This window comes from Vitis vinifera, chromosome 18 (assembly GCF_030704535.1).
Source record: "Vitis vinifera cultivar Pinot Noir 40024 chromosome 18, ASM3070453v1".
Lineage (NCBI taxonomy): Eukaryota > Viridiplantae > Streptophyta > Magnoliopsida > Vitales > Vitaceae > Vitis > Vitis vinifera.
This window is the reverse complement of record NC_081822.1, coordinates 16,697,376-16,841,554: the sequence shown is the minus strand read 5'-3', so window position 1 is coordinate 16,841,554 and position 144,179 is coordinate 16,697,376. Positions and strand designations below refer to the sequence as shown.

The 144,179-nt window shown below is 40.0% G+C and overlaps 15 protein-coding genes and 1 non-coding gene across 16 annotated transcripts; 14 read left to right on the top strand and 2 right to left on the bottom strand.

Annotated features, from left to right (window-relative positions):
* The first annotated feature begins 6,949 nt into the window (after positions 1 to 6,949).
* LOC132253294 (small nucleolar RNA R71) lies at positions 6,950 to 7,056 on the top strand. The gene has a single exon (XR_009465169.1). It is a non-coding gene; the product is annotated as a small nucleolar RNA R71 (small nucleolar RNA).
* A 7,119-nt stretch (positions 7,057 to 14,175) lies between these two features.
* On the bottom strand, positions 14,176 to 16,351 carry LOC132253129 (uncharacterized). The gene is made up of 4 exons (XM_059734525.1): positions 15,983 to 16,351; positions 15,707 to 15,783; positions 15,346 to 15,489; positions 14,176 to 14,806 (listed from the first exon to the last, which is right to left on the bottom strand). The coding sequence occupies exons 1-4, from the start codon at positions 16,349 to 16,351 to the stop codon at positions 14,176 to 14,178; spliced, it is 1,221 nt and encodes a 406-aa protein (XP_059590508.1).
* A 486-nt stretch (positions 16,352 to 16,837) lies between these two features.
* On the top strand, positions 16,838 to 20,514 carry LOC104878459 (uncharacterized). The gene is made up of 9 exons (XM_059734524.1): positions 16,838 to 17,043; positions 17,160 to 17,368; positions 17,430 to 17,711; positions 17,821 to 18,078; positions 18,338 to 18,378; positions 18,492 to 18,618; positions 18,847 to 18,911; positions 19,097 to 20,016; positions 20,100 to 20,514. Exons 1-9 carry the CDS (start codon positions 16,838 to 16,840, stop codon positions 20,512 to 20,514), a joined length of 2,523 nt encoding a protein of 840 aa, XP_059590507.1.
* A 35,707-nt stretch (positions 20,515 to 56,221) lies between these two features.
* LOC132253128 (uncharacterized) lies at positions 56,222 to 57,121 on the top strand. Its single transcript, XM_059734523.1, has one exon. The coding sequence runs from the start codon at positions 56,222 to 56,224 to the stop codon at positions 57,119 to 57,121; it is 900 nt and encodes a 299-aa protein (XP_059590506.1).
* Positions 57,122 to 57,150: 29 nt separating this feature from the next.
* On the top strand, positions 57,151 to 64,406 carry LOC104878627 (cell wall protein IFF6-like). The gene is made up of 5 exons (XM_059734522.1): positions 57,151 to 57,441; positions 62,102 to 62,699; positions 62,815 to 63,049; positions 63,157 to 63,791; positions 63,991 to 64,406. Exons 1-5 carry the CDS (start codon positions 57,151 to 57,153, stop codon positions 64,404 to 64,406), a joined length of 2,175 nt encoding a protein of 724 aa, XP_059590505.1.
* A 12,572-nt stretch (positions 64,407 to 76,978) lies between these two features.
* LOC132253127 (uncharacterized) lies at positions 76,979 to 78,106 on the bottom strand. Its single transcript, XM_059734521.1, has 4 exons — positions 77,983 to 78,106; positions 77,774 to 77,879; positions 77,108 to 77,508; positions 76,979 to 77,022 (listed from the first exon to the last, which is right to left on the bottom strand). The coding sequence occupies exons 1-4, from the start codon at positions 78,104 to 78,106 to the stop codon at positions 76,979 to 76,981; spliced, it is 675 nt and encodes a 224-aa protein (XP_059590504.1).
* Positions 78,107 to 85,947: 7,841 nt separating this feature from the next.
* Positions 85,948 to 87,824, top strand: LOC132253126 (cell wall protein IFF6-like). The gene is made up of 4 exons (XM_059734520.1): positions 85,948 to 86,409; positions 86,493 to 86,727; positions 86,993 to 87,448; positions 87,679 to 87,824. The coding sequence occupies exons 1-4, from the start codon at positions 85,948 to 85,950 to the stop codon at positions 87,822 to 87,824; spliced, it is 1,299 nt and encodes a 432-aa protein (XP_059590503.1).
* A 22-nt stretch (positions 87,825 to 87,846) lies between these two features.
* LOC132253125 (uncharacterized) lies at positions 87,847 to 88,479 on the top strand. Its single transcript, XM_059734519.1, has one exon. It carries the CDS (start codon positions 87,847 to 87,849, stop codon positions 88,477 to 88,479), a length of 633 nt encoding a protein of 210 aa, XP_059590502.1.
* A 34-nt stretch (positions 88,480 to 88,513) lies between these two features.
* Positions 88,514 to 90,543, top strand: LOC132253124 (uncharacterized). Its single transcript, XM_059734518.1, has 4 exons — positions 88,514 to 88,624; positions 88,696 to 89,170; positions 89,238 to 89,493; positions 89,586 to 90,543. The coding sequence occupies exons 1-4, from the start codon at positions 88,514 to 88,516 to the stop codon at positions 90,541 to 90,543; spliced, it is 1,800 nt and encodes a 599-aa protein (XP_059590501.1).
* Positions 90,544 to 99,910: 9,367 nt separating this feature from the next.
* On the top strand, positions 99,911 to 101,395 carry LOC132253123 (uncharacterized). The gene is made up of 4 exons (XM_059734517.1): positions 99,911 to 100,012; positions 100,067 to 100,144; positions 100,276 to 101,182; positions 101,292 to 101,395. The coding sequence occupies exons 1-4, from the start codon at positions 99,911 to 99,913 to the stop codon at positions 101,393 to 101,395; spliced, it is 1,191 nt and encodes a 396-aa protein (XP_059590500.1).
* A 236-nt stretch (positions 101,396 to 101,631) lies between these two features.
* Positions 101,632 to 103,951, top strand: LOC132253122 (uncharacterized). The gene is made up of 4 exons (XM_059734516.1): positions 101,632 to 102,542; positions 102,616 to 102,824; positions 102,910 to 102,992; positions 103,052 to 103,951. Exons 1-4 carry the CDS (start codon positions 101,632 to 101,634, stop codon positions 103,949 to 103,951), a joined length of 2,103 nt encoding a protein of 700 aa, XP_059590499.1.
* Positions 103,952 to 104,078: 127 nt separating this feature from the next.
* Positions 104,079 to 105,021, top strand: LOC132253121 (cell wall protein IFF6-like). Its single transcript, XM_059734515.1, has 2 exons — positions 104,079 to 104,677; positions 104,739 to 105,021. The coding sequence occupies exons 1-2, from the start codon at positions 104,079 to 104,081 to the stop codon at positions 105,019 to 105,021; spliced, it is 882 nt and encodes a 293-aa protein (XP_059590498.1).
* A 95-nt stretch (positions 105,022 to 105,116) lies between these two features.
* Positions 105,117 to 106,480, top strand: LOC132253120 (uncharacterized). The gene is made up of 5 exons (XM_059734514.1): positions 105,117 to 105,203; positions 105,269 to 105,881; positions 105,937 to 106,055; positions 106,108 to 106,115; positions 106,195 to 106,480. Exons 1-5 carry the CDS (start codon positions 105,117 to 105,119, stop codon positions 106,478 to 106,480), a joined length of 1,113 nt encoding a protein of 370 aa, XP_059590497.1.
* A 613-nt stretch (positions 106,481 to 107,093) lies between these two features.
* Positions 107,094 to 108,277, top strand: LOC132253119 (uncharacterized). Its single transcript, XM_059734513.1, has 3 exons — positions 107,094 to 107,519; positions 107,585 to 107,843; positions 107,970 to 108,277. Exons 1-3 carry the CDS (start codon positions 107,094 to 107,096, stop codon positions 108,275 to 108,277), a joined length of 993 nt encoding a protein of 330 aa, XP_059590496.1.
* Positions 108,278 to 122,268: 13,991 nt separating this feature from the next.
* Positions 122,269 to 125,222, top strand: LOC132253118 (uncharacterized). Its single transcript, XM_059734512.1, has 7 exons — positions 122,269 to 122,444; positions 122,558 to 122,757; positions 122,849 to 122,942; positions 123,071 to 123,591; positions 123,694 to 124,039; positions 124,095 to 124,432; positions 124,960 to 125,222. Exons 1-7 carry the CDS (start codon positions 122,269 to 122,271, stop codon positions 125,220 to 125,222), a joined length of 1,938 nt encoding a protein of 645 aa, XP_059590495.1.
* Positions 125,223 to 136,689: 11,467 nt separating this feature from the next.
* Positions 136,690 to 140,290, top strand: LOC132253117 (uncharacterized). Its single transcript, XM_059734511.1, has 8 exons — positions 136,690 to 137,119; positions 137,669 to 137,756; positions 137,818 to 138,458; positions 138,518 to 138,601; positions 138,695 to 138,937; positions 138,993 to 139,160; positions 139,237 to 139,302; positions 139,374 to 140,290. Exons 1-8 carry the CDS (start codon positions 136,690 to 136,692, stop codon positions 140,288 to 140,290), a joined length of 2,637 nt encoding a protein of 878 aa, XP_059590494.1.
* The last annotated feature ends 3,889 nt before the right edge of the window (positions 140,291 to 144,179 follow it).

Sequence of the window (144,179 nt, the reverse complement as noted above, 5' to 3'; positions counted from 1 at the left end):
ATTGGTTGGGAGTCACCGACCTCAATGCTCGTTACAAGGGTGAATAGGTGGAGTTTAACATACTGTAGGTGCTTGGGTATTAAAATTCATTCTCAAAAGTCCGGGGTAAAATCCGAGGAGTTAGTGGTTGAAAGATCCTTAAAGCTTGATGCCCTAAACCTTAATTGGTTGGGAGTCATCGATGGACCCCCGTTACATGGACAATTTAGAAAAGAATACCTTTAAGCCTTGTACTCCTACAATGAAAAAAAAATTGTGAGAAAAGAGGTGCATTCTTAGCCTATTGGAGATTGATCAGTTTGCTGAACTTTGAAAAAGAACTAGGTTGGGGGAGAGAGATTAGTTCAACATACTATATTCGGAAGCTAATAAATAACACTTAGATTTTTGTGGAAGAGTAAGGTTTGACCCTTTGGGAGTGGAAACTCTTTTAAAGCTTAAATTTGCATAATGCCTTCTCTTTATGAATTGTGATTAGGCAAGTTATTTGATAACTCTTGTTGAAGTTTGAGTTTTATTTCTTTAATGTTCCATGTGAGAGTTAGATCATCATGCCACTTGAAAATTGTTTTTTGATCAGCATGATGTTGTAAATTACAGTACTTTTTATTTTTATTTTTCTCTCCTTCATTGCTAAGGGACTAGCAATATGTCGGTTGGGGGGAGTGATTACTACTCAAAAAGTGTTATTTTATAGCTTGTAATTAACTCTTTTAAACACTTTTAAGTAGTAGTTATTACCTTTTAACCCAATTAACATATTAAGGACCTTTGCAATCATTTCTAATCACTTTGTGTAAGTTTTGGTGTTTTTGTTAGTAAATTGATCACCAAAGCAATCCAAGATTGAGGAGAGTTCTTTGGAATCCATGGCAAAGCAATGGAAAACTCAGAAACATGAAGAACCAAAGCTTTGAAGCTTTAAAGTCCTTTGCCATAAGCAAATTCGGAATGCAAGGAGGGGAAGAAAAGATAAATCTAACATGAAGCATTCTAGATGACAGTCATGTCAGCCACTTTTGGAGCACTTCCTGGAGTTCAATTTATGCATGCTATATGTCTTTTCGAAGATCAGGAAGTCAACAATCAAATGCTTCAAATGGTGCACGATTCAAAGTTGAAATGAAGGAGTTACAGCCATTGGAAGCCGATCACTCCAAGCTGAAGGAAAATTTTGCACGGCTGCGAAATCAACCTTGGGCTGCGAAAATGTTGTCCTTTTACTGCGAAATTTCGCAGCCCTCTTGCACGCATGGCTGCGGTGTTCTCTTGAAGCTTCTCGATATTTGCGACCGACATTTTGAGATATTTTGCTTTAGATATTTGATGTCTAAATCCCCAAACTCTCCTTGTAACCCACCTATCATAGGATTCCTTAGTCTTTAAGTAAGAACAAAGGGTGAATAACCTCTTATATATAGTTTGTAATTTTATTTACATCAAAAAAATAATCTCGGGAGCTTGTTCTTAGAGACAACCTTTTGTATAAGTAAGAAATATATCTACAGAGCACTTGCTCTGCTTTTCATATATATTTTTGTTTTCTCGTTATTTTTCTTTCTAGCCAATCAAACTCTAAGGATTTTTCCTCAGAGGATGAGTGGCTAGGCTCTTCGTCTCTTGGAGTGAAGAAATCCGGGTAAGTTTCCTCATGCATAAATTGGAAGTTTTGTTGTTTTAGTTTTTAATGAAGAGAAAGTGTGACCCGTTAATGGTTTTTATCTTTTTAGTTAACTTAAAACGCCTTTAAATCACCTGGGCCAACACTTGGTAAGGCAAGTGATCTCCGTCCATTGAGATGCACTAGTTTACCTCTTGCGAGCCTTTGGGAGGTGGTTTGAAGGTAGGATTTTCTAGAATAGCCAACACTTGGTAAGCTTTTGGACTTTAAGGAGACATCCATTAGTTATCTCTTGCGAGCTTTTGACGGGTAATCCAAGGTTAAAGATCACCTTAAGTGGCAAATGCTAGGTGAGAGGCACGAGCCATTGCAAGATGCATTAGTGAGAGGGATTTAGTGTTTGAACCCATTAAGGGGAAGCATCTGTACCACACCGGTTAGAGAATTAACTATATGTTAATTCTCTAATGCGAGAAAAAGAAACAAGTGACCGGAACTCCCTTTTTGTACAAGGAACCTGAGCCTAGTGATCTGAAACTCCAAGAAACACTTTTCTTTGTAATCAAAATCAGTTACTATTATGGTTAGCTTAAAACCAATCCTTTTTCCAACACAGATTATGTTTTCTTTTAAAGCTAACCTTGAAATGAAAAAGCACCAATTCATCTTTGAATTAATATCAATTGTGAAGTGAAAACCCATCCCAGTGAACGACCCTAGAGCCACTATGCTATGCTAGCTAAGGCTATCCTAGTACATGGTGTAATAGGTTATAAATTTTGTTGATTACTCCCTGAGGACCAAAATCAAGGGACACCAGCTGGACATGAATCAGCTGAGACACCAATTGGGAACGAATCAGGGAGATGGTACGCTTTTCCATAGACTAGGCGATAAGGAGACATTCCAAGAATGGTCTTGTAAGCTATTCTGTAAGCCCATAGTGAATCATGAAGCTTAACAGACCAATCTCTTCTGCTTGTATTCACCACCTTCATAGTATGTTTTTTATCTCCCGGTTTGCAAACTCAACTTGCCCAGAAGTTTGAGGGTGGTAAGGTGTAGCTACCTTATGCTTCACCCCATACTTGGCTAAAAGAGTTTCGAACGGCTTGTAACAAAAATGAGTACCCTCATCACTGATTATAGCCTTGTGTACTCCAAATCTAGAGAAGATGTTCTCTTTGAGAAATTTGAGAACAACTCTATGATCATTGCATTTGCACGGGATCGCTTCAACCCATTTAAAAACATAATCCACTCCCACCAAGATCTAGGAATAGCCAAAGGACATTGGGAAAGGTCCCATGAAGTTAATGCCCCAAACATAAAAAAAAATCAACTATTAAAATGGGGTTAAAAGGCATCATGTTCTTACGTGTTAATTCCCCAAGCCTCTGGCATCTATCACAGCTCCTACACATGGTGAGGGCATCTTTGAAAAGTGATGGCCAACAAAAACCCGATTGCAATACCTTTATAGCTGTCTTATGAGAAGCAAAGTGGTCTCCACATGCGTTTTCGTGGCAATGACTGAGGATCCCCTATTGCTCTTGCTCAGGGACGCACTTCCGTATTATTTGATCTGCACAATATTTGAATAGAAATGGCTCTTCCCAATAGTAGGCATGAATTTTTGCAAAGAAGTGCTTCTTCTCTTGTACTCTCCACTCACTTGGAACTTCTCTGGTAACTAGATAGTTAGCAATATGAGCATACCAAGGAGCGGCTTCTATCAACATGAGTGATTCCTCTGGAAAATCATCATTAATTGGCAAACTATGGGAATTATGTGCGATGGCTAACCTTCACAGATGGTCAGCTACCACATTTTCCACTCCTTTCTTGTCTTTGATATGAAGATTGAATTCTTGAAGCAAGAGAATCCATCTAATCAGCCTCGCTTTTGCATCCTGTTTAGTCAGTAGATATATCAAGGCCGAGTGGTCAGTGAAAACCACAATGAAAGACCTTACTAAGTAAGCGCGGAATTTGTTTAAGGCAAAAACTACAGTCAACAATTCTTTCTTTGTGGTTGTATAGTTTCTTTGCGCTTCATTTAACGTTTTGCTTGCATAGTAGATCACATAGGGCTTTCCATCTTCTCTTTGCCCAAGAACAGCTCCTATAGCAAAGTCACTGGCATCGCACATCACTTCAAAGGGCAATTGCCAGTTGGGAGCTCTCACTATTGGAGCGATTGTCAACAATAGCTTCAGTTCTTCAAAACTCCGTTGACATCGATCATCCCATACAAATTTAGCATCCTTTACCAATAGTTTGCAAAGAGGTCTTGCAAGTTTAGAGAAATCTTTAATAAACCTCCTATAAAACCTAGCATGGTCAAGGAATTGCCTTACTCCTTTGACAGTTGTTGGCAATGGCAACTTGACAATAAGTTCAACCTTTGCTTTGTCCACTTTAATGCCTTTCTTTGAGATAACATGCCCAAGGATAATCCCTTGGGGTACCATGAAATGGCATTTCTCCCAGTTAAGCACCAAGTCTTTCTCAATGCATCGGTTCAGTACAGCTTCCAAATTGACTAAGCATTCGTCAAACGCACTTCCATATACGGTGATATCATCCATAAAGACTTCCATAATATGCTACACCATATCACTGAAAAGGCTTAACATGCATCTTTGGAATGTTGTTGGTGCATTGCGTAAGTCGAAAGGCATTCTTCTGTAGGCATAGGTTCCTAAAGGACATGTGAAAGTGGTCTTCTCCTAGTCCTCAACAGCTATTTCTATTTGAAAATACCTGGAGTAGCCATCCAAGAAATAGTAGAATGGATGGCTTGAGACCCTCTCAAGCACTTGATCAATAAACAACAACAGGAAGTGGTCCTTCCTTGTTACAACATTCAATTTTCTATAATCAATACACACCCTCCAACCTGAAGTGAGGCGTGTAGAAACTTCTTCTCCCTTATCATTTTGCACCACTATGATCCCTGATTTCTTTGGCATGACTTACGTAGGACTCACCCATGGGCTATCTGATATGGGGTAGATAATACCATCCTGAAGTAGCTTAAGCATTTCAACTCGTACCACCTCTTGTATGTGATGGTTCAACCTTCTCTGGGGTTGACGAACTAGCTTAGCTTCTTCTTCCATGTATATATGATGAGTACAGACTAAAGGGTTGATCCCTTTCAGATTAGACATTTTCCACCCTATCACCTTCTTGCATCTCTTGAGGATTTCAAGTAGACAATCCTCTTGAGTAGTGGTAAGAGATGAAGAAATAACAACAAGGCTCTGCTTATTCTCTTCCAGGTATGCATACTTCAACTCCATGGGTAATGGCTTTAGAATAAGCTTTGGGGGCTCCTCCTTAAATGCTTCTTATGTCTCCTCCTCATTGAATAAAGGGAGAATTTCTTCCCTCAACTTCAAAGGAGGCAGAGTAGCAAGCAAATCTGAGGGTTCAGGTAACCCTTCATCAAGATCCCTAAGACTCTCGTTCAAATCTTCTCGCATTTTCTGATCACAATGCTCTTCCACTAGGTTATCTATCATGCACACCTCATTTGGCCCTTCTTCTTCTTCCGGATGGAATTGTTTATTGCACATATAGAAGATATTAAGCTCCAACATCATGTTGCCAAATGTAAGCTGCATGACTCCATTCCTACAATTGATGATAGCATTTGATGTAGCTAGGAATGGTCTTCCAGGTATGATAGGAATACAGTTGGTTCCTTTGGCAACCGGGTTCATATCAAGAATAAAAAAATCCACTGGGTAGTAGAATTTGTCAACTTGAACTAGGACATCTTCAATCATGCCTCTTGGAATTTTCACAGATCTATTTGCTAGAGATAGAGTGATTGATGTTGGCTTCAACTCTCCAAGTCCTAATTGCTTATAGACATAGTAGGGTAACAAATTCACACTTGCTCCCAAGTCCAACAAAGCTTTCTCCACACATGTCTCTCCAATCATCACTGAGATGGTAGGACAGCTCGGATCCTTGTATTTCACTGGAGACTTGCACTGTATAATGGAACTTACTTGCTCAGTCAAGAAGGCCTTCTTACTCACATTTAACCCTCTTTTTATAGTGCATAAGTCCTTCAGGAATTTTGCATAAGTCGGAACTTGTTTGATCATGTCTAGCAAAGGGATGTTAACGTTCACTTGCCTCAACACTTCAAGAATTTCTGATGCATTGTTGATTTTTTTTCCATGCAAAGCTTGTGGGAATGATGGAGGCATGTGCTTCTTTATCATTGGTTCTTGGTTGATGGTCCTCTCCGGTTCTTCATTCACAGTAGCTTCAAGGTCTTCCTTCTTTGTACTGTTCCCTTTCCTCTTTCCTTTGATTTCCTCCCTCTTCTTTTTCTTTGCTTCATTATCTGGTTCATGTTCTAGCTTGGATGTAGGCAGATCAACCTCTTTACCATTCCTTAGAGTGATCACTGCTTTGACTTCCCTCACCTGTGAAGATTCTCCCTCCTAAGCCTCCACTTCATGGATACCCTTGGGATTCTAATGAGGTTGAGAAGGAAATTTTCCTTTCTCACTCACTGTGTTGAGATTGGTAAGCCTTGAGATTGAGTGCTGGAGATTATCTATCTTTTGAGATAGATCATTTTGCATTCCATCCATCCTTTTGTTCAATGTACTCTCTACACTGTCAATTCTTTAATTGAGTTGAGCATTGATAGATTTTTTATCTCCAACAAAATCTCCCACAACCTTGCTAAGATTCACAATGGCTTGTTCAAGATTTGAGCCTTGCTGTGGTGCTTAGCTAGGTTGTGTGTACTGAGGTGCCCTTGGCTTCCAAGAGAAATTCGGATGGTTCCTCCAATTTGAATTGTAGGTGTTTCCATATGGAGTGTTGTTATTGGGCTTAAATTGTTCAATAACATTCGCTTGATCCCCAAACATTTCTCTCACAGTTGGAATAGTAGGATACTCCTCTACCAAGTGCTCAAAAGATTGACAAATGGAACACGGAATAGCTTGAACTGGTGTCTTTGAAATGGCCTGCACTTCTCGTATCTTCTTCACTTCTAGCTCCTCCAATCTTCTTGCCATAGCTGTGAATTTTGTTTTCATATCGGTGTCTTCATTCAAAGTATACATCCCAGCCTTAGCATTAGAAGCATTAGGTTGAGATTTCATTCTTCCCACTTCTCTGGCATTCAGCTCATCCCATCCTCTTGGAACTTCAGCTACATAACTCAAGAAATCCATGGCTTCCTCCGGATTCTTACTCATGAAGTCTCCTCCGCACATAGTTTCTAAGAGTTGCTTCATTGAGGAAGACATACCGTCATAAAAATAACTCACCAATAACCATGTATCAAAGGCATGGTGAGGACAAGCATTGATAGCTTCCATGTATCTCTCCCAACATTCATAGAATTTCTCATTCTCTTTAGTTGAGAAGTTTGAAATTTGCCTTTTCAAGCTGTTGGTTCTATGAGTCAGGAAAAATTTCTTGAGAAACTCAATTTGCAAATCAATCCAAGTTCGGATACTCCTTGGCCTTTAAGCCAGACCTTGTCCTTTAAAGTGAAAGGAAATAGCTTAAGCCTCATCAAGTCGATTGAAGCTCCTCCTTCTCGGATTGTATTACAAACCTCCTCAAAGTCCTTGATATGCGCGTAGGGATTCTCACTTTCCATACCGTGAAAAATAAGTAGAAGTGGCACAATATGTGGTCGGATCACTAGCTACTTTATAGGTGCCACTATACATGACGGTGCACTCATACAAGGTGGATGCATGCGGTCCCTCATGGATCGGTATGCGTTGATATTCTCCTCTGGAGCATGTTGACTATGCTGATCTTCAGGTGTAGCTTCCATGACTTTCACACATAATTCCAACTCTGTTTCGTGAGGATTTTTTATTTTCACAAGTCTTCCCTCACTGTTTTGTACCCAATATGGCATGCACAACTAGCAATAATTGAAAACAAAAACAAAAAGAAAACCAATTCTAGAAGAAAAAATTAAGGTTAACTAAAAATTAGATAACAGATAATCTAAAAACAAAAAGAAATAAAAAGAAAGAAATAAAAAGAGTAAGTAAAAGAAAAGAAAAATCACCAAACTTATGATGAAGATCACAAGTGTTCTGAAAAGATCATATCATTGTGAAGTGGCACCATCCTCGACAACAGCGCCATTTGATTCATCCCCGATTGGTGTACCTTTGATTCAATCCTCAAACGGGAGTTATCAACAAAATTTATAAACCTAATTCACCATAAACTAGGGTAGCATAGCTAGCATAGCATAGTGGTTCTAGGATTGTACACAGGGATGGGTTTTCATCACACACATGATATTATTTAAAGAACTGAAATGATGTTTTTTCTTTTATGAGTTAGCTTTAAAAGAAAACATAAAGTTGGTTGAAAAGGGTTGGTTTTAAGCTAACCAAAAATAGTAACTGAGATTAATTACAAAGAAAAGGTTTCTTGGAATTTTAGGTCACTAAGTTCAGGATCCTTATGCAAAAGAGGAGATTCTGGATCTTTTCCTCGCATTGGGGATTTAACCTATAGTTATTTCCCAAACTGATGTGTTACACAGCTTCCCATTAATGGTTTCAAATACTAACGTCCCCTCACTGATGCATCTTGTAATGGTTCATACCTCTCACCTAGTATTGTCCATTCAAGGTGATCCTTAACCTTGGATTACCCTTCAAAAGCTCGCAGGAGATAACTAATGGATGTCTCCAGGGAGTCCAAAAGCTTACCAAGTGTTGGCTATTCTAGGTAACCCTACCTTTAAACCACTTCCTAGAGGCTCACAAGAGATAACTAATGGATCTCTATGGATTGAGTCCGAAAAGCTTACCAAGTGTTGGCCCAGGTGACTATAAGGGATTTTAAGTTAACTAAAAATATAAAAACTATTTACGGGTCACAACTTCTCTTCATTATAAACTAAAACAAGGAAAACTCCCACTTTTGTATCTGGATCCCTTACCTAGCTTCCTTTAGTCCAAGAAACAAAAAGCCTAGCCACTCATCCTCTGAGAAAACATTCTCAGAGATTGTTTGGCTAGAAAGAAAATACAAAATGAGTAGGTAAGGCAAAGTAAAGCTCTATATATTTCTTACTAAAAAAATGCACAAGTGACCCCCGAGAATTTCTTCCAATATTCTAAGATATTACAAAAAGGGATATCTTAGGACATATATAGAGAGATATTTTTAACCCCTCAATTAGATATCCCAAATATCTAACAAGATCTTTAGCTGATTACAAGGAGAGAATAGGTAATTACACAAAATATCTTGAGATAAAAATCTAATGGAGTCAGTGCAAAAATATCTAAAGATTACAGGAAGATTTCGCAAAGGGTTGCGAAATTCATCAGTTTCACAAGGCTTTGCGAAATTCCTTCTGGCTTGCGAAAATTTCGCAAGCGGTTGCGAAATTCTTCATTTTCGCAAGCCTTGCGAAATTACTTCTGGCTTGCGAAAATTTCACAAGGGGTTGCGAAATTCTCCAATGTTAGATTCCTTCTCTGATTCTCTTCCTTGCATACTTGATTGATTTGGCAAAGGCTTCGAAGCTCTCCAAAACTTGGATTCTTCATGTAATTTAGCTTCAATCTTGCTTTGCCATGGACTATACCAAGTTCTCCCTCATTCTTTGCTTGTTTTAATGATAAAAAAGCTACCAAAAGCACCAAAACTTGCCAAAAACTGATTAGTAACACTTGTAAGGGTCCTTAATGTGCCAATTGAGTTAAAAGGTAATAAATACTACTCAAAGGTGTTTAAAAAAAGTTTATAACAAGCTATAAAAGAGCACTTTTTGAGTAGTAATCAGTTGTGGTTGATCTGAAAAACCTTAGGTCGTCAGCTAAGGTCTTTAGATGCTATGAACATGTAAGAGTTATGGATGATATGAACAACTTAGGATCCCGTGAGCTCAAGCCCCTAGATACTATGAACCGCTCAAGGCTATGGACGATATGAATGATTCTGCATCATGAACTCAAGCCTCTAGATGCTATGAACAACTTAAGGTTGTGGATGACATGGATGACTCTGGGTTAAAAACTTAGGGCTCTAAATGCTATGAACAACTCAAGGGTGTGGATGAGATGAGCTACTCCGAGTCATGAGCTCAGGGCTGTAGATACTATGAACAACTTAGGGACATGGATTACGTGAGCTACTCAAGGTCATGAGCTCAAGACTCTAGATGTTATGAACAATCTAGAGTTGTGAATGATATGAATGACTTGGGATCCAGTGAGTAAAGTCCTCTAGAAACTATGAACTACTCAGGTCTTTGGTTCACATGAATGACTCCAGGTCATGAGCTCAGGGCTCTAGATGCTATGAATAGCTCAGAGTTATAGATGAAATGATTGAGTTGCGATCTCATGTGCTTAAGCCTCTAGATTCTATGAACAACTCAAGGTTGTGGATGACATGAACGACTCTAGGTTATGAACTCAGGGCTCAAGATGCTACGAAAAGCTTAGGGCTTTGTTTGACATGAATGACTCAAGGTCATGAGCTTAAGGCTCTAAATTCTATGAACAACTTTAGGTTGTTGATTACATGAGCTACTAAGGGTCATGAGCCCAAGGCTCTAGATGTTATGAACAACTCAAAGTTATGGATGATATGAATGACTCAGGATCTCGTGAGCTCAAGCCTTTAGATACTATGAACCGCTAAGGGTTGTGGATGTTATGAATGATTCTATGTCATGAGCTCAAGCCATTAGATGCTATGAACTTCTTAGGGCTATGGATGACATGAACAAATTCTGGTCGTGAGCTTAGCTCTAGATGTTATTAACAACTTTGGCAAGTGGATGACATGAACGACTCCAAGTCATGAGCTCAGGCCTTTAGATTCTATGAACAACTAAGGGTTGTGGTTGACATGAAAGACTCCAATTTGTGAGCTCAAGGCTCTAGATGTTATGCACAACTTAAGGCTATCGATGAAATGAAAGACTCCGACTCATGAGCTCCGGGCTCTAGATGCTATGAACAACTAGGGTTGTCGTTGACATGAACGACTCCGGGTTATGAGCTAAGGCCTCTTGATGTTATTAACAACTCAAGGCTATGGATACATGAACAACTTTGGTTTATGAGCTCAGATCTCTAAATTCTATGAACAACTCAAGGTTGTTGTTCACATGAAAGACTTTGGGACATGAGTGCAATGCTCTACATGCAACGAACAACTCAGGGTTGTGATTGACATGAATGACTATGGGTCATGAGCATAGGGCTCAAGTTGCTATGAAAAATTCAGGGTTGTGAATGACATGACCAACTTTGGGTCATGAGCTCATGGCTCTATATGATATTAACAACTCAAGGTTGTGGATGACATGAACGACTTTGGGTCATGAGCTTAGGCCTCTAGATTCTATTAACAGCTAAGTCATGTGGTTGATATGAATGACATTGATTTGTGAGCTTAGGGCTCTAAATGCTATACATAACTTAAGGTTGTCGATGACATGAAAGACTCCGGGTCGTGAGCTTAGGTCTCTAGACGTTATGAATAGCTTAGGGCTATAGATGACATGCACTACTCTGAGTCGTAATCCTAGGGCTTTGGATGCTATGAATTGCTTAGAGATTTGGATTATATGAATGGCTCAGGATCCCATGAGCGTAGTCATCTAGATGCTATAAACCACTCAGGTTGTGGATGATATGAACGATTCTATGTCATGAGCTCAAGCTTCTAGATGCTATGAACTGCTCAAGGCTATAGAAGACATAAACAACTTTTAGTCATGAGCTCAAGGTTCTAGATGCTATGAACAACTTAGGGTTGTAATTGATATGAACGACTCTGGGTCGTGAGCTTAAGGATGTAGATGCTATTAATAACACAGAGTTATAGATGACATGATCGACTCCGGGTCATAAGCTTAGCCCTCTAGATTCTATGAACAATTAAGGATTCTAGTTGACATGAAAGACTCTAAGTCGTGAGCTATGGGCTTTAGATGCTATGCACGACTTAAGGTTGTCGATTACATGAAAGACTCCTAGTCATAAGCTGAGGGCTCTAGATTCTATACACAGGTATGGGCTTTTGATGACATGAAAGACTTTAGGGCTCTATAAGCTATGAACAGCTTCGGGCTGTGGTTAACATGAATGACTCGGGGTTGTGAGCTCAAGGCTCCAGATACTACAACCAATTGAGAGTTGTGGATGATATGATCGAGTCTGGATCCCGTGAGCTCAAGCCTCTAAGTGCTATGAACCACTAAGGGTTATGGTTGATTTTAATTATGCTGCATCATGAGCTCAAGCCCTTAGATTCTATGAACTCCATAGTGTTTTGGATGACATGAACAACTACGAGTCGCATGATTAGGGCTTTAGATGCTATTGACAACTCGGGGTTCTGGATAACATGAATGACTTCAGGTCATGAGCTCAAGCCTCTAGATTTTATGAATAACTCAAGGTTGTGGTTGACATGAACAAGTCTAAGTCGTGAGCATAGGGCTCTAGATGCTATGCACAACTTAAGGTTGTCAATGACATGAAAGACTATACATCGTGAGCTTAAAGCTCTAGATGTTATGAATAACTCAAGGTTTCACATGACATGAACAACTCTGGGTCGCAAGCTCATGGCTCTAAATACTATGAACAACTCAGGATTGTGGTTGATGTGAATGATTCTAAGTCGTGAGCTCAAGGATCTAGATGCTATGAACAACTCAGGGCTATGGATGACATGAGCTACTCTGGGTCATGAGCTTAGGGCTTTGGATGCTATGAATAGCTCAGAGTTGTGGATGATATGTATAGGTTAGGATCCCATGAGCTCAATCCTTTAGATGTTACGAATCGCTTAGGGTTGTGGATGATATGAACGATTCTACTTCCTAAGCTCAAGCCTCTAGATGTTATGAACTACTCAAGGATATGGAAGACATGAACGACTCGAAGTTGTGATCTTAAGGCTCTATATGCTATGAAAAGCTCAAGGCTGTGGCTGACATGAACGTCTTGGGGTCGTGAGCTCAAGGCACTAGATGCTCTCAACAACTTAAGGCTATGGATGGCATGACCAACTCCAGGTTATGAGCTTAGAGCTTTAGATATTATGAACAACTCAAGGTAGTGGTTGACATGAAAGACTCAGGGTCCTGAGCTTAGGGCTATAGAAGGTATGAACAACTCAAGGCTGTGAATGATATGAACGACTTAGGATCCCATGAGCTTAGGCCTGTAGATGCTATGAACCACTCTAGGCTATGGATGATTTGAACGATTCCGTTTCATGAGCTCAAGCCACTAGATGCTATGAACTGCTCATGGATGTGGAAGATATGAATTACTCTAGATCATGAGCTTAGGGCTCTAGACACTATGAACAACTCAAGGCAGCAATTAACATGAATGACTTCGAGTAGTGAGCTAAAGGCTCTAGATGCTACTAACAAGTTAAGGTTATGGATGACATGAACGACTTTGGGTCATGGGCTCAGGCCTCTAGATTCTATAAAGAGCTCAAGCCTATGGTTGACATCAAAGACTCCTAGTTGTGAGCTTAGGGCTCTAGAAGTTATGCATAACTTAAGGTTATCGATTATTAGAAAGACTCTGGGTCATGAGCTGAGGGTTCTAGATGCTATACAGAGGTTAGGGTTTTCGATGACATGAAAGACTCTAGGTCGAGAGCTTAGGGCTCTAGGTACTATGAACAACTCAAGGCTATGATTGACATGAACGACTCTAAATTATGAGCTTAAGGCTCTAGATGCTATGAATAGCTCTGGGCTATGGATGACATGAGCTACTCTAGGTCGTGAGACCAAAGCTCTGGATGCTATAAAAAGCTCAGGGTTGTAGATGATATGAACGACTCAAGATCACATTATCTTAAGCCTCTAGACACTATGAACTGCTTAGGGCTATGGATGATATGAATGATTCTGCGTTATTAGTTGAAACCTCTAAATGATATGAACTGCTAAAAGCCATGGTTGAGATGAATGACTTCGGGTTGTGAGCTCAGGGTTATAGATACTATTAACAACTTAGGGTTGTGGATAAGATGAATGACGTCGATTCATTAGCTCAGGCCTCTAAATTCTATGAACAACATAAGATTGTGATTAAGAAGAAAGACTCCAAGTCATGAGCTCAGGGCTCTAAATGCTATGCACAACTTACGATTGTCGATGACATGAAAGACTCCAGGTCGTGAGTTAAAGGCTCTCGATGTTATGAACATCTCAGGGTTATGGTTGACATGAACTACTCCAAGTCTTAAACTCAAGGCTCTAGATGCTATTAATAGCTCAAGGTTGTAGAAGACATGAGGTACTCTAGGTCAAGAACTCAGGGCTCTAGATGCTATGAATAGCTTCGAGCTATGGTTGAGATGAACGACTTTGGGTCATGAGCTCAGGGCTCTTGATGCTATGAACAACTTAGAGTTGTCAATGACATGAAAGATTATAGATCATGGGCTTAGTGTTGTAGATGCTATGAACAACTAAGGCTTATGGTTGACATGAACAACTCTTAAACATGAGCTCAAAGCTCTAGTTGCTATGAATAGCCAGTAACAATAATGGTGACGGTAACGGTGATGGTAACAGTGACAGTAACAGTCACAGTAACAGTAACGATCACGGTAACGGTAACGGTGACAATAACAATGACGGTAATAGTAACAATAACGGTAATGGTAACGGTAACGATAATGGTAACGATAACGATAACGGTAACGATAACGATAATGGTAAAGGTAACGATGACGATAACGGTGACAATAACAATAACGGAAACAGTAATAGTAATGATGACGATAATAGTCACGGTAACGGTAATGATGACGGTAATGATAACAGTGATGGTATGGGTGACATAATCGGTAACGATGACGATAACGGTAAAAGTGATGGTAACGGTGACGGTGACGATAACGATAACGATAACAATAATGGTGACAGTATCGGTAACGGTAACGATGACAGTCACGGTGATAGTAATAGTGACGATAACGGTAACAGTATCGGTAACAGTGATAGTGACAGTGATGGTGATGGTAACGGTGAAAGTAATAGTAACGATAACGGTTAAGATGACAGTAACGATAACAGTAAAAATAACAGTGACGGTGACTGTAATGGTAACGATAAAGGTGACGGTGAAATGAACGGTAACGATACCGGTAACGCTGACGGTAGCAGTATTGTGAACGGTAACGGTAATGGTAATGGTGATGGTGACAGTAATAGTGACGGTAACAGTAACAGTAACGATGACGATAATGGTGATAGTAACAGTGATGATAACGGTAACGGTAACAATGATGGTAACAGTGACAGTAACGATGATGGTAACGGTCACAGTAACGATAACAATAACTGTAATGATAACGGTAATGGTGACGATAACGATGATGGTAACGATAAAGGTAACGGTGACGGTAACGGTAATGGTAACGGTAACGATGATGATAATGGTAACAGTGATGGTAACAGTAACAATAACGATGACGATAACGGTAACAATGACTGTAACGGTGAGGGTAAAGGTAACGGTAATAGTGACAGTAACGATGATGGTAATGGTGATGATAACAATGACGGTAATGGTGACGGTAACGGTAATAATAACGGTAACGGTAACGATAACGGAGACGGTAATGGTGATGGTAACAATAATGGAAATAGTAATGGTAACGGTAATGTTGACGGTAATAGTGACAGTAACTTGACGATAATGGTGACAATAACATTAACGGTAATGGTGACGGTAATGGTGAAAGTGATTGTAATGAAGACAGTGACGGTACCGATAACAGTAACAGTGACGGTGATGGTAACAGTATCAATAACAATAACGGTAACGGTGACGCTGATGGTGAAAGTAACAAGTTGATAGTAACAGTAACAGTAAAAATAACAATGAAGGTGACTGTAATGGTAACGGTAAAGGTGACAATGACGGTAACGATAATAGTAATAGCGACGGTAGCAATATTGCGGACGGTAACGATAATGGTAACGGTGATAGTGATAGTAACGTTAACGTTGACAATAAAGGTAATAGTAATAATAATAGGGACGATAACCATAACCGTAACGATAAAGGTAACGGTGACAGTAATGGTGACGGTGACGATAACCGTAATGATAATGATAACGATGACTGTAATGGTAACAGTAACGATGAGGGTAACAATAAAGGTGACGGTGACGGTAATGGTAATGGTAACAATGACGGTAACGGTAATGGTGAGGGTAACGGTAATGGTAACGATAATAGAGATGGTAACGATGACGGTAACAATAATGAAAACAGTAATGGTAACGGTAACAATAACAGTAACGATGATGGTAATAGTAACGGTAACGGTAACGGTAGCGATAATGATGACGGTAACAATGACAGTAAGAGTGACGGTATCGGTAATGATGAAAGTGATGGTAACAGTGATGGTGACGGTGACGATAACGGTAACGGTAATAGTGACGGTGATGGTAACAACATCAGTAACGATGATGATAACAGTATTGGTATTGGTAACGATGACGGTGACGGTAATAGTGACAGTAATGGTAACGGTGACAATAACAGTGACAATAACGGTAACGGTAATGGTAACGGTGATGGTAAAGGTGATAGTAACTATGACAGTAACCATGATGGTAATGGTATCAGGGATGGTGACGATAACACTGACGGTAACGGTAACAGTAACGATGACTGTAACCATAACGATAACGGTAATGGTGATGATAACGATGGCGGTAACGGTGATGGTAATGGTGATGGTAACGATAATGGTGACGGTAATGGTAACGGTAATGGTGACGGTAATGGTGATGGTAACGGTGACAGTAATAGTGATGGTAACGGTAACGGTGACAATAACAGTAACAATAACAATAATGGTAATAGTAACGATAATGGTAACGGTGACTATAAAAATAACGGAAACAGTAATGGTAACAATGACGGTAACGGTAACAGTAACAGTGATGGTAAAGGTGACAGTATCTGTATCAATGACGGTAACGGTGACTGGAATGGTAACGGTGACGAGAACGATAACAGTAACGGTAACAGTAACGGTCACGATAATGGTAATGGTAATGGTAATGGTAATGGTAACGGTAATGGTAACGATCACGATAACGGTGATGGTGATGGTAACAGTATCGATAAGGTAATGGTAACGGTGACGATAATAGTGACGGTAATGGTAACGGTAACGATGATAGTAACAGTGACGATAACGGTAAAAGTATCAGTAATGGTTAAGATGACAGTAACGGTAACAGTAAAAATAACAGTGATAGTGACTGTAATGGTAGAGGTAAAGGTGACAATGACAGTGATGGCAACGATAACGATAACGGTGACGGTAGCAGTATTATGGATGGTAATAGTGACGGTGACGATAATGTTAACGCTGATGGTAAAGGTAACGATAATAGTAATGGGGACGGTAACCGCAATGGTAACAGTGACGGTAATGGTGACGGTGATGGTAACGCTGACGGTAACGGTAACGGTAACAGTAACGGTGATGGTGACATTAACGATAATGGTGACGCTGACGGTAATGGTAACGGTGACGATAACTGTAACAGTGAGGGTAACGGTGACATTGAGGGTAATGGTAACACTAATGGTAACGATAACGAAGATGGTAACAATACCAAAAATAGTAACGATGATGGTAATAGTGACCGTAAGGGTAACGGTAACGATGACTATAATAGTGACGGTAATGGTAACAGTAACAATGATGGTAACAATGATAGTAATAGTGACGGTAAAGGTGACAGTATCGGTAATGGTGGAAGTGATGGTAACAATGACGGTGATGGTTAAGGATAATGGTAACGGTAATGGTAATAGTAATGGTAATGGTAACAGTAACGATGACGGTAGCAGTAATGGTAACAATGACAATAACAATGACAGTAACAGTGACGATAATGGTAACGGTAATGGTGACGGTAAAAGTGAGAGTAACAATAATGGTAACGATAACGCTGATGGTAAGCGTGATGGTAACAATAAAGGTGACGGTAACAGTAAAAATGACGGTAATCGTAACGATAAAGGTAACGGTGACGATAATGATAATGGTGATGGTAATGGTAACGGTAATGGTGACGGTAATAGAAACGATGATGGTAACGGTGATGGTAACGGTAAAGGAGACGGTAATAGTGATTATAAAAATAACGGAAAAGAGTAACGGTAACGGTGACAGTAATGGTACCGGTAACGATGACGATAATAGTGATGGTAACGATGACGATAACGGTGATAGTAACAGTGATGGTAAAGGTGATGGTATCGGTAATGGTGAAAGTGATGGTAACGGTGACAGATACAGTAACGACGACAATAACGATAACAGTAACGGTACCACTAATAGTGACGGTGATGGTAACAGTATCGGTAATGGTGATGATAACAGTATCGGTAATGGTAACAGTAACGGTGATGGTAATAGTGATGGTAACGGTAACGGTAGCAGTAACAATGATGATAACTATAACAGTAATGGTGTAAGTACCAATGACGGTAACAGTGTCATGGATGGTAACAGTAACGGTAATGGTAACGGTGGCGATAACGGTGATGGTAACGGTGACAGTAACGATGACGGTAACGGTCATGGTAATGGTAACGATGACAGTACCGGTAATAATAACGATAATGGTGATGGTAACGGTGACAGTGGCGATGACGGTCACGATAATGGTGACTGTAACGGTGATGGTAATAGTAACAGTAATGGTAACGGTAACAGCAACAATAATGGTAACGGTAGCGATAATGGTAATGGTAACGGTAACAGTCACAGTAACAATAACGATAATGGTAACGTTGAGAGTAATGGTAACGGTGACAGTAACAATAACGATAATGGTAACGTTGAGAGTAATGGTAACGATGACGGTAACGGTGATAGTAACATTGATGATAACGGTGACGGTATCGGTAATGATGAAAGTGATGGTAACGGTGACGATAATGGTGACGATAACAATAACGATAATGGTAACGGTATCGATAACGGTGACGGTGATGATAACGGTGAAAGTAATTGTGACGATAACGGTTAAAATGATAGTCACGGTAACTTTAAAAATAATAGTGACAATAACTGTAATGGTAACAGTAAAGTGACGGTGACAGTGACGGTAACGATAACGGTATTGATGACGGTATAAGTAATGGTAACAGTAACAGGAACGGTAACGGGAACGATAACGGTGACGGTAATGGTGACAATGAGGGTAACACTGATGGTAATGGTAATGATAATAGTAACGATGACGGTAACCGTAATAATAATGGTGACGATAACGATGATGGTAACGGTAACAGTAACGGTGACAGTAACGGTAATGGTGACGGTGATGGTAATGGTGACGGTGACGATAATGGTGACGGTGACGATAATGGTGACAATGACGATAATGATAACGATGAGGGTAATGGTAATGGTGACGATGACGGTAACGATGATGATGACGATGACGATAACGGTAACAAAGATGGTAATGGTGACCGTAACACTCCTAGAAACAATAACGATGATGGTAATAGTGACTGTAACGATAACGATGATGGTAATGATGAAAGTAACAGTGACAGTAACGGTAATGGTAATGATAACGATGACGGTAATGATGAAAGTAACAGTGATGATAAAGGTGACGGTATCGGTAACGATGGAAGTGATAGTAACGATGATGGTGATGGTTATGCAAACGATAATAGTAACAGTGAAGGTGACGGTAACGGTGACGATAATAGTATCAATAATGGTAACGGTAACGGTGGCGATAACGATGATAGTAACAGTGACGATAAAGGTGACGATAACAGTGATAGTAACTATGACGGTAACGATATCACAGATGGTAACGGTAATGCTGACGGTAACAGTAACAGTAACGATGATGGTAACCGTAACGATGACCGGAACAGTGACGATAATGATGATAGTGACCATAACATTAAAATTAAGGGTGACGGTGATGGTAACGGTAACAGTGAGAGTAACGGTATCATGGACGGTAATGGTCATGGTAACAGTAACGGTGACAGTAACGGTAACGGTAACAGTAACAGTAACAGTGACGATAAAGGTGACAGTCACAGTAATGGTGATGGTCATGCTAACGGTAACGGTGATGGTAACGGTGTCGTTGATGGTAAGAGTGATGGTAACGGTGATAGTAACGATAATAGTGATAGAAATAGTAACGGTGACAATAATGGTGATGATAAAAATACCATTAACGGTAACGGTAATGATAACGGTAACGATAACAGTGGCGATAACGCTGTCGGTGATGGTAACAGTGATGGTGAAGGTAACGGTAATAGTAGGGTGACAATAACGCTGTCAGTGACGGTAACGGTGACGTTGACGATAATGGTGAGGATAACAGTGATGAAAACAGATAATGTAATGGTGACAATAATAGTTATGGTAATGGTAACGATGACGGTCATCGTAACGGTGACAGTCATCGTAACTGTGACGGTAACGGTAACATTGACGATAACACTGATAGTAACACTTACGGTAATGGTAACGGTGACATTAACTATGATGGTAACCGTAACGATAACGATAATGGTGATGATAACGATGACGGTAACGGTAATGGTGATAGAAACGGTAGCGGGGATGATAATGGTAACGGTAACGGTAACGGTGATGGTAACAATAATAGAAATAGTAATGGTGATGGTAACGCTGATGGTAACGATAACGATAACAGTAATGGTGACAGTAACATTCACGACATCGGTAACTGTGACAGTAATGGTGAAAATGATGGTCACGGTGACGGAGACAGCAACAGTAACAATAAGGATAACAGTAACGGTAACTAATTTCGTGCCCAGTTGGTGTATGTCCTATTGATTGGTGCTCAATCAACTAGTGTACCTTGATTTCGGTCTGCAGACGGGAGTAATCAACAAAATTTATAACCTATTTCAGCATGTACTAGGATAGCCTCAGCTAGCATAGCATAGTGGCTCTAGGATCGTTCATTAGGAAGGGTTTTCAAATTACAACTGATATTAATTCAAAGTTGAATTGGTGTTTTTTCATTTCAAGGTTAGCTTTAAAAGAAAACATAAACTTTGATTTAAAAAGGGTAGGTTTTAAGCTTACCAAAAATAGTAACTGAAATTACTTATAAAGAAAAGTGTTTCTTGGAGTTTTTGGATCACCGGGGTCAGGCTCCTATTACAAAAATAGAGTTCTGATCACTTGAATCTTTTCCTTGCATTGGGGAATTAACATATAGTTATTTCCTGAACCGGTGTGGTACAGATGCTTCCCTTTTATGGATTCAAACACTAAATCCCTCTCACTGATTCACCTTGCAATGGCTCGTGCCTCTCACCTAGTATTTGCCATTCAAGGTGATCCTTAACCTTGGATTTCCCTTCAAAAGCTCGCAAGAGATAACTAATGGATGTCTCTTTAGAGTCCAAAAGCTTACCAAGTGTTGGCTATTCTAGAAAATCCTACCTTTGAACCACCTCCCAAAGGCTCGCAAAAGATAAACTAGTGCATCTCAATGGACGAAGATCACTTTCCTTACCAAGTGTTGGCCCAAGTGATTTTAAGGTGTTTTAAGTTAACTAAAAACATAGAAACCATTAACGGGTCACACTTTCTCTTCATTAAAAGCTGAAACAACAAAACTTCCAATTTTTACATTCGGCACCTTACCCAGCTTCCTTAACTCCAAGAGACAAAAAAGCCTAGCCACTCATTCTCTGAGGAAACATCCTCAGAGCTTGTTTGGCTAGTGAGAAAAATACAATCAAAATGAGTAGGTAAGGCAGAGCAAAGCTCTGTGTATTACTTTCTTCAAAACTATACAAAAAGTTGGTCTCTAAGAACAAGCTCCCTGAGATATCCTTCTGTAAAGAAAATTACAAATGATATATAGGAGGTTATTCACTCTTTGTTCTTACTTCATAACTAAGGAATCCTATGATTGGTGGATTACAAGGAGAAAATGGGGATTTAAACAACAAATATCTAAAGAAAAAATCTAAAAGAGTTGGTCGCAAATATTTGGGAGCACTCAGGTGGATTTCGCAGCATGCAACATGGGCTGCGAAAATTTCGCAAGCTGAAAGTGCCAATTTCTCAAGAAAAGGCTGATTTCGCAGTTAGCACTTTGTAATTTCGCAGCTTGCGAAATTGCCTTTTAGCTTGGTGCGATTGTCTTCCAATGGCCATAACTTCTTCACTTCATCTCTGATTTATGCACCGTTTAAAGCGTTGGACTCCTGACTTCCCGAGCTTCGAAATGACATATAGTATGAATAAAATGGACTCCAGGAAGTGCTCGAAATGTGCCCTATATTTGCTGTCCTCTTGATTTTCTTCATGTTAAATTCCTCTCTTTGTTTTTCCTCCTTGTATTCTTGATTTGCTTTTAGCAAAAGACTTGATTACTACTCAAAAAGTGTTATTTTGTAGCTTGTAATTAACTCTTTTAAACACTTTGAGTAGTAGTTATTACCTTTTAACTCAATTAGCATATTAAGTACCTTTGCAATCATTTCTAATCAAATTGTGTAAGTTTTGGTGTTTTTGATAGTATTTTGATCACCAAAGCAATCCAAGATTGAGGAGAGTTCTATGGAATCCATGGCAAAGCAATTGGAAGCTCATTAACCTGAAGAACCAAATCTTTGAAGCTTTATAATCTTTTTCCAAGAGCAAATCATGAATGCAAGGAGGGAAAGCAAAGAGAGAAATCTAACATGAAGAATTCAAGAGGATAGAAACTATTGAACACTTTTGGAGTACTTCCTGGATCTCATTTCATGCGTACTATATGTTGTTTCGAAGCTCGGGAAGTCAGAAATCCAATGCTTCAAACGGTGTATGATTCAGAGTTGAAATGAAGAAGTTAGAGCCATTGGAAGCCGATCACACCAAGTTGAAGGCCAATGTCGTAGGCTGCGAAATGGTGTCTGATGCGACTCATGGTAGCTTAGCTTTAAAGGCGTATCAACAAAATTTATACCTTAAATACTATTACTAAAGTAGCCAAGCTACTATAGCATAGTGGTTCTAGGATCGTTCACTGGGAAGGGTTTTCGCAAACACAAGTGATATTCAAATTAGGAAAATAGGTGATTTTCTTATGGATGTTAGCTTTAAAAGAAGATGTAAATGTTTTAGAAAGATTTAAACTAATCTAAGCTAACATTAAAGACTAAAATGAAAGGGTGTAAAAACAAGTTTCTCAAAGATAGGATAGCTATGCTCTGGCTCTTATGCAAATTGGAAATCTCAGGATAGGCTCCTCGCGTTGGGGTTGCAACTATGGTGATGCTTGCTTCCCGAACCGGTATGGATTTAGCAAATCAAGTTTTAATCCTTTAAAATGGCAAAACAGATGGCAGTGAATTTCATCAATGGTTATTCACCTTAGACTTCCTTTGAATGGCTCGTAAGAGATAACTAATGGTCTAAAGCCGAAAGCTTACCAAATATTGGCAACTCAAAGTCATTTCAAGTGATAAACTCACCTTTCAATGGACATTGAAATTGGTTCTAACGGATTAATACAAAACTTGGAATTGAAAACCTCACCTTCCAATAGCTCGTAGGAGATAACTAATGGATAGAAATCCAAAAGCTTATCAAGTATTGGCCGTTGGAAGTTGTCCAAAGGAAATAAAAACCAAACTTTGCATTAATGAACCTTTAATGAAAAACGACTACCTTACCTTCCGGGTGCGAGAAATTTCCATGGGATTGCATCCAAGCCATCACATAACATCCATACTTTGAGAAACTAAAAGTTTTAGCCACTCATCCTCTGAGGAAAAGCCCTCAGAGGCTGTTTGGATACTAAGAAAATAGAAATGGGGAAGAACAGGAAAAGAGAGAAAAACAAAGCAAGGCTCCGTCTCTGTATATATGCGTCTCTTTTTCAAGAGGTGATTTCCACCCCTTATATAGTCTTTACAAAAGCAAAAGCTTGTGATTGGTTAGTTACAAGGATAAGAAAGGAAATTACATCACAAAATACAAAGGAAAATATCTAAAGTGGAGTCGGCAAAAGCAGAGGAAAATTCGCAACACGCATGGGTTATGCGAATTTTGAAGGTGTTATGCGAATTTCGCATAACCTGGAGCAGTTGGCTTACGAAGGCCATATCTTCCTCATTTCAGCTCCAAATAGTACATGGTTTGAAGCGTTGGATTCTTGACTTCCAGAGCTTTGAAATGGTATATAGCATGTAAAAATTGGACTTCGGAAAGTGCTCCAAAAGTGCGAAAGAAGACTGCAGCTGCTGTCCTCTTTGCTTCTCTTCACTTTGCTTCACTTTGCTTCTCTTTGCCATTGTTCTTTCCTTGCATACTTTGAACGACTTTGGCAAAGGGCTATGGAGCTCCAAAGCTTGGTTCTTCATGAATTTGAGCTTCCAAAAGCTTTGCCATAACTTGTCTAAGTAGCTCCTCCATCATTTGGCATGCTTGAATTGATTCATAAGCTGATAAAAACATGTAAACTTGCCACAAAAATGGTTAAAACCAATTACTAAGGACCTTAATGAATTAATTGGGTTAAATGAATATGATTACTACTCAAAGGTGCTTAAAACCATTATAATTAGGTCTACAAAATAGCACTTTTTGGTAGTAATCAGTGTCCTTCAGCTTGTGAAATTTTGCAGCCATCTTGCACGCCTGTGAAATCCTCCCGAGTGCTTCCAGATATTTGCGACCAACATTTTTAGATCTTTTTCTTCAGATATTTGATGTCTAAATCCCCATTTTCTCCTTGTAACCCACCAATCATAGGATTCCTTAGTTATTAAGCAAGAACAAAGGGTGAATAACCTTTTATATATTGTTTTGTAATTTTCATTATACACATCATCTCGGGAGCTTGTTCTCAGAGAAATCTTTTGTATAGTTTTGAAGGAAGTAAAATACAGAGCTTTGCTCTGCCTTACCTACTCAATTTGATTGTATTTTTCTTACTAGCCAAACAAGCTTTGAGGATGTTTCCTCAGAGAATGGTTGGCTAGGCTTTTTATTTCTTGGAGCTAAGGTAGCTGGGTAAGGCCCCGAATTGGTAGTTTTGTTGTTTCAATTGTTAATGAAGAGAAAGTGTGACCTGTTAATGATTTCTATGTTTTTAGTTAACTTAAAACTCCTTCAATTCTCCTGGGCCAACACTTGGTAAGGCAAGTGATCTCCGTCCATGGAGATGCACTTGTTTACCTCTTACGAGCCTTTGGAAGGTGACTTGAAGGTAGGATTTTCTAGAATTGCCAACACTTGGTAAGCTTTTGGACTCTACGGAGACATCCATTAGTTATCTTTTGTGAGCTTGAGAAGGGAAGTCCAAGGTTAATGATCACCTTGAATGGAAAATGCTAGGTGAGAGGCACGAGCCATGGCAAGTTGCATCAGTGAGAGGGAATTAGTGCTGAAATCCATTAAAGGGAAGCATTGTACAACACCGGTTAGAGAATTAACTATATGTTAATTCTCTAATCCAAGGAAAAGATTCAAGTGACCGAAGCTCTGTTTTTGCATAAGGAGCCTGACCCTAGTGAACCTAAAACTCCAAGGAACGCTTTTCTTCATAAGTAATTCCCATTACTTTCATTTTAGTTAGCTTAAAACAAATCCTTTTTCAACCAAAGTTTATGTTTTCTTCTTAAGCTAACCTTGAAATGAAAAAACACCAATTCAGCTATGAATTAGTATCAGTTGTAAGTTGAAAACCCTTCCCAGTGAACGATCCTAGAGCCGCTATGCTGTATTAGCTAAAGCTATCCTAGTGCATGGTGATATAGGTTATAAATTTTGTTGATTACTCCTGTCTGAGGACCAAACTCAAGGTACACCAGCTGGGCACAAATCAAATGGCGTCGTTGTCGGGGACCATTAAGAGGACACGAATCAGCTGATACGCTAATTGGGAACGAATCAAATGGCGCCGCTGTCGGGGAAAGTGCCAACTTCACAGTGATATTATTCCATATTACTTGTGATTTTCATCAAAAGTTTGGTGATTTTTCTTTCATTTTACTTGTTCATACTTTAACATATCTTTTAATTTAGTTTTAGTTCATTTTAGTCTTTTTGTAGTCTTGTTTTCTTTTGTTTTTGTTTTTGTTACAGTTGATACTAGTTGTGTATGCCAAATTGGATACGAGATAGTGGAGGAAGGCTTGTTAAACGTGAAACACCTCATAACAAGGAATTGGAATTGAGCTTGAATATCATGGAAGCTACACCTGAAGATTAGCATAGTCACCATGGTCACCAGGGCAATCCCAATGCATTCAGATCAATGAGGGACTGCATGCATCCACCTCGTATGAGTGCACCATCATGTATAGTGCCCCCTACAGAGCAGCTAGTGATCAGACCACATATTGTTCCACTTCTACCAACTTTCCATGGGATGGAAAGTGAGAATCCCTATGCACATATCAAGGAATTTGAAGATGTTTGTAATACATTCCAAGAAGGAGGAGCTTCAATCGACTTGATGAGGCTTAAGCTATTTCCTTTTACTTTAAAGGATAAGGTCAAGATTTGGCTTAATTCTTTAAGGCCAAGGAGTATCCGCACTTGGACTGATTTACAAGCTGAATTCTTCAAGAAGTTTTTTCACAGAACAAATGGCTTAAAAAGGCAAATTTCAAACTTCTCAGCTAAAGAGAATGAGAAATTCTATGAGTGTTGGGAAAGATACATGGAAGCCATCAATGCTTGTCCTCACCATGGTTTTGATACATGGCTATTGGTGAGTTATTTCTATGATGGGATGTCTCCCTCAATGAAGCAACTCCTCGAAACAATGTGTGCAGGAGATTTCATGAGTAAGAATCTGGAGGAAGCTATGGATTTCTTGAGTTATGTGGCTGAAGTTTCAAGGGGATGGGATGAACCGAACAAAGGAGAAGTGGGGAAGATGAAGTCTCAACTGAATGCTTTCAATGCTAAAGCTGGGATGTACACCTTGAATGAAGATGTTGATATGAAGGCAAAATTTGCAGCTATGACAAGAAGATTGGAGCTAGAATTGAAAAAGATGCATGAAGTGCAAGCTGTTGCTGAAACACAGTGCAAGTCAAGCCATGTCCTATTTGTCAATCTTATGAACACTTGGTGGAGGAGTGCCCTACAACTCCAACTACTAGGGAAATGTTTGGAGATCAAGCAAATGTCATTGGACAATTCAAGCCTAACAACAATGTTTCGTATGGAAATACTTACAACTCAAGTTGGAGAAATCATCCAAATTTTTCTTGGAAGCCAAGAGCACCTCAGTACGAATAGCCAGCTCAACCATCTCAACAAGCTTCAAGTCTTGAACAAGCAATAGTGAATCTCAGCAAGGTTGTGGGAGATTTTGTTGGAGACCAAAAATCCATCAATGCTCAACTCAGTCAAAGAATTGACAGTGTAGAGAATACTTTGAATAAAATGATGGATGGGATGCAAAATGATTTATCTCAGAAGATAGATAATCTCCAATACTCAATCTCAAGGCTCACTAACTTGAACACAGTGCAAGAGAAGGGTAGATTTCCTTCTCAACCTCACCAAAACCCCAAGGGTATCCATGAAGTGGAAACTCATGAGGGAGAATCCTCACAGGTGAGAGATGTTAAAGCCTTGATCACTCTAAGGAGTGGTAAAAAGGTTGAGTTGCCAACACCCAAGCCACATGTTGAAGAGGAAGAAGAAGAAGAGACAAAGAAGAGAGAGAAAATCAAAGGAAAGAAGAAAGATATCAGTGAAGGGAAAGAGGACCATGATTCAATAGTGAATGCAAATCCGGAGAAAGAGCTTGTTAAGGAAGAAATGTTGAAGAAACACACCTCTCCACCTTTTCCTCAAGCTTTGCATGGGAAAAAGGGGATCAGAAATGCATCAGAAATTCTTGAAGTATTGAGACAAGTGAAAATCAATATTCCATTGCTGGATATGATTAAACAAGTTCCAACATATGCAAAATTCCTAAAGGACTTGTGTACTATCAAAAGAGGGTTGAATGTGAATAAGAAAGCCTTCTTAACTGAGCAAGTAAGTGCTATCATACAATGCAAGTCTCCTTTGAAGTACAAAGATCCGGGATGTCCTACCATTTCAGTCATGATTGGAGGAAAGGTAGTGGAGAAAGCTTTGTTAGACTTGGGAGTAAGTGTGAATTTGCTACCATACTCTGTCTACAAGCAATTGGGACTTGGTGAATTGAAGCCAACATCAATCACTCTATCTCTAGTTGATAGATCAGTGAAAATTCCAAGGGGGATAATTGAAGATGTCTTAGTTCAAGTTGATAATTTCTACTATCCAGTAGATTTTGTTGTTCTTGATAAGGACCCCATGGTAAAGGAAGCTAATTATGTTCCTATCATCCTTGGAAGGCCATTCCTTGCAACCTCAAATGCAATCATCAATTGTTGGAATGGACTCATGCAACTCACTTTTAGCAACATGACACTTGAACTCAATATCTTTTATATGTCCAAAAAACTAATCACTCCAGAAGAAGAAGAAGGTCCAGAAGAGGTATGCATTATTGACACTCTAGTGGAGGAGCACTGTAATCAGAATATGCAAGACAAGTTGAATGAAAGTCTTGGGGATCTTGAAGAAGGGTTGCCTGAACCCTCTTATGTGCTTGCTACTCTACAAGGTTGGAGGAGGAGAGAAGAGATTCTACCTTTGTTCAATAAAGAAGGGGCACAAGAAGCTGCTAAAGAAGAGACCCCAAAGCTCAATTTGAAGCCTCTGCCCCTGGAGTTGAAATACACATAACCTGGAAGAAAATAAACAATGCCCTGTTGTTATATCTTCATCTCTTACTAATCATCAGGAGATTTCTCTACTTGAAGTTCTCAAGAGGTGCAAGAAAGCAATAGGATGGCAAATATCTGACTTGAAAGGCATCAGTCCTTTGGTTTGCATGCATCATATATACATGGAGGAAGAAGCTAAACCAATTCGTCAACCTCAAAGAAGATTGAATCCTCATTTGCAAGAGGTGGTGCGAGCTGAGGTGCTGAAGCTACTTCAAGCAGGTATTATCTACCCCATATCTGATAGCCCTTGGGTGAGTCCTACTCAAATGGTACCAAAGAAGTCAGGGATTATTGTGGTTCAAAATGAAAAGGGAGAAGAAATTGCTACACGCCTCACTTCAGGTTGGAGGGTGTGTATTGATTATAGAAAATTGAGTGTTGTGACAAGGAAAGATCATTTTCCGTTGCCATTTATTGATCAAGTGTTGGAGAGAGTCTCTAGCCATCCTTTCTATTGTTTCTTGGACGGGTACTCTGGGTATTTTCAAATTGAAATTGATGTTGAAGACCAGGAGAAGACCACTTTCACATGTCCATTTGGAACATACACCTACAGAAGAATGCCTTTTGGTTTATGCAATGCACCTACAACATTCCAAAGATGTATGCTAAGTATCTTCAGTGATATGGTGGAGCAAATTATGGAGGTTTTCATGGATGACATCACCATATATGGAGGTACATTTGAAGAATGCCTGGTCAACTTGGAAGTGGTTCTTAACAGATGCATTGAAAAGGACTTGGTGCTCAACTGGGAGAAATGCCACTTTATGGTACATCAAGGAATTCTCCTTGGCCATATCATCTCCGAGAAAGGCATTGAAGTTGATAAAGCAAAGGTGGAACTTATTGTCAAATTGCCATCCCCAACAACTGTAAAAGGAGTAAGGCAATTCCTTGGCCATGCAGGGTTCTACAGGAGGTTTATAAAAGACTTCTCAAAGCTTTCAAAACCTCTTTGTGAAATTTTGGCTAACGATGCTAAGTTTATATGGGATGAAAGATGTCAAAAGAGTTTTGATCAATTGAAGCAATTTTTGACAACTGCTTCAATAGTGAGGGATCCTAACTGGCAACTACCCTTTGAAGTGATGTGTGATGCCAGTGACTTTGCTATAGGAGCTGTGCTTGACCAAAGAGAAGATGGAAAGCCCTATGTGATCTACTATGCAAGCAAGACATTGAACGAAGCTCAAAGGAACTACATAACTATAGAGAAAGAATTGTTAGCTGTGGTGTTTGCCTTAGACAAGTTTCGTGCTTATCTAGTAGGGTCTTTCATCATTGTTTTCACTGACCATTCAGCCTTGAAGTATTTATTGACAAAGCAAGATGCAAAAGCAAGGTTGATTAGATGGATTATTTTACTACAAGAGTTCGATCTCCAAATTAGAGACAAGAAAGGAGTAGAGAATGTGGTAGCTGACCACCTTTCAAGGTTGGCTACACACAATTCCCATGTCTTACCTATTAATGATGACTTTCCTGAGGAATCACTTATGTTGCTAGCAAAAACTCCTTGGTATGCTCATATTGCTAACTATCTAGTTACTGGTGAAGTTTCAAGTGAGTGGAAAGCACAAGCCAGGAAGCACTTCTTTGCAAAGATCCATGCTTATTATTGGGAAGAGCCTTTCCTTTTCAAGTATTGTGCAAATCATATAATAAGGAAGTGTGTCCCTGAAGAAGAGCAACAAGGAATCCTCAACCATTGCCATGAGAATGCATGTGGAGGCCACTTTGCCTCTCAGAAAACAGTCGTGAAGGTGTTGCAATCAGGGTTTTGTTGGCCATCACTTTTCAAGGATGCCCACACCATGTGTAGGAGCTGTGATAGATTCCAAAGGCTCGGGAAGCTTACAAGAAGAAATCAAATGCCTATGAACCCCATTCTAATAGTTGATCTCTTTGATGTTTGGGGCATTGACTTCATGGGACCTTTCCCAATGTCTTTTGGTAACTCTTATATCTTAGTGGGGGTGGACTATGTTTCTAAATGAGTTGAGGCAATCCCCTGTAAACACAATGATCATAGGGTAGTTCTCAAGTTTCTCAAGGAGAACATCTTCTCAAGATTTGGGGTGCCCAAGGCCATAATCAGTGATGAAGGTACTCATTTTTGCAACAGACCTTTTGAAACCCTATTAGCCAAGTATGGAGTGAAGCATAAGTTAGCCACACCTTATCACCCTCAGACTTTCGGGCAAGTTGAGCTAGCCAACAGGGAAATCAAGAACATATTGATGAAGGTGGTGATCACGAGCAGAAGAGATTGGTCTATTAAGCCTCATGATTCACTATGGGATATAGAACAGCTTGCAAGACTATTCTTGGCATGTCTCCCTATCGCCTAGTCTATGGCAAAGCATGCCATCTCCCTGTGGAAGTTGAATATAAGGCTTGGTGGGCAATCAAGAAGTTAAACATGGATTTGATCAGAGCCAGGGCAAAGAGGTGCTTAGACCTTAATGAGATGGAGGAATTAAGAAATGATGCTTACATCAATTCCAAAGTTGCAAAACAGAGGATGAAGAGGTGGCATGATCAATTAATCTCCAACAAGGAATTCCAGAAAAGACAAAGAGTCTTACTCTATGATTCAAGGCTCCATATCTTTCCTAGGAAGCTCAAGTCAAGGTGGATAGGTCCTTTCATTATTCACCAAGTGCATCTCAATGGAGTGGTGGAATTATTGAATTCCAATAGCACAGACACTTTTAAAGTCAATGGCCATCGTCTCAAGCCATTCATTGAGCCATTCAAGCAAGAAAATGAGGAAATCAACCTCCTTGAGCCACAGAGACCCTAATCAGAAAAGGGTTAGATGGACTTGGTTTCACCAAAGTCCATATTTTTGTTTAATTTTGTTAATTTAAAAGCTTCTATGATTATTTTGATTTTAATTTTGGTCTTAAATTGAGTTATTTATATGTAACTTGATTTTTTTTGAATGATCTAATTTAGGAGGAATTGCAAAGAAATTGAAGGAAGGTTTCTGGGAATCAAGAGGAGCTCAAAAGCAAGGAAAAATTCATGGTCTACGAGATTTCGCAGCCCAAAAAGGGCCCCTGCGAAAATGGCCCTTGGCTGCGAAATAATTTTGCAGCCCCAAGAAGTCGCTGTGAAATGATTTCGCAGCCCCATACCCCCCTCTGCGAAACACCCTCTTAGCACACGAGTGTCATTTCGCAGCCCCCCCCCCCCCTCAATTTCGGAGCTGCGAAATGCGCTGTGAAATCCTCAAAGCGTAAAAACTCCCATTTTCGCAACCACACCCTCATTTCGCAGGTGGTTTCGCAGTTGTAAAACTACCCCTTGGCACACGAGTGCCATTTCGCAACCCTCCACCCTCATTTCGCAGCTGCAAAATGGGCTGCGAAAATGCCCATCTGCTGCGAAATCCACCCCTTGCTGCGAAATTGACCATCTGCTGCGAAAATAAAAACTGTCCCTTGGCATCCTATTTAAATGTTATAAACTCCATATTTCCTTTTTTAACCGATCATTTGAACTTCAAAGAGGTGCCAAAGAGGAGCCAAACCAGGCAACCTTCAGTTTGACCCCTCCACCTAAGCCAAGTCGTGCGCACCTCCGGCCACCTTCTCTAAGATAGCCATGGCCAAAACCCGAGGAGCTAAGTCCTCGTCCCCATCAACTCGCCTGAGAATCCCAAGAGAGAGCCATGTCCAAGCTGCCATACCCGAGCCTCCACGACCACTGGTCGTCCCACCTCCGGTTGAGGACGCACCCATGAGTCCTCCTTCGAGGCGCTATCAGACAAGGAGGTCACTCACCATGGCTGGGGCGAGCTCTTCGAAAGCCAAAAAGTTAGGTAGCGGTCCCCCAAAGAAGAAAGCCAAGGTATCATAGCCAATTGATTTAACACTGCCGTCTTCAGAGCTTGAATCAGAGCCTCAGCCATCTCAACCACCTGTCAAAAAGCCTCAGCCATCTCAACCACCAGCCAAAGAGTCTCAGATTCCCTCAGGCATGACTCTTGAGGTGGTTATCAGATGTTCAATGGTCACTCAACCACCCATTGAGGGTAATTTGGATTGCAGGGCAAGGCCATTCCACTCCGAGCTCTGCTTTGACATAGCTACGTTCAAACTTCAACCCAAGCTCAGAGATTCCTTCCATTTGCTGCAAAGGTACCATATGGAGCACCTCCTCACTCCCAGGGATTTTTTCTATCCCCGTATAGCATTGGACTTTTATCAGTCCATGACCACACACCAGGTCCGCGATCCTACTGTCATCCATTTTACCATAAACGGACGCCATGGTATTCTGGGAGCTAGACACATAGCAGAGGCACTCCGCATTCCCTATGAGCCAGCACGTCCAGAGGATTATCGAGTCTGGACTCATCCTGCACAGAGCGACATAGTTTATTCTATCCAAAGAGGCATCCTCACGCTAGTATCTGTTGAGGAAGGAGCTCCCTCCCAGCATGTTCTTTATTGATACACTCTTACGCCATAACATCTTTCCACTTCAGCATTGGGTGTAAAGGAGAAGAGTTTTGTTGGAGGCATTGTTCAGGATATCTGAGGGATTCTTCTTTGGCCCTCATCATCTCATTATGGCCGCTTTGTACTTTGAAGAGAAGGTCCATAGGAAGAAGCTACTGAGAGCGGATGCTATTCCACTACTCTTCCCGAGATTGCTATGCCAGATTTTGGAGCACTTGGGATACCCATCAGACCCTCAGCTTGAGCGTAGACATATTTTTCGAGAGATATTCACTCTCGACAAATGGACGAGTATGACAGCATATGGTGCACAGCTGGGAGCGCCAGCTGGACCAGAGCATCCAGAGATTCCACATCCAGAGCAGCTAGAGGAGCCACAGCCGATTGAGATACCAGCTAACATGAGAGCACCTGCCCCTGCAGTGCCCTCTACAGAGCCGATACCTGAGGTTGCACCCTCTACTCCTCCTGCCACACAACGGACTCCCCCTATTATTCCAGCTACATCAGAGCCCTCTCCTTCATCTGAGCCTAGGATTGCTATATCCATTTCCGACTATAGAGGCCTATGTCACACTTTGCAGGCATTGGCCACTTCTCAGAGCATCCTCACTCAGTAGATGACAGCTCTTCGTGCTCATCAGGAGCAGATTATCACCACTCAGACCTAGCATACTGCCATCCTGAGGCAGATTCAGCACCATCTGGGTATTCCACCAACTCCTGAGCACCCCATTCCTATCATGTCAAAGCCCACAAAGCCATCACAGGCCCCTCCTCTAGTAGAGCAGACTATGCCCCCTGAGGATCCGACTCCAGGAGAGACAGAGGCATCCACCCCCAGCATTCAAACCTCTGCAGCTAAGCCATCATCCTCCTGCCACTATCTGATCATTTGCATAGTTTCCTTTATCTATTTCTTTTATGTATTTCCTTGCTATAATAGAAATTGTAATCCCATGCTTTTGATATTAGATATATTGGGATTAGTTGTATTACTTGTTTTCCTTTATATTGTACTTTCATGAAGTAATACAAATCTATCATTTTTTGATCACTCTTAGCATTATTTTTATTTCAATTCCTCTACTGATTTCTTTTATTGTTTTTGAAACATGTGGTTTCTCCTATTCTACTCGAACTTCATATCATTCAGGAGGCACCATTTCCTCCTTGTAATTTCAATCGCTCATGCCACATTGAGGACAATGTTCAGCTTGGTTGGGGGGAGTTGAGGAAGGAAGTTTTTGTTATTAATGCTAAGTTATTTTGATAATTTAGTTGCTTTTTGTTTAATTTTAAAATTTTTTAAAGTTTTTATTTTACTCTCCATGGTTATTAAGGAAAAATTCTCAAAATGAAGTAAGAGAAATCGAATTTTTGTTTTTCATTTGACTTAGAGTTTGTATTATGCTTACTAAAGTTGATGAATTGTTGAAACTTCTATTGAATTCAACCTTAGTTCTTCCACTTTAAGCTTTTCACACACTGTGCACAATAGGTTCCAATTATAAGATGAGAAACTATTTCCCTCTTGACTTAGGAAAATTTAGACTTGGTACCTTTGACCTTATTTTAATAGTGTTGGGACACCTTATAAAAGGCCAATGAGCCTTTGAAAAAAAAGCGAAAGAAAAAATGTTTGCTTGCCTTGAAACCCGAGCAAGGTCTGAGGGGTATATGGTGAAAATATTTAAAGCCTGGTGCCCTAAGCCTTCATTGGTTGGGAGTCACCGACCTCAATGCTCGTTACAAGGGTGAATAGGTGGAGTTTAACATACTATAGGTGCTTGGGTATTGAAATTCATTCTCAAAAGTCTGGGATAAAATCCGAGGAGCTAGTGGTTGAAAGATCCTTAAAGCTTGATGCCCTAAGCCTTAATTGGTTGGGAGTCATCGATGGACCCCCGTTACATGGACAATTTAGAAAAGAATACCTTTAAGCCTTGTACTCCTACAATGAAAAAAATTGTGAAACAAAAGGGTGCATTCTTAGCCTATTGAATTTGGTCAGTTTGCTAAGTGTTGAAAAAGAACTAGGTTGGGGGGAGAGATTAGTTCATCATACTATATTCAGAAGCTATCAAGTAACACTTAGATTTTAGGGGAAGAGTAAGGTTTGGTCCTCTGGAAGTGGAAATGATTTTTAAAGCTTCAATTTGCATAATGCCTTCTCTTTATGAATTGTGATTAGGTAAAGTATTTGATAACTCTTGCTGAAATTTGAGTTTTATATCTTTAATGTCCCATGCGAGACCTTGATCATCATGCCACTTAAAATTTTTTGAAGTGATCAACATGATTTTGTAAAGTATATTACTATTTAGTTTACTTTTTCTCTCCTTTATTGTTAAGGGACTAGCAATATGTCGGTTGGGGGGAGTGATTACTACTCAAAAAGTGTTATTTTGTAGCTTGTAATTAACTCTTTTAAACACTTTTGCGTAGTAGTTATTACCTTTTAACTCAATTAGCATATTAAGTACCTTTGTAATCATTTCTAATCAAATTGTGTAAGTTTTGGTGTTTTTGATAGTATTTTGATCACCAAAGCAATCCAAAATTGAGGAGAGTTCTATGGAATCCATGGCAAAGAAATTGGAAGCTCATTAACATGAAGAACCAAATCTTTGAAGCTTTATAATCCTTTTCCAAAAGTAAATCATGAATGCAAGGAGGGAAAGCAAAGAGAGAAATCTAACATGAAGAATTCAAGAGGACAGAAACTATTGAACACTTTTGGAGTACTTCCTGGATTTCATTTCATGCATACTATATGTCGTTTTGAAGCTCGGGAAGTCAGAAATCCAATGCTTCAAATGGTGTACAATTCGGAATTGAAATGAAGAAGTTAGAGCCATTGGAAGCCAATCACACCAAGCTGAAGGCCAATTTCGCAGGCTGCGAAATCAGCCTTTGGCTGCGAAATGGTGCCCTTCAGCTTGTGAAATTTCGCAGCCATCTTGCACGCCTGTGAAATCCTCCTGAGTGCTTCTAGATATTTGTGACCGACATTTTTAGATATTCTTCTTCAGATATTTGATGTCTAAATCCCCATTTTCTCCTTGTAACCCACCAATCATAGGATTCCTTAGTTATTAAGCAAGAACAAAGGGTGAATAACCTTTTATATATTGTTTTGTAATTTTCATTATACACATCATCTCGGGAGCTTGATCTCAGAGACATCTTTTGTATAGTTTTGAAGGAAGTAAAATACAGAGCTTTGCTCTGCCTTACCTACTCAATTTGATTGTATTTTTCTTACTAGCCAAACAAGCTTTGAGGATGTTTCCTCAAAGAATGGTTGGCTAGGCTTTTTGTTTCTTGGAGCTAAGGTAGCCGGGCAAGGCCCCGAATGCAAGAATTGGTAGTTTTGTTGTTTCAGCTATTAATGAAGAGAAAGTGTGACCCGTTAATGATTTCTATGTTTTTAGTTAACTTAAAACGCCTTCAATTCACCTGGGCCAACACTTGGTAAGGCAAGTGATCTCCGTCCATGGAGATGCACTAGTTTACCTCTTGCGAGCCTTTGGAAGGTGACTTGAAGGTAGGATTTTCTAGAATTGCCAACACTTGGTAAACTTTTGGACTCTACGGAGACATCCATTAGTTATCTCTTGCGAGCTTGAGAAGGGAAGTCCAAGGTTAATGATCACCTTGAATGGCAAATGCTAGGTGATAGGCACAAGCCATGACCAGTTGCATCAGTGAGAGGGAATTGTGCTGAAATCCATTAAAGGGAAACATTTGTACAACACCGGTTAGAGAATTAACTATATGTTAATTCTCTAATGCGAGGAAAAGATTCAACTGACCAGAGCTCTGTTTTTGCATAAGGAGCCTGACCCCAATGAACCTAAAACTCCAAGGAACGCTTTTCTTCATAAGTAATTCCCATTACTTTCTTTTTAGTTAGCTTAAAACAAATCCTTTTTCAACCAAAGTTTATGTTTTCTTCTTAAGCTAACCTTGAAATGAAAAAACACCAATTCAACTATGAATTGGTATCAGTTGTAAGTTGAAAACCCTTCCTAGTGAACGATCCTAGAGCCGCTATGCTATATTAGCTAAAGCTATCCTAGTGCATGGTGATATAGGTTATAAATTTTTTTATTACTCCTGTTTGAGGACCAAACCCAAGGTACACCAGCTGGGCACGAATCAAATGGCGCCGTTGCTGGGGACCATTGAGAGGACATGAATCAGCTGATACACCAATTGGGAACGAATCAAGACTAAAAACTCCAAAGCTTGGATTCTTCATGTAAATGAGCTTCCATTTGCTTCGCCATGGATTATATAAAACTCTCCCTCATTTTAGATTGCTTTGGTGATCAAAAAGCTATCAGAAACACCAAAAATAAACACAATTTAATTAGAAACGATTGCAAAGGTCCCTAACATGCCAATTGAGTTAAAAGGTAATAACTACTACTCAAAAGTGTTTAAAAGAGTTAATTACAAGCTATAAAATAGCACTTTTTGAGTAGTAATCACTCCCCCCAACCGACATATTGCTAGTCTCTTAGCAATGAAGGAGAGAAAAAGAAAAATAAACAGTAAAATAATTTACAACATCATGCTGATCATTTCAAAAAATTTCAAGTGGCATGATGATCAAACTCTCACGTGGAAAATTAAAGATATAAAACTCAAACTTCAACAAGAGTTGTCATATAACTTGTCTAATCACAATTCATGAAGAGAAAGCATTATGCAAATTTAAGCTTCAAAAGAATTTCCACTCCCAAAGGGCCAAACCTTACTCTTCCACAAAAATCTATGTGTTACTTATTAGTTTCCGAATATAGTATGTTGAACTAATCTTTCCCCCCAACCTAGTTCTTTTTCAAAACTTGGCAAACTGACTAACTTCAATAGGCTAAGAACGCACCTCTTGCTTCACAATTTTTTTTCATTGTAGGAGTACAAGGCTTAAAGGTATTCTTTCCTAAATTGTCCTTGTAACGGGGGTCCATCGATGACTCTCAACCAATTAAGGTTTAGGGCATCAAGCTTTAAGGATCTTTTAACCACTAACTCCTCGGATTTTACCCCAAACTTTTGAGAATGAATTTTAATACCCAAGCACCTATAGTATGTTAAACTCCACCTATTCACCCTTGTAACGAGCATTGAGGTTAGTGACTCCCAACCAATGAAGGCTTAGGGCATCGGGTTTTAAAGATTTTCACCATATACCCCTCAGACCTTGCTCGGGTTTCAAGGCAAGTAAAACATTTTTTTCTTTGTTTCTTTTTTTTTTCAAAGGCTCATTGGCCTTTTATAAGGTGTCCCAACACTATTAAATGAGGTCAAAAGTACCAAGTCTAAATTTTCGTAAGTGAAGGGGGTGAAATAGTTTTTCATCTTATAATCGGAACCTAGTGTGCACAGTGTGTGAATAGCTTAAAGTGGAAGAACTAAGGTTGAATTCAATAGAAGTTTCAACAATTCATCAACTTTAGTAAGCATAATACAAACTCTAAGTCACGTAAAAAGACAAAAATTCAATTCCTCCCTTTTCATTTTGAAAATTTTTCCTTAATAACCATGGAGAGTAGAATAAAAACTTTAAAAAAATTTAAAAAATTAAGCAAAAACAACTAAATTACCAAAATAACTTAGCATTAATAACAAAACTTCCTTCCTCAACTCTCTTCCCCCCAACCAAGCTGAACATTGCCCTCAATGTGGCAAGAGCGATTGAAAATACAGGGAGGAAGTGATACCTCCTGAGTGACATGGAGTCTGAGTAGTATAAGTGAAACCACATGTTTCAAAAACAACAAAAATTATGAGTAGAGGAAATAAAATGAGATTATGCCAAGTATAGTAAAAAAATGATGGATATGTATTACTTTAAGAAAGTACACTATGGACCAAGAACAAGTAATATATCCAATCCCAGTATATAATACATAAAAAACATAGGATTACGAGTTCTACTATAGCAAGGAAATACAAAAAAGAAAATAGATAAATGATCAGATGGTGGTGGGAGGATCATGTGGAGACGATGGCTCGGTTGTAGAAGTCTGAGTGCTAGGGATGGATGTCTCTATTTGTCCTGTAGTCGTCTCCTCAGGGGGCACAGTCTACTCTGCTAGAGGAGCGTCATGGGATGGATCTGTAGGCTCTGATGGGCCAGGCATATCATGCTCAAGTGGCAATAAAATACCTAAATGTTGTTGTATCTGCCTAAGGATGGCAGTATGCTGGGTCTGGGTGGTGATAAGTTGATCCTGATGTGCACGTATGGCTGCCATCTGCTGGGCAAGGACGCTCTAAGTAGCGGTCAATGTCTGAAAAGTATGACATAGGCCTCTGAACTCTGAAATAGATATGGCGATACTAGACTCAGATGGATGAGGCACGGATGTAATTGGTACAACTGGCGGAGTCCTAGGAGTGATAGGAGGAGCAGAAGATGCGACCTCAGGTGTAGGTCCTGTAGAAGGCACTGCAGAGGCAGGTGCTCTGATGTTTGTAGGTATCTCAGCCCACTGTGCCTGTTGTGGGTCCTCTGGTTGTGCTATCTCTGGATGCTCAGGTCCAGCTGGGGCTCCTGGCTGTGCATCATAAGCCATCATACTAGTCCATTTGTCGAGAGTGAATATCTCTCGGAAAATGCATCTACGCTCGAGCTGAGGCTCAGAAGGATAGCCCAAGTGCTCTAATATCTGACAGAGCAACCTCGGGAATAGTAGTGGAATGGCATCTGCTCTCAATAGCTTTTTCCTATGGACCTTCTCTTCAAAATAAAGAAGAGCGGTCATGATGAGATGATGAGGGCCAAAGTAAAAACCCTCTGATATCCGGAACAAGGCCTCCAATATAGCTCCCCTCCTCTGCACCATATGCTGAAATGGAAATATATTGTGGCGTAGGAGTGCATCGAGAAGAAACATGCTGGGCGGAAGCTCCTTCCTCAATAGATACGAGTGTGTGGACGTCCCCCTGGACAATATATGAACCATATCATTCTGAGAAGGATGAGCCCACATTCTGTAATCCTCTGGACACACTGGCTCATTTGGAATGCGCATGGCCTCTGCTATGTGTCTGGCTCCTAAAATACCATGACGTCCATCAAAAGTGAAGTGAATGACAGTAGGATCCCGGACATGATGCGTAGTCATAGACTGATAAAAGTCTAATGCTACTCGGGGATAGAAGAAATCCCTTGGAGTCATCAGGTGCTCCAAATGGTACCTCTGAAGTAAGTGGAATGAATCTCTGAGCTCTAGCTCGTGTCTGAAAGTCTCTCTGTCAAAACATAACTCAGAGTGGAATGGCCTAGCCGGGCAATCCAAATTGCCCTCTATGGGTGGTTGAGTAACCATAAGCCGCCTGATAACCACCTCCGGAGTCATCCCAGAAGGAATCTAAGACTCTATAGTAGGCGGCTGAGGCTTTGATGGAGGCTATGATGGCTCTACTGGAGCTGAGACTCTGGCTTTCTTCTTAGGAAGGCGATTAGCTGACTTCTTGGGATGAGAGAAGCTTGCCTCTGGTGTAGTGGGTGGTCTCCTGGTCTGATATCTTCTTAGAAGAGGACTAGATGGGGCTCCATCTTCGAAAGGTGGGATGACAGGTGGCTGTGGAGGCTCTATCATGGAGTCTCGCACAGGTGAGACTCTCTATGCTCTGCTGCAGGCGGATGGAGATGGGGTCTTGGCTCCTCTTGTTTTGGCCATGGCTGATGTGAAGAAGCTTGAGAGGGTGCGCGGGGTGCTAAACTTCAGATGGATGTCCTCTGGACTTCCCTTGGAGATGGCCCTCTAATTTGGTTCAATTTCGTACTTGAAGGGGCTTTTCACAGGTCAAAATACCTGTGCGAAATGAAACATATCAATTTAGAGGTTCAATTTGGTATTTAAATGACGGTTGGGATTTTCGTAGGAGGAGGGCCATTTCGTAGACAAAGGATGATTTCGCAGCAAAAGGGGATTTCGCAGTTGCGAAATGGGTTTTGGGGGCTGCAAAATGGCACACGTGTGCCTAGGGGTGGTTTCGCAGTTGTGAAAAATTTCGCAGGGGGGCTTGTGGCTACAAAATCTTGCTTTGGAAGGTTTCGTAACCCATTTCGTAGGGGGACCCTCTTTTCGCAGCAAAACCCCAATTTTGCAGGATGGTTCTTTTGGCTGCGAAATGATTTCGCAGGGGAAGCCTCTTTTCGCAATGGGGCCCTTTTGGCTGCGAAATTTTGGCAGGAGCATAAATTCCTCTGTTTTTGTGCTCCTTTGGTTCCCAGTGGCTTCCCTTTACTTATTTTGAAATTCCTCCTGATTTTGATCATTCAAAAAGTCTAAGTTATATCAAAATAACATAAATCAAAACTAAGATTAAAATTAAAACAATTAATAAAGCTTTTAAATGAACAAAATTAAAACAAAAACATGGACTTTGGCAAGACCAAGTCCATCTAACCCCTTTTTGGTTAGGATTTCTATGGCTCAAGGAGGTTGACTTCCTCCTTGTCTTGATTGAATGGTTCTAGGAATGGTTTGAGATGGTGGCCATTGACTTTGAAAGTGTCTGTGCTGTTGGAATTCAGTAGTTCCACCACTCCATTGAGATGCACTTGGTGAATAATGAAAGGGCCTATCCACCTTGACCTTAGCTTTCCAAGAAAGATGTGGAGCCTAGAGTCATAGAGTAAGACTCTTTGTCCCTTCCGGAATTCTTTGTTGGAGATTAACTGATCATGCCATCTCTTCATCCTCTATTTTTCAACTTTGGAATTGATGTAGGCATCATTTCTTAATTCCTCCATCTCATTAAGGTCTAAGCACCTCTTTGCCCCGGCTCTGGTCAAGTCCATGTTTACCTTCTTGATTGCCCACGTAGCCTTATATTCAACTTCCACAGGGAGATGGCATGCTTTTCCATAGACTAGGCGATAAGGAGACATGCCAAGAATAGTCTTGTAAGCTGTTCTATATGCCTATAGTGAATCATGGAGCTTAATAGACCAATCTCTTCTGCTCGTGTTTACCATTTTCATCAATATATTCTTGATTTCCCTATTTGCTAACTCAACTTGCCTGAAAGTCTGAGGGTGATAAGGTGTAGCTACCTTATGCTTCACCCCATACATGGTTAAAAGGGTTTCAAAAGGTTTGTTGCAAAAATGAGTACCCCCATCACTGATTATGGCTTTGGGCACCCCAAATCTTGAAAAGATGTTCTCTTTAAGAAACTTGAGAACCACCCTGTGATCATTGTGTTTACATGGGATTGCCTCAACCCATTTAGAAACATAGTTTACCCCCACCAACATGTAAGAGTTACCAAAAGACATTGGGAAAGGTCCCATGAAGTCAATGCCCCAAACATCAAAGAGATCAATTATTAGAATGGGGTTCATAGGCATTTGATTTCTTCATGTTAGCTTCCCAAGCCTTTGGCATCTATCACAGCTCCTACACATGGTGTGGGCATCTTTGAAGAGTGATCCAACTAAAACCCGATTACAACACCTTCATGGTTGTTTTCTGAGAGGCAAAGTGGCCTCCACATGCACTCTCATGGCAATGACTAAGGATTCCTTGTTGCTCTTCTTCAGGGACACACTTCCTTATTATTTGATCTGCACAATACTTGAAAAGAAAAGGTTCTTCCTAATAATAGGCATGAATCTTTGCAAAAGAAGTGCTTTCTTTCTTGTGCTTTCCACTCACTTGGAACTTCACCAGTAACTAGATAGTTAGCAATATGAGCATACCAAGGAGTATTTTCTAGCAACATAAGTGATTCCTCTGGAAAGTCATCATTAATAGGTAAAACATGGGAGTTATGAGCTATAGCCAACCTTGAAAGGTGGTCAGCTACCACATTCTCCACTCCTTTCTTATCTCTGATTTGGAGATTGAACTCTTGTAGTAAGAGAATCCATGTAATCAACCTTGCTTTTGCATCTTGCTTTGTCAATAAATACTTCAAGGCTTAATGGTCAGTGAAAACAATGATGAAAGACCCTACTAGATAAGCACGAAACTTGTCTAAGGCAAACACTACAACTAACAATTCTTTTTCTGTGGTTGTGTAGTTCCTTTGCGCTTCATTCAAAGTCTTGCTTGCATAGTAGATCACATAAGCTTTCCATCTTCTCTTTGGCCAAGAACAACTCCTATAGCAAAGTCACTGGCATCACACATCACTTCAAATGGTAATTGCCAGTTAGGAGCCCTCACTATTGGAGCGGTTGTCAAGAATTGCTTCAATTGCTCAAAACTCCTTTAACATCTCTCATCCCATATAAACTTAGCATCCTTAGCCAATAGTTCATAAAGAGGCTTTGAAAGTTTAGAGAAATCTTTTATAAACCTCCTATAGAACGCTGCATGGCCAAGGAATTGCCTTACTCCTTTTACAGTTGTTGGGGATGGCAATTTGACAATAAGTTCTACCTTTGCTTTATCAACTTCAATGCCTTTCTCAGAGATGATGTGGCCAAGGACAATTCCTTACTGTACCATAAAATGGCATTTCTCCCAATTGAGCACCAAGTCCTTTTCAATGCATCTGTTCAGAACCGCTTCCAAGTTGACTAAGCATTCTTCAAATGTACTTCCATATATGGTGATGTCATCTATGAAAACCTCCATAATTCGCTCCACCATATCACTGAAGATACTTAATATACATCGTTGGAATGTTGTCGGTGCATTGCATAAACCAAAAGGCATTATTATGTAGGCATATGTTCCAAATGGACATGTGAAAGTTGCCTTCTCTTGATCTTCAACATCGATTTCTATTTGAAAATACCCAGAGTAGTCGTCCAAGAAACAATAGAAAGGATGACCTAAGACTCTCTCCAACACTTGATCAATAAATGGCAATGGAAAATGATCCTTCCTTGTCACAGCATTCAATTTTCTATAATCAATACACACCCTCCAACCTGAAGTGAGGAGTGTAGCAACTTCTTCTCCCTTTTCATTTTGCACCACTGTGATCCCTGACTTCTTTGGTACCACTTGGGTAGGACTCACCCATGGGCTATCTGATATGGGGTAGATAATACCTGCTTGAAGTAGCTTCAGAACCTCAGCTCGCACTACCTCTTGCATATGAGGATTCAATCTTCTTTGAGGTTGACGAATTGGTTTAGCTTCTTCTTCCATGTATATATGATGTGTATAGACCAAAGGACTGATGCCTTTCAAGTCAGATATTTGCCATCCTATTGCTTTCTTACACCTCTTGAGAACTTCAAGTAGACACACCTCCTGAGGAGTAGTAAAAGATGAAGATATAACAACAGGGCACTTTTTATTCTCTTCTAGGTATGTATATTTCAACTCCGTAGGTAGGGGCTTCAGATTGAGCTTTGGGGTCTCCTCTTTAGCAGCTTCTTGTGCCTCCTCTTTATTGAACAAGGGTAGAATTTCTTCTCTCCTCCTCCAACCTTGTAGAGTAGCCCTTTTCCAAGATCCCCAAGACTTTCATTTAACTTCTCTTGCATTTTCTGATTACAATGCTCCTCCACTAGAGTGTCAATGATGCACACCTCTTCTGGACCTTCTTATTCTTCCAGAGTGATTGGCTTTTTGGACATATAGAAGATATTAAGCTCCAATGTCATGTTGCCAAACGTGAGTTGCATGAGTCCATTCCTACAATTTATGATTGCATTTGATGTAGCTAGGAATGGCCTTCCAAGGATGATAGGTAATTAGTTTCCTTAACAATTGGGTCTGTGTCAAGAACAACAAAGTCTACTGGATAGTAGAAATTATCAACTTGAATAAAGACATCTTCAATTATCCCCCTTGGAATTTTCACTGGTCTATCTACTAGAGATAGAGTGATTAATGTTGGCTTCAATTCACCAAGTCCCAATTGCTTGTAGACAAAGTATGTTAGCAAATTCACACTTGCTCCCAAGTCTAACAAAGCTTTCTCCACTACAGTTCCTCCAATCATGACTGAAATGGTAGGGCAACCCAGATCTTTGTACTTCAAAGGAGACTTGCACTGTATGATAGCACTTACTTGCTCAGTCAAGAAGGCTTTCTTATTCACATTCAACCCTCTTTTGATAGTACACAAGTCCTTCAGGAATTTTGCATAAGTTGGAACTTGTTTAATCATGTCTAGCAATGGGATGTTGACCTTCACTTGTCTCAATACTTCAACAATTTTTGATGATTTTTTATTCCCTTTTTCCCATGCAAAGCTTGAGGAAAAGGTGGAGGTGTGTTTTTCTTCATCACATCTCCCTTGATAAGTACTTTCTCCGGAGTTGCATTCACTGTTGAATCATGGTCCTCTTTCCCTTCACTGCTATCTTTCTTCTTTCCTTTGATTTCCTCCCTCTTCTCTGTCTCTTCTTCTTCTTCCTCTTTCTCAACATGTGGCTTGGGTGTTGGCAGCTCAACCTTTTTACCACTCCTTAGAGTGATCAAGGCTTTGACATCTCTCACTTATGAAGACTCTCCTTCATGAGTTTCCACTTCATGGATACCCTTGGGGTTTTGGTGAGGTTAAGAAGAAAATCTCCCCTTCTCTTGCACTATATTAAGGTTAGTGAGCCTTGAGATTGAGTATTGGAGATTATCTATCTTCTAAGATAAGTCATTTTGCATTCCATCCATCCTTTTACTCAATGTATTCTCTACACTGTCAATTCTTTGACTGAGTTGAGCATTGATGGATTTCTGATCTCCAACAAAATCTCCCACGACCTTGCTTAGATTCACTATTGCTTGCTCAAGATTTGAAGCTTGTTGAGATGCTTGAGTTGGTTGTGTATACTGAGGTGCTCTTGGCTTCCAGGAGAAATTTGGATGGTTCCTCCAATTTGAGTTGTAGGTTAATCATATGAAGCATTGTTATTGGGCTTGAATTGTCTAATGACATTTGCTTGATCTCCAAACATTTCCTTAGCAGCTAGAATTGTAGGACATTCTTCCACCAAGTGCTTATACGATTGACAAATAGGGCATGGCTTGACTTGCACTAGCGTCTCAGCAACAGCTTGCACTTCATGTATCTTTTTCAATACTAGCTCCTCCAATCTTCTCGTCATAGCTGCAACTTTTTCTTTCATGTCAATATCTTCATTCAAGGTATACATCCCAGCCATAGCATTAAAGGCATTCGGTTGAGACTTCGTCTTCCCCACCTCTCCTTTGTTCGATTCATCCCATCCTCTTGAAACTTCAGCCACATAACTCAAGAAATCCATGGATTCCTCCGGATTCTTACTCATGAAATCTCCTCCACACATAGTCTCGAGGAGTTGCTTCATTGAGGAAGACATTCCGTCATAAAAATAACTCACCAATACCAATGTATCAAAACCATGGTGAAGACAAGCATTGATGGCTTCCATGTATCTCTCCCAACACTCATAGAATTTCTCATTCTCTTTAGCTGAGAAGTTTGAAATTTGCCTTTTCAAGCCATTTGTCCTATGAGTAGGGAAAATTTTCTTGAGGAATTTAGCTTGCAAATTAGTCCAAGTTCGGATACTCCTTGGCCTTAAAGAATTAAGCCAAATCTTGGCCTTATTCTTCAAAGTAAAAGGAAATAGCTTTAGCCTCATCAAGTCCATTGAAGCTCCTCCCTCTTGGAATGTATTACAAACATCTTCAAATTCCTTGATATGTGCATAGGGATTCTCACTTTCCATCCCATGGAAAGTAGGTAGAAACGGAACAATATGCGGTCTAATTACTAGCTACTTTGTAGGGGGCACTATACATGATGGTGCACTCATACGAGGTGGATGCATGCGGTCCCTCATTGATCTGAATGCATTGGGATTGTCCTGGTGACCATGGTGACTATGCTGATCTTCAAGTGTAGCTTCCATGATGTTCAAACTCAATTCCAACTCCGTTTTGTGAGGTGTTTCATGTTTCACAAGCCTTCCTCCATTGTCTCATATCCAATTTGGCATACACAACTAGTATCAACTGTAACAAAAACAAAGAAACAAAAGAAAACAAAACTACAAAAAGACTAAGATTAACTAAAACTAAATTAAAAGATATGCTAAAATATGAACAAGTAGAAGAAACAATTAAAAGAGTTAGTGAAATGAAAGAAAAATCACTAAACTTGTGATGAAGATCACAAATACTCTGAAAAAATAATATCACTGTAAAGTTGGCACCTTCCCCGGCAACGGCACCATTTGATTTCTTGCCCAAGTGGTGTATGTCCTATTGATTGGTGCTCAATCAACTGGTGTACCTTGATTTCGATCCTCAGACAGGAGTAATCAACAAAATTTATAACCTATTTCAGCATGTACTAAGATAGCCTCAGCTAGCATAGCATAGTGGCTCTAGGATCGTTCATTGGGAAGGGTTTTCAAATTACAACTGATATTAATTCAAAGTTAAATTGGTGTTTTTTCAATTCAGGGTTAGCTTTAAAAGAAAACATAAACTTTGATTTAAAAAGGATAGATTTTAAGCTTACAAAAAATAGTAACTGAAATTACTTATAAAGAAAAGTGTTTCTTGGAGTTTTTGGATCACTAGGGTCAGGCTCCTAATACAAAAATAGAGTTCCGGTCACTTGAATCTTTTCCTCGCATTGGAGAATTAACATATAGTTATTTCTCGAACCGGTGTGGTATAGATGCTTCCCTTTTTATGGAATCAAACACTAAATCTCTCTCATTGATTCATCTTGCAATGGCTCGTGCCTCTCACCTAGCATTTGCCATTCAAGGTGATCCTTAACCTTGGATTTCCCTTCAAAAGCTCGCAATAGATAACTAATGGATGTCTCCTTAGAGTCCAAAAGCTTACCAAGTGTTGGCTATTCTAGAAAATCCTACCTTTGAACCACCTCCCAAAGGCTCACAAGAGATAAACTAGTATATCTCATTGGACGGAGATCACTTGCCTTACCAAGTGTTGGCCCAGGTGATTTAAAGGCGTTTTAAGTTAACTAAAAACATAGAAACTATTAACGGATCACACTTTCTCTTCATTAAAAGCTGAAACAACAAAACTTCCAATTTTTGCATTCGGCACCTTACCCAGCTTCCTTAACTCCAAGAGACAAAAAATCCTAGCCACTCATTCTCTCAGGAAACATCCTTAGAGCTTGTTTGGCTAGTGAGAAAAATACAATCAAAATGAGTAGGTAAGGCAGAGCAAAGCTCTGTGTATTACTTTCTTCGAAACTATACAAAAAGTTGGTCTCTGAGAACAAGCTCCCCGAGATATCCTTCTATAAAGAAAATTACAAATGATATATAGGATGTTATTCACCCTTTGTTCTTACTTCCTAACTAAGGACTCCTATGATTGGTGGATTACAAGGAAAAAATGGGGATTTAAACAACAAATATCTGAAGAAAAAATCTAAAAGAGTTGGTAGCAAATATTTGGGAGCACTCAGGTGGATTTCGCAGCATGCAACATGGGCTGCAAAAATTTCGCAAGCTGAAAGTGCCAATTTCGCAAGAAAAGGCTGATTTCGTAGCTAGCACTTTGTAATTTCGCAGCTTGCGAAATTGCCTTTTAGTTTGGTGTGATTGTCTTCCAATGGCCATAAATTCTTCATTTCAGCTCTGATTTATGCATTGTTTGAAGCGTTGGACTCCTGACTTCCCAAGCTTCGAAACGACATATAGTATGAATAAAATAGACTCCAGAAAGTGCTTGAAATGTGTCCTATAGTTTCTGTCCTCTTGAATTTCTTCATGTTAAATTCCTCTCTTTGTTTTTCCTCCTTGTATTCTTGATTTGCTTTTGACAAAAGACTAAAAACTCCAAAGCTTGAATTCTTCATGTAAATGAGCTTCCATTTGCTTCTCCATGGATTATATAAAACTCTCCCTCATCTTAGATTGCTTTGGTGATCAAAAAGCTATCAGAAACACCAAAACTAAACACAATTTAATTAGAAACGATTGCAAAGGTCCCTAACATGCCAATTGAGTTAAAAGGTAATAACTACTACTCAAAAGTATTTAAAAGAGTTAATTACAAGCTATAAAATAGCACTTTTTGAGTAGTAATCAGTAATGGTGGCTGTGACGGTAATAGTATCAATAACGATGATGGTACCAGTATCGGTAACGGTGACGATAACAATGATGGTAACAGTATCGGTAATGGTGACGATAACGATAACGATAAGATGATGGTGATGGCAACGGTATCGGTAATGGTGATGGTAAAGGTGATGGTAACGTTGACGGTAACAATAACAGTAACATTATCGATAACAGTGACGGTAATGATAATGAAAATGGTGACAGTAACCGTGATGGTAACGATATCGATAACAGTAACGGTAAGGGTGACGGTGACGGTGATCGTAATAATAAAATTAAGGGTGACGGTGATGGTAACGATAATGGTGACAATAACGATATCGCAGACGATAACGATAATGTTAACGATAGCAATAATAGTAACACTGACGGTAATGGTAATAGTAATAGTAATGGTGACGGTAATGGTAACAGTAACAATGACGATAACGGTGACGATAATGGAGACGGTCACAGTAATGGTGATGGTAATGGTGACAATCACGCTAACGGTAATGGTGGCAGTAATAGTGACTGTGACAGTAACAGTGCCGTTGACGGTAAGAGTGACGATAATGTCAACAGCAATGGTGATAGTGACAGAAATAGTAACGGTGACGGCAAAAATAACGATAATGGTAATGATAACGGCTACGGTTATAGTAACGGTGACAATGACGGTGACAGTAATGGTAATGGTAATGGTAACGGTAACAATAACGGTGACAATAACGCTATTGCTGACGGTAACGGTAAAGTTGATGATAACGCTGTCGGTGATGGTAACGGTAAAGATAACGGTGACGGTAACAATGAAAGTAACAGTGACAACAATAGTGATGAAAATGGTGAAGGTAATGGTGACTGTAAAGGTGAGGGTAACGGTGATGGTAAAGGTACCGGTAACGGTAACGATGACAGTAACGATGATGGTAACAGTGATGGTAACGATAACGGTGATGGTGACGATGACGGTAATGGTGATGATTACGATGACGATCACGGTAACAGTGATGGTAATGGTGACAGTGATGGTAACGGTGACAGTGATGGTAACTGTATCGATAACGGTGATGGTACTAGTATCGGTGATGGTGACGGTAACTCTGATGGTAACAGTATCCATAACGGTGATGGTAACGGAGACGATAACGATAACAGTGACAGTGACGGTAACAATATCGGTGACGGTAATGGTAACGGTAACATTATTGGTAACGATGACAGTAATGGTGATGGTAATGGTGATGATAACAGTGCTGGTAACGATATCGGTAACAGTAACAGTAAGGGTGACGATAATTGTGACGGTGATGGTAATGGTGACAGTGCTCTGTAATAGTAAAATTAAGGGTGACGGTGACGATAACGATAACGGTGACAATAATGGTATCACAGATGATAACAGTAGCGATAATAGTAACGGTAACAGTAACGATAAGAGTAACAGTAACGGTGACGGTAACGGTAATGGTAATAGTGATGATAACGGTGATGATAATAGAGACGGTCACGGTAATGGTGATAGTCATGCTAATGGTAATGGTGACGGTAACAGTAACGGTGACAGTAATGGTAACGATAACAACCACGATTATAGTAATGATGACAGTGACATTAACAATAATGGTAACAGCGATGATAACGTTGTTGTTGATTATAACGGTGAAGGTAATGGTAACGGTAACGGTGGTGATAACGTTGTCGGTGACGATAACAGTAACGATAACGGTGACTGTAACGGTGAAGGTAACGGTGACGATAACAGTGAAAGTAATGGTGATGGTAATAGTGACGGTAAAGGTAAGGGTAACGGTTACAGTAAAGGTACCGATAACGGTAACAGTGATGGTAACAGTAAGGGTAACGGTGACGGTAGCGATAATTGTAACGATGACGGTAATGGTGATTATTATGGTGACGGTTACGGTAATGGTAACGGTGATGGTAACGATAAAGGTGACAGTGATGGTGAGGATAACGGTAATAGTAACGGTACTGATAACAGTCACGGTGATGGTATTAGTGTCTATAATGGTGATAGTAACAGTTTCGATAACAGTGACAGTGATGGTAACGGTGATACTATCAATTACGATAACGGTAACGGTGACATTAACAGTATCGGTAACAATGACGGTGACGGTGATGATAACGAAAACAATAACGGTAACGGTGACAGTGACGGTAACAGTAATGGTAACGATGATAGAAATGGTAACGATGATTATAACATAACGATAAGGGTGACGATTACGGTGATGGTAACGATAATGCAAATAGTTATGGTAAAGGTAACAATAATGATGATGATAACCATAATGGTAACGGTAACAGTGACAATAATAGTGAGGGTAATTGTAACAGTGATGGTAACGGTGACGTTGACGGTAACAGTGACGATTACGGTGACAGTAGCGATAATAATGTCGCTAAAGGTAACTGTGATGGTAACTGTAATGATGAGGGTAACAGTAACGGTAATTGTGACAATAACGGTCATGATGACGGTGATGGTAACGGTAACAGTGACAGTATCGATTACGACAATGGTGACGGTAACGAAAATGGTAACAGTGATGGTAACGATAACAGTTAAATATGACCATAACGATGACGTTAACGATAACAGTGATGGTAACAATAATGGTGACGGTAAAAGTGATGGTATAGGTGATGGTAATAGTGATGATAATGGTTATGGTGATGGTAATGATAACGATAATGGTGATGGTAACAGTAAACGTAACGGTGACGATAATAGTAACCGTAATGGTGACAGTGATTGTAACGGTGACGGTGATTGTAACGGTGACGGTGACGGTGATGTTGAAGGTAATAGTGACGGTTATGGTGACAGTAGCGGTAATAGTGTCGCTAACAATAACAGTGATGGTAATTGTGACGGTAACAATAACTGTAACGATGAGGGTAACAGTAACAGTAATGGTGACAATAACGGTCATGATGACGGTGATGGTAAAGATATTGGTCACGGTAACAGTAACGATAACGGTGACGACAATGGTGACGGTAACGGTGATGGTAATGGTAACAGTTAAATATGACGGTAACGATGATGTTAACGGTTACAACAACAATAACGATGATAGTGACGGTAACAGTTACGGTGATGGTAACGATAACGGTGAAGGTGAGAGTAACGGTAACAGCGACTGTGACAGTAACGATAATGGTAACGGTCACTGTCACAGTAATCGTCACGGTAATGGTAACAATCACAACAATGGTGGCGGTAACAATAACTGTAACAGTAATAATGGTAACAGTAACAGTAACAGTAACGGTAATGGTAACGATAACGGTGACGATGACGGTGACTATAACGGTGATGGTTATGGTAATGGTGACGGTGACAATAATGGTGATGATTATGGTGACGGTCATGGTAATGGTGATGGTAACGATGACGGCAATGGTGACGATAACGGTGACTGTAACGATAATGGTAACAATAACAGTAACGATGACGGTGACAATAACGAAAAAAGTAACGATAACGGTAACGTTGATGGTAACAATAATGGTAACGGTAACGATGGCGATAATAGTGATGGTAACGGTGACGATAACAGTGAAAGTAATGGTGATGATAACAGTTACGGTGACTGTAATGGTAATGGTGATGATGACTGTAATGGTAATAGAAAGGGTAACGGTGGCGGTAACGGTATCGCTAACGATAATGGTAATGGTAACGGTGATAGTGTCGATAACAGTAACGAAAATAGTGATGGTAACAATTACCGTATCTGTAACCATAACAGTGATTGTAACGTTGACGATGATGGTAATGGTAACGGTGACGGTATTGGTGATTGTGACGGTAACGGTAACGGTAACGATAATGATGATGGTAACGGTAACGATAACGAAAATGATGACGCTAACAGTAATGGTAAAGGTAATGGTGATAATAACAGTAATGGTAATGGTAACAATTAGGGTAATGGTAACGGTAAAGGTAACTGTGACGGTCAAGGTAACTATGATGGTAACAGTAACGGTAATGGTAACCGTAACGGTGACTATAACGGTGATGGAAACATTGAAAGTAACGATGATGATTACGGTGATGGTGATGGTAATGGTGACGATAACTGTCACGTCCCAAAACCTGCTCCAAGGGCATGACGGTCATTTCACACTTAAAGCCCAAAAGCTCAAAGTGGAAACAACACAAACATTCATAGTGTAACTCAAAATTTACCAATTACCAAATTCCTGTTCAGAGTAGTAGAACAAAGATTCTAAAATCTTCAAATAATAATTTTGTTTTTGAAACTAACACATCAAACAAAGTGTTATTCTCCAAATAACTCCAAACTCGAATAATACTAATGGAAAACAAATTTTAACATCTAAATATGCTCAAAATAAAGAGAGTTTTGAAAAAAGTCCTAACAAGCCAAATTCCCCTCCTAACCGTCACTCCTCACCCGAACTAAGGATACCTGAAAATTATCAACAAAGGGGAATGAGCTCAAAGCCCAATAAAGAATATTAATATAGTTTCATGGATCAAATGGTTTCAATCATGCTTACAAATAGGAGATTTAGTGTAAAATCATTTTCATAAGAACGTTTGAGTACAAATATGCGAATACATTTTAAGGTGTTTAACCAAACATTTTCCTATATATCAAAATCATTTCATATCCATTTCAAATCAAATTCATTTCAATTGTTTTCATTCTGGTTATCCATTAACAAATAGTGCCCAATTAAGTGGGACTTTACAAATAGGTGGCTAGCCTCAAATGTTCCTTTTAAGGTGGACGGAACCAAACACTACTAGTACTAGTAACCTCTAACCAAACCCTTAGAGGCTAGGGTCCAAATCAATTACATTCCCCACCAAGAAATGTAAAGGTCAACTATTATATCTCGTTGATAAGGGCCAAACAAACCAAAGTCAAACACTTATTTCAATTATTCAAATTTGCAAAACATAATATCTCCACATTTCTCTATTGTAAACAAAATATAAGGTTCTAACATACTTTTCATGCAAAACATATTTGATCCATGCATAAAACAAATAATAACTCAAAAGATTTCCAAATGATGTATATAAAAATATTGTTTCTAAAAAAATAAAAAACTACATTAATTTCCCTTACCTCAAAAGAAGTCCTAAAAAACTTTGGAGAAAAATAATCCTGGAAAATCTACTCTTCACCTAACAAAGTATAACAGAAATAACCACTATTTATCTAAAATTATAGATTTGACAATCCTAAAATTTTAGGTATTCAAATTAATGTTTTTAATTATGAAAAATAATTTAATCTATTCCTATTTTAGAAAAAATAATAAATTTCTAATTCATATAAAACTTAAATTTTATTTTCAATTTATTTCTTAGGACACAACATAATTTAATTAAACTACAATTTATTCTACTAATTAAATTTTATGTTACTTATTAACTTAATATTTATCATTAATCTAATTATAATACTTGAAATTTAACTAATTTGTACTTCACCTCTTTTTTTTATATATACTTAATTTATTCTATCATTTTCATATATATGTATTTTTTTTCTAAACACAACTACCATAACAACCCTCACACAACTACCAATATAATATATTTAAATAAATAAAACATCCACCCACTCACACACTCCATGTGATGCCTCTTTATTAATATGAACATTATTATCTTCATCAACCTTCATTTTTCCACACGCACGCATTCTTTTTTTTTTTTTCTTTTTTTGCCACTGTGCACATTGTCTAAAAACCTATTTATTATTATTATACACTTCTAGAAATCACTCAATACATTGAAATCTTATAATTTTTTCTTCCTAATATTTTTCAATCCCTTAAGCCACATATAATCATATATTTATTTACTCATTTAATTTTTGAAATTTCATTGTTTAGATCTATTCATCTAAGAAATTTTGAATTTCCCTATTTTCATCAATAGAACAACCTATATTCCTAATTTCAATATTTTGACCTAAAATTGTTAAAATAAATTAACCTTAGCCTAAATCGAAATCTTCCAAAGAATTTATTTTTTTCATCTAAAAACTTAAGATTTCTCAATTTTCAACAATAAATCAAAATCTTAAACTTTCAATATTTTGATATTAACACGAATTAAAAAAAAACCCTAATCTAAATAATTTTTTTTTCAAACAATAACTAGCGTGTTCAAAACTAATTAACCAATATAATATATTAATTTAGGGTTAGAATCTTGCCTGAAAAAAATCTGAACTTCAAACTTTGAACCTCTAACCCTTGAGTCCTACGATCTCCAATTCTCTAATTCTAGTTAATAGGGTTTCCTGAATGAAGAAGACAAAAGGAAAATCTAATTTATACCTAAGATTTTTAATTGTAAAAGGACTCTTTTTCACCCTTAATGAATTTAATTAATTACTTAATTACTTTATAAATTACCATTTTGCCCCTAGATTAAATTTTGGGGTGTTATAGTAACAGTTATAGTGATGGCAATGGTAACGGTGACGGTGACAGTGACAGTGACGGTATCATTCATAGTCAAGATGATGGTAATAGTGACGGTGACAGTGACAATAAGTGTAACGGTAATAGTGACGGTGACAGTGGTGGGATCATTCATGGTCAAGATGATGGTAACGATGACGGTAACGGTGACAATAATGTTAATGGTAACGGTGACGATAACGTTGACGGTAACGGTGATAGTTACGGTTACTATAAATGTAACGGTAATGGTTACTATGAATGTAACGGTAACGGTAACGGTAGAAGTAATTGTGACGATAACAATAATAGAAACAATAATGGTAACGATAACGATAATGGTTATGGTAGCGATGACAGTAACGGTGATGGTGACGGTGACAGTGATGGTAACGGTGACAGTAACGGTTACGATAATGGTTACCGTGACAGTAATGGTAATGGTGACAGTGACCGTAACAAAAAGGGCAAGGGTGACGGTGACGGTGACAGTAACGATAACGATAACGGTCGTAGTAATGGTATCGCGGACATAATGGTAATGGTAAAGGTGACGGAGACGGTAACGGTAACACTAAGGATAAAGGTTATGGTAATAGTAACGGTGAAGGTAACCGTAACGGTTATGGTAACAGTAACAGTAACCATAATGGTAATGGTAACGGTGACGATGATGGTAATGGTAACGGTAACAGTGACTATGATGGTAACGGTGACGGTAACAATGACGATTATGGTAATGGTGACGCTAAAGGTCACAATCATGGTAATGACCACAGTAATGGTGATTGTAACGGTGATGGTAAATCTGACGGTAATGGTTACGGTGACGGTAACAATAATGGTAACAGTCACGGTAACGGTGACGGTGATGGTGATGATGACGGTCATGGTGACGGTGATGCTAACGGTGATGGTAACGGTCACAATCATAGGGACAATAACAGTGACGATAACGGGAACGGTGACGGTAATGGTTATAATGATGGTAAAGGTAACTATCTTGCTAACGGTCAAGGTAATGATTAGGGTGACAGTAACGGTAGCGAAAACTATAACGGTGACGGTAATGATGACGGTGATGGTGATAGTAAAGGTGACGATAACAGTAATGGTGACTGTAATAGTAGCAGTAACAGTCACGGTAATGGTGACGATAAAAGTAATTGTAACGGTAACAATGACTATAATGGTAATGGTAACGGTGACGGTAATGGTAACAGTAACAACGATGGTATTGGTTACGGTGACGGTAACAGTAGCGAGTACGGTAACGATGATGGTAACGGTGGCGGTGACGGTAACGGTGATGCTAATGATGATGGTGACGGTCACAATGATGGTAATGGTGATAGTAAAGGTCACAGTCTCGGTGACAATAACGGTAACAGTGATGTCAACGGTGACAGTAAAGGTGATAGTAATGGTTATGACAATGGTAATAGTTACGGTAATGGTAATGGTAACATTGACGGTAATGGTAACAGTCACGAATCACGATTATGGTAATGGTGACGATAACAGTGATGGTGACGATGACGGTGATGATAACAGTGATGCTAACCATGAAGGTGACGGTCACAATAATGGTAATGATGATGGTAACTGTGATGAAAAACAGTGACGATCACGATGAATGTAATGGTCACAATAATGGTAATGGTGACGATAACGGTGACGGTGACGGTTATAGTGACAGTAAAGGTTACAATCTTGGTAACGGTCACGATAATGGTTAGGGTGACGGTAATGGTAACAATAATGATAACGGTGACGGTGACCGTAACCATAATGGTAACGGTGACTGTGATGGTGACAGTAATGGTAATGGTGATAGTGATAGTGACGGTGATGGTGACGGTAACGGTAACGGTGATGATAACAGTGATGGTAATGGTTACGGTAACGATAACAATGACGGTAATGGTTATAGTGATGGTAAAGGTAACAATAACACTAACGGTGATGGTAACAATAGTGGTAACGATAACATAACGATCACGGTAATGATGACGATAATAGTGATAGAAATGGTGACGACAATGGGGACGGTGAGGGTAATAGTGATGGTAAAAGGTATGGTAACAATTACGGTAACAGTTAAGGTAACGATTACAGTAACGGTTACAGTAATGATTACGGTAATGGTTACAGTAACGATTATGATAACGATAACGGTAACAAAGATGGTGACTGATTCGTTCCCAATTGGTGTGTCAGCTGATTCATGTCCAACTGGTGCTCTTTGATTGAGGGAGTAATCAACAAAATTTATAACCTATATCACCATACATTGGATAGCTTTAGCTAATATAGCAAGTGACTCTAGGATCGTTCTCTGGGAAGGGTTTTCAACTCACAACTGATACCAATTCAAAGTTAAATTGGTGCTTTTTCATTTCAAGGTTAGCTTAAGAAATAAAACACAAACTTTGGTTAAACGAAGTTTTTGTTTCAAGCTAACTAAAAAGAAAGTAATGGAAATTACTTATGAAGAAAAACATTCCTTGGAGGTTTGGGTTCACAGGGGAGGTTCCTTATGCAAAAACAGAGCTTCGGTCATTTGGTTCATTTCCTCGCATTATAGAATTAACATATAGTCAATTCTCTAACCGGTGTTGTACAGATGTATCCTTTAAATGGATTTCTGCTCTAATTCCCTCTCACTGATGCAACTTGCAATGGTTCGTGCCTCTCACCTAGCATTTGCCATTCAAGGTGATCTTTAACTTTGGACTTCCCTTCTTAAGCTCGCAAGAGATAACTAATGGATGTCTCCTTGGAGTCCAAAAGCTTACCAAGTGTTGGCAATTCTAGAAAATCCTACCTTCAAATCACTTCCCAAAAGCTCGCAAGAGGTAAACTAGTGCATCTCCATGGACGGAGATCACTTGCCTTACCACGTGTTGGCTCAAGTGAATTGAAGGTGTTTTAAGTTAACTAAAAACATAGAAATCATTAAAGGATCACACTTTCTCTTCTTTAATGGTTGAAACCACAAAGCTATAAATTCTTGCACTTGGAACCTTTCCCGGCAACCTTAGCTCCAAGGAACTAAAAGTCTAGCCACTCATTCTCTGAGGAAACTTCCTCAGAGCTTGTTTGGCTAGAAAGAACTAACGAGAAAACAAAAATATGAAGGAAAAATAGAGCAAGTGCTCTATAAAATATATTTATTTTTTTTCGCTTTTTACATAATAATCTTTTTGTAAAGAAAATTACAAACTATATATATGAGGTTATTCACTCTTTGTTTTTACTTAAAGACTAAGGAATCCTATGATAGGTGGGTTACAAGGAGAGTTTGGGGATTTAGACATCAAATATCTAAAGCAAAATATCTCAAAAAGTCAGTCGGAAATATCAGGAAGCTTCAGGAGAAATTCCGTTGCACTGTGCAAAAATGGAGACTTGGTCGTCAGTATTATCAGAGTTTGCTTTTTGATTGTGGACGGAAATGGATCCGATGAATCGCGAGTGTCTGACGAGCCAAGCTGTCTGGGGAATCTAAATTGTCAGCTGCGAATGCTCTCCGGGTAAGCGCTATAAGAAGATCCGGACATGTCTGACCGGGGAAGTTGAAACGTCATCCTCTCCCATCCAGCGTCAGGCGCCGGATGTGAGATATCCGGAGAAGGTGGAATGTCAGCCGGACAGAATTCCTCCCCGGGTGGAATGAGCTATGTGGCAAGGGGGACCGTCTGCGTGTGCAAGGTGTAGGGACCCCTCCCCCTGATGACACGAAGTGCACAAGGCTATCCAGATCAACTCCATCCGGATTCCCCAAGAGGACATGTGGCGCGCTCTCCTATCCAGACTCCCTCAGGGAGAAGCACATGACACTCATGAACATCACACTCGGACGATAGGATATCCTATCCGGATATGTTGTCCGGATCATTGACTTCGGCCGCCATCCGATGGTGTGTCCGGACGCCCTGTCCGGACATCTTTTGCTCCTTGCATTCCGGATTTGCTTATGGCAAAGGACTTCAAAGCTTTGGTTCTTCATGTTTTTGAGCTTTCCATTGCTTTACTAAGGATTCCAAAGAACTCTCCTCAATCACGGATTGCTTTGGTGATCAAAAAGCTATCAAAACACCAAAACTTAACACAATTTGATTAGAATTGATTGCAAGGGTCCTTAATATCTTAATTGGGTTAAAAGGTGATAACTACTACTCAAAAGTGTTTAAAAGAGTTTATTACTGCTATGAAATAGCACTTTTTGAGTAGTAATCACTCCCCCGAACCGACATATTGCTAGTCCCTTAGCAATGAAGGAAAGAAAAATAAAAATAAACATTATTATAATTTACAACATCATGCTGATCAAAAAACAATTTTCAAGTGGCATGATGATCTAACTCTCACATGGAACATTAAAGAAAACTCAAACTTCAACAAGAGTTATCAAATAACTTGTCTAATCACAATTCTTAAAGAGAAGGCATTGATTACTACCCAAAAAGTGTTATTTTGTGCCTTTAATTCATTATGTTTTAAACACTTTTGTGTAGTAGTTCTCCATTTTTATTCCAATTGGCATGTTAAGGACCTAGCAATGACTTCTAATCATATTTGTGGCTAGTTTTAGTGTTTTGACAGCTTTTTGGATCATTAAGACAAGCCAAGTAAAGGAGAGAAGCAAAGAGGAAAAACAGAGGAAAGAAGTAGTTTTTGTAGCCGTGCACTATCACTTTGGGAGGCTCTATTTTTTTCATCGTGCAAAATCACCTTTCAAGAATCCCATATTCGGAACCGGCTCAGAATTGCTGACAAATCAAGTACCTATAGTGGTATATTGCCATTCGTATAAGGAGCTCAAAATGGCAAATTTCGCACTTTATACTGTTCATGCAAGTGCGAATTTCGCACCAGCCCATGCAAGTGCGAATTTCGCACCATGTATTGTTCATGCAACTTTGGTGCAAAATCTCCTCTGTTCTGCCGACTCCACATGAGATCTTTTCTTTTGTATTTTTTGATGTAAATTCCTTTCTTATCCTTGTATTTAGCCAATCACAGGCTTTGCTTTGTAAAGACTATAAGAGGGGTGGAAATCATCTCTCGAAAGAAATATTGTATTTTTTACACTTAGTGAAATTTTCCGCTCGGGAAGAAATACAGAGTTCTCTTTGCTTTCCTTTTCTCTCTTCTATTTTCTTTTTCTTGGAAGCCAAACAACCTCTGAGGATGTTTTCCCAGAGGATGAGAGGCTAAACCTTTGGTTTCTTGGAGTGAAGGAAGCTAGGTGAAAAGTCCAGATGCAAAAATGGAAAACTCTCGTGCATTAAATACAGGTAGTTGGAGTTCATAAATGGCTTTTAAATCTAAAGTTTTGCTTTAAATCCCTTAGAATCACTTTGAATGGCCAATACATGATAAGCTTTTAGGTCTCTGTGGATACTTATTGCTAGATCCACATAAGACCATTAGTTATCATGTACGAGCCATTGGAAAGTGGCTCAAGGTGAAGACTCATAGTGTCTAAAGCCATTAATGGAACTTGACTACCATTTCTATTGACTTTTTATGGATTAAATCTTCATTGTTAAACCTATACCGGTTCGGGAAACAACCATCCTTTATGTTGTTGTCTCCAATACGAGGAGAAAAATCCAGAATTTCCCACTTTGCATTCTGAACTTGATCCTAGCAACCTTTAGCCCGGGAGACTTTCTTTCTTCCATTTTTACCTAGTTCTATATTAGTTTAGTTTCAAACACCACTTTCAAAACAAATTTTATTTTCTTTTAAACTTTAAGTTTTTGACAAAGGAAATCATCAGATTCACTTTCAAATCTTGAGTCTATCACTGGTAGAGTGAAAACCCATCCCAGAGTTCGACCCTAGAGCTGCTATACTATAGTAGCTTTGCTACGCTAGTATGAGGTCATAGGATTTATAAATATTTTTTATTAAAATACCCAACTGGGCACGAATCAATATTCCAGTTGGGCCTATTACTAAAGCAAGATTCAAGAAGATCAAAGAAGCACATAATGGGCTAATTCAAGAGATTTGGGCTAATTCTAACGCAGGACATTCCAAGCTTGGCCCAAAGGAAGATGAAAGTGATTTATGGCATGGATTAATGACTGGTTGACTTTTCAGCTTCATATAAGTTATTTCTACCTTAATTTTAGGCTTTTATTATTTAGGACTTTTTTTAGCTATTTTCCTATTTTGGATCTGCTAATTTCAAACCAAATCAACCTTTATTTAGGGTTTTAATATTTAGTAGGTTTTTTAGCTATTTTTCTATTTTGGATCTGCTAATTTCAGACCAAATCAACTTTTATTTAGGGTTTTAATATTAAGTTTTTTTCGTGACATATAAATAGCATGCACTCATTGTAATAGGGAATAATTTTGATTGAATAAAAAATAAGAAAATATGAGGCTTTGCTCTTCTTTTGGTTCTTCAAGAACTGTGAACTTATCAGGGATTCTTCCTTGTGGCGTTCAAACTTTATACCTTCAGTTCGTGATTCCATTGTAATCATTAGGTCAAGGTCTGTTACTTATACTTTTAGTTCGCATTTCACTTATAAACATTGGGTTTGGGTTCTATTAAAAATTTGTATTTTAGCTTTCTTAGGCAATTATTCCAATACTGTTTGTTAGGTCTCAAAGCGTGTCGATTGAGGTTTGCATCAGTCATGGTCAAGGTAACGGTAACGATGATGGTAACACTAGCGAAAACGGTACTGGTGACGATATTGGTGACGATAATGGTGACGGTGATGGTAACGGTGATGATTACGGTGATAGTCATGGTAACAGTGACGTTGATGGTAACAGTATCGATGACTATAACGGTGTCAGTAATTGTGACAGTAACGGTAAAGGTAATGGTAATGGTTATGGTAACGATGACAGTAATAATGATACTAACGGTCACGGTAACAGTGACGGTGACGGTGATGGTAATTGTGATGCTAATGATGACAGTAACAATGATAGTAACGGTTACGGTGATGGTCACGGTAACAGTAACAGTAATGGTAATTGTTACGATGACAGTAACAGAGACGGTAAAGGTGATGGAAACGGAGATGGTAAGGGTAACAATGACGATAAGAGTGATGGTGACGATAATGGTTATAGTAACGATTACAATAAAGGTTACGGTCACGATAACGATAATGGTAATGGTTATGGTGATAGTTACACTGACGATAACAGTAATGGTAACAGTAACAATGACGGTAACAGTGATGGTAACGGTAACAGTGATAGGAACAGTTACGGTAACGATAATGATAACGGTAGTGGTTTTAGTAATGGTAACGGTGACGGTAACAATAACAGAAACAATAACGGTAACACTGACGGTGACTGTAACGGTGACAGTCATGGTAATGGTGACGGTAACGATCACTGTATCAGTAACAGTCATAGTAATGATGAGAGTAACGGTAACAGTGACGGTAATGGTAACAGTGACAGTAACAGTTATGGTAACAATTACGGTGATGGTGACTTTAATGATCATAATAACGGTGATGATAATAGTAATGGTAATGGTAACGATAACGATAACTGTGTGGGTAATAATAATGGTGACGGTAACGGTAACGATGACGTTGATAGTGATAGTAACGGTAATGGTGACGGTGACAGTGACAATGATGGTAACGGTGATGATAACAGTGACGGTCATGATGATGGTCACGATGATGGTAATAGGAATAGTGACGGTAACGATAATGGTAACGGTGATAGTAACGGTAACAATAACGTTTATAGTGACGGTAATGGTAACTATCTCGTTAATGGTCATAGTAACTGTTATGGTGACGGAAATGATAACGGTAACGGTAGCGGTGACAGTGACGGTAACAATAATGGTGACGATTATCGTAACGATAATAGTAACGGTGATGGTGCCGATGACAATAATGGTAATCGTGACAGTAAGAGTGACGTTAACTATTATGGTGATGGTAACTGCAATGGTAATAATGACGGTGAGAGTAATGGTAATTCTAAAGGTGACGGTTACGGTGACAGTAACGGTAACGATGACGGTGATGGTGACTGTAGCAGTGATGGTAATAGTGACAGTAACGACTATGGTGATGGTGGTAGAAGCAGTAACGGTAGTGGTAATGGTGACGGTCACTGTAACGGTAATGGTAATTGTTACAGTGATAGTAACAAAGACAGTAAAGGTGATGGAAACGGAGATGGTAACGGTAACAGTGACGGTAAGAGTGATGGTGACGATAACGGTTACAGTAACGGTTATGGTAACGATTATAGTAAAGATTACGGTCATGATAACGGTAATGGTAACGGTGATGGTGACAGTTACAGTGACGGTAACAGTAATGGTAATAGTAATAGTGACGGTAACTGTCACAGTCACGGTCAAGGTAACGATGACGGTAACAGTGATGGCAACAGTTACGATAACGATCATAATAACGGTAATGATTAGAGTAATGGTAACGGTGACGATAACAATAACAAAAACAATAACAGTAACGGTGACGGTGACTGTAACGGAAAAGGTGACTATGACAGTAACGGTCACAGTCACGATAATGGTGATTGTAACAGTCACTGTATCGGTAACAGTCATAGTAATGATGAGAGTAATGGTAACGATGACAATAACGGTGATGGTAATGGTAACGGTGATGGTGACAGTAATGGTTATGGTAACAATTACGGTGATGGTGACAGTAACTGTCACGATAACGGTGATGATAACAGTATCGAAGACAGTAATAGTAATGGTAATGGTAACGATAACGATAACGATAACAATGTGGGTAATGATAACGGGTGACGGTAACGGTAACTGTGACGTTGATAGTAATAGTGACGGTATCGGTGATAGTAACGGTAACGGTAACGGTGACGGTAACAGTAATGGTGACTATGAAGGTGACTGAGGTAGTGATGGTAACAGTGACGGTAACGATAAAGGTGACGGTAATGGTAACGGTAATGGTGATGGTAACGATAACAGGGATGGTCACGGTAACGGTAATGGTGATGATAACGGGTGATTACGGTAACGATAATGGTGATGGTAATGTAACGGTGACGGTAACCGTAACAGTGACAATAACAGTAATGGTAACGGTCATGATAACGGTAACAGTAATAGTGACGGTTGCTACGATTGTAACGGTGACTATAATGGTAATAGTAACAGTCACGGTGACGATAACAATGTCGATGACGGTGACGGTAATGATGACAGTGACAGTAATGGCAATTACGGTGATGGTCATGGTAACGATAACGGTATCAATAACAATAACGGTCACTATATCTGTAACATTCATAGTAATTATGAGAGTAACGGTAATGATAACGGTATCAATGAGGATAATGGTGACTGTGATGGTATTCGTTACGGTGATAGTAATGGTAATGATGACAGTAATAGTAACGATTACGATAATAGTAATAGTAGTGGTAACAGTAATAGTCACGGTAACGATGACGATCACGGTGATGATAACGTTCACAATGATGGTAACTATGACGATTACGGTAATAGTCACGGTAACGGTAATGGTAACGGTAACGATTAGAGTAACGGTAATTGTAACGGTTAGAGTAACGGTAACGGTAATGGTGACGGTTACAATAATAGAAACAATAACGGTAACGGTAACGGTGATGGTAAAAGAGACGATAACGGTAACGGTGACTGTAATGGTAATAGTGATGGTGATGGTAACGGTGACGGTAACGATAATAGTGACGGTGATGGTAAGAGTTACGATGGCGATGACGGTAATGGTAAAAGAGACGGTAACGGTGATGTTGATGATAACGATGACAATAACGGTAACATTGACAGTAACGATAACAATGATGGTAACAGTAATGGTAAGGGTGATGATAATGGTCATGATGACGGTAACGATGATGGAGAAGGTAACGGTAATGATCACGATCAAGGTAATGGTAATGATAACGGTAACAGTGGCGATGATGGTAACAGTGACAATTACGATGATGGTAACAGTGATGATTATGATGATGGTAACAGTGATGGTAACAGTGACAATAGCGATGACGATAACAATTATGATAACGGTAACGGTGACGGTGATGATAATGGTCACAATCACAATAACAGTCATAGTAATGGTGATGGTAATGGTTACGGTGATGGTAAGGGTAACAGTAACAGTAACAGTAACGATAACGATAATGACAATTGTAACTATAACAAAAATGGTGACAGTAAAAATTATGGTAATTGTAAAGGTAACGATGATAGTGATAGTAAAAGTAACAGTAACGGTAACGGTAATAGTAGCAGTAACAGTAATAGTAGCAGTAACAGTAGCAGTGACAATAACTGTAATAGTGATGATAATTGTAACGGTGACGATAATGGTGACGGTAATAATAACGGTGATGATAACAGCGATGTTGATAATAATAATGACGATAACGGTAACAGTAATGGTAATAATGACAGTAACGGTAACTATGACGGTAATTGTAACAGTAAGGGTGACGATAATGGTCATGATGACGATAACGGTGATGGTGAAGGTAACGGTAAAGGTCATGGTCATGGTAACAGTAATGGTGATGATAATGATGATGGTAACTTTAACGGTAACGGTGATGATAACAATGACGGTGATGGTCACAGTAACGGTGATGGTAATGGAGACGGTAACGATAATGATAGCGGTGACAGTAATGGTAATAGTAATGGTGACGGTTATGATAATGGTAACAGTAACGGTAACGGTGACGGTAATGGAGACGGTAACGGTAACGGTAATGGTGACAGTAAAGGTAACGGTATAGGTGACATAAACAATGATGACAAAGGTGACAATGACGGTTATGGTAATGGTATCGGTTATGATGACGGAAACGGTAACGATCACTGTGACAATAACGGTAATGGTAACAGTGATGGTAAGGTGACGGTAGTGGTTGCGGTAACAATGACAATAACGGTAAAGGTGACGGTAATGGTAATGGTAATGATAACGGTAAAGGTAATGATGACGGTGACTGTAACAGTAATGGTAAAGGTGATGGTGAGGGTGATGATAACGATAACAATAACAGTGATGGTAACGGTATCGTGGACGGTAACGGTAATGGTAATGGTGACGGTAACGGTAACGGTAACGATGATCGTAACGGTGACGGTAAGCACAACATTGATGGTACCACTGATGTTGACAATAACAGTGACGATAACGGTAACAATGACAGTAACGATAACGATGACGGTAACAGTAATGGTAAGGGTGAGAATAATGGTCATGATGATGGTAATGGTGACGGTGAAGGTAACGATAACGGTAACGATGACGGTAACACTAACGGTAATGATAACAATAATGGTGATGGTAACGACCACAGTGACTGTAACAGTGATGTTGACGATAAAAGTGACGATAACGGTGACAGTAACGGTAATAATGACAGTAACAGTAACGATCACGGTAACGATCATGATAATAGTAATGGTGATGGTGAAGGTAACGGTAACGATAACAGTGACGGTAATAGTGACGGTGATGGTAGTATGACGATAACAGTCACGGTCATAGTAATGGTCAAAATGACGGTGACGATAATGGTGACGGTATTGGTTACGATGACGGTAACGGTAATGGTATTGGTAACAATGACGTTAACAGTAATGATTACCATAATGGAGACAGTAAAGGTGTCGATAATGACCATTATGACGGTAACGATAACGTGACGATAACAATAACGGTAAGGGTGACGATAATGGTCATGATGATGGTAACGGTGACGATAAAGGTAACGGTAATGGTCACAGTCATAAACGGTCATGGTAATGATGACTGTAGCACTAACGGTAATGGCGACGATAACGGTGACGGTCACAGTGACGGTAACAGTTATGGTGATGGTCACAGTGACGATAACAGTTATGGTGACAGTAACGGTTACGGTAATAGTGACAGTAATAGTTATAATAACGGTAACAGTTACGGTAATAGAGACGGTAACGGTTATAATAAATGTAACAGTTACGATAACAGTAATAGTAATGGTAACGGTTCCTATAACTGTAATGGTTTCAGTAACGGTAATGGTGCCGATAACGGTGACGGTAACAGTATCGATAATGGTGATGGTAACAGAAACGATAACGATCATGGTAACGATAACAATAATGGTGACGATAATGAGGATGATGATAATAATGGTGATAGCAGTGGTTGTGATAATAATAACGGTTACGACAACGGTAATGGTAATGGTGGTTGTAATGGTAATGATGATGGTAACAGTGACGGTGACGATAATGGTGATGATTACGGTCACGGTCATAGTAATGGTGACGATAACGTTGACGGTAATGGTCACAGTAACGGTTACGATACCAGTAACAGTAATGGTGATGGTGACAGTAATGGTGATGGTAACGATAATAGTAATGGTAATGGTGAAATAACGGTGATGATAACGGTAACAGTGAAAGTAATGGTTACGATAACGGTAACAGTTATGGTAACATTAATAATAACAATAACGGTAACAATAACGGTAAGAGTGATAGTAACAGTGACGATAACGATGATGGTCACGATAACGGAAATGGTAACGGTGAAGGTAACAATGATGATAATGGTAACTATCACTTTAACGATTATGGTTATGGTAACAGTAATCGTAACGGTGACGGTGATAGTGATGGTAATTGTAACGATGATGATGACAGAAACGGTAACGGTGATGATAACGGTGACGATAACAGTGATGGTAACGGTTATGGTGACGGTAACGGTAATGGTAATAGTGACGGTCACTATAGCGCTAACGGTAACGGTAACGGTAACGGTCACTGTAACCGTAATGGTAATTGTCATGGTAACGGTGATGATAATAGTATCGGTAATGGTAACAGTTACAGTGACAGTTACAGTGACAGTAACAGTGACGGTAACAGTGACAAAGACGGTAATGATTATAGTAACGGTTACGGTAACGGTAATGGTCATGACATTGGTGACGATAATTGTAACGGTGATGGTAACGATGACAGTAAGGGTTACGATAACGGTAACAGTAATGGCAATGATAACGATAAAGCTAACAGTGACGGTAATGGTAACAGCAACAGTGATGGTAACAGTAACGGTGACGATGACGGTGATAGTAACGGTGACAGTGATAGTAATGGTAATTGTAACGATGACGGTGACAGTAACGATAACGGTGACGGTAACAGTGATGGTAACGGTTATGGTGACGGTACCGGTAATGGAAAGAGTAACGGTAATGGCAACTGTGACGGTCACTGTAGCGTTAACGATAACTGTAACAATCATTGTAACCGTAACGGTAACTTTCATGGTAACAGTGATGATAATAGTATCGGTAACGGTAACAGTTACAGTGACAGTAACAATGACAGTGACGGTAATGGTTATAGTAACGGTTACGGTAATGGTTACAGTAACGGTTACGGTAATGGTTACAGTAACGGTTACGGTAATGATTACAGTAACGGTTACGGTGACGGTGACGGTGACGGTAACGATAACGATAACTATAACGATGAAGGTGACAGTAACGATAATGGAAATGGTAAGGGTAAGGGTGACGGTAACGGTAATAATAACAATGATGGTAATGGTGACAATTACGGTACTGGTGACTATCACAACAACAGTCATGGTAATGGTCACAGAAATAATGACAGTAAAGCTAACGATAATTTTTACGGTAACAGTGACGATAATAGTGATCGTAACGGTAATGGTAACAGTATCAGTAACCATAATGGTAACGTTGACAGTAACAGTAACGGTAATGGTCACGACATCGGTGATGAAAATAGTGACTGTAACGATGATGGTAATGGTGACGAAAACGGTGACGGTAATGGTAATAGTAACGATGATGATAATGGTGATAAAAATGGTGACGACGATAGTAATGGTAACGGCGACGGTAACAATGATGGTAATGATTACAGTAACGATAATGGTAACGATGACGGTGACGATGACGATGACTATAACGGTAATGATAACGGTCACGGTAACAGCAACAGTGATAGTGATAGTAACGGTGACAACAATGGTTATGATAGCGGTAATGGTAATAGTAACGATGACGATGACGGTGATGGTAACGGTGGCGGTGATAGTAACGGTGACGGTGATAGTAATGGTAGTTGCAACGATGACGGTGACAGTAACGATAACGGTGACGGTAATAGTGATGGTAATGATTATGGTGACGGTAACGGTAATGGTAATGGTAATGGAAAGAGTAATGGTAATGGAAACTGTGACGGTCACTGTAACGCTAACGGTAATAGTAACGGTCATTGTAACCGTAACGATAACTATCATGGTAACGGTGATGATAATAGTATCGATAACGGTAAAAGTTACAGTGACAATAACAGTGACGGTAACAGTGACAGTGACGGTAACAGTGACAGTGATGATAACAGTGACAATAACGGTTACGGTAATGATTACAGTAACGGTTACGATAACGATTACAGTAACGGTTACGATGACGGTAATGATAACAATAACGATGAAGATGACAGTGACGATAATGGAAATGGTAACGATAAGGGTGACGGTAACGGTAACAGTAACAATGATGGTAAAGGTGACGATTACGGTACTGGTGACGATCATAACGACGCTCATGGTAATGGTCACAGTAATGATGACAGTAAAGCTAATGATAATTGTTACGGTAACAGTGACAATAATAGTGATGGTAATGGTAATGGTAACAGTATCAGTAACCATAATGGTAACAGTCATTGTAACGATGACAGTAACAGTAACGGTAATGGTCACAACATCGGTGACGAAAATAGTGATTGTAACGATGACGGTAATGGTGACGAAAACGGTGACGGTAATGGTGATAGTAACGGTGATGATAATGGTGACAGAAATGGTGACGATGATGGTGACGGTGACAGTAATGGTAACGGTGAAGGTAATGGTGACGGTAACAATGATGGTAACGATTATAGTGACGGTAACGGTGTCGATGACGATGACTATAACGGTAACGATAACGATCACGGTAATGGTGACGATAACAGTAACGGTAATGGTAATGGTAACGGTGATGGTAACGGTGACGATAACAGTGACTGTAATGGTGACAGAAACAGTGACAGAAATGGTGATGGTGACGGTGATGGTAACGACGATAGTAATGGTGACGGTGACGGTTACAGTAATGGTTATGGTGGCGATAATAGTAACGGTGACGGCGAGAGTAATGGTAACGGCAACGGTCAGGGTAACAATAACGGTAATGGTAGCTGTAACGGTGACGGTGACGGTAACATTCACAGTTATGATGATGGTAACGGTGACAGAAACGTTAATGGTAACAATGACGATAACAGTAAAAGTAACAATAATTGTAAGAGTGACGATGACAATAACAATAACGGTTATAGTGACAGTAACGGTGACGATGACACTAATGATTATGGTAACGGTCATGATCACGATGGTAGTAACAGTCATAGTCATGCTGACGGTAATGGTCATAGTATCAGCGACGGTAACAGTGACGGTTATAGTTACTATGATGGTAATAGTAATGAAAACGAAAATGGTAATGGTATCGATGATAGTAACAATAACGGTAACAATAATGGTGATGGTAAAAGTAACCATAGCAATAATGGTAACCATGACGGTACGGTAAAATAGAAAGTGACGATAACGGTGACGGTAATGATTACGGTGACGGTAACAGCAATGGAAACAATAACGATGATGGTGACCGTAATGGTAAAGGTAAGGGTGATGGTGATGGTGACGGTGACGGTGACAATGACGATGACGTTGATGGTATTGGTAACTATAACAGTAACGGTGACGATATCGGTAACTGTAACAGTAACGGTGATGGTAACTATAGCGGTAATGATAATGGTGACGATAACAGTAATGGTGAGAATAAAGGTAACGGTAACTGCAACAGTGACAATAATAGTGACATTGACGGTGACAACAACGATAATAATGACGTAATGGTAAAGGTGGCGGTAATGATGACAATGATAGTAACAGTAATGGTAATGGTGACCCTTACGGTTACTATAACAGTTACGGTAATGGTGATGGTAATGATCAGGATCATGGTAACGGTCACAATAACCGTGACGATAATGGTTACAGTGACGGTAATGGTAACAACAATGGTAACGGTAATGGTAACGGTAATGAAAATGGTGACGGTAACAATAACGATAACGGTAAAGGTAACAGTTACGGCGATAGTAACGGTGATGGTAACAATGATGGTAATAGTAACGGTTACGATGATAGTAACGTTAACGGTAATGGTAACGGTGACAATGACAATGATGGTAACGGTGACGATAACGGTGACGGTAATGGTAACCGTCACAGTAACAGTGATGGTAAAGGTGACTATAAAGGTTACGGTGACGGTAATAGTAATGGTAAAAGTAATGGTAATAGTCATTGTAACGGTGATGGAAACAGTGACAGTAATGAAAACAATATCGGTGAAGATAATGGTGACGAAAAAGGTGAACGGTAATGGTGACGATAATGGTGATGGAAATGGTGACGGTAATAGTGACGGTGACTGTAATGGTAATGGTGAAGCTAATAGTGATGGTAACGGTAATGGTAATGGTAACGGTGAAACTAATAGTGATGGTAACGGTGAAACTAATAGTGATGGTAACGGTCATGGTAACGGTGACAATAATAGTAATAGTAATGGTAACGGTAACGGTAACGGTGACAATGACGGTGACGGTAACGGTAACGATGACGGTAATGGTGATGGTAACGGTTATTGTAACGGTAATGGTTACGATGATGGTAAAAGTAATGGTGACGGTAATGGTAACGATGACGGTAATGGTGATGGTAACGGTTATTGTAACAGTAATGGTTACGATGATGGTAAAAGTAACGGTGACAATGACAGTAATAGTAAGGATCAGGGTAATTGTGACGGTAATGGTAACGGTAACGGTGACGGTAACGGTGATGGTGACTGTAATGGTAATGGTGAAGCTAATAATGATGGTAACGGTAATGGTAACGGTAACGATGAAGCTAATAGTGATGGTAACGGTCATGGTAACGGTGACAATAATAGTAATAGTAATGGTAACGGTAACGGTGACAATGACGGTGACGGTAACGGTAACGATGACGGTAATGGTGATGGTAACGGTTATTGTAATGGTAACGGTTATTGTAATTGTAACGGTTACGATGATGGTAAAAGTAACGGTGACAATGACAATAATGGTAAGGATCAGGGTAATTGTGACGGTAATGGTAACGGTAACGGTGACGGTAACGGTGCTGGAAACAGTGAAGGTAACGGTGACTATAACGGTGACAGTGATGGTAACGACCATGCTCATGCTCAAGGTAATGGTGACGGTAATGATGACGGTGACGATAATGGTGACGGTGACTATAACGATGACGATAATGGTGATAGTAACGGTTACGGTAATGGTTTCGGTGACTGTAATGGTAACAGTAACGGTCACGATCACGGTTATGGTAACGGTGACAATAACTATGACGATAACGGTAATGGTGACAGTAACGGTTATGATAACAATTATTGTAACAATTACGGTAATTGTAATGGTAACGGTAACAGTGATAGTGGCAGTAACGATAATGGTAACGATAATGGGAACTATGACGGTAACAGTAACTGTAATGGTAACAATAACAATGACGGTAACGGTGATGAAAACGATAATGAAAATGGTGACAGTAACGGTGACAATGACGATAATGGTGATGGTGACGGTAACAGTTACGGTGACGGTAACGATAATGGTTATGGTGACAGTAACGCTAACGGTGACGATGACACTAATGATAACGATCATGGTCATGGTAATGATGACGGTAACAGTAACGGTGACAGTTACTATGACGGTAACAGTAACGGTAATGGTATCAGTGACGGTAACAGTAACGAAAACAGTAATGGTGATGGTAAAAGTAACGGTAACAATAACTATAACGATGATGGTAATGTTGAAAGTGACGATAACGGTGACGGTTATAATAACGGTTATGATAATGGTTAGGGTGACTGTAACATTAACGGTAACAATAACGGTGATGGTGACCGCAACAGTAAAGATAAGGGTGATGGTTATGGTGATGGTGATGCTGACAGTAACCCTAACGGTAACAATAATAGTTACGATAACGATGATAGTAATAGTAATAGTGACGATAACAATTACGGTGATGATAATGGTAACGGTGATAGTAATTGTAACGATAATGGTGACGATAGCGATGATGATTACGATTATTGTAACAGTTCTGGTAAGAGTGACTATAACGGTGATGGTTACGGGAATGGTGATGGTAACGTTCACGATCACGTTAACGATTAAAGTAACAGTGACGGTAATGGTTACGGTGACGGTATCGGAAACAATGACGGTAACAATATCAGTAAAGGTAAAGGTAACGGTAAAAGTGACGGTAATAGTAACGCTAACGGTAACGGTCATGGTAAAGGTAACGATAACAGTAACAATAATTGTAACAGTAATGGAGATGGTAACGATGACGGAAATGGTGACGATAAAGTTGACAACGATGGTAACAGTTATGGTGACAGTAACGGTAATGGTGACTATGACAGTAATAATAACGGTGGCGGTGACGGTGGTGGTAATAGTGACTACAAAGGTAAAGGTGACGGTAATAGTGACGATAACAGTTACGGTGACAATAACGATAACGGTGAGGGTAACGGTGATAGGGATGGTAACAGTAGCAGTAACGATATCATGGACAGTAACAGTAATGGTAATGGTGACGGTAATGGTAATGGTGATGGTAATAGTAACGGTGAGGGTAATGGTAACAGTAACAATAATGGTGACAGTAACCGTAACGATAACGGTGATGGTAACAGTAACGGTGAAGGTAATGGCAGTAGTGATGGTTATAGTAACGGTGACGATAACTGCAACAGTGATGATAATGGTGACAGTAACGATGACGATAACGGTGATGGTGATGGTAACAGTGATGGTAAGGGTGATAGTAATGGTTATAATAACGGTAAAGGTAACGATGATGGTAACAATGATGATAATGGTCACGGTCACGGTCATGGTCATGGTAATAGTAACGGTAATGGTGACGGTAATGATGATGCTAACGGTGATGGTTACGGTCACGATGATGATAATAGTATCGGTCATGCTGATGATCATAGTGTCGGTCATGGTGATAGACACAGTGACGGTGATAGTAATGGTGACGCTAACGGTAACGGTGGCAGTAACGGTAACGATGACGGTCATGATAATAGTGACGGTAATGGTGACAGTAACGGTGACGGTGACGATGATGGTAATGACGATGGTTATGGTCACAACGACGTTAACGGTGACTGTAATGGTGACGATAATAGTGGCGGTCATGATGATGGTCATGGTGACGGTAACAGTAATGGTGACGCTAACAGTAACGGTAACGGTAACGTTTATAGTGACGGTAACTGTAACACTCTTGGTAATGGTCTCGGTAATAGTTATAGTGAAGGTAACGATAAGGGTTATAGTGACGATAACAGTAACGGTAAAGGTAACGGTTACGGTAACGGTTACGGTAACGATGACGGTAACAATGATAGTAACGGTCACGGTCATAGTCACGGTAACTATGACGATAATGGTGACAGTAACGGTGACGGTGACAGTAACGAAGATGCTAATGGTGATGGTGAAAATCACAATGACGTTAAGGGTGACGATAACGATAACAGTGGCGGTCATGATGATGGTCACAGTGATGGTAACAGTAATGGTAACGCTAATGGTAATGGTGACAGTAACTGTAATGGTAACATTTATAGTGACAGTAACAGTAACACTCTCGATAATAGTTATGGTGACGGTAACGATAACGGTAGCAATAATGGTGACGGTAACAATAACAGTGACGGTTATCATAACGATAATAGTAATAGTGACGATGACAATAACGGTAACCGTGACAGTAATAGTGACGTTAACGGTTATGGTGATGGTAACAAAGACGGTGAGAGTAATGGTAATTGTAATGGTGACGGTTACGGTGACGGTGACGGTGACAGTAACGGTAATGGTGACGCTGATGGTGACTGTAGCGGTGATGGTAATAGTGATGGTAACGGCTAGGGTGACGGTGGTAGAAGCAATAACGGTAGTGGTAATGGTGACGGTCAATGTAATGGTAACAGTAATGGTAATGGTAACGATCACGGTAACAGTGACGGTAATATTAACGGTAACGATAATTGTTACGGTGGCAGTAACAGAGACGGTAAAGGTGATGAAAATAGAGATGGTAATGGTAACGGTGACGATAAGAGTGATGGTGACGATAACGGTGACTGTAACGGTTACAATAATGGTTACAGTAACGATTACAGTAAAGTTTACAATCACGATAACGGTAAAGGTAACGATCATGATAACTGTAATGGTAACGGTGATGGTTACAATTACGATGACGGTAATAGTAATGGTAACTGTAACAATGATAGTAACGGTGACGGTTATGGTAACGGTCACGATCATGGTAACATTCACAGTAACAATGACGGTAACGGTGGCACTAAAGGTGACGATAATGGTCATGGTGACGGTAATGATAACGGTAACGATAATGGTGACGGTGACAGTAACGGTGACGATAACTATGACAATAACGGTAATCAGGACAGTCACGGTAACGATAATGGTGATGATAACGTACACAATTATTGTAACAGTAACGATGATGGTAACGGGAACGATGATGGTAACGAGAACGGTGACGGTAGAGGTAATGGAAACGATAATTGTAACGGTAATGATTACGGTAACAGTGACAGTATTGGTGACGGTAATAGTAACGATAATGATCACGGTGATGATAAAGGTAACAATGACAATGACTATAACGGTAATAGTGACGGTAACGGTGATAGTGACAGTAATGGTGATTACGGTGATGGTCATGGTAACGGTAACAATAATGGTGATGGTTACGATGACTATAACGGTAATGGTAACAGTGAGTAACGGCGACGGTCACGGTAATGGTGATGGTAAGGGTCACTATTACTGTCAACGTTACTGTTATCGTCACCGTTACCTTACAGTCATCGTTACCATTGTCGTCACCGTTATCATTACCAACACCATTATCGTTATCGTTACTACTACCATTACTATTACCATATTCTATACTGTTATCCTCACCGTTACCGTTACCATGACCATTATCGTCACCGTCACCGTAACTGTTACCATAACCGTTACTATCACTGTCAATTACCATTATGATCACCATCACCATTACGATTATCGTTACCGTAACCATAACCGTAAAAGTGACCGTTACCGTGATAGTTACCATTAACTTCACCGTTATTATAATCGTTACCGTTATCGTCAATGTAACCGTTATCATCACCGTCATCTCACTATCACCGTTACCGTTACTGTTACAATCACAGTCACTATTATCGTAACCGTTACAGTAATTGTAATCATAATTGTTACCGTCATCGTTACCGTTACCATTACTGTTAGTGTCACTGTTACCATCACTGTTACCGTTACCTTTACCTTTACAGTAATTTTTACCATCACCGTTACAATTACAGTTATCGTAACCATTACCTTTACCATTACCGTTACTGTAACCATTACTGTCACCATTACCGTCACAGTTACTGTGACCGTTATCGTGACCATGACCATTACCATCACCATTATCGTAACCGTCACCATTACCGTGATCGTGGCCGTTTCTGTCATCGTTATCGTTATAGTTACTATTACCATTACAGTTACCATCACCATTACTGTTACCGTTATCGTTAACATCATAGTAACCATCATTGTTATCGTTATCGTTATCATCACCATTATCATTATTGTTACCATTACTATTACCGTCACCGTTGTCGTTATCGTAATCGTGAATGTTATTGTCACCATTACTATTATGGTGACCGTCCCCATTACCATTACCGTCATCATTACCATCACCATCACCATTACCATTATCGTTACCATTATCGTCACCGTTACCATTATCGTCACCATCACAATCACCATTACCATTACCATCACCATTACCGTTACCATTACTGCCATCGTCACCTCACTGTCACCGTTACCGTTACCATTACTGTCACAGTTACCATTACCGTTACTATCACCGTAACCATTACCGTCACCGTTAGCATTACTGTAATCGTGAACGTTATCATCACCATTACAGTTACGGTGACCGTCCCCATTACCATTACAGTCATTGTTACCATCACCGTTACCGTCACCATTACCATTACCGTCACTATGACCGTCACTGTTATCATTACCATCACCGTTATCGTTACTATCACTGTTACCGTCATCGTTACCTTTACTATCACCGTTACCATCACTATTACCGTTACTATCACCGTTACCATCACTACTACTATCAATGTCACTGTTACCGTTACCGTTACCATTACTGTTACCGTCACCGTTATCATTACCAACACCATTATTGTTATTGTTACAGTTACCATTACTACTACTGTCTTTCATATAGGCATCGTCACCGTTACCATTACTGTTACCTTATTCGATACTGTTATTGTCACTGTTACCTTGACCATTACCGTCACAATCATCGTAACTGTTACCATAACCGTCACTATCATCATCACCGTTACAATTACCATTATTGTCACCGTCACCATTACAGTTATCGTTACCCTAACCATAACCGTTAAAGTGACCGTTACTGTGAAAGTTATAATTATCGTCACCGTTACTATAATCGTTACTGTTATTGTCATCATAACCATTACCGTCACCGTCACCTCATTGTCACCGTTATCATTACCATTACTACCACAGTCACCATTACTGTTATTGTAATCGTTACCGTCACTGTTTCCATCACCGTTATCGTTTTCATTACCGTTACTGTTACCATCATCGTTACCATCACCGTTATTGTTACCGTTACTGTTAGCATCACTGTTATCATTACCTTTATCGTTACCATTATTTTTACAATCACCGTTATAGTTACTGTTATCGTTACCATTACCGTCACCATTACCGTGATCGTGACCGTCACCGTTACCGTGACCGTTTTTGTCACCGTTATTATTACCGTTACCGTTACCATTACCGTTACTATTATAGTCACCGTTACGGTTTTCATTATACCGTTATCGATACTGTTACCATGACTGTCACCGTTACTGTCATCGTTACCATCACAGTCACCGTTATCATCAACGTTACCATCACTGTTACCGTTACTGTGACCATGAACGTTATCGTTACCATCATCATGACAATTATCGTCACCGTTACCGTTACTGTGACCGTGACCATTACCATTTCTATCACCATTACCGTGACCGTGACCATTACCATTTCCATCACCATTACCGTTACCGTTAAGGTTACCATCATCGTTACCATTACCGTCACCATTACCGTTACCGTCACAGTCACCATCATAGTCACCAATACTGTTATCGTCACCGTTACCGTTACTATCACTATTATCGTCACCATTACCCTTACCATCACCGTTATCAGTACCGTCACCGTTATCGTTATCGTTATCATTACCATTACTGTTATCATTCGCAATACCGTTATCTTCATCGTTATCATGGCCGTTAACATCACCGTCACCATTACTATTACCATCACTGTTACCGTTATCGTCTCTGTTACCATCACCGTTATCGTTACCGTTATTGTTTCTGTTATTATTACCATCACCGTTACCGTTATCGTGACTGTTACCATTACCGTTACTATCACCGTTACCATTACCATCACTGTTACCGTCATTGTTACCTTGATCGTGATTGTTACTGTAACCGTCATCGTTACCGTCATAATTATCGCCACCGTCACCGTCACCGTCACTATTACCGTCACTGTTTCAATCACCATGTCCCTCACCGTTACCATGACCATCATCATAATCGCCATTACTGTCACTATCACCATTACCGTTAACGTCACTATCACCATTATCGTCACCATCACCGTTATCATCACTGTGACCATTACTGTTACCATTACCATTACTAGCACCGTTACCGCAATCTTCACTGTTACCGTTACAATTATAATTCCATTACCGTTAAAGTTACCATTACCATTACCATCACCGTTACCGTTACTGTAATCGTGCACATTATCGTCACCATTACCGTTACCATGACCGTCCCCATTACCGCTACCATCATAGTTATCGTCACCATTACCATCATCGTTACCATTGTCATCACCGTCACCATCACCTTTGTCGTCACCGTCACTGTCACCGTTACCGTTATCATTACCATCACCGTGACCATTATCGTCACCTTTACCATCATAATTACCGTCATTGTTACTGTGAACATTACCATGATGGTGACCGTTACCGTCACCAATACCGTAATCGTCATTGTTATTGTTACCATTACGGTTACCGTAATTGTCACCATCACCGTTTCCATTACCATTATCGTGACCATTACCATTACCCTTATCATGATCGTAACCTTTACTGTAATCGTTACCATAACCTTTACTATAATCGTTATCGTAACCGTTACTGTAACTGTTACCTTCACCGTTACCGTCACTGTTACCGTTACCATCTCCATTTCAATCACCTTGACCATCTCCATTACTGTCACCGTAACAATTATCGTTACCGTTAATATTACCGTCACCGTTACCATTACCGTTACCATCACTGTTACCGTTACAGTGATTGTCACCTGAGCCGTTACAGTCACTGTTACCATCACCGTTACAGTCACCGTCACTGTCACTGTTACCATCACTGTCACCATAACCTTCACCATTATAATTACCATTACTCTGACCGTCATTGTTACCATAACCGTTAGAGTCACTGTTACTGTCACGGTTACCGTTATTGTCACCATCACCATTACTATTATCGTTACGATAACCGTCACCGTTATTGTTACCGTCACCATAACCATTATCGTGACCATTACCGAGAGTGTTACCATTGCCGTCACTATAAACATTACCATTATCAACAACGTTACCATCACCGTTATTGTGATTGTTACCGATACTGTTACCGTCATCGTCATCGTCATCATTACCGTTATCATAGCCATTAGTGTCACTGTTACCATCATCGTTATAATCACCGTTACCGTCACCATCACCGTTACCATCAGCGTGACTGTGACCGTTACTGCCACCGTCATCGTCACCATTATCGTTACCGTCACTGTTATCGTTACCGTCACTTTTACAATCACCATCACCGTTTCTGTCATCATTTTCATTACTGTTACCGTCATCGTTATTGTTACCATTACGGTTACTATTACCATCACAGTTATAGTGATCGTTATTGTCACCGTCACTGTAACAGTTACAGTTACTTTTATCGTTACTATCACCATAATCGTTACCATAATCATTATCGTAACCATCACTGTTACAGTTACTGTTACTTTTACCGTTACTTTACCGTTATCATCACCGTTACCATTACCATTACCGTTATTATTATAATCACGGTCACTATTACCGTTACCATCACCGTAACCATTACAGTAATCATAAATATAGCCATTACCGTCACCGTTACCATCCTCATTACCGTTTCCATTACCATTACTATTACCATCACCGTTACAGTTACAGTTATTGTAATCATTACCGTTACCATTACCATCACCGTAACCATTACTATAACCATTACCGTCACAGTTACTGTGATCGTTATCGTGGCTATGATCGTTCCCATCACCATTACCGTAACCGTCACTATTACCATTACCGTGACCATTTCCGTCATCGTTATCGTTATCGTTACCATTACTGTTACTGTTACCATTACCGTTATCATTACTATCACCCTTACCATCGTAGTAACCGTCACTGTTATCGTTATCGTTATCATCACCGTTACCATTATTGTTATCGTTACCGTTGTCGTCACCGTTATCTTTACCGTAATCATGAACTTTATTGTCACCATTACCGTTACGGTGACCGTCCCCGTTACCGTTACCGTCACCGTCACCATCACCATAAATGTTATCGTCACCATCACAATCACCATTACCGTTACTATCATCATTATCGTCATCATTACCTTTACTATCATTGTTACCATCACTGTTATCATTACTATCACCGTTATCGTTACCATCACTATTACTATCAATGTCACCGTTACTGTTACTGTCACCGTTATCATTACCAACACCGTTATCGTTATCGCTACCATTACCATTACTACTACCATCTTTAATACAAGTATCGTCACCGTTACCATTATTGGTATAGTCTTCGATATTGTTATCGTCACCATCACCGTAACTGTTACCATAACCATTACTATCACCATCACCATTACAATTACCGTTATTGTCACCATGACCGTTACGATTATCGTTACTGTAACCATAATTGTTAAAGTGACTGTTACCGTGAAAGTTATAATTATTGTCACCATTAATATAACCGTTACCGTTACCGTCACTGTAACCATTATTGTCACTGTCACCTCACTGTCATTGTTACCGTTACCATTACTATTACCATCACCGTAACCGTTTCCATTACCGTTACTGTTACCATCATTGTTATCGTTACCGTTATTTTTATTGTCACCGTTATCGTAACCATTACCATTACCGTCATTGTTATTGTGACCGTGATGGTTACCATCACCATTATCGTAACCGTCACCCTTATCGTGACCGTCACCCTTATCGTGACTGTCACCATTACCGTTACCATTAGCGTGACTGTGACCATTATCATTACCTTCACCGTCACCATTACCGTCATTATGACAATTATCTTCACCCTTACCGTTACCATCATTGTTACTTTTACTGTTACCATTATCGTCACTGTTATCGTCAATATCATCGTTACAATCACTATTGCCATTACCGTCACTGTTATCATTACCATCACCGTAATCGTGATCGTTATCGTCACCATTACCATTACCATGACCGTGACCATTACCATTTCCATCACTATTACCGTTACCATTAAAGTTACCATCACCATTACCGTTACCTTTACCGTTACTATCACTCTCATAGTCACCAATACCGATACCGTCACCATTACCGTTACTATCACTGTTACCGTCACTATTACCGTAAACATCACCGTTTCCAATTACTGTCACCGTTACCCTAACCATCACCATTACCATTACCATTACCATCACCGTTATCAATACCGTCACCGTTATCGTTATCTTACCATTACCATTACCGTTACCATCCGTGATACCCTTATCTTCACCGTTATCATGACTGTTAAAGTCACCATCACCATAACTGTTACCATAACCATTACCATCACCGTCACCATTACCATTATTGTCACCGTTATAGTCACCGTGATCATTACCGTTTATGTTACCATCACCGTTATCGTTACCATTATTGTTTTTATTATTATTACCATCACCGTTACCGTTATTGTTATCATGACTATTACCGTAATCGTTACCATCACCATTACCGTCATCATTACCTTGATTGTGACTATTACATAACCGTCATCGTTACCGTCACCGTCACTGTGACCATCACAGTTATCGCCACCCTCACCGTCACCATCACCGTTACCATCACTGTTTCAATCACCGTGTCCATCACCGTTACCGTGATTATTACCATTACCATTACTGTTACTATTACCGTCACCGTTACAGTAACCATTACTGTTACCGTCATCGTTATCGTTACTATCACCGTAACCAATATCGTAACCGTGAATATGACCATGACCGTTACCATCATAGTAATGGTAACAGTAACGATAACGATAATGGTAATGGTGACGATAACAGTATCAAATACGATAATAGTAATGGTAATAGTAACAATAATGATAACGGTGTTGGTAATGATAATGGTGACGGTAACGGTAACGGTGACGGTAACAATGACGTTGACAGTAATAGTGACGGTAACGGTGACGTTGATGGTAATAGTGATGGTAACGGTGATAGTAATGGTAACGGGGACGGTAACGGTAACAGCAATAGTGACGGTAACAGTGACGTTGAGAGTAATAGTGATGGTAACGATGATACTAACGGTAACGATGACGTTGACAGTAATAGTGACGGTAACGGTGATAGTAATACTGACGGTAACGGTGATACTAACGGTAATAGTGATGGTAATGGTAACGATGATAGTAACGGTAACGATGATGGTAACGGTAGTGGTGATTGTGATGGTGACGGTGACGGTAACGGTAACGGTAATAGTGATGGTAATGATGACGGTAACGGTAACGAGGACGGTCACCGTAACTGTAATGGTGACGATAATGTTCACGATTACGGAAATGATAATGGTGATGGTAACGGTAACAATAACGGTAATGGTGATGATAACGGTAACGGTAACAATGACGGTCACTGCGACGGTAACGGTGATGGTAACAGTAACGGTAACGATAACGGTGATGGAAACGATCACGGTCACGGTAATGGTGACGGTAATGGTAATAGTGACGGATAAGGTGATGGTGATGGTAATGATCGTGGTCATGATAACGGTCACGGTAACAATGATGGTAACGGTGACGGTAAGGGTGATGGTGACGGTGATGGTAACGGTTACGGTTAAGGTTATTATAATGGTTATGGTGATGGTAACGGTAATAGTGACTGTGATTGTAACGGTAACGATGACAATGAGGTGACGGTGACAGTAACGGTTACGGTGAAGGTAACGGTAATGACTACAGTAACGGTGAAGATAATTGTAATTGTCACGGTAATGGTCACTTTAATGGTTATGGTTATGGTAACGATAATCGTAACAGTCAAGGTGACAATAATGATAATTGACGGTGATTGTAACGGTTATGGTAATAGTTACGGTGACGGTAATGGTAACAGTCACGGTAATGGTGATGATAACAGTATCGAATACGGTAACAATAATGGTAACAATAACGATAACGATAACAGTGTTGGTAATGATAATGGTGACGGTAATGGTAACAATGATGGTAACGGTAAAGGTGATGTTGACAGTAATAGTGATGGTAACGGTGATAGTAACGGTAATGGTAATGGTGATGGTGACAATGACGGTAACGGTAACGAGGACAGTCACGGTAACGGTGATGATAACGTTCACAATTATGGTAACAGTAACGATGACGGTAATGGTAATGGTGACGATAACGATAGCAGTGACGGTAACGGTAACGATAACTGTGACGGTTACTGCGACGGTAATGGTGACGGTGACAGTGATGGTAATGGCGACGGTGACGGAAACAGTGACAGTAACGGTGAACATGACAGTAATGGCAATTACAGAGATGGTCATGGTAACGGTATTGGTAACAATAATGGTGACGGTGATAGTGAGGATGACTGTAACAGTCACGGTGACTATGATGGTAACATTGACGATCACGATAATGGTGACAGTAACGGTCACTATATTGGTAATAGTCCTAGTAATGATGAGAGTAACGTCAACGGTAATGGTGATGGTCACAGTGATTGAAACAGTAATGGTAACGGTGACGGTGACAGTAACGGTCAGGGTCAAGGTAACGATGATAGTAACGGTGACGGTAAAGGTAACGGTTACGATAACGATCACGATAACTGTAACAGTAACGGTAAAAGTAGCAGTAACAATAACAGAAACAATAACGGTAATGGTGACGGTGATGGTGACAATGACTGTAACGGTAATGGTGACTGTGACGGTAACGGTGACGGTCATAGTAATGGTGATGGTAAAGATCACTGTATCGGTAACAGTCATAGTAATGATGAGAGTAACGGTAACGATCACAGTAACATTAACGGTAATGCTAACGGTAATGGTAATAGTGACGGTTACGATAATGGTGATGGTAAGGGTCATGATCACAATAACGGTCACAGTAATGGTAACAGTAATGGTAACGATAATGGTTACGATAACAGTAACTATAACGGTGACGGTAAAAATAATGGTAACGATAAAGGTAACGGCAAAAGTGACGTAATAGTAATGGTATTGGTTACGGTAACGGTAATAGTGACGGTAATAGTAACGGTGACAGTCAGGTGACGGTGATGGTAACGGTAACGGTAACAGTTACAGTAATGGTGACGATAATGGTAACTGTTAGTAATGGTCACTTTAACTGTTATGAATACGGTAACGATGACAGTGACAATAATGGTAACTGTAACGGTGACGGTGATAATAACGGTCTCGGTAACGGTGATGATTACAGTATCGAAGACAGTAATAATAGTGGTAATAGTAATGATAAAGATAATGGTATTGGTAATGATCACAGTGACGGTAATGGTAACGGTGACGTTGACAGTAATAGTTAAGGTAATGGTGATAGTAACGGTAACGATGACTGTAACGGTGATAGTAACGGTAATGTTGACAGTAACAGTAATGGTGACTATGATGGTGATGGTAACGGTAACAGTCATGGTGATGGTAACGGTCACAGTGAAGGTAACGGCAATGGTAACAGTGATGGTAACTATAACGGTAATGATGACCGTAACGGTAACGGTGATGGCAACGGTGACGGTCATTGTAACGGTGACGACAATGGTAATGGTAACGGTAACGGTAATGATGATAATAACGGTAACGGTCATGGTCACGGTGACTGAAACAGTGATGGTAACGATGACGGTGATGGTGAAGATGGTGATAATTGTGAAAATCACGGTGATGGTGACAGTAATGTTGACGGTTATGGTAACTGTGACAGTCAAGGTAACGATGACAATAATGGTGACAGTGATGATAACGGTTACGGTAACGATCATGATAACGGTAACGGTAACGGTTATAGTAACGGTAACGATGATAGTAACAATAATAGAAACAATAACGGTAGCGGTCATGGTTATAGAGACAGTAATGGTCATGGTGATTGTAAGGGTGACGGTAATGGTAATGCTGATGGTGACGGTAATGGTCACGATAATGGTTACGACAATGATAATGATAATAGTGATGGTATTGATAACGGTGACGATAACAGTAATAGTGATGGTAAGGATAACGGTGACGTTAACGGTAATAGTGATGGTAACGGTGATAGTAACGGTAACGGTGGCAGTAACAGTATTAGTGACTATGATGGTGACAGTGACAGTGACGATAATGGTAACGGTAATGGTAACGGTAACATTAACAGTGATGGTAACGGTAACTTTAATGGTAATGGTAATGGTGACGACAACGGTAATGGTAACGATGATAGTCACAGTGATAGTAACAGTAACAGTAACGATAAGAGTGACATTAACAATGACAGTAACGATAATGGTAACAGTAATGATAATGGTGACGGTAATGGAAACGATAACGGTAATGGTGACGGTAACGATGACGGTAACGATAACGATAACGGTGACAGTAACAGTGATGGTAACAGTAATAGTAACGGTGATGGTAACTGTGTTAGTAACGGTGATGGTAACAGTGACGGTAACGGTGATGGTAATTGTAATAGTGATGTCAACGGGAATGGTAATGGTAACGGTAATAGTAACGGTGATGGTAACTGTGTTAGTAACGGTGATGGTAACAACGACGGTAACGGTGATGGTAATTGTAATAGTGATGGCAACGGGAACGGTAATGGGTAACAATGATGGTTATTGTGATAGTAACGGTGAGGGTAATGGTAATGGTAACGATAATGGTCACGGTGATAATAACAGTGACGGTGACGGTGACGGTGACGCTAACGATAACAGTGATAGTAACTGTGACGGTAACTGTAATTGTAATGGGGACAACAACGGGAACGGTAACGGTAACAGTGACGATTATTGTGATAGTAACAGTGATGGTAATGGTAACGATAACGGTTACAGTGATGATGACGGTAACGGTGATAGTGACAGTAATGGAAATTACGGTGATGGTAATGGTAACGATAATAGTAACTTGTTGCAGGAGTAGTGGTGTGGACCACAGGCGGGACTTCCACTATCGGATGAGGATTTTGAGTGGTACGCCCTCTAAATGCAATTATCTCCTCATCTTTCTGAGCGGGGCCGACCTCTAACTGAGAAAGGTGTTCCTTGAGATTCGATCCTGATGTGCCTGGGGTAGCGTCAGTGGCCATTACAGCTATGGGACCACTCCCGAGCGATCGAGGTGATGATGCAAAGGAGGCTCTTGGTGACTACGTTGGTGAAGACACCGGCGAGACTCGAGTAAAGTCTTCCTCATTGAAAAGAGACTGGTCGTCTCCATAAAGGAAAAGGGTTATCCCTTGTTATGAGCGGAAGTGACGGTGACAGTGACGATGACTATAACGGTAACGGTAACGATAATAGTGACGATAACAGTGACGATCACAGTAATGGTGACGGTAACGGTCGCTATAACGATAATAGTCATAGTAATGATGAGAGTAACGGTAACGATAAAGGTTTAAGTAACGGTAACTATATGTGTAACAGTCATACTAATGATGAGAGTAACAGTAACGGTGACGATGACTGTAACGGTCACGATAACAGTATCGCAAACAGTAACGGTAATGGTAACAGTAACGATAACGATAACGGTGACAATAACGGTAATGATGATTGTAAGGGTAACAATGACGGTAACGGTGACGTTGATGGTAATAGTGACAGTAAGGGGGATAGTAACGGTAATGATGGCGGTAACAGTATTGGTGACTATGATGGTGATAGTGACAGTGACAGTAACGGTAATAGTAACAGTAACGGTAACATTAACGGTGACGGTAATGGTATCAGTGATGGTAATAATAACGAAAATAGTAATGGTAACGGTAATGGTGATGGTAAAAGTAACGGTAACAATAATGGTAAAGGTGACGGTAACATTGAAAGTGACAATAACTGTGACAGTAACGGTAATGGTTACGATAACGGTTAGGGTGACTGTAACATTAACGGTAATAATAACGATGATGGTGACCGTAACAATAAAGGTAAGGGTGATGGTGACGGTGACGGTAACTGTAACAGTAATGATAAAGGTGATAGTAATAATAACAGTGGCGATAACGGTAACAGTGATGGTAATTGTGACGGTGACGGTAATAGTAATAGTAATGGTGATGATAATGGTGACGACTATAATTATTGTAAGAGTTATGGTAACAGTGACGATAACAATGATGGTTACAGTAATGGTGATGGTAACGATCACGATGACGATAACGGTCATAGTAACGGTAATGGTAACGGTAACAATTACGATGATGGTAGTGGTAACGGTAACAGAAACTATGATGGTAACAATATCGATAACGGTAAAAGTGACGGTAACAGTAACGCTAACGATAACGGCCACGGTAAAGGTGACAAGAATAGTAACAGTAATTGCAATGGTAATGGAGATGGTAATGATGACGGAAATGGTGACGATAAAGGTGATGGTGATGGTAACAGTACTGGTGACTGTGACAGTAATAATAACGATGGCGGTGACGGTGGTGGTAATTGTGACTACAATGATAAAGGTGTCGGTAACAGTGACGGTAATGGTTACGGTGATGGTAATAGTAAGGGTTACGGTGATGGTGACTATAACAGTAACGGTAAGGGTGATGGTGATGGTAACGGTAACGATATCATGGACGGTAACGGTAATGGTGATGGTAATGATAACGGTGACGGTAATGGTAACAGTAATAATAATGTTGACAGTAACCGTAACCGTATCGGTAACAGTGACGATAATGGTGTTGGTAACAATAACGGTGACGATAATGGGAGTAGTGACGCTAACAGTAACGGTGGCGGTAACAACAACAGTGACGATAATAATGATAGTAATGGTAACAGTAACGGTCATGGTAACGGTAATGATGACATTGACGATGACGATAATTGTAACGAAAAGAGTGACGATAATGGTCATGATGATGGTAACGATGACGATTACGTTGAAGGTCACGGTAACGATAATGGTAACGGTGACGGTAATGGTTACGGTGACGGTGACGATAATGGTGATGGTAATGGTGACGGTAATAGTGACACTAATGGCTACGATAACGGTAATGATAATGGTGACGGTGATGGTAACAGTATCGGTAACAGTCACGATAATGGTGATGATAACGTCGTCGGTAACGATAATGGTACTGGTGACGATAACGGTAAGGGTGACAGTAACGGTTATGATAATGGTAAAGGTAATGGTAACAGTTATAGTAACCATGACGGTAACAGCCATGGTCACGGTCACAGTAACGGTGACAGTGACGATAATGGTAATGCTAACGGTGATGGTAACGGTCACAGTGACATTAACGGTGATGGTAATGGTGACGATAACGATGATGATAACAGTGACGATCATGATGATGGTAATAGTAATGGTGACGCTAACGGTAATGGTGACAGTGACAGTAACGGTAACGGTCTTGGTAATGGTCACGGTAACGGTTATGGTGATGATAACAGTAGCAACAACGGTGATGGTGATGGTAACAATAACTGTGACGGTAATAGTGACGTTAACGGTTATGGTGATGGTAACGGTAATGGTAACAATGATGGTGAGAGTAATGGTAATTGTAACGGTGACGGTGATAGTAACGGTAACGATGATGGTGACTATAGCGGTGATAGTAACAATGACGGTAATGGCTATAGTGATGGTGGTAGAAGCAGTAATGGTAGTGGTAATGGTGACGGTCACTGTAATCGTAACAGTAACGGTAATGGTAACAGTCACGGTAACAGTGATGGTAATATTAATGGTAATGATAATTGTTACGGTGATAGTAACGGAGACGGTAAAGGTGATGGAAATGGTAACAGTGACGATAAGAGTGATGGTGACGATAACGGTTACAGTAATGGTTATGGTAACGATTACAGTAAAGGTTACGGCCACGATAACGGTAATGGTAATGGTGATGGTGACAGTTACGGTCATGGTAACAGTAATGGTAACAGTAACAGTGACGGTAAGGGTGACTATTAAGATACTGGTGATGGTATCGATCACGGTCACAATCAAGGTAATGATGACGGTAACGGCGATGGTAACGGCGATGGTAACAATTACGATATTGATCACGATAACGGTAACGATTAGAGTAATGGTAACGGTGATGATAACAATAACTGTAACAGTGACGATGACTGTAACGGTAACGGTGACTATGATGGTAACGATCACTGTATCGGTAACAGTCATAGTAATGATGAGAGTAATGGTAAGGGTGACGGTAATGGTAACGGTGATGGTGACAGTAACAATTATGGTGATAGTGATGGTAACAGTCACGATAACGATGATGATAAAAGTATCGAAGAAGGTAATAGTAATGGTAACGATAAGGATAATGATAATGGTGCGGTTATACATAACGGTGACGGTAACGGTATTGGTGACAGTAACGGTAACGATGACGTTGATAATAATAGTGACGGTAATGGTGATAGTAACGGTAACAGTGATGGTGACTGTGATGGTGATGGAAATAGTGACGGTCACAGTGACAGTAACGGTAACAGTAACGGTCATTGTAACGGTGATGGTAATTGTGATGATAACGGTAACGGGAACGGTCACCATAATGGTAATGGTGATGATAACTTGTGATTACAATAATGGTAACGGTGATGGTAATGGTAACGGTGACGGTAACTGTAACGGTGATGGTAATAGTAACGGTGATGATAACGGTAACGGTAATAGTGACGGTTACTACGATGGTAACAGTGATGGTAATGGTAACGGTAATGGTCACGATGACGATAACGGTGTCGATGACGTTGACGGTAACAATGACTGTAATGGTGATGGTAACGGTGATGGTAACGGTGACGGTAACGGTGACATGGACAGTAATGGCTATTACGGTGATGGTCATGGTAACAATAACAGTATCAATAACAATGATGGTGACAGTGATAGTGACGATAATTGTAACGGTAACAATGACGGTAACGGTCACTGCATCAGTAACAGTCATAGTAATAATGAGAGTAACGGTAACGATAATGGTATCAGTAATGGTAATGGTGACGGTGACAGTAATAGTCATGGTAACGGTGATTGAAACGGCGATGGTAACGTTGATAGTGACGATAAAGTATGACGGTTACGGTAACAGTCATGATCAAGATAACGATGATGGTAACAGTTACGGTAACGAATCACGATAACGGTAACGGTAAAGATAACGGTTACAATAACAGAAACAATAATGGTAACGATAACGGTGATGGTGAAAGAGACGGTAACGGTAACGGTGACTGTAACAGTGACGGTAATGCTAACGGTGACAATGACGGTAACGGTGATGGTAAGGGTAATGGTGACGGTTATGGTAACAGTTACAGTGGCGGTGACGGTAATGGCCATGAAAACGATGAAGATAACGGTATCGCGGACGGTAATGGTAATGGTAATGGTAACGGTAATGGTAACAGTGACGATAACGATAACGATAATGGTGATGGTATTGATAACGGTGGCGGTAACGGTAACGATGATGGTAAGGGTAACGATAACGGTAACGGTGACGTTGACGATAACGGTGATAGTAACAGTAACGATGACGGTAACGGTATTGGTGACTATGATGCTGATAGTGATGGTAACGGTAACTATGACGGTGACGGTAACGGTAACGATGTTGGTAACGGTGACTATAACTTTAACTGTAACAGTAATGGCGAACAAAACGGTAACGCTAACGGTAATGTTGACAATAACGGTCACAATTACGGTAACAGTAACGGTAATGATAACAGTGATGGTAACAGCAACAGTGACGGTAACGGTGATGCTGACGATAATGGTGATAGTAATGGTAACAATGACGATAATTGTAAGGGTGACGATAATTATCATGATGATGGTAATGGTAACGATCATAGTAATGGTAACGGTGACGGTAATGTTGACAATAACGGTGACTGTAATGGTAACGGTAACGGTGACGGTAATGGTGACAATAACGAAGACGGTCACAATCATAGTGAAATTTATGGTGACGATAACAAAGACAGTAATGGTGCCGATAACAGTAACGGTAATGGTAACGATAACAGTAACAATAACGATGATGGAAATGATCAAGGTAACGATGACGGTAATGGTAATAGTGACAGTTACAGTAATGGTGATGGTAATGGTCACGATCATGATAACGGTCACAACAACGGTGATGATAACTATAACTGTAACGGTAATAGTAACGGTTATGGTAACGATGATAGTCAGGTGATGGTGATGGTAACGGTTACGGTGAGGGTAACGGTAATGATTACAGTAATGGTGACAATAATGGTAACTATCACTTTAATGGTTATGAATACGGTAATGATAATCGTAATGGTGACAGTGACAATAATGGTAATTGTAACGGTGACCGTGATAGTAACGGTTGTGGTAACAGTTACGGTAACAGTGATAGTAACGATCATGGTAACGGTGACAGTAACGATCACGGTAACGGTGACGATAACAGTATCGAAGACTGTAACAGTAGTGCTAATAGTAAAGATACTGATAACAGTGTTGGTAATGATAACGGTGACGGTGACGGTGATGGTGACGATGACGGTTGATTACTACCCAAAAAGTGCTATTTTACACCTTTAATTCATTATGTTTTAAGCACTTTTGTGTAGTAGTTCTCCATCTTTAGTCCAATTGGCATGTTAAGGACCTAGCAATGTCTTCTAATCATATTTGTGGCTAGTTTTAGTGTTTTGACAGCCTTTCGGATCATTAAGACAAGCCAAGTAAAGGAAAGAAGCAAAGAGAAGCAAAGAGGAAAAGCAAGCAAAGTGAAGAGAAGCAAAGAGGACAGCAGCTGCAGTCTTCTTTCGCACTTTTGGAGCACTTCCCGAAGTCCATTTTCTACATGCTATATACCATTTCAAAGATCAGGAAGTCAAGAATCCAACGCTTCAAACTGTGTATGATTTGGAGCTGAAATGAGGAAGATATGGCCTTCGGAAGCCAACTGCTCCAGGCTTGTGCGAAAATTTCGCACAACACCTTCAAAATTCGCACAGCCCATGCGTGGTGCGAATTTTGTTCTGTTTTTGCCGACTCCACTTTAGATATTTTCTTATGTATTTTTTGATGTAATTTCCTTTCTTATCCTTGTAACTAACCAATCACAAGCTTTTGCTTTTGTAAAGATTATATATGGGGTGGAAATCACCTCTTGAAGAAAGGAGGTGTTACGTTTTACACTGAGAAATATATAAAGCTCTGTTTTTCTCTCTTCTCCTGTTCTTCCCCATTTCTATTTTCTTAGTAGCCAAACAGCCTCTGAGGGCTTTTCCTCAGAGGATGATTGGCTAAAACTTTTAGTTTCTCAAAGTATGGATGTTATGTGATGGCTTGGATGCAATCCCATGGAAATTTCTCGCACCTGGAAGGTAAGGTAGATGTTTTTCATTAAAGGTTCATTAATGCAAAGTTTGGTTTTTATTTCCTTTGGACAACTTCCAACGGCCAATACTTGATAAGCTTTTGGATTTCTATCCATTAGTTATCTCCTACAAGCTATTGGAAGGTGAGGTTTTCAATTCCAAGTTTTGCATTAATCCGTTAGAACCAATTTCAATGGCCATTGAAAGGTGAGTTTATCACCTGGAATGACTTTGAGTTGCCAATATTTGGTAAGCTTTTGGCTTTAGACCATTAGTTATCTCTTACGAGCCATTCAAAGGAAGTCTAAGGTGAATAACCATTGATGAAATTCACTGCCATCTGTTTTGCCATTTTAAAGGATTAAAACTTGATTTGCTAAATCCATACCGGTTCGGGAAGCAAGCATCACCATAGTTGCAACCCCAACGCGAGGAGCCTATCCTAAGATTTCCAATTTGCATAAGAGCCAGAGCATAGCTATCCTATCTTTGAGAAACTTGTTTTTACACCCTTTCATTTTAGTCTTTAATGTTAGCTTAGATTAGTTTAAATCTTTCTAAAACATTTACATCTTCTTTTAAAGCTAACATCTATAAGAAAATCACCTATTTTCCTAATTTGAATATCACTTGTGTTTGCGAAAACCCTTCCCAGTGAACGATCCTAGAACCACTATGCTATAGTAGCTTGGCTACTTTAGTAATAGTATTCAAGGTATAAATTTTGTTGATACGCCTTAAAAGCTAAGCTACCATGAGTCGCATCAACGGTGATGATAACGGTGATGTTGACAGTAATAGTTAAGGTAACGATGATAGTAATGGTAACGGTGATAGTAACGGTAACGATCACGGTAACGGTAATGGTGACTCTGATGGTCACGGTAACGGTAATTGTAACAATAATGGTGACGGTGACGGTAACGGTACATTAAAGGTAACGGTGATGACAATGGTAATGGCAATGGTGATAGTAACGGTAACGGTAACGGTGATGATAACGGTAATAGTAATAGTGACGGCTACTACGACGGTAATGGTAACGGTGACGATAATGGTAACTATCACGATAACAGTCACTTTAACAGTTATGGTTATGGTAACGATAATCATAATGGTGACGATGGCAGTAAAGGTTATGGTAACAGCAATAGTGACAGTGACAGTGACGGTAACGATCATAGTAACGGTGACAATAACAGTATTGAAGATGGTAACAGTAGTGGTAACGGTAACGATAACAATAACAGTGTTGGTAACGATAACAGTGATGGTAATGGTAACGGTGACATTGACAGTAATAGTTAAGGTAATGGTGATAGTAACTGTAATAGTGATGGTAACGGTGATAGTAACGGTTATGGTGACGGTAACGGTAACGGTGACGGTAATGGTAATGGTGATTGTGAATGTGACGATAACTGTCACACCCTAATTTTTTTTTTCTTATTATGATTATTATTATTTATTCTTCAACTAAAGAATTGATACTCAAATACAGTATAAGTGCTCTAAAAAATTTAAATGTTGAGTTCCTACTTGAATTTGTTCAAAAAGAGGATATGGAAAACCTGTTATAAAGAGTACATCCTGTAATAAACATTGTGACTATTGAGTTAACAAAATATGTTTTGTTTCACAAAAGAAACTTGTACAACATTACTTTACATATACCAAACCCCATTGTTTACTATGGGTAGCCCTTACTACAAGTGTATCTAACAAATATATACATTACATCATTCCAACAAAAGGTGTAGTCTTGATACAAAAGGCATGGCCTCAAAAGACTTTCAATATGAGCAAACAGCATCCAATCACAGTAAAGCATTGCTCAAGCATTCTTTCCTGCATAGGTCTTCTGACCTGCATCTATAGGTGGAAGGAATAGGGTGAGTTCACAACTCAGTAGGAAAGTTTATAACCATCCTAAGTATACCCTTAAAAACCTTGAATTAAACGTTTAATAACATGCATGATAAACATTTCATAACCATTAACAAATGTGTAATCATGTCAAACATGTATGCATGTGTTTGTTGGTTTCATCATTGCTTTTCCCCATCCATCCTTTCACAACCGATAATTTGTTGACTCCCAACAATCTACACAGCAGATATCAATGCTCCACAAGATACTCGATCAATATGATAATGACTATTCTGGGACATCACCCAAGGGCAAGTCATACCCCGTGTCTTTTGGGACTCATACCCAAGGGCAGGACTAACCCCGTGTCTTTAGGGACTAAAACCCAGGGGCAGGACCAACCCCATACACCCACATCGGAGTGTCTTCCTCGAGGGCTTTAGGGACTTTCACCCAAGGACCCACGGTCCCACATAAACAATATATCAAATGATAAGGCCTGTAGCATCACATAAGCACTTCGCCACCAATAAATTATCTGAATATGATCTGTGATAATTCCATATCCTTCTTGCAATGCAATCACACCATAAACCATTTCGACAACACAAAACCACGAATCTTCATACCAATATACGTTCCAACATCATGGTAACATTTCAATGCAATAAACCGAGATGCAATGACACTTTAAAAGATTTTATGAAATCATAGAAATAACATAAAATTCCAACAAATAATTCAAGGAAAGAAATCAGATACACCATAGAATAGCATAAAATTCCCTACCTTACACCGACTTCCTTTTTGTGTTTCTTCTAAGTAGGCGATCTTTGCCTATTACGAGGAACTGAAATGAAACAACATAATTTAGGTTTTAGTTTATTGTTGCAAATTTTTAATTCTCACATTCTCTAATCTATATCCTACATGTTTTCAAATCAAATATGAATTGAATTAAACAACATTTACAATGCATATTAATTTCCCTAATTAATTACCAAACACTAATTTTTTTTTTTTTTTTTAAAGCCTAACCTATTAACAAATCCCAAGTGTCCAAATAACTCAATTCATCACATGTTTACTAATCTATTTTTCAATCAAACCAAATTAAACAAAGATTTATGCTGATCTTACCATTAATAAAATACTTAACTTAAAATACTTTAATCTTTAATTAAATGTGATTTTTAACTAAAACGGGTTTATAGCTAGTTATACTCAACTTTTACACAATTTTTACCGTTAATTCTTTTCAACATACCATTAGGAGCCAAAATAAACGAAAATTACAAAATTAAACAACTTGCTTACCTCAAATCTACACTTTCTCTCTCTAGATTCTCTCTCTAACCCAACTTGCTGCAGGTGAAATGGTGCAAAACGAGCTGCAGCCCCCTTATAAAGGGGTCTCCAAGCACCCAAGCCACCCAAGTAGGAGGTGGCATTCCACTAACTCAAATTTCCAATTTTGCACTTTAGTCCTTCAAGTTATCAAAAATAAAACCCATAATTGCCCATTAGTCCTTTAGGTTTTCATAACCCTAATTAGTCCCTAAGAACCTAATAAGCATGCTTAGATCATTAACTAATCCCACTTAACCTTAATCAAAGTTTAATTCATAATTAAACATGATTAGCACTAAACTAGTTTTAACATCTAATTAAGCAAGCTTAAAGTTAAGTACTAAAATAATCATTATTGCCTATTTCATTCGTTAGTACTAGGTGTTACAATAACGGTAACGATGACGGTGACAGTGACGGTGACATTGATAGTGACAGTAATGGTTATAATAACGATAACGGTTACGGTAATTGTGACGGTAATAGTTATAATAACGATTATGGTAACGGTTATGATAAAAGTAACGGTTACAGTAATGGTAATGGTGCTGATAACGATGGTGATAACAGTATCGGTAATGGTGATGGTAACAAAAACGATAACGATCATGGCAACGGTGATAGTAACGGTGATGATAGCGGGGACGGTGACAGTAACGGTGATAGTAACGGTTACGATAACAGTAATGATTATGACAACGGTAATGATAACGGTGGTTGTAACGGTAACGGTAATAGTAACGATGATGGCAGCAGTGACGTTGATAGTAATGCTGACGATTATTGTGACGGTCATGGTAACGGTGATGGTAACATTGACGGTAATGGTCACTACAACGGTTACGATAAAGGGTAACAGTAACAGTGACGGTGACGGTAACAATGACGGTAATAGTGACGGTAACGATAACTGTAACGGTAATGGTGAAATAACGGTGACGATAATAGTAATGGTGAAAGTAATGGTTACGATAATGGTAACAGTTATGTTAACATTAACGATAACGGTAACGGTAATGGTAACAGTAACGGTAATGGTAAGAGTGACAGTAACAGTGACGATAACGACAATGGTAACGGTGAAGATAACGATGATGATAATGGTAACTGTCATGGTAACGATCACTTTAACGGTTATAACGGTAATCGTAACGGTGATGGTGATAGTAATGGTAATTGTAACGATGACAGTGATAGTAACGGTAACAATGATGGTAACGGTGACGATAACAGTTATGATGACGATAACGGTTATGGTGACGTTGACAGTAATAGTTAAGATAACGATGATAGTAGTGGTAACAGTGACGGTAATGGTGCCGGTAACGACAATGGTGATTGAGATGGTGACGGTAACGGTAACAATAACGATAACGGTGATGGTAACGGTACGTTAAAGGTAACGAAAACTGTAATGGTAATTGTAATGGTGATGGCAACGGTAACGATAACAGTAACGGTAACATTAATAGTGACGGTTACTACGACGATAATAGTCACAGTAATGGTAAAGGTAATGGTCATGGTGATGATAACGGTGATGATGACGATGACGCTAATGGCAACAATGACGGTAACGGTAATAGTAATAGTGATGGTAACGATAATAGTGACGGTAACGATGATAGTGACAGTAATGGTGATTAAAGTGATGGTAACGGTAACAGTAACAATAACGGTGAAGGTGACGATGACTGTAACTGTAACGGTAATAGTGACAGTAACGGTGACAGTCAAGGTAATGGTGATGATAAAGCTCATTGTAACGGTAACAATCATAGTAATGATGAGAGTAACGGTAAGGGTAATGGTATCAGTGACGGTAACAGTGATGGTAACGATGACAGTGATGGTGACGGTGATTGTAACGGTGACGATGACGGTAATATGACAGTAAGGGTCATAGTCATAGTAACGGTCACATTGGTGGTGACGACAATGGTAACGGTATTGGTTACGGTGATAGTAACGATAACAATGACGGTAACAGTAATGATTACGATAACGATGATGGTAATCATAACAGTAATGGTAACGGTAATAGTCACAGTAATGGTCATGGTCACGGTGATTGAAATGGTGATGGTAACGGTGACGGCGGCGATAACTGTGACAGTCAGGATGACGATGACAGTAACGATGACGGTGACGGTTACGGTAACGGTCACAGTCAAGGTAACGATCACGATAACAGTTAGAGTAATGGTAACGGTGACGGTAACAATAACAGAAACAATAACGGTAATGGTAATGGTGACGGTAACAGTAACTATAATGGAAATAGTAATGGTGACGGTAACAGTGATGGTAACTGTAACGATAACAGTAATGGTAACGATAATGGTAACTAACGATGACAGTAATAGTAATGGTAACGGTAATCATAACAGTGACAATAATGGTAACCGTAACAGTGACAGTAATAGTAACGATAATGGTAATTACAGTGACGGTAACAGTAACAGTAATGGTAACGGTAATTGTGACAGTAACGGTAACGATAACCGCGACAGTAACAATAACGGTAAAGGTAACAGTGACAGTAACGGTCATGGAAACAATGACGGTAATGAAAACAATATTAGTGAAGATAATGGTGATAGAAACGGTGACAGTAAGGGTGATGGAAAATTGTGATGGTAACAGTAACGGTAATGGTGATTATAATGGTGACGATAATAGTAATAGTAATGGTAACGGTAATAGTAACGATAACGGTGATGATAACAATGACGGTAATGGTGATGGTAACGGTTACTGTAACAATAACTATAACGGTTACGGTGACAGTGACAGTAACGGTAAAGGTCAAGGTAACGGTGACGGTAACAGTAACGGTAATGGTAACGGTAATGGTGACGCTAACGATAACGGAAACGGTGAAGGTAACAGTGATGAAAACGGTGACGGTAACGGTAACTGTAACAGTGACGGTGATGGTAACGATCAAGCTCATGCTCAAGGTAACATTGATGGTAATGGTGACGATGACTATAACGATGATGGTAATGGTGATGGTAACGGTTACGGTAATGGTTCCGGTGACAATGACTATAACGATGATGGTGACAGTAACGGTAGCGGTAACTGTAAGGGTAACAGTAACGGTCATGGTCACGGTGAGTGTGGCAGTAACGGTCATAATCACGGTTATGGTAACAGTGACGATAATTGTGACGATAACTGTGATGGTAACTGTGACGATAACGGTAATAGTGACATTAACGACTATGGTAACGGTTACGATGATGGTAACAGTAATGGTAACGGTAACAATAACTGTAATTGTAATGGTAATGGAGACGGTAACAATGATGAAAATGGTGTCGATAAAGTTGATGCTGACAGTAACGGTTATGGTGATGGTAACGGTAATGGTGACTGTGACACTAATAATAACGGTGGCGGTGGCGGTGACGATGGTGGTAATAGTGACAAATATGGTAAAGGTGATGGTAATAGTGACGGTAACGATTACGGTGACGGTAATGGTAATGGTAAGAGTAAAGGTGATAGTGACTGTAACGGTAACGGTAACGGTAATAGTAATAGTAACGGTGAAGGTAATGGCAGTAATGACGGTAATAGTAACGGTGACAGTAACAGCAACAGTGACGATAAATGTGACAGTAACGGTAAGTATGATGGTAATGGTAACGGTGAAGATAACGGTGATGATGACAATAACGGTGACGGTAAGGGTAATGGTTACGGTAATGATGAAGATAACAATGATGGTAACAGCCACGGTCATGGTCACGGTAACAATGATGGTAATGGTGATAGTAACGGTGACAGTGACAGTGACAATAACGGTGATGATAACAGTAATGGTGATGGTCACAGTGACGGTGATGATAACGATGACGATAATAGTGGTTGTCATGGCGATGGTCATGGTGACGGTAATAGTAATGGTGACGCTAACGGTAAGGGTGACAATAACGGTAACGGTAACGTTTATAGTGACGGTAACGGTAACAGTCTCGGTTATGGTGACGGTAACGATAGCAATAATGGTGACGGTAATGGTGATGGTGATGGTGATGGTAAGGGTGACAACAATAGTAAAAGTAACGGTTACGGTAATGATGATGGTAACAATGACAGTAACGATCACGGTAATGGTAATAGTGATTGTAATGGTGACAGTAACGGTGATGGTGACAATGACGGTAACGGAAATACTAACGGTGATGGGACGATCACAGTGATGTTAACGGTGATGGTAATGGTGATGATAATGATGACGATAACAATGGTAGTCATGATGATGGTCACGGTCACGGTAACAGTAATGGTGATGCTAATGGTAACGGTGAAAGTAACGGTAACGGTAACGTTTATAGTGACGGTAACGGTAACATTCTCAGTACTGGTTATGGTGACGGTAACGGTAACGGTAATGGTAATTGTAACAATAATGGTAACAGTGACATTAACAGTAACGATGACGGTTATTGTAATGATAATAGTAACGATGACGGTGACAATAACGGTAACAATAACAGTAACCGTGACAGTAATAGTGACGTTAACGGTTATGGTGATGGTAAGAGTAATGGTAACAATGACGGTGAGAGTAATGGTAACTGTAACAGTGACGGTTACGGTGATGATGATAGTAATGGTAATGGTGACAGTGACTATTGCGGTGATGGTAACAGTGACGGTAATGGCTAGGGTGACGGTGGTAGAAGCAATAACGGTAGTGGTAAATGGTGATTGTCATTGTAACGGTAACGGTAACAGTAATGGTAACGGTCTTAGTAACAGTAATTGTAAGGTAACGGAGACGGTAACAATGATGGAAATGGTGACAATAAAGTTGACGCTGACGGCAACGGTTACGGTGACAGTAACAGTAATGGTGACGGTGACAGTGGTGGTAATAGTGACTGCAATGGTAAAGGTGACGATAACAGTGACGGTAACGATTACAGTGATGGTAACTGTAACGGTCAGGGTAACAGTGATGGTGATGGTGACGGTGACTGTAACGGAAAAGATAAGGGTGACGGTGATGGGGATGGTAACGGTAATGGTAACGATATCGTGGACGGTAACAGTAATGATAACGGTAACAGTAATGGTAATGGTAAGAGTAACAGTAACGGTGACAATAACGGTTATGGTGATGGTAACAATGACGGTGAGAGTAATGGTAATTGTAACAGTGACGATTACGGTGACGATGATAGTAATGGTAATGGTGACAGTGACTATTGCGGTAATGGTAACAGTGACGGTAACGGCTAGGGTGACGGTGGTAGAAGCAATAGCGGTAGTGGTAATGGTGATTGTCATTATAACGATAATGGTAACAGTAATGATAACGGTCTTGGTAACAGTAATTGTAAGGTAACGGAGACGGTAACAATGACGAAAATGGTGACAATAAAGTTGACGCTGACGGCAACGGTTACGGTGACAGTAACGGTAATGGTGATGGTGACGGTGGTGGTAATAGTGACTGCAACGGTAAAGGTGACGATAACAGTGACGGTAACGATTACGGTGATGGTAATTATAACGGTCAGGGTAACAGTGATGGTGATGGTGACGGTGACTGTAACGGAAACGGTAAGGGTGGCGATGATGGGGATGGTAATAGTAATGGTAACGATATCGTGGACGGTAACGGTAATGGTAACGGTGATGGTAATGGTAAGAGTAACAGTAACGGTGACGGTAACCATAATAGTGACGATAATGGTGTTGGTAACAGTAACGGTGAAGATAATGGCAAGAGTGACGGTAATAGTAACGGTGATAGTAATAGCAACAGTGACGATAAATGTGACAGTAACGGTAACTATAACGGTAACGGTAATGGTAACGGTGATGGTGACGATAACTGTGATGGTAAGGGTGACAGTAACGTTTATGATAACGGTAAAGGTAACGGTGACGATGATTATAACAATGATGGTAACGGTCACGGTCATGGTCACGGTAACAATGATGGTAATGGTGACAGTAACGGTGATGGTGACGGTCACAGTGACAATAACGATGACGATAATAATGGCGGTCATGATGATGGTCATGGTGACGGAAACAGTAATGGTGACGCTAACGGTAACTGTGACAGTAATGGTAACGGTAACGGTAACGTTTATTGTGACTGTAACAATAACACTCTCAGTAATGGTCTCGATAACGATTGTGGTGACGGTAACGGTAATGGTAATGGTAGTAATAACAATGATGGTAATGGTGATGGTAAGGGTGACAGTAATAGTAAAGGTAACGATGACAGTTACGATAACAATGACTGTAACAATGACAGTAACGGTCACAGCCACGGTAGCAATGACAGTAATGGTGACAGTAACGGATATGCTAACGATCATAGTGATGATAACAATGGCGGTCATGATGATGGTCACGGTGGCGGTAACAGTAATGGTGATGCTAATGGCAACGGTAAAAGTAATGGTAACCGTAACGTTTATAGTGATGGTAACGGTAACACTCTCGGTAATGGTCTTGGTAATGGTCTCAGTAATGGTTATGGTGACGGTAACGGTAACGGTAGCAATAATGGTGACCGTGACAATAACAATAACGATGACGGTTATCGTAATGATAATAGTAACGGTGACAATAACGGTAACCGTGACAGTAACAGTGACGTTAACAGTTATGGTGATGGTAACGGTAATGGTAACAATGACGGTGAGAGTAATGGTAATTGTAACGGTGACGGTGATAGTAATGGTAGTGGTGATGGTGACGGTGACTGTTGCAGTGATGGTAACGGCTAGGGTGACGGTGGTAGAAGTAATAGTGGTAGTGGTAATGGTGACTGTCATTGTAACGGTAACGGTAACAGTAATGGTAACAGTCATGGTAATAGTGATGGTAATATTAACGGTAACGGTAATTGTTACGATGACAATAACGGAGATAGTAAATGTGATGGAAGCAAAGATGGTAACGGTAACGGTGACAGTAAGAGTGATGGTGATGATAACGATTACAGTAACGGTTACGGTAACGATTACAGTCACGATAGCGGTAATGGTAACGATCAAGATAACGGTAATGGTAATGGTGATGGTGACAGTTACGGTAACGATAATAGTAATGGTAACAGTAACAGTGACAGGTAACGGTGATGGTTACAGTACTGGTGATGGTAACGGTCACAGTAACAATGACGGTAACGATGACGGTAATGGTAACGGTGATGGTGATAGTAAAGGTAATGGGGATGGTCATAGTAACGGTAATGGAAACGATAATTGTAATGGTAACAGTGATGATTATAGTAACGGTGACGGTAATTGTAAAGGTAACGGTCACAATGATGATAATAGTGACGGTGATGGTAACGGCGACAGTGACGATAACGACAACAGTAATGGTAATGATGATAATGACAGTAATGGCGATTACATTGATGGTCACGGTAATGCTAATAGTAACCGGGATAGTAACGGTGACGATAACGGTCACTATATCGGTAACAGTCATATAATGATGAGACGGTGATGGTAATGGTAACGGTGTCAGTGACAGTATTGATGACGGTGACGGTAATTGTATCAGTGACGGTGACGGTAATTATGATGGTGACGATGACGGCAATATGATGGTAACTGTCACGGTCATGGTCATAGTAACAGTCACATTCATGGTGACGATATTGGTTACGGTGACAGTAACGATAACGATGATGTTAACAATAATGATTACTGTAACGGTGACAGTAATAGTAACAGTAATGGTAACGGGAATAGTCATAGTAACGGTGATGAACACTGTGATTGAAACAGTGATGGTAACGATGATGGTGACGGTGGTGATAACTGTGGCGGTCATGGTTACGTAACAGTCACGGTCAAGGTAAAGATGATGGTAATGGTGACGGTAACAGTGATGGTAACAGAGACGGTAACGATAACGGTGATTGTAACGGTGACGGTGATGGTAACAGTTACGGTGACGGTGACATTAATAGTCATGATAACGGTGAAGATAACGATATTACGGACGGTAACGGTAATGGTAACGGTAATGATAATGATAACGATAACGGTGACGATATTGATAATGGTGACGGTAACGGTGATGGTAAGGGTAACGGTGATAGTAACAATAACAGTGATGTTGATGGTAATAGTGACAGTAACGGTATTGGTGACTACAATGGTGACTGTCATAGTGATTGTAACTATCACGGTCATGGTAACGATAATGGCGACGATAACGATCATGATTACGGTGACGATAGTGATAACAGTGACGATAATGGCAACAATGATGGTAACAGTGATATTGACGATAACAATGATGATAATGGTAACAATAACGGTAACAATGATGGAAACGGTAAGGATGACGATAATTGTCATGATGACGGTAACGGTGACGGTGAAGATAACGATAACGGTCACGGTAACTGTGATGGTAACGTTGACGATAACGGTGACTATGATGGTAACGATGACGATAATAGTAACGGTGACTGTAACCGTAATGGTAACAGTAATAGTGACGATAATGGTGACGGTAACAATAATGGCAATAGTAACGGTGATGGTAACAACAACAGTGATGATAATGGTGACAGTAACGATAATAGTTATGAAAACGATAATGGTAACAATGACAGAGACAATGATGGTAGCTGTAACGGAAAGGGTGACAATAATGGTCATGATGATGGTAACGGTGATGGTAACGATAACGGTAAAAGTTATGGTGACTGTGACGGTAACAGTGATGGTAACGATGACGGTAACAGTGACGGTAACGGTAATTGTTACGGTGACAATAACGGAGACGGTAAAAGTGATGGAAAAGGAGATGGTAACGGTAACAGTGACGGTAACAGCTATAGTGACGGTGGTAGAAGTAGTAACGGTAGTGGTAATGGTGACAATCACTGTAACGGTAATGATAACAATAATGGTAGCGGTCACGGTAATGGTGATGGAAATATTAACGGTGACGATAACGGTAACGGTAGCAATAACGGTGACGGTGACGGTACTAATAACAGTGACGGTGACGGTAACAATAACGGTGATGGTTATCGTAACAATAATAGTAATGGTGATGGTTCCGATGACAATAACGGTAACCGTGACAGTAATAGTGATGTTAATGATTATGGTGATGGTAACGGTAATGGTAACAATGACGGTGAGAATAATGGTAATTGTAACGGTGACGGTTACGATGACTGTTACAATACTGGTGACGGTAATGGTCATGGTAACGATGACTGTAACGGTAACGATGATGGTAATAGTTACGATAACGATCACGATAATGGTAACTGTTAGAGTAATGATAATGGTGATGGTAACAATAATAGAAATAATCACGGTAACTATGACTGTAATGGAAACAGTGACTATGATGGTAACGGTGACGGTCACGGTAATGGTGACGGTAACGGTCACTGTGTCAGTAAAAGTCATAGTAATTATGAGAGTAATGGTAATGGTGATGATAACGGTGACGGTAATGGTAACGGTGATGGTGACAGTAACGGTTATGGTAATAATTACGGTGACAATGACTGTAATGATCACAGTAACTGTGATGATAACAGTTTCGAAGACGATAATAGTAATGGTAACGGTAACGATAACGATAACAATGTGGGTAATGATAACGATGATAATAATGGTAACGGTAACGGTAACGGTGACTGTAATGGTAATGGTGATGTTGATAGTAATAATGACTTATCGGTGATAGTAACGGTAATGGTAATGGTGACTATGGTGGTGATGGTAACAATGATAGTAATGGTAACGGTGATGGTGATGGTGATGATGATGATAACGTGTGATTACAGTAAGGGTAACGGTGATGGTAATGGTAATGATGATGGTAACCATAACAGTGACAGTAACGGTAATGGTAACGATGATGATAATGGTAACGGTAATGGTGACGGTTACTATGACGATAACGATGATGGTAATGGTAACAATAAGAATCACGGTGACGATAACAGTGTCGATGTCGGTGATGGTAACAACAATGGTGAGGGTAACGGTCACAGTGACAGTAATGGCGATTATAGTGATGGTCACGGTGATGATAACGGTATCAATAACGGTGACGGTGAGGATGATTGTAATGGTAATAGTGATGGTAACGCTCACTATATCGGTAATAGTCATAGTAATGATGATAATGACTGTAACGGTATCAGTGACGGTAATGGTGACTATAACGGTAATGGTGACGGTGACGATATTAGTTATGGTGATAGTAACGGTAACAATGATGGTAATAGTAACAATGACGGTGATGGTAAAGTTGACGGTGACGGTAACTATGACGGTTACGATAATGGTCACGGTTAAGGTAAGGATGATGGTAATGGTTACGGTTACGGTAATGATCACGATAATGGTAATGGTAACAGTTAGAGTAACGGTGACTGTTATAATAACAGAAACAATAACGATAACAATAACGATGATGGTAAAAGAGACGATAATGGTAACAGTGACTGTAACGGTGACGGTAATGGAAACGGTTATGATAACAATTACGGTGGTGATGACGGTAACGATCACGAAAATTGTGAAGATAACGGTGTCGTAGATGGTAACAGTAGTGGCAACGGTAACGATAATAATAACGGTGATGGTATTGATAATAGTGACAGTAACGGTAACGGTGATGGTATTGATAACAATGATAGTAACGGTAACGGTGACGTTGACGGTAATAGTGACGGTAATGGTATTGGTCACCATGATGCTGACAGTGACGGTGATGGTAACGGTGACGGTAACGGTGATGGTAGAGGTAACGGTAACGATGACGGTAACGCTGACGATAACTTTAACAGTAATGGTGATGGAAACGGTAACGGTAACGGTAATGGTAATACTGACGATAACGATCACGATTACGATAACAGTAACAATAATAGTGACGGTAATGGCAACAATGATGGTAATAGTGATGTTGACTATAACATTGATGATAATGATGACAGTAACAGTAACAATGACGATAATGGTAAGGGTGACGATATTATCATGATGACGGTAACGGTCACGGTCACGGTAATGGTAACAGTGACGGTAATAATGACAGTAATATATCGATAATGGTGACTGTGACGGTGATAGATACAGTATCGATAATGGTGACGATAACGGAGATGGTAATGGTGACGGTAACGGTGATGGTAACAATAATGGTAATGATAACTGTGATGATAATCGTAACTGTCACGGTAAAGGTCACTTTAACGGTTATAGTTACGATAACGGTAATTGTAATGGTGACGGAGTCAATAATAGTAATTGTAACAATCACGGTGATAGTAACGGTGATGGTAACAGTGACGGTAAGGGTGACGGTAGCGGTGACGGTAACAATAACGGTGATGGAAATAGTAATGGTGATAGTCACTGTAACGGTAATAGTGATGATATCAGTTATGGTGACAGTGACGGTCACTGTAACGGTCATTGTAACCGTAATGATAACTGTCACGATAACGGTGACGGTAATAGTAACTGTAATGGTAACAATTACAGTGACAGTAACAGTGACGCTAAAAGTGACGGTGATGATAACGGTTATGATAATGGTAATGGTGACAGTGACAGCGATGGTAATGGTGACGGTGATGATAACGGTAATAGTAATAGTGACTGTTATGGTACTGGTTAAGGTAAAGGTCACGGTCATGGCAACTGTCACAATAACGGTGATGGTAAAGGTGACTATAATGGTTACGGTGACGGTAATGATAATGGTAACAGTAATGGTAATAATAACGGTGATAGTAACAGTAATGGTAACGGTAACCGCAACAGTGACAGTAATGGTAACCATAACAGTGACAGTAACGGTAATGGTAATGGTAACCGTAACAGTGACAGTAACAGTAACAGTAATAGTAATGGTAACCATAATAGTGACAGTAACAGTAATGGTAACGGTAACCGTGACAGTAACAGTAATGGTAATGGTAACGATAACGGTAACGGTAACAGTATTAGTAACCATAATGGTAACGGTCATGGTAACAATGATGGTAATAGTAATGGTAATGGTCATGGTAACGATAACAGAAACAGTGACGGTAATGAAGATAATGGTGAGAGAAATGGTGACAGTAATGGTGACAGTAACGGTGACGGTAATGGTGATAGAAATGGTAACGGTAACGGTGAAGCTAATAGTGATGGTAATGGTGATGGTAACAGTTACGATGATAGTGACGGTGACTGTAACGGTAATGGTAACGGTCACGGTAATGGTGACAATAATAGTAATAGTAATGGTAACGGTAACGGTGACGGTAACAATAACGGTGACAGTGACAGTAACGGTAACGGTCAGGGTAATTGGGACGATATTAGTGATGGTAACAGTGACGAAAACGGTGATTGTAATGGTGACGGTGACAATAACGGTCATGCTCATGCTCAAGGTAACGGTGACGGTGACGGTAATGATGACGATAATGGTGATGGTAATGGTTTCGGTGACGGTGACAGTAACAATAAGGGTAACGATAACGGTCACGGTGATAGTGGTGGTAATGGTCATAGTCACGATTATGGTAACGGTGATGATAACTGTGACGGTAAATATGACGGTAATGGTAATGGTGATAGTAACGGTTACGATAATGATTATGGTAACAGGTGAGATAAGTGTGACGGAAATAGTAACAGTGATAGTCGTAGTAACAATAACGGTAATGGTAATGGTAATTGTGACGGTAATAGTAACGGTAATGGTAACAACAACGATGACAGTAACGGTGATGAAAACGATAACGGAAACAGTGAGGGTAAAGGTGACAATGACGGTAACAGTGACGGTGACGGTAACAGTGACGATAACGATTATGATGATGGTAACGGTAATGGTTATGGTGACGGTAACAGTGACAATTATAGTTACTGTGATGGTAACAGTAACGGTAATGCTATCAATGATGGTAACAATAACGGAAACAATAACGGTAACGTTGAAAGTGATGATAATGGTGACGGTAACGATAATGATAACGGTTATGATAATGGTTAGGGTGACTGTAACTTTAACGGTAACAATAACGATGATGGTGACCATAACAATAAAGGTAAGGGTGATGGTGACGCTGATGGTAACCGTAACTGTGACGATAATGGTGATAGTAACAGTAACAGTGATGATAACGGTAACGGTGCTGGTAATGGTGACTGTGACAGTAACAGTAATGCTAATGGTGACGATTACGATTATTATAACAGTTACGGTAACAATGACGATAACGGTTATGGTTACAGTAATGGTGATGGTAATGGTTACGATGATGGTAATGGTAACGGTAACGGAAATGGTGACAGTAACAATAACAGTAACGGTAATTATAACGGTAACGATGACGGAAATGGTGACGGTAATAGTGACTACAATGATAAAGGTGACGGTAATAGTGACGATAACGGTTACGGTGACGGTAACAGTAACGGTGACAATGATGGTGATGGTGACTATAACGGTATCAGTAAGGGTGATGGTGATGGGGATGGTAACGGTAACGATAATGTTAACGGTGATGGTAACGGTAACGGTGATGGTAATGGTAACAGTAACGGTAACGGTAACAGTAACAAAGACGATAACAATGACAGTAACAGTAACAGTGAAGGTAATGGCAGCAGTGACAGTAACAGTAATGGTGACAGTAACAGCAACAGTGACGATAATGGTGACAGTAATGGTAACAATGATGATAACAGTAACAATAACGATGACGGTGATGATGACGGTAACTTTAACGGAAAAGCGGACGATAATGGTCATGATGATGGTATGGTGACGGTGATGGTAACGGTGACGATTACGTAGAAGGTCACGGTAACGGTGATAGTAACAGTGACGGTGACGGTGACAATAACGGTAACCGTGATAGTAATAGTGACGTTAACGGTTATGGTGATGGTAACAATGACGGTGAGAGTAATGGTAATTGTAATGGTGACGGTGACAGTAACAGTAACGATGATGGTGACTGTAGCGGTGATGGTAATAGTGACGGTAACGATTAGGGTGACAGTGGTAGAAGCAGTAACGATAGTGGTAATGGTGACGATCACTGTAACGGTAACGATAACGGTAATGGTAACGGTCACGGTAATATTAACGATAATGGTAATTATTATGGTGACAGTAATGGTAACGGTAACAGTAATGGTAACAATAATAGTGACGGTAACGGTGATGGTTACGGTACTGGTGACGATAACGGTCACGGTCACGGTCATGGTAAAGTTTACAGTAACAATGACGGTAACGGTGACGAGAGTGGTCATGGTAATGGTATTAGTAACGGTGATGATAACTATGACTGTAATGGTAATGGGGACGGTCAGCGTAACGATAATGGTGACGATAACGTACACGATAACGATAATGGAAACGATAACTGTAATGGTAATGGTGATGATTAGAGCAACATTGACAGTAATGGTAACAGTCACAGTGATGATAATGGTGACGGTGATGGTAACGACGACAGTGACGGTAACGGGAACGGTGACAGTGACAGTAATGGCAATTACAATGATGGTCACGGTAACAAAATGGTAACAATAACGGTGACGGTGACGGTTATGATGACTGTAATGGTAATGGTAATAGTAATAGTAACGGTCACGGTAATGATGACAGTAACGGTCACTGTATCTGTAACTGTCATAGAATGATGAGAGTAATGGTAACAGTGACGGTGATGGTAACAATCACAATCATAATAATGGTCACATTCATGGTGACGATATTGGTTACGGTGACAATAATGATAACGATGATGGTAACAATAATGATTATTGTAATGGTGATGGTAATAGTAATAGTAATGGTAATAGTAATAGTCATGGTAATGGTGACGAACACGATGATTGAAACAGTGATGGTAACGGTGAAGGTGAGTGTGGTGATAACTGTGATGGTCATGGTCACGGTGATGGTAACGATGACGGTTACAGTAACAATCACGGTCAAGGTAATGGTGATGGTAACAATCACGATAACGGTAATGGTGATGATAATAATAATTGAAACAATAACTATAACGATAACGGTGATGGTAACGGTGACGGTAACAGAGGCAGTAATAGTAACTGTGATTATAACGGTGACGGTAATGATAACGATGATGGTAACAATTATGGTAATAGTTACGGTGACGGTAATGTTAATGGTGAAGATAACAGTATCGCGGACAGTAACGGTAATGGTAACGGTAACAATAACGATAACGGTGATGGTAACGGTAATAATAACGGTAACGATGATGGTAATGGTATTGGTTACTATGATGGTGAGTTTGACGGTGACGATAATGATAACAGTAATGATAATGGTGACGGTAATGGTGATGGTAATTTTAATGGTAACGGTAATGGTGATGGAAATGGTAACGGTCACTGTAATGGTGATGATAACGATCATGATTACGATGACGGCAATGATCATAGTGACGGTAATGGCAACAGTGACGGTAATAGTGATATTGACGATAACAGTGACGATAATGGTAATAGTAATGGTAACAACAATGATGGTAAAAATAATGATAACGTATAGGTAACAGTAACAGTGACGCTAATAGTAATGGAAACTGTAAAAGAGACAGTAACGATGATGGTAATAGTAACGAAAATAGAAATTGTATCGATGATGGAAACGGTGATGGTGATGGTGACAGTAACGATTATGGTAATGGTTACGGTAACAATTATGGTGACAATAACTGTAATGGTGACTGTGACAATAATGGTAACAGTGACGATAATTATAACTTTCACAGTAACAGTCACTTTAACAGTTATGGTTACGGTAACGATAATCGTAATGGTCATGGTGACAATAATGGTAATTGTAACAGTCACGGTGATAATAACAGTTATGGTAATAGTTACGGTAATGGTCACGGTAATGGTGACAATAACAGTATCGAAGACGGTAACAGACGCTAGTAGTAATGGTAACTGTAATGATAACAATAACAGTGTTGGTAATGATAACGGTGACGGTGATGGTAACGGTGACGGTGATAGTAACGGTAACGATGATAGTAACTATAAAAGGGATGGTAACGGTGATAGTAATGGTAACGATGACGATAACGATGATAGTAACGGTAACAGTGACAGTAATGGTAATGGTAACGCTAATGATAACGGTGATGGTAACGATGACGATAACGGTAATGGGGACGATCACAGTAACTGTAATGGTGATGATAACGTTCACGATTACAGTAACGATAATGGTGATGGTAACGGTAACAATAATGGTAATGGTGATGATAACGGTAACGGCAACAGTTACGGTTACTACGACGGTAACGGAAATAGTAACAGTAATGGCAATGGTAACGGGGACGAAAACGGTCACGGTCACGGTAAAGGTGACAGGAATGGTAATGGTGATGGTAACGGTCATGGTCACAATAATGGTCACAGTAACTGTGATGGTAATGGTGACAGTGACGGTAATGGTAACTATAATGGTTACAATAACTGTAACTGTAACGGTGATGGTAAAAATTACGCTAACTGTAAAGGTAACTGTAACAGTGACAGTAACAGTGACGGTAACGGTTACGGTTACGGTGATGGTAACGCTCACAGTAACGGTCATTTTAACGGTTATGGTTACGGTAATGATAATCATAACGATGACGATGACAATAAGGGTAATTGACGGTGATAGTAACGGTTAAGGTAATAGTTACGGTGACGGTAACGGTCATGGTAACAGTGACAACAGTATCGAATACAGTAACAGTAATGGTAACGGTAACAATAACGATAACGGTGTTGGTAATGATAATGGTGATAGTAACGATAACAGTGACGGTAACGGTAACGGTGATGGTAACAGTAATGGTGACGGTAACGGTAATGGTGACAATAACGGTAATGATGATGTTGACAGTAATAGTGACGGTAATGGTGATAGTAACGGTAACCATGATAGTAACGAAAACAGTAATGATGAGTATGATAGTGACGATAACGGTGATGGTCTCTATGACGGTAACGGTAACGATCACGGTAACGGTGACGGTAACGGTAACAGTGACAGTAACGGTGACGATAACGATAACAGTGACAGTAACGGTGACGGTATTGGTAACGGTAATGGTGATGGTAATGGTGACGGTAATGGTTATGGTAACAGTGACAGTAACGGTGATGGTAACGGTGATAGTCACGGTAACGGTAACAGCGATGATAATGTTCACGATTACGGTAACAGTAACGGTGACGGTAATGGTAACGATGACTGTAACGATATAGGTGACGATAACGGTAATGGTAACAGTGACAGTTACTGCGACGGTAACGGTCACGGTAATGGCAATGGTAATGATAACGGTCATGGTGATGATAATGGTGGCGGTGACGGTAACGACGACGGTGACGGTAACAGTGATGGTAATGGTGATGGTAACGGTGAACGTGACAGTAATGGCAATTAAAGAGATGGTGATGGTAATGGTAACGGTATTGGTGACTATGATGGTGAGTTTGACGATGACGGTAATGATAACGGTAACGATAATGGTGATGGTAATGGTGATGGCAACTTTAATGGTAACGGTAATGGTGATGGAAATGGTAACGATCACGCTCACGGTAATGGTAATGGTGATGATAACGATCACGATTATGATGACGGTAATGATAACAGCGACGGTAATGGCAACAATGATGGTAACAGTGATATTGACGATAATAGTGACGATAATGGTGATTGTGATGGTGACGGTAATGGTAATAGTGATGGTGACAGTAACGGTGACGGTGACGGTCATAGTGACAGTAATGGTAACGGTAACGGTGATGGAAACGATGACGGTAATTGTAATGGTGATTGTAATGATGACGGTAATGGTGACTATAACGGTGGCGGTGACTGTAACGGTGACAGTAATGGCGATTATGATGATGGTCACTGTAACGGTAATGGTATCAATAACGATGATGGTGATGGTGACGACGACGATGACTGTAATGCTTATTGTATTGGTAACAATGATAGTAATGATGAGAGTAGTGATAATGATAACGGTATCAGTGACGGTAATGGTGACGATGACGGTGATGGTAATGATAATAGGGACGGTGATGGTAATGTGAGGGTAACAATCACGATCACAGTGATGGTGATGATAATGGTGACGGTATTGGTCAGAGTGACAGTAACGGTGATACTAATGATAATGATGACAATAACAGTAAAGTTGACGGTATCGGTAATGGTGACTGTGATGATGACAGTAACAGTAACAGTGATGGTGACGATAACGATAACAGTAACGGTGACGGTCACAGTGACAGTAGCGATAACAGTGATGGTAACTATGACAGTAACTGTAACGGTAATTGTGATGATAATGGTAACAATAACGGTGATGATAACAGTAACAGTCACGGTCACGGTGAATGAAACGGTGATGGTAACGGTGATGGTGACGGTAACGGTGAGGGTGGTGATAATTATGACGGTAATGGTGACGGTAATCGTAACGGTTACAGTAACGATCATGATGATGGTAAAGATTATGGTAACAGTTAGAGTAATGGTGATGGTGACGATAACAATAATAGAAACAATAATGGTAATGGTGATAGTTACAGACACGCTAATGGTAATGGTGACTGTAACGGTGACAATAATGGTACTGGTGACGATGACGGTAACGGTAACGATAATGGTAACGGTAACGATAATGATAACGGTGATGGTATCGATAGCAGTGATGGTAAGGGTAACGGTGACGTTGACGGTAATAGTGACGATAATAGTGATAGTAACGGTCACGGTGGCAATGACGGAGTTAGTGACTATGATGGTGAGAGTGACAATGACGGTAACAGTAATTGTAATGGTAACAGTAAAGGTAACAGTAACATTAACGGTGATAGTAACGATAGCAGTAACGGTGACAGAAACTTTAACAGTAACGATAATGGTGACAATCACAGTGACGATAACAATAACGGTAACGGTGACGGTAACGGTGACGATAACAGTGATAGTAACGGTGACGATAACGGTGACGGTAACGGTAACGATGACGGTAACGGTGACGGTAACAATAACGATGACGGTAACGGTAACGGTGATGGTAACGGTGACAGTAACGGTGATGGTAACAGTAATGGTAATTGTAATTGTGACGATAACGGCAACGGTGACGGTAACGATGACGGTAACAGTTACGGTGATGGTGACGGTGACGATGATGATAACAGTAACAATAACGATGACGGTGATGATGACGGTAACTTTAACGGAAAAGCGGACGATAATGGTCATGATGATGGTATGGTGACGGTGATGGTAACGGTGACGATTACGTAGAAGGTCACGGTAACGGTGATGGTAATGATGACGGTAACAGTTACGATGATGGTGACGGTGACGATAACGGTGATGGTAATGGTGACGATAACAGTGACACTAATAACTACGATAACGGTAATGATAACGATAAAAGTAACGTTGATGGTGATGGTAACGGTAATGGTAATGGTGATGATAACAGTGATGATGATGGTAACGGTGACGGTAAGGGTGACAATAACGATTATGATAACGGTAATGGTGATGGTTATGGTAACGATGACGGTAACAATGATGGTAATGGTGACAATAACGGTGACGGTGATAGTGACGATAACGGTGATGGTGACGGTCACAGTGACGTTAATGATGATGGTAACGGTGACGATAATAGTGTCAATCATGGTGATGGTCACTGTGATGGTAAAAGTAATGGTGACGCTAACGGTAACGATGACAGTAATGGTAACGATAACGTTTATAGTGAGGGTAACGATAACACTCTCGATAATGGTCACGGTAACGGTTATGGTGATGGTAACAGTAACAGTAGCAATAATGGTGACGATGACAGTAACAATAACGGTGATGGTTATCATAACGATAATAGTAACAGTGACGGTGACGGTGACAATAACGGTAACCGTGATAGTAATAGTGACGTTAACGGTTATGGTGATGGTAACAATGACGGTGAGAGTAATGGTAATTGTAATGGTGACGGTGACAGTAACAGTAACGATGATGGTGACTGTAGCGGTGATGGTAATAGTGACGGTAACGATTAGGGTGACAGTGGTAGAAGCAGTAACGATAGTGGTAATGGTGACGATCACTGTAACGGTAACGATAACGGTAATGGTAACGGTCACGGTAATATTAACGATAATGGTAATTATTATGGTAACAGTAATGGTAACAATAATAGTGACGGTAACGGTGATGGTTACGGTACTGGTGACGATAACGGTCACGGTCACGGTCATGGTAAAGTTTACAGTAACAATGACGGTAACGGTGACGAGAATGGTCATGGTAATGGTATTAGTAACGGTGATGATAACTATGACTGTAATGGTAATGGGGACGGTCAGCGTAATGATAATGGTGACGATAACGTACACGATAACGATAATGGAAATGATAACTGTAATGGTAATGGTGATGATTAGAGCAACATTGACAGTAATGGTAACAGTCACAGTGATGGTGATAGTAACTTAATTGATAACAGTCATACTAATTATGAAAGTAATGGTAACGGTAAGGATAACGGTGACAATAATGGAATTATAACGGTGACGATAATGGTAACGATAACGGTGACGATAATGGTAACGGGGATGGTAAGGGTAACGATGGCGGTAACGGTATTGGTGACTATGATGGTGACAGTGATGGTGAGGGTAACAGTCATGGTAACATTAATGGTGACAGTAATGGTATCAGTGACGGTAACAATAACGGAAATAGTAACGATAACGATAATGGTGATGGTAAAAGTAACGGTAACAATAACGGTAATGGTTCGTTCCCAATTGGTGTCTCAGCTGATTCATGTCCTCTCAATGGTCCCTGATAGTGGTGCCATTTGATTCGTGTCCAGCTGGTGTCCCTTGATTGTGGTCCTCAGGGAGTAATCAACAAAATTTATAACCTATTACACCATGTACTAGGATAGCCTTAGCTAGCATAGCATAGTGGCTCTAGGGTCGTTCACTGGGATGGGTTTTCACTCTACAATTGATATTAATTCAAAGTTGAATTGGTGTCTTTTCATTTCAAGGCTAGCTTTAAAAGAAAACATAAAGATGTTTAAATGAAAAAGGTTTGGTTTTAAACTAACCAAAAATAGTAACTGATTTTACTTACAAAGAAAAATGTTTCTTGGAGTTTAGATCACTAGGTTCAGGTTCCTTATACAAAAAGGAGAGTTCCAGTCACTTGTTTCTTTTCCTCGCATTAGAGAATTAACATATAGTTAATTCTCTAACCGGTGTGGTACAGATGCTTCCCCGTAATGGGTTCAAACACTAAATCCCTCTCACTGATGCACCTTGCAATGGCTCGTGCCTCTTACCTAGCATTTGCCATTCAAGGTGATCTTTAACTTTGGACTTCCTTTCTCAAGCTTGCAAGAGATAACTAATGGATGTCTCCTTAGAGTCCAAAAGCTTACCAAGTGTTGGCTATTCTAGAAAATCCTACCTTCAAACCACCTCCCAAAGGCTCTCAAAAGATAACCTAGTGCATCTCAATGAACGGAGATCACTTGCCTTATCAAGTGTTGGCCCAGGTGAGTTAAAGGCGTTCTAAGTTAACTGAAAAGATAAAAACCATTAACGGGTCATACTTTTTCTTCATTAAAAACTAAAACAACAAAACTTCCAATTTATGCATGAGGAAACTTACCCGACTTTCTTTACTCCAAGAGACAAAGAGCCTAGCCGCTCATCCTCTGAGGAAAAATCCTCAGAGTTTGATTGGCTAGAAAGAAAACTAAAGAGAAAACAAAAATATGAAGGAAAAACAGAGCAAGTGCTCTGTAAAATATATTTCTTCCTTATACAAAAAGGTTGTCTCTAAGAATAAGCTCTCAAGATCTATATGATTGTAAAGAAAATTACAACTATATATAAGAGGTTATTCACCCCTTTGTTCTTACTTAAAGACTAAGGAATCCTATGATAGGTGGGTTACAAGGAGACTTTGGGGATTTAGACAACAAATATTTAAAGCAAAATATCTGAAGATGTCGGTCGGAAATATCAAGAAGCTTCAGGAGAACTTCGGGGCACTGTATACTGAGAGAAAAACTCTCCGGGTAAGTGCTATAAGAGGATCCGGATATGTCTGACCGGAGAAGTTGAAATGTCCTCCTCTCCCATCCGGATGTGAGATATCCGGATTAGAGGATCCGGAGAAGGTGGGATGTTGGCGGACAGAATTCCTCCCTGGGTGGAATGAGCTATGTGGCAAGGGGGACCGTCTGCGTGTGCAAGGTGTAGGGACCCCTCCCCCTGATGACACGGAGCGCTCAAGGCTATCCGGATCAACTCCATCCGGATTCCCCAAGAGGACATGTGGCACTCCCCTATCCGGACTCCCTCAGGGAGAAGCACACAGCACTCGTGAACATCACACCCGAACGATAGCATATCCTATCCGGATATGTTGTCCGGATCATTGACTTAAAGTGAGCAAGCCTTGCTACAACCCACGTTCCGCCGCCATCCTGTCCGGACGCCCTGTCCGGACATCTTTTACTCCTTGCATTCCGGATTTGCTTACGGTAAAGGACTTCAAAGCTTCGACTCTACATGTTTCTGAGCTTTCCATTGCTTTGCCATGGATTCCAAAGAACTCTCCTCAATCTCTGATTGCTTTGGTGATCAAAAAGCTATTACAACACCAAAACTTAACACAATTTGATTAGAATTGATTGCAAGGGTCCTTAATATGTTAATTGGGTTAAAAGGTGATAACTACTACTCAAAAGTGTTTATAAGAGTTAATTACTCAAAAGTGAGGGTAATGGTAACGGTAACATTAATGGTGACAGTAATGGTATCAGTGACGGTAACAATAACGGAAACAGTAACGATAACGATAATGGTGATGGTAAAGTAACGGTAACGGTGATGATACATTGAAAGTGATGATAACGGTGATGGTAACGGTAACGGTTACAGTAATGGTTAGGGTAACTGTAACATTAACGGTGATAGTGACCATAATAGTAAAGATAAGAGTGATGGTGAAGGTAATGGTAACAATAACGGTGACGATAACGGTGATAGTAACAGTAACAGTGACTATAACGGTAACAGTGATGGTAATGGTGACGATGACGATAACAGTTACAGTAACAGTGGCGGTAACAATAACGGTAATGGTGACAATAACGGTGATGGTGATGGTAACGGTCACGATCATGGTAACGGTCACAGTAACGGTTATGGTGATGGTAACAAAAACGATGATAGTAACAATATCGATAATTGTAAAAGTTACTATAAAAGTGACGGTAACAGTAATGCTAACGGTAACGGTCACAGTAAAGGTGACGAGAACAGTAATAGTAATCGTAACGGTAACGGAGATGGTGACGATAAAGGTGACGATGACGGTAACGGTAAAGGTAACGAGAACAGTAATAGTAATTGTAACGGTAATGGAGATGGTGACGATGATGGAAATGGTGACGATAAAGGTGACAATGACGATAACGGTTATGGTGACGGTAACGGTAATGGTGACTGTAACAGTAATAATAATGATGGTGGTGACGATGGTGGTAATAGTGACTGCAACGATAAAGGTGATGGTAACGGTTACGATGATGGTAAGGGTAACAGTGACGGTGGTGGTAATAGTGACTACAAAGATAAAGGTAACGGTAACAGTGAAGATAACGAATATAGTGACGGTAACGGTGACGATGATGGTGACGGTGATTAGAAATCCTCTTTGTCATAGCTTCTCCTTCGGAATCAAAGTGTCATTTGACTTAATTTGGCTCGACAGAGGTCAGTGCTTTGGTTGGTTTCTATTTTAGAAATAGAAAGGAGTGGATCCTGGCTCGAGATACATTCTTTCGGAGTTAAATTACATGGCATGGCGTTGAATCAGCTCATTCAACAAAGGAATGGGTATTTTCACGAAGACGATGTTTTCTCGGCTAGTCGAGTTCACTAAATGCTTTAGGTTAGGCCAATTCCCTCCCCTGCAACCCACAACGGGATATTCTCGATCGACTCTCAATAAAGTCAAGAAAAAAGTAACAGTAACGGTAAGGGTGACAGTGATGGGGACGCTAACAGTAACAGTAACGGTAACGATATCATGGATGGTAACGATAACAGTAATGGTGACGGTAACGGTAACGAAGATGGTAACAGCTACGATGACGGTGGTAGAATCAGTAATGGTAACGGTCATGGTAATATTAATGGTAAAGGTAATTGTTACAGTGATAGTAACGGAGATGGTAATGGTAACAGTGACGGTACGAGTGATGGTGACGATAACGGTTACAGTAACGGTTACGGTAACGATTACAATTAAGGTTACGATCATGACAACGGTAATGGTAATGGTGATGGTGACGGTTACGGTGACTGTAACAGTAATGGTAACAGTAAAAGTGACGGTAACGGTGACTGTTACGGTACTGGTGACGGTGACGGTCATGGTCACAGTCAAGGTAACATGACGGTAACGGCGATGGTGACGGTAACGGCGATGGTAACGGTAACGGTGACGGTAACAGTATAAGTGACGGTAACGGTGACTGTTACAGTACTGATGACGGTGATGGTCATGGTCACGGTCAAGGTAACATGACGGTAACGGCGATGGTAACGGTAATGGTGATGGTAACAGTTACGGTAACGATCACAATAACGGTAACAGTTAGAGTAATGGTAACGGTGACGATAACAATAACAGTAACGTTGACTATGACGGTAATAGTCACTATATCGATAACAATCATAGTAATGATGAGAGTAATGGTAACGATGACGGTAATGGTAATAGTGATGGTGACAGTAAAGATTATGGTAACAATTATGGTGACGGTAACGGTAACGGTCACGATAACAGTGATGATAACGGCATCAAAATGGTAATAGTAATGGTAACAGTAAGCATAATGATAATGGTGTGATTAATGATAATTGTGATGGTCATGGTAACGGCGACGGTAACGGTGACAGTAACGGTAATGGTGATGATAACGGTAATGGTGACGTTGACAGTAATAGTGACGATAACGGTGATGTTAACGGTAATGGTGACTGTGATGGTGATTGTGGTGGTGACGGTAACAGTGACGCTAACAGTCATGGTAATAGTAATTGTAACAGGAATGGTCACGGTAACGATAATGGTGATGATAACGTGTGATTACTATAACGGAACGGTGATGGTAATGGTAATAGTGACGGTAACCGTAACAGTGATGGTAACAGTATTGGTAATGGTAACGGTGATGATAATGGTAATGGTAATAGTGACGGTTACTACGACGGTAATGATGATGGTAATGGTAACAGTAACGGTCACAGTGACGATAACGGTGTCGATGATGGTGACGGTAACAGTGACAGTAATGGCGATTACGGTGATGGTAATGGTAACGATAACCGTATCAATAACAGTGATGGTGACGGTGACGATGACTGTAACGGTAACAGTGACGGTAACAGTGACGGTAACGATCATTGTATCGATAACAATCATAGTAATGATGAGAGTAACGGTAACGGTGACGATGACGGTAACGGTAATGGTGATGGTAACAGTTACGATGTCGATGACGATAACGGTCATAAAAACGGTGAAGATAACGGTATCGCTGATAGTAACAGTAATGGTTAAGATAACGGTAACGATGACGTTGACGGTAATAGTAACGGTAACAGTGATAATAACAGTAATGGTGACGGTGACGGTAACGGTAATGGTAACGGTGACGGTAACAGTAACGGTAACAATAACGATGACGGTAACTTTCATGGTAACAGTGATGGTAACTTTAACAGTAATGGTAATGGCGACGAAAATGGTAACAGTAACAGTAATGGTGATGATAATGGTCATGATTACAATAATGGTAACGATACCGATAACGATAATGGTAACGATAACGATGATGTTGATGATAACATTGATGATAATGGTGATAGTAATGATAACAATGATGATAGTGGTAAGGGTGACAGTGAAGGTAACGGTAACGATAATGGTGACTGTGACAATAACGATGACGGTAATGTTGACTATAACAGTGACTATGATGGTATCGGTGACGGTAATGGTGATGATAACGAAGACGGTAACGATCACGGTAACAGTAACTGTAATGCTAACGGTAATAGTAACGATAACGGTGACGAAAACGGTCACGGTAACTGTGACGGTAATGGTAATAGTGATGGTTACGGTAATGGTGATGGTAGCGGTCACGATCACGATAACGATCATAGTAAAGGTGATGATAACGGTAACTATAATGGTGACAGTAAAAACAACTATAACGATAAAGGTAACTAAAAAAGTGACGGTAACAATAACGGTAACAGTAACGGTTACGGTAACGATGACGGTAATAGTAACGATAACGGTGATGGTAATGGTGACGGTAAAGGTGACGGTGATAGTAATGGTGATGGTAACGATTACGGTTGCGGTTACGGTAACAGTTATGATGACGGTAGCGGTAATGGTGGCTGTGACAGTAATGGTACAAATAAAGGTGACGGTGAGGGTAACGGTTACGGTGAGGGTGATGGTAACGGTTACGATGAGGGTAACGGTAAACGTTACAGCAACAGTGACGATAATGGAAACTGTCACAGTAATGGTCACTTTAATGGTTATGAATACGGTAACAATAATCGTGACGATGACGGTGACAATTATGGTAATTGTAACGGTGATGGTGATAGTAACGGTTATGGTAACAGTTACGGTGATGGTGACAAAATAGTCACGTTAACGGTGAAGGTAACGGTACGTTAAAGGTAACGGTGATGGTAACGGTGACAGTAATTGTAACGGTGACGGTAACAATAACGGTGGTGATAAAAGTAACAGTGATGATAATGGTAACGGTGACGGTGATAGTCACAGTGATGATAACGGTGACGGTGATGATGATGGTAACAACGATGGTGTCGATAACGATAATAGTAACGATAACAGTAACAATGACGGTAACGGTGATAGTGACAATAATGGTGATTACGGTGATGGTAATGGTAACAGTAACAATAATGGTGATCGTGACTGTGACGGTGACGATGACGATGACGATGACTGTAATGGTAACAGTGACGGTAACGGTGATGGTCACGATAATAGTGATGGTAACGGTCACTGTAACAGTAACTATCATAGTAATGATTAGAGTAACGGTAACGGTAATGGAATCAGTGATGGTAACGGTGATGGTGACGGTGATGGTAATGGTCACTGTATCAATAACAGTCATAGTAATGATGAGAGTAAAGGTTACGGTAATGGTATCAATGATGATGACGGTGACGGTGACGGTGACAGGGACGGTGACAGTAACGGTGACGGTGATGGTAATATGACAGTAACGGTCACAGTCACATCAACGGTCACATTGATGGTGACGATAACGATGACGGTATTAGTTACGATGACAGTAAACATAACGATGATGGTAACAGTAATGATTATGGTAACGGTGACTGTAATAGTAACAGTAATGGTAACAGTAATAGTCATGGTAATGGTGATGGTAATAGTAACAGTAATGGTAACAGTAATAGTCATGGTAATGGTGTTGGTAATAGTAACAGTAATGGTAACGGTAATAGTCACGGTAATGGTGATAGTCACGGTGATTGAAACTGTAATGGTAACGGTGATGGTGATAGTGAAGGTGGCGACAACTATGACAGTCATGGTGACGGTGACGGTTATGATAACAGTCACAATCAAGGTAACAATGACAGTAAGGGTGATGGTGATGGTAATGGTAACGGTAACGGTGTGGGTAATGATAACGCTAACAGTAACGGTAACGGTGACGATAATGGTGACGGTAAAGATGACAATAACAGTGATAGTAACGATGACGGTAACGGTGATGGTAACGGTAATAGGAAAGGTCACAATAACGGTAATGGTGATGATAATGTGTGATTACGGTAAAGGTAACGGTGACAGTAATGGTAACGATGATAGTAATGGTAATGGTGATGATAACCGTAACGGTGATGGTAATGGTAACGATAATGGTAACGATGATGATAACGATAACGGTAATAGTGACGGTTACTACGACGGTAAAGTTGACGGTAATGGTAATGGTAACGGTGACGGTGACGATAACGATGATGGTGACGGTGATGGTGATGGTGACGGTAACGATGACAATAACGGTGACGATAATGGTGACAGTAATAGTAACAAGGACGGTCACGGTAACGGTAAAGGTGACGATAATGTGTGATTACAGTAACGATAACGGTGACAGTAATGGTAACGGTGATGATAACGGTAACAGTAATAGTGACGGTTACTACGACGGTAAAGGTGACGGTAACAGCGACGGTGACAGTGATGGTAACGGTAACGGTATCCATAACATTGATGGTGACGATGATGGTGGCTGTAATGGTCATTGTACTGGTAACAGTCATAGTAATGATGAGAGTAGTGGTAACGATAACTGTATCAGTGACGGTGATGGTGACGGTGATAGTAACGGTGACGGTAACGGTAATAGAATGGTGACAGTAACGATCACGATCACAGTGACGGTGATGATATTGGTGACGGTGACAGCAACGGTGATAGTAACAGTAACGGTGACGGTAACGGTAACGTTGACGATAATGGTGACTGTGATGGTGACGATAATGGTAATGGTGATGGTGACGGTAATTGTAACGATGATGGTCACAGTGATAGTAACGGTAACAGTGACAACGACGATAACGGTAATGGTAACGGTGATAGTAATAGTAATGGTAATGGTGATGGCAACAGTGACGGTAACTGTAATAGTGACTGTAATGGTGACGGTAACAGTGACTGTAACGGTGACGGTGATAGTAACGGTGACAGTATTAGCGATTACGATGATGGTCACGGTAATGGTAACGGTATCAATAACGGTGACGGTGACAGTGACGATGACGATGACTGTAACGGTCATTGTATTGGTAACAATCATAGTAATGATGAGAGTAGCGGTAACAATAACGATATCAGTGATGGTAATGGTGATAGTGACGGTGACGGTAACGGTAATAGGGACGGTGACGATAATGTGATGGTAACGATCACGATCACAATAACTGTCATAGTGACGGTGATGATAATGGTGATGGTGACGGTAACGATAACGGTGACGACGACGGCAACAGTAACGGTGACAGTATAGTGACGGTAATTGTAACGGTGACGGCAACGGTAATGGTAATAGTAACAGTAACGGTGATGATAACAGTAACAGTCACGGTCACGGTGACTGAAACGGTGGTGGTAACAGTAACGGTAACAGTTAGAGTAACGGTAATGGTAACAGTGACTGTAATGGTGACAGTAATAGTAACTGTAATGGAAACGATAACGGTAACGGTAACAGTGACAATAACGTTAACGGTAACGAAAAAGGTGATGATGACAGTAACGGTTATGGTGACTGTGAAGGTAATGGTTATGATTACGATCACGATAACGGTTATGGTGGCGGTAACAGTAATGGTGACTGTGACAGTAATGGTAATAATAACAGTGACAGTCAGGTGACGGTGACGATAACGATAACAGTTACAGTAATGGTGACGATAATGGTAACCGTCATGGTAACGGTCACTTTAACGTTATGGTTACGATAACGATAATCATAATGGTGACGATGACAATAAAGGTTTTGGTAACAATTATGGTGACAGTGACGGTAACGGTGATGATAACAGTATCGAAGATGGTAATAGTAATGGTGACGGTAACGATAACGATAACGGTGTGTTAATGATAACGGTGACAATAACGGTAACGGTGACATTGATAGTAATAGTTAAGGTAACGGTGATGGTAAAGGTGATAATGACGATAACGGTGACGGTGATTGTAAAAGTGACGGTGACCGTATCGGTAATGGTTATGGTGATGGTAACAATAATGGTGACGATGACACTAATGATTATGGTAACGGTGACGATGATGATGGCAGTAACGATCACAGTCACGCTGACGTTAATGGTCACAGTACCCGTGACGGTTACGGTTACGGTTACTGTGATGGTAACAGTAACAAAAATGAAAACGGTAATGGTATCGATGATAGTAACAATAATGGAAACAGTAACAGTAACAATAATGGCGATGGTAAAAGTAACAATAACAATAACGGTAACGATGACGATAACAGTGATGGTAATAGTGACGATAACGGTGACGGTAACGATAGTGGTTACGGTAATGATTAGGGCGACAGTAACAGTAATGGAAACAATAACGGTGACGATGACCATAATGGTAAAGGTAAGGGTGATGGTGATTGTGATGGTGACGGTGACGATGACAGTGATGGTATCGGTAACGGTAACAATAATGGTAACGGTAAGCGTAATGGTGAGAATAACGATAACGATAATTGCAACAGTGACAATAATAGTGATATTAACGGTGACAGTAACAGTAAAGGTGACGGTAATGGTGACGATGACAGTAACAGTAATGGTAATGGTGATGGTAACGGTGACCATTACGGTTACTATAACAATTATGGTAACAGTGACGGTAATGGTGACCGTTACGGTAATGGTGATGGTAACGGTCAGATCATAGTAACGGTCACAATAACGGTGATGATAATGGTTATGGTGACGGTAATGGTAAGGACAATGGTAACGGTAACGGAAATGGTGACAGTAATAATAACGGTAAAGGTAACAAAACAATAACGGTAATGGTAACAGTTGCAGTAATGGTGACGGTAATAATAACGGTAAAGGTAACAAAACAATAACGGTAATGGTAACAGTTGCAGTAATGGTGACGATAATAGTAATGATAATTGTAATGATGCGACTCATGGTAGCTTAGCTTTAAAGGCGTATCAACAAAATTTATACCTTAAATACTATTACTAAAGTAGCCAAGCTACTATAGCATAGTGGTTCTAGGATCGTTCACTGGGAATGGTTTTCGCAAACACAAGTGATATTCAAATTAGGAAAATAGGTGATTTTCTTATGGATGTTAGCTTTGAAAGAAGATGTAAATGTTTTAGAAAGATTTAAACTAATCTAAGCTAACATTAAAGACTAAAATGAAAGGGTGTAAAAACAAGTTTCTCAAAGATAGGATAGCTATGCTCTGGCTCTTATGCAAATTGGAAATCTCAGGATAGGCTCCTCGCATTGGGGTTGCAACTATGGTGATGCTTGCTTCCCGAACCGGTATGGATTTAGCAAATCAAGTTTTAATCCTTTAAAATGGCAAAACAGATGGTAGTGAATTTCATCAATGGTTATTCACCTTAGACTTCCTTTGAATGGCTCGTAAGAGATAACTAATGGTCTAAAGCCAAAAGCTTACCAAATATTGGCAACTTAAAGTCATTCCAAGTGATAAACTCACCTTTCAATGGCCATTGAAATTGGTTCTAACGGATTAATGCAAAACTTGGAATTGAAAACCTCACCTTCCAATAGCTCGTAGGAGATAACTAATGGATAGAAATCCAAAAGCTTATCAAGTATTGGCCGTTTGAAGTTGTCCAAAGGAAATAAAAACCAAACTTTGCATTAAGGAACTTTTAATGAAAAATGACTACCTTACCTTCCAGGTGCGAGAAATTTCCATGGGATTGCATCCAAGTCATCACATAACATCCATACTTTGAGAAACTAAAAGTTTTAGCCAATCATCCTCTGAGGAAAAGCCCTCAGAGGCTGTTTGGCTACTAAGAAAATAGAAATGGGGAAGAACAGGAGAAGAGAGAAAAACAGAGTAAGGCTCTGTATAGTCTATATATTTATATATTTATATCTCCATCCGTCTCTGTATATTTTACAATGGATGCACGGGAATATATATAGAGAAGTTTTTCCAACCTTCCTAGCTAAGAAATCTTATGATTGGTGGATTACAAGGAGAAGAATGGAAATTTATACAAAAATATCTAAAAGAAAAGATCTAAAGTGGAGTCGGCGGAACAGAGGAAAATTCGCACCACGCATGGGCTGTGCGAATTTGGAAGGTGTTGTGCAAATTTCGCACAAGCTTCACACAAGCTGAAGGTGTTGTGCGAATTTCAAGGTGTTGTGCGAATTTCGCATAAGCCTGGAGCAGTTGTCTTCCGAAGGCCATATCTTCCTCATTTCAGCTCCAAATCATACACGGTTTGAAGCGTTGGATTCTTGACTTCCTGAGCTTTGAAATGGTATATAGCATGTAGAAAATGGACTTCGGGAAGTGCTCCAAAAGTGCGAAGGAAGACTGCAGCTACTGTCCTCTGTTTTCTTCATTCTGTTTGTTTTTCCTCTTTGCTTCCCTCCTTTACTTGGCTTGTCTTAATGATCCAAAAAGCTGTCAAAACACTAAAACTAGCCACAAATATGATTAGAAGTCATTACTAGGTCCTTAACATGCCAATTGGAATAAAGATGGAGAACTACTACACAAAAGTGCTTAAAACATAATGAATTAAAGGCACAAAATGACACTTTTTGGGTAGTAATCATGTAACGATGATGGTAATGATGACGGAAATGGTAATGATAAAGGTGACGGTGATGGTAACGGTGATAGTAAGGGTTACGATAACAGTAATAGTAACGGCAACGGTAATGCTAACGGTGACGGTAAAGTAACAATAACGATAACGATGATAGTAATGGTAACGGTAACGATGACGGTAACGGTAAAGGTTATAATAATGGTAATGGTTACGATAATGGTAACAATGTCGGTAACATTATCAGTAATGGTGATGGTAAAGGTGACGATAACGGTGATGGTAACAGTAACAGTAATGGTGACGACAACGGGAAAGTGACGTTAACTATGATGGAAACGGTAAAAGTAACGGTTACGATAATGGTAACGATGACGGTAATGGTGACGGTGACAATCATGGTAACGTTGACGGTAATGGTGACAGTAACGGTAACCGTAACGATGACGGTAACAGTAAAGGTAACAGTAATGGTGATGATAATGGTAACAGTAAAGGTAACAGTAATGGTGATGATAACGGTAACGGTGATGGAAATGGTGAAAGTAATGGTGATAGTAACATTGACGGTAATGGTTATGATAACGGTAATGGTAACGATAATCATAACGATGACGGTAACAATAACAGTAATGGTGACGATAACGGTAACGGTGAAAGTAATAGTTACAATAACGGTTACAATTACGATAACGGTAACAGTAAGAGTGATAATAACAGTGATGGTAACGGTAACTGAAACGATAACTGTAACCATAACGATGATGGTAATAGTAACGGTAATGGTGACGATAATGGTGATGATAACAGTAATGGTGACAGTAACAGTGAAAGTAATGGTTACAATAACGGTAACGGTAACGGTTATGGTAAAAGTAACGAAAACGGAAAAAGTGATAGTAACGGTGACGGTAACAATGATGGTCATGGTAACAATGCCAATAATGGCAATGGTAACTGTGAAGGTAGCAGTGATGATAATCGTAACTGTCACGGTTACGGTCACTTTAAGGGTTATAGTGATGGTTACGATCACTTTAAGGGTTATAGTTACGGTAACAATAATCGTAACGATGATGGAGACAGTAATGGTAATTGTAACAGTGACGATGACAGTAACAATGATGGTAATAGTGACGGTAAGGGTGACAGTAGCAGTGACGATAACAGTTATGGTGATGGTAATGGTAACGGTGATAAAAACAATAACGGTAATGGTAATGGTGACAGTCATTGTAACGGTAATAGTGACGATAACGGTGACGATAGTAGTAACGGTAACGGTAACAATTACGGTGATAGTAACAGTGACGATAATGGTAATGGTGAAGATGACAGTGACAATGACAGTGACGGTAACGGTGACGGTAACGGTGATGATGTCGGGGACGATGATGGTGACAACAACGGTAACACAAACAATGATGGGAATGGTGACGGTTATGGTACTAGTAATGGTAAAGGTCAAGATGATGGTAACAGTCATAGTAACGATGATGGTAAAGGTGATGATAATGGTTATGGTGATGGTAATGATAATGACAACAGTAACGGTAACGGTAATCGTAAAATTGACAGTAATAGTAACCATAATAGTGACAGTAATGATAATGGTAATCGTAACAGTTACAACAACAGTAACGGTAATAGTAATCGTGACAGTAATAGTAAGGGTAATGATAACCATAACGATAACTATCACGATAACGGTGACTATAGTAGTAAGGGTAACGGTAATAGTGATGATAACAATATTGAAGACGGTAACAATAATGGTAACGGTAACGATAACGATAATGATAACGGTGTGTTTAATGATAACGGTGATTGTAACGGTAACGGTGACGATAATGGTAACAGGGACGGTTAGGGTAACAGTAATGGTGATGATAACGTGTGATTACGATAACGGTAACGATGATGGTAATGGTAACGAAGACGATAACCGTATAGGTGATGGTAACGGTAATGGTAATGGTAACAGTTATAATAACGGTAACGGTAATATTGACGGTTACTGCGATGGTAACGGTGACGGTAATGGTAACTGTAACGGTCACGATGACGATAACGGTGATGATGACGATGACTGCAACGGTAACGGTGGTAATAATGGTCACGATAATGGTAATACTGATGGTAACGGTCATTGTATCAATAACAGTCATAGTAATGATGAGAGTAGCAGCAACGGTAATGGTGACAGTAACGGTGACAGTAACGGGGATGGTGACGATGACGTAACAGTGACGGTATTAGTTACGGTGATAGTAACGATAACGATGATGGTAATAGTAACGATTACGATAACAGTGACGGTAATAGTAACAGTAATGGTAATAGAAATAGTCATGGTAACAATCACGGTGACGGTGATGGTAACAGTTATGGCAATGATCACGATAACTGTAATGGTAACAATAAGAGTAACGGTAACGGTGACGGTAACAATAACAAAAATAATAACGGTGACTGTAACGGTAACGGTGACTATGATGGTAACGGTGACAATCACGGTAATGGTGATGGTAACGGTCACTATGTTGGTAACTATCATAATAATGATGAGAGTAAAGGTAACGATCACGGTAATGGTTACGATAACGGTAACTGTAACAGTGACCATAAAAATAACGGTGGCAGTGATGGTGGTGGTAATAATGACTACAACGATAAAGGTGACGGTAATAGTGACGATAATGGTTACGGTAAGGGTAACGATGATGGTGATGGTGACGATGACTGTAACAGTAATAGGAAGGGTGATGGTGATGGGAATGGTAACGGTAACGATATCGTGGATGATAACCGTAATGGTAACTATGACTGTAATGGTAACATTAACAGTAACGGTGACGGTAACAGTGATCGTAACGGTAACTGTAACAGTGATGATAATGGTGATGGTAATAGTGATGATGACGATGACGGTAATGGTAGTAGTGACGGTAACAATAACGGTGACGGTAATAGCAACAGTCATGATAACGGTGGTAGTAACAGTAATAGTAACGGTAATGGTAACAGTAACGATGACGGTGACAATGACGGTAACTGTAACGGAAAGAGTGACGATAATGGTCATGATGATGGTAACAGTGAGGATTACATTGAAGGTCACGCTAACAGTGATGGTAATGGTGATCGTAATAGTTATCGTGACGGTGACGATAACGGTGACAGTAATAGTGACACTAATGGCTACGATAACAGTAATGATAACAGTAACGATAACGGTGATGGTAAGGGTGACAGTAACAATTACGATAACAGTAAAGGTAACAGTAACGGTAACAATGATGGTAACCATCACGGTCATGGTAACAGTGACAGTAATGGTGACGGTAACAATAATAGAACAATAACGATGATGGTAACAGTAATGGTAACGATCACGATAACGGTTAGAGTAATGGCAACAGTGACGGTAACAATAACAAAAGCAATAACGATAATGGTGATGGTGACTGTAACGGAAAGGATGACTATGATGGTAACAGTGACGGTCATGGTAATGATCACAGTAACGGTGACGGTAATGGTAACGGTGATGGTGACAGTAACGGTTATGATAACAATTACGGTGACGGTAACGGTCACGGTAACAGTGATGATAACAGTATCGAAGATGGTAATAGTAATGGTAATAGTAACGATAATGATAACGGTGACGGTAACGGTAACGGTGACGGTAACAGTGACTTTGATAGTAATAATGATGGTATTGGTGATAGTAACGGTGACGGTGACGATAATGGAAATGGTGACTATGGTGGTGACGGTAATGGTCACGGTAACGGTCATGGTAACGATGATGGTAACGGTAACAGGGACGACAACAATAACGATAATGGTGATGATAATGCATGATTACGGTAACGGTAATGGTGATGGTAATGGTAATTGTGACGGTAACGATAATGATAACGGTCACGGTGATGATAATTGTGTCAATGACGGGAACGGTAACGACGACGATGACGGAAACGGTGAAAGTGACAGTACTAGCGATTACTGTGATGGTCATGATAACGATATCAATAATGGTGACGGTGACGATGACTATAAGGGTAACAGTGACGGTAATGGTCACTATATCGGTGACAGTCATAGTAATGATGAGAATAGCGGTAACGGTAATGGTATGAGTGACAGTAATGGTAACGGTGACGGTGATTGTGACTGTAACGGTAATGGTGATGGTGACGGTATTTGTTATGGTGATAGTAACGGTAATGATGACGATAACAATAACAGTAATAGTCACGGTAACAGTGACGGTCACGGTGATGGTAACATTGACGGTGACGGTAACTATGACGATTACGGTAACGGTCACAGTCAAGGTAACGATGATGGTAACGATCACGATAACGTTAAGGATAACGGTGACGGTTAGAATAACAAAAACAATAACGGTAACGGTAACGGTGATGGTAAAAGAGACGATAACGATAACGGTGACTATAACGGTGATGGTAATAGTAGAGGTGACACTGACGGCAATGGTTATGGTAACTGTTATGGTGGCGATGATGGTAACGATCATGAAAACGGTGAAGATAATGATATCGTGGACAATAATAGTAATGGTAATAGTAACAATAACGATAACGATGACGCTATTGATAACACTGATTTGAACGGTATTGGTAACGATGACGGTTATAGTAACAATCATGGTCAAGGTAACGATGATGGTAACGGTTATGGTAACAATCACGATAATGGTAACGGTGATGGTAATAATAACAGACACAATAACAGTAACGGTGACTATAATTGTGACGGTAATGGTAACGGTGACGGTGACAGTAACAGTTATGGTAACAATTACGGTGACAGTGATGTTAGCGATCACGATAACAGTGAAGATAATGGTATCATGGACGATAATGGTAACTGTAACGATAACGATAATGATAAAGATGACAGTATTGACAACGGTGATGGTAACAGTAACGGTGATGGTAAGGGTAAAGGTGACCGTAATCGTAATGGTGATGTAGACGGTAATGGTGATAGTAACGATAATGGTGACGGTAACTTTAACTGTAACGACAATGGTGATGGAAACGGTAACGGTCGCGGTCATAGTAATAGTAATGGTGACGATAACGATCACGATTATTGTGACAGTAATGATAATAGTGACGGTAATGGCAACAGTGATGGTAACGGTGATATTGATGATAGCAGTGACGATAATTGTAACAGTAACAATAATAATGATGGTAACGGTAAGGGTGACGATAATTGTCATGATGACAGTAACGGTGACGGTGAAGGTAAAGATAAAGGTCACGGTAACGGTAATGGTGATGGTAACGATAACGGTCACGATAATGGTAATGGTGATGGTAACATTGACGATAACGGTGACTGTGATGGTAACGGTGACAATTACGGTGATGGTGATGGTAATAGTATAGGTAACAATGACAGTAATGGTGACAATAATGGAGACGGTAATGGTAAGGGTAACATTAACAGTCACAGTGACGGTCATGGTAACGGTCACGGTAACGGTCACGATCATGGTAACGGTCATGGTAATAGTGACGGTTACGATAAGGGTGATGGTAACCATCACGATCACGATAACGGTCACAGTAACGATGACGGTAATGGTGACGGTAATGGTTACGATAACTGTAACTATAACGGTGACAATAAAAATAACGGTAACGGTAACAGTGATGCTAATAGTAAAGGTAATGGTAACGGTGACGATAACGATGATGCTAACAGTAATGGTAATGGAAACAGTAATGATGACGGTGACAGTAACGGTTATGATGACGGTAACGGTGACGGTAATGGTTACGGTGACGGTAACGGTAACGGTTATAGTAATGGCGACGATAATTATAAATTTCAATGTAATGGTTACTTTAATGGTTATGGTTACAGTAACGATAATCGTAACGGTCACAATGACAATAATTGTAATTATAATGGTAACAGTGATAGTAACGGTTATGGTAACAGTGATAGAAACGGTTATGGTAACAGTTACAGTGATGGTGACGGTAACGGTGACGATAACAGTATTGAAGACGGTACCAGTAATGGTAACGGTGACGATACCTGTATCGAAGACAGTAGTAGTAATGGTAACAATAACGATAACGGTATTGGTAATGATAACGATGACGGTAACGGTGACGGTGACCTTGATAGTAATAGTGACGGTAACGATGCTAGTAACAGTAACAGTGATAGTAATGGTAACAATGACGGTAACGATAATGGTGATTGTGATGGTGACAGTAACGTTTATGGTGATGGTGATGGTGATGGTAACTATGACGGTGATGGTGACGGTAACTGTGACGGTGATGGTGACGGTAACTGTGACGGTGATGGTAACTATGATGGTAATGGGGACGGGGATGGTCATCGTAATGATAATGGTGATGATAATGTTCTCGATTACGGTAACGATAACGGTGACGGTAACGATAATGGTAATAATAATGGTAACGGTGATGATAATGGTAACGATAACAATGACAGTTACTGCGACGATAAGGGTGACGGTAAAAGTAACGGTAATGGTAATGGTAACGGTAATGGTAACTATAACGGTGATGGAAACAGTCACGATAACGGTCACGGTAATGGTGACGATAATGGTAATTGTGACGGTTATGGTAATGGTGATGGTAACGATCACGGTCATGATAACGGTCACAGTAACTGTGACGATAATGATTATAATAATGGTTATGGTGATGGTAATGGTAACGGTAATGGTAACGGTAATGGTTACGATAAGTGTAACTGTAACGGTGGTGGTAAAAATTATGGTAATGGTAAAGGTAATGGTAACAATGATGGTAACAGTAACGATAACAGTAACGATGATGGTAGCAGTAACGGAAATGAAAAACAATAATGGTGACGATAACGATGACGGTAACAGTGACGGTAATGGTTACGGTTACGATTACCGTAATGGTTACGGTTACGATTACCGTAATGGTTACGGTTACGATTACCGTAATGGTTACGGTAATAGTGATTGTGATTGTAACGACAACGGTAATGGTAACGGTTACTGTAACAGCGAAGATAATGGCAACTATCACGGTAACGATCACTTTAACGATTATGGTTACGATAATGATAATCACAATGGTGACAATGACAATAATGGTAATTGACGGTGATAGTAATGGTTATGCTAACAGTTACAGTGATGGTGATAGTAACGGTGACGATAACAGTATCGAATACGGTAGCAGTAATGGTAATAGTAACGATAATGATAACAGTGTTTGTAATGATAATGGTGACGGTAACGGTGACGATAACAGTATCGAATACGGTAGCAGTAATGGTAATAGTAACGATAATGATAATGATAACGATAACGGTAATGGTAACGGTGATGATAATGGTAACGGTGACGTTGGCAGTAATAGTGATGGTAACGGTGATAGTAACAGTAACGGTGAAGGTGATGGTAACGGTAACGGTGACATTGGCAGTAATAGTGATGGTAACGGTGATAGTAATAGTAACAGTGATGGTAACGGTAATGGTGACGGTAATGGTAATGGTGACTGTGATGGTGACAGTAACGATGATGGTCACAATGACAGTAAGAGTAACGGTAACGGTAGCAGTAACGGTGATGGTAATGGTAATGGTGATGGTAACAATAATGGTGACGGTAATGGTAATGGTGACTGTGATGGTGACTGTGATGGTGACAACAACGGTGATGGTCACAATGATGGTAAGAGTAATGGTCACAGTAACGGTAACGGTGATGGTAACAGTCACGATAACGGTGATGGTAACGGTGATGATAACGGTGATGGTAACGGTAACGAGGACAATCACGGAGTAATGGTGACGATAACATTTACGATTGTGGTAAAAGTAACGGTGACGGTAATGGTAACAGTGACGGTAACGACAACGGTGACAAAAACATTCACGATAACGGTGATGATAACGGTAAAAGAACAGTAACTGTAACAGTGACGGTTACTATAATGATTATGGTAATGGTTACGGTGATGATAATAGTAAAAGTAACAGTAACTGTAATAGTGACGATGGCAATAATGATTATGGTAATGATCACTGTAACTGTGACGATAATAGTAATAGTAACGACGATAGTAACAGTGATGAAAATGATGACGGAAACGATGACAATGACGATAACGATGACGGTGATTGTAAAAGTGATGGTGACGGTAACAGTGATGGTAACGATAACGATGATGGTAATAATGGGAGTAATGGTCACAGTCACAGTCACGCTGATGGTAACGGTGACTATAACAGTGACACTAATGGCTATGATAACGGTAATGATAACGATTATGGTAACAATGACGGTGATGGTAACAGTTACAATAACGGTGACGGTAACGTTGTCGGTAACAGTAACATTTATAGTGATGGTAATGGTAACACTCTCGGTGATGGTCACAGTAACAATTATGGTGACGGTAATGGTAACAATAACGGTAGTAATAATGGTGACAGTAACGGTAACAATAACGGTGACGGTTATCGTAATGATAATAGAAACGATGACTGTGACAATAACAGTAACCGTGATAGTAATAGTGATGTTAATGGTTATGGTGATGGTAACGGTAATGGTAACAATGATGGTGAGAGTAATGGTAATTGTAACGGTGACGGTTACAGTAATGGTAAGGGTGATAGTGACGGTGACTGTATTGGTGATGGTAATAGTGATGATAATGGCTAGGGTACAATGGTAGAAACAGTAACAGTGGTGGTAATGGTGACGGTCACTGTAACGGTAATGGTATCGGTAATGGTAACAGTGATGGTAACGGTAATGGTAACGGTGACGGTAATATTAACGGTAACAGTAATTGTTAAGGTGACAATAATGAAAACGGTAAAGGTGATTGAAACGGAGATGGTAACAGTAATGGTCATAGCCATAGTAACAGTAATGGTGACAATAACAATCACGATTACGGTGATGATAATGATAATAGTGACGATAAAGGCAACAGTGACTGTAACGGTGATATTGACGATAATAGTGATGATAATGGTAACAGTAACGGTAACAATGATGGTAACGGAAAGGGTGAAGATAATTGTCATGATGACTGTAATGGTGATGGTGAAGGTAACGATAACAGTCACGACAACGGTAATGGTAACGGTGACAGTGATGGTAACAGTATCGGTAACGGTGATGGTAACAGTATCGGTAACAGTGACGATAACGGTGATGGCAATGGTGATGATAATGGAGACGGAAACGATGACGGAAAATGGTGAGGGTCACTGTAACGGTCATGATAACGGTAACGATGACGATCATGGTAACGGTCACTGTAATGGTAATAGTGACGATTACGATAATGGTGATGGTAATCGTCACGATCACGATAACAGTCATAGTAACGATGACGGTAATGGTAACGGTAATAGTGACGCTAATTGTAGGTAACGGTGACTGTAACGATGATAATAACAGTAACAGCAATGAAAACGGTAACGGTGATGGTGACGGTAACGGTTACGATGACGATAACGATAATGGTGATTGTGACAGTAATGGTAACGGTAACGATGATAGTGAGGTAACAGTGGCGGTAATGGTTACGGTGATGGTAACGGTAACGACTATAGTAACGATGACGAAAATTATAACTTTCACGGTAACGGTTACTTTAATGGTTATGGTTATGGTAACGATAATCGTAACGGCCACGGTGACGATAATGGTAATTGTAACGATGACGGTGATGGTAACGGTTATGGTAAAAGTTATGGTCATGATGACGGTAACGGTCACGGTAACGATGATGATAACAGTATCGAATACAATACCAGTAATGGTAATGGTGACGATACCTGTATCGGAGATGATAGTAGTAATGGTAACGGTAACGATAATGATAACAATGTTGGTAATGGCAACGATGACCTTGATAGTAATAGTGATGGTAACGGTGATAGTAACTGTAACGATGATAGTAACGGTGATAGTAACAGTAACAGTGATGGTAATGGTAATGGTGATTGTGAAGGTGATGGTAACGTTTATGGTGACGGTGACAGTAACTGTAACGGTGAAGGTAACAATGACGATAACGGTAACGGGGACGGTCATCGTAACAATAACAGGGACGGTCACCGTAATGGTAATGGTGACGATAACGTTCACGATTATGGTAACGATAAAAGTGATGGTAACGATAACGCTAACAGTGATGATAACGGTTACGATAACAGTGATGGTTATTGCCATAGTAAGGGTGATGGTAATAGTAATGGTAATGGTAACGGTAACAATAACAGTAATGGTAAGGATCACGGTGATGGAAATGGTCACGATAACGGTCACGATAATGGTTATGGTCATGGTAATGGTGACGGTAATCGTAATAGTGACGGTTATGGTAATGGTGACGGTAACAATCACGATCACGATAACGGTCACAGTTACTATGATGGTAATGGTTATAGTAATGGTTATGGTGATGATAATGGTTAGAGTAATGGTTACGGTGATGGTAATGATTATAGTAATGGTTACAGTGATGGTAATGGTAACGGTAATGGTTACGATAACTGTAACTTTAACGGTGAGGGTAAAAATTATGATAACGGTAATAGTGACGGTAATAGTAACGATGACGGTAATAGTAATGGTAATGGAAACGGTAATGGTGACGGTAACGATGACGGTAAAGGTGACAGTGACGGTAACGGTGACAGTAACGGTTACCATTACTGTTACTGTAATGGTAAGGGTGATGGTAACGGTAATAGTGATTGTAATTGTAACGATAACAGTAATGGTGACAGTGAGGTGACGGTGACGATAACGGTAACGGTTACAGTAATGATGAAGATAATGGTAACTATCACTGTAACGGTCACTTTAATGGTTATGGTTATGATAATGACAATCGTAATAGTGACGATGACAATAATGGTAATTGACGATGATAGTAATGGTTATGCTAACAATTACGGTGATGGTGACGGTAACGGTCACGGTAACGGTGACGATAACAGTATCGAATATGGTAGCAGTAATGGTAATGGTAACGATAACGATAACAATAACAGTGTTGGTAATGATAATGGTGACGGTAACAGTGACGGTGACGGTAACGGTAACAGTGACAATAACGGTGATAGTAACAGTAACGGTGATGGTAACGATGGTAGTAACGGTAACGGTGACAGTAATGGTAATGGTGACTGTGATGGTGACAGTCACAATAACGGTAAGAATAACGGTCACGGCAACGGTCACGGTAACAGTAACTGTAACAATAGCGGTGATGGTAACGATGACGGTAACGGTGATGGTAACGGTAACGAGGATAATCACGGTAATGGTAATGGTGACGATAACGTTCTCAATTATGGTAAAAATTAAGTGACGGTAATGATAACGGTGACGGTAACGGTAAGGGTAACGGTGATGATAACGGTAAAAGTAACAGTGACGGTTACGATAACGATTATGGTAACAATTACGATGACGGTAACGGTAAAAGTAACAATAATTATAACAGTGACGGTGACAATAACGATAGCGGTAACGATCAATGTAACTATGATGGTAATAGTAACGGTAATGATGACGGTAACGGTGATGAAAATGATGACAAAAATGGTGATGGTAACGGTGACAATGACGATAACACTGACAGTGATTGAAAAGTGACGGTGACGGTAACAGTGATGGTAACGATAACGGTGACTATAACGGTGGCAATAACGGTTACAGTCACGCTGATGGTAATGGTGACGGTAACAATTATGGTGGTAGTGACGGTAACGGCGACAGTAACGGTGATGGTAACAATGACACTAATGGCTATGATAACGATTACGGTAATGGTGACGGTAACGTTGTCGGTAACGGTAACGTTTATAGTGACGGTAATGATAACACTCTCAATAATGGTCACGGTAACAGTTATGGTGACGGTAACGGTAGCAATAATGGTGACGGTGATGGTAACAATAACGGTGACAGTTATTTTAACGATAATAGTAACGGTGACGGTTACAATAATGGTAATCGTGATAGTAACAGTGACGTTAACGGTTATGGTGATGGTAATGGTAATGGTAACAATGACAATGAGAGTAATGGTAATTATAACGGTGACGGTTATAGTGACGGTTACGGTGACAGTAACGGTGATGGTAATGATGACGGTGACTGTAGCGATGATGGTAACAGTGACAGTAACAGCTAGAGTGACGGTGGTAGAAATAGTAACAGTAGTGGTAATGGTCACAGTCATGGTAACGTTCACAGTAACAATGACGGTAACGATGACGGTAAAGGTGACGATAATGGTCACGGTGACGGTACTGATAATGGTAACGGTAACGGTAATAGTGATGGTGATGGTAAAGGTAACGGTGATGGAAATAGTGATAGTAATAGTGATGATAACTATGACGGTAACGGTAATGGGGATGGTCACGGTAATGGTAATGGTGACGATAACATACACGATTACGATAACGGCAACTGTGATGGTAACAGTAACGGTAACTGTGATGGTAACAGTAACGGTAATGGAAACGATAACTGTAACGGTAACAGTGATGATTGCTGTAACGGTGATGGTAATGGTAACGGTAATGATAACGTTAACAATCACAGTGATGATAACGATGATCGTGATGGTAACGGTGATAGTGACGGTAACGATAACAATGATGATAATGGTGATAATGATAGTAATGGCGATTATGGTGATGATCACGGTAACGGTAACGGTATCAATAACGATGACAATGATGATGATGGTTACGATGACTGTAACGATAATGGTAACATTGACAGTAACGGTGACGGTCATGGTAATGGTGACGGTAACGGTCACTGTATCGGTAACAGTCATAGAATGATGAGAGTAATGGTAATGGTATCAGTGACTGTAACGGTGACTGTGACGGTGCCGGTAAAGGTGACAGTAATGGTGACGGTGATGGTGACGGTAATGTGACGGTAACGGTCACGATCATAGTAACGGTCACAATCACGGTGACGATATTGGTTACAGTGACAGTAACGATAACGATTACAATAACAGTAATGATTACTGTAACGGTGACGGTAATAGTAACGGTAATAGTCACGGTAACAGTGATGGGCACAGTGATTGAAACAGTGATGGTAACGGTGATGGTGACGGTGACGGTGGCAATAACTGTGACAGTGATGGTGACTATGACGGTAACGGTAATGATGATGGTAACAGTTATGTTAATATACACGATAACGGTAATGGTAACGGTGATGGTAATAATAATAGAAATAATAACGGTAAGGGTAATGGTGACGGTAATGGTGACGGTAATGGTAACAGTGATAGTGACAGTAACGGTTATGGTAATAGTTACGGTGATGGTGACATTAACGGTCATGATAATGGTGAAGATAACGGTATTACGGACGGTAACAATAATGTTAACGGTAACGATAACGATAACGGTGATGATATTGATAACAGTGACGGTATTGGTGACTATGATGGTGAGTGTGACGGTGATGGTAATGGTAATGGTAATGGTGACGGTAATGGTAACGGTGATGGTAACTTTAAGAATTACGATAATGGTGATGGAAACGGTAACGATCATGGTCATGGTCATGGTCACAGTAACGGTAATGGTGACGATAACGATCATGATTACGGTGATGGTAATGATAACACTGACGGTAATGGCAACAGTGACGATAACGGTGATATTGACGATAATGGTAACAGTAACGGTAACAATGATGATTGTAAGGATAACAATAACAGTGATGCTATTAGTAATGGTAACGATGATGGTAATAGTAACGATAATGGAAACGGTAACGGTGAAGGTAACGGTGACGATGAAGGTAACGATAACGGTCACGACTAGGGTAACGGTAATGGTGACGATAATGGAGACGGTAACGGTGATGAAAACGGTCACGATAACGGTGACGATTAGGGCAACGGTGACGGTAATGGTGATGGTAACAATTATGATAACGGTAACTATAACGGTGACGGTAAAAATAACGGTGACGGTAAAAATAACAGTAACGGTAAATGTGACAGTAATAGTCACACTAACAGTAACGGTAACGGTAATGGTAACGGTGACGGTAACAATGATGGTAACAGTAACGGTAATGGAAACGGTAACGATGACGGTAACAATTACGGTAATAGTGATGGCAACGGTTACTGTAACGATAATGTGATTGTGGCAGTAATGGTAATGGTAACGGTGACAATGAGGTGACAGTGAAGGTAATGGTTACGGTGGCGGTAAAGATAACAGTTACAGTAACAGTGACAATAATTATAACTTTCACAGTAACAGTCACTATAACGGCTATGGTTATGGTAACGATAACCATA

What these genes read in the sequence shown, in the direction of transcription:
- LOC132253129 (XM_059734525.1), bottom strand. Translation starts at nt 16,351, where the DNA reads ATGGTTACAGTCATCGTTACTGTTACCGTTACCGTCAGTGTTATCGTC. An exon ending in TCGCTACCGTTACCGTTACC is followed by an intron (nt 15,784 to 15,982) that starts GTTACTATTACC and finishes TTACCATTACAG; the next exon opens with TCATCGTTATCATTATCATT. An exon ending in CCTTTATCGTTACGGTTATG is followed by an intron (nt 15,490 to 15,706) that starts GTTATCGTCCCT and finishes TTTCACCATCAG; the next exon opens with CGTCACCGTTACCGTTATTG.
- LOC104878459 (XM_059734524.1), top strand. Translation starts at nt 16,838, where the DNA reads ATGGTAACGGTAACGATGATAGTAACAGTGACGATAACGGTAAAAGTA. An exon ending in TGGTGATGATAACAGTATCG is followed by an intron (nt 18,079 to 18,337) that starts GTAATGGTAACA and finishes TAACGGTGACAG; the next exon opens with TGGCGATGACGGTCACGATA. An exon ending in AGTAGGGTGACAATAACGCT is followed by an intron (nt 20,017 to 20,099) that starts GTCAGTGACGGT and finishes TGACAATAATAG; the next exon opens with TTATGGTAATGGTAACGATG.
- LOC132253128 (XM_059734523.1), top strand. Translation starts at nt 56,222, where the DNA reads ATGACGATTATGGTAATGGTGACGCTAAAGGTCACAATCATGGTAATG.
- LOC104878627 (XM_059734522.1), top strand. Translation starts at nt 57,151, where the DNA reads ATGGTAATGGTGACGATAACGGTGACGGTGACGGTTATAGTGACAGTA. An exon ending in CGATAACAGTAATGGTAACA is followed by an intron (nt 62,700 to 62,814) that starts GTAACAATGACG and finishes TAACAATAACAG; the next exon opens with AAACAATAACGGTAACACTG. An exon ending in AGATTACGGTCATGATAACG is followed by an intron (nt 63,792 to 63,990) that starts GTAATGGTAACG and finishes AAACAATAACAG; the next exon opens with TAACGGTGACGGTGACTGTA.
- LOC132253127 (XM_059734521.1), bottom strand. Translation starts at nt 78,106, where the DNA reads ATGAAAGACAGTAGTAGTAATGGTAACTGTAACAATAACAATAATGGT. An exon ending in CATTGATAGTAGTAGTGATG is followed by an intron (nt 77,880 to 77,982) that starts GTAACGGTGATA and finishes TAATGATAACAG; the next exon opens with TGACGGTCATAGTGACGGTA. An exon ending in AGGTAACGGTAACAGTGATG is followed by an intron (nt 77,023 to 77,107) that starts GTAACAGTGACA and finishes TTACGATAATAG; the next exon opens with TGACTGTGATTGTAACAGTA.
- LOC132253126 (XM_059734520.1), top strand. Translation starts at nt 85,948, where the DNA reads ATGACTGTAACGGTGATAGTAACGGTAATGTTGACAGTAACAGTAATG. An exon ending in CGGTAACGGTTATAGTAACG is followed by an intron (nt 86,410 to 86,492) that starts GTAACGATGATA and finishes GGTGATTGTAAG; the next exon opens with GGTGACGGTAATGGTAATGC. An exon ending in CAGTGACGATAATGGTAACG is followed by an intron (nt 86,728 to 86,992) that starts GTAATGGTAACG and finishes TGATGGTAACAG; the next exon opens with TAATAGTAACGGTGATGGTA.
- LOC132253125 (XM_059734519.1), top strand. Translation starts at nt 87,847, where the DNA reads ATGAGCGGAAGTGACGGTGACAGTGACGATGACTATAACGGTAACGGT.
- LOC132253124 (XM_059734518.1), top strand. Translation starts at nt 88,514, where the DNA reads ATGGTGACCGTAACAATAAAGGTAAGGGTGATGGTGACGGTGACGGTA. An exon ending in CGATAACGGTAACAGTGATG is followed by an intron (nt 88,625 to 88,695) that starts GTAATTGTGACG and finishes AATTATTGTAAG; the next exon opens with AGTTATGGTAACAGTGACGA. An exon ending in GGGTGATGGTGATGGTAACG is followed by an intron (nt 89,171 to 89,237) that starts GTAACGATATCA and finishes TAATGGTAACAG; the next exon opens with TAATAATAATGTTGACAGTA.
- LOC132253123 (XM_059734517.1), top strand. Translation starts at nt 99,911, where the DNA reads ATGACGGTAATGGTGATGGTAACGGTTACTGTAACAATAACTATAACG. An exon ending in AGGTAACGGTGACGGTAACA is followed by an intron (nt 100,013 to 100,066) that starts GTAACGGTAATG and finishes GAAACGGTGAAG; the next exon opens with GTAACAGTGATGAAAACGGT. An exon ending in CAGTCTCGGTTATGGTGACG is followed by an intron (nt 101,183 to 101,291) that starts GTAACGATAGCA and finishes TAACAATGACAG; the next exon opens with TAACGATCACGGTAATGGTA.
- LOC132253122 (XM_059734516.1), top strand. Translation starts at nt 101,632, where the DNA reads ATGACGGTTATTGTAATGATAATAGTAACGATGACGGTGACAATAACG. An exon ending in TTGGTAACAGTAATTGTAAG is followed by an intron (nt 102,543 to 102,615) that starts GTAACGGAGACG and finishes TTACGGTGACAG; the next exon opens with TAACGGTAATGGTGATGGTG. An exon ending in CGATATCGTGGACGGTAACG is followed by an intron (nt 102,825 to 102,909) that starts GTAATGGTAACG and finishes TGTTGGTAACAG; the next exon opens with TAACGGTGAAGATAATGGCA.
- LOC132253121 (XM_059734515.1), top strand. Translation starts at nt 104,079, where the DNA reads ATGACAATAACGGAGATAGTAAATGTGATGGAAGCAAAGATGGTAACG. An exon ending in AGTCATATAATGATGAGACG is followed by an intron (nt 104,678 to 104,738) that starts GTGATGGTAATG and finishes TAATTGTATCAG; the next exon opens with TGACGGTGACGGTAATTATG.
- LOC132253120 (XM_059734514.1), top strand. Translation starts at nt 105,117, where the DNA reads ATGGTAACAGTTACGGTGACGGTGACATTAATAGTCATGATAACGGTG. An exon ending in CGGTAACGGTAATGGTAACG is followed by an intron (nt 105,204 to 105,268) that starts GTAATGATAATG and finishes GGTGATGGTAAG; the next exon opens with GGTAACGGTGATAGTAACAA. An exon ending in CGGTGATGGTAACGATAACG is followed by an intron (nt 105,882 to 105,936) that starts GTAAAAGTTATG and finishes TGACGGTAACAG; the next exon opens with TGACGGTAACGGTAATTGTT.
- LOC132253119 (XM_059734513.1), top strand. Translation starts at nt 107,094, where the DNA reads ATGGTGACGGTTACTATGACGATAACGATGATGGTAATGGTAACAATA. An exon ending in CGATAATGGTCACGGTTAAG is followed by an intron (nt 107,520 to 107,584) that starts GTAAGGATGATG and finishes GGTAACAGTTAG; the next exon opens with AGTAACGGTGACTGTTATAA. An exon ending in CAGTAACGGTAACGGTGATG is followed by an intron (nt 107,844 to 107,969) that starts GTATTGATAACA and finishes GTGATGGTAGAG; the next exon opens with GTAACGGTAACGATGACGGT.
- LOC132253118 (XM_059734512.1), top strand. Translation starts at nt 122,269, where the DNA reads ATGGTGATGATAACGGTAATGGTGACGTTGACAGTAATAGTGACGATA. An exon ending in AAACAACTATAACGATAAAG is followed by an intron (nt 123,592 to 123,693) that starts GTAACTAAAAAA and finishes GTGACGGTAAAG; the next exon opens with GTGACGGTGATAGTAATGGT. An exon ending in TGGTAACGGTCACTGTAACA is followed by an intron (nt 124,433 to 124,959) that starts GTAACTATCATA and finishes GTGATAGTGAAG; the next exon opens with GTGGCGACAACTATGACAGT.
- LOC132253117 (XM_059734511.1), top strand. Translation starts at nt 136,690, where the DNA reads ATGACGGTAACAGTGACGGTAATGGTTACGGTTACGATTACCGTAATG. An exon ending in CGGTAATGGTAACAGTGATG is followed by an intron (nt 138,602 to 138,694) that starts GTAACGGTAATG and finishes ATTGAAACGGAG; the next exon opens with ATGGTAACAGTAATGGTCAT. An exon ending in CGATTACGATAATGGTGATG is followed by an intron (nt 139,161 to 139,236) that starts GTAATCGTCACG and finishes CGCTAATTGTAG; the next exon opens with GTAACGGTGACTGTAACGAT.